This window comes from Gymnoscopelus braueri, assembly GCF_963280865.1.
Source record: "Gymnoscopelus braueri genome assembly, chromosome: 1".
Taxonomy (NCBI): domain Eukaryota; kingdom Metazoa; phylum Chordata; class Actinopteri; order Myctophiformes; family Myctophidae; genus Gymnoscopelus; species Gymnoscopelus braueri.
This window is the reverse complement of record NC_137603.1, coordinates 54,199,694-54,343,872: the sequence shown is the minus strand read 5'-3', so window position 1 is coordinate 54,343,872 and position 144,179 is coordinate 54,199,694. Positions and strand designations below refer to the sequence as shown.

General features: G+C 40.5%; 1 protein-coding gene across 1 annotated transcript in view; it reads left to right on the top strand.

Moving 5' to 3' along the window:
* tox3 (TOX high mobility group box family member 3) overlaps positions 1-2,846 on the top strand; it is a 99,511-nt gene extending 96,665 nt beyond the window's left edge. Inside the window, exon 7 of the mRNA XM_080435716.1 lies at positions 223-2,846. Coding sequence (XP_080291842.1) covers positions 223-1,131 — 909 coding nt within the window. The 3' untranslated portion in view covers positions 1,132-2,846. The remainder of the gene's footprint in view (positions 1-222) is intronic.
* The last annotated feature ends 141,333 nt before the right edge of the window (positions 2,847-144,179 follow it).

The following is a 144,179-nucleotide window of genomic DNA, read 5'->3' as shown; positions in this document are numbered from 1 at the left end:
GATTTTGGCGAGCAACGCCAGCTGGATTCAGTCGCGGGGAGGGGATATCTTCAGGACACAGACATTAATGCATAACGATGAATTTAATTGCTAAACCGAAAATCCGTGGTTCATAAGGCCGTGTTGATCCCTGCATGGCGAACCGTACGGTTCCATTTTAAAGCGAGAACCGGTTAATGTGAACGCTGGCTTTTTGTGGCTAAACCCTTCATGTCCATCCAGGCTGCAGCAGAGTCGGCTGAAGCCCAGACCATCCGCTCGGTGCAGCAGACCCTGGCGTGCACCAGTCTCTCCCCCGGCCTGGTGATGCCGTCGCCTCTCAGTTTCAACCAACACCAATCCATGTCCATGTCCGCAGCCGCCGCCCAAGCTCAGGCCCTCCAGCAGGGACTGCCGCGAGCCATCGCCCCGAAACCCCTACAGATGCGGCTGGGGGGGGGCAATCAGATCGTGACCTCCGTTAGCGTCGCCCACCAGAACATGCCCTCCGGAGTGCCAACGCAGCTATTGGGCCAGGTGGGCAGCGGAGGAGGGGCCATGGTGGCGGGCGCCCAGTCCACGGCCGTGGCTCAAATGAGCCCGCCGCCCATGGGCCAACCGGGGCAGCACGGCATTCAGCAACTTCAACAGCAGCAGCAACAACAGAGCCAGCAGCAGCAGATGCAACATCATCTCCAGCACCATCAGCTGCAGCAGCAGCAGATGCACCACCAGCACATCCAGCAGCAGATGCAGCATCAGCATTTCCAACACCACCTCCAGCAGCAGCTGCAGCAACACCACATGCAGCAGCAACAGCAGCAACAGCAGCAGCAACAGCAACAGCAACAACAGCAACAACAACATCCGCAGCAGCATCAACAACAACAACATCAAATGCAGCTGCAACACATGCAGATGCATCAGATGCATCAGCAGCAAATTCAGCATCTACAACAGCAGCAGCAGCAACAACAACAACAGCAGCAGCAGCATCAGTCCCAGTGCTCCCCTCCCCAGCACTCCCCCGGCACGCCCCACTCAGTGGGGGGCTCCGCGTCCCTTGGCAGCCCCCAGCCCACTGCCCAGCAGCAACAACCCCACCCCTCCCAAATCCAGGCCCACGCCCTGTCACAGGTCAGCATCTACTGAGCCAAATGAAAAAGTCCTCCTATCTCAAAGAAGAGGCTTATTAATAATAATAAAAAGCATCATTCCACGTTGCTTTTTCTACGTTGCACTTAAGAAGTGTGTGAGAATTTTAGAATGTTATACAAAGAACTAGTCCATTGGTACAGACGGATATGCACACGTGTGTAAAAGTGGAGCAAACTTGTTAGCTGGGAGTTTTTTGTCTATGAAATAGGCGGAGCTATAAGGGAAGTCTGCGGGGCACGTGTCCCACTGATTGTTTTGTTATGTTTTGTTGGGTCCTCTCAATCCTCAATTTAAAACTGACTCTGGGCACATATTGTGTGTGAAAGGACAGGTGTGTCTTTCACTGTTTTATTTAACAATGAAGCTTTATTTATAAGGTCAAAATTGTCAGTTCAGCCCAGCGAAAGGACATTTTGAATGCATTTCAACAAAAAGCATTTTTGGCAGGTCCTCTCGCCTGTCACAGAAAGCAACCCCGAACGGAATGACTCACAGAGGCCCCTGTACTGGAAACCAATAAACTCAACACATCAACATGTCTGTTTTTCCTCACACTGGCCAGTTATTATTGTGAGAACCTCAATCTTTCTCTTTTTCCACCCCATCATTCCTCCTGCAGCATTAACTTTGGCCTAAAAGAAAATATAAAAAAAACTTTGATCCCATCATCACACTGTTAAAGGCGGGGCGGTGTTTGAAAACATTCACGTCTGTCTTTCTTTAGGAATAAGACACAATAAAGACAAAAACGGGGGTTCTTGGGGTGTGGTTCTCTGGATGAAGACCTGAACAGACTGAAAGAGACATAAACTGCCATATTATGTCATCTATGTCACTGCGTCATCAAGTTGTAGCTGTATTCTGCTGTATATGTTCCGTAGAGTGTGTGGGTTTGGGGTCAGGCTTCCTGTATCCAGTGATAATGCCCCTCCCACATTGTTTTGCTCAAGAGTAACTGGCACTCCAAAAAAAAGGGGAAAAAAAGAAGAGAAAATCCTCCTTTTATGTATTTGCTTTTAACTTCAGATGTTTAACAATTAAATTATGCTTTTATTTTGTGTAACAAATGGGGATATTTTATGGTAAATACAAATTTCTGGATCAAGGCAGATGGTTTCACGATTGATGTATTTTTACACTGCTCCTTGATACCGTTTTGTTTGAAAAAAAAAAAAAAGAAAGACAAGAAAAAGTGGACGCTGTAAATCTAAACAGAGCCAGTTTGTTGCACTGTCTAAAGCCAACTGAAAAAGGACGGGGGGATTTTTGCCAGCTGTAAAAACATGAAAAAAAAATGTTGTACATTTTTCATATCACCTGTTGTAAAGTTTTCATAATGTGAGGCTTTAATTAAAATATTGGTTAACGACCTGTGGATTGCTATATCACATAGTGCATTTCTTGCTCTTTTCTACTTTTTTATGAGTTACAATAGCAGCAATTAATTTTGTTTGAATTTGCTTACAAACCAACTGCTTTTTGAAACCTGTCCATAGAATAAATGCATAACATTATGAATTACAGTTTTTGTTTTTCACCTCTTGGTAGGATAATTTAATTTAAAGTTTTGAGGTTTTTTTTTTGCCCAGCCATGAACGCAAAGTATAGAGGCATTCCATCACTAATATGATAGTAGCCATAATTTTGTATGAAGTATTATATATTTCTTTGTGTCGCTTTGTTCAAAATTAAAATAACAATCACAAATATTTATTTGAAGGAATCAGTTCATTTCAAAGATTATATTTGCCATACTTTTTATGAAGTATTTCTTCATGTCTCCTTGTTAGCTATTGAAAATAAAAAAAATAAAAAAATCAATAAATACATTGGAAAATATTGAAAGTACTCGGTTCTTTTATGAGTTATTAAAAAATCAAATAAATCTGTTTCTATGGAGGAATTCTATGAAAGAAGAAATATTTGCAGGGAAATAGGCCTATCATGACCATTCACGTTGGCATTATTCAAGAGTATGAGCCGTTTCTCAGCGATCTGAATGGAAGTCCATTGTTACCATGTGTAAAATACAGTGTTCACAAATTGGACAAGGTCAGCATGTAACTGGTACTTGTCTCAATAACAGTCCCCTTCTCACACACCAGTGCTTTGGCTTCTGCCTCTCTTTCTTACTCCTTTCAAAATCCCTTCATTTCCAATACATCACCGGGGGGGGGGGGGGCTCGGGGGGGTGTCTCATCTCCCCTGAATAATATGGTGAGCGGGGGGAGGGAAGAAGGCATGGCAAACAATAATTATCATATCTCCACAATAGGCTGTGAAGTCACTGGCCAAGGCTATTTTCCCCCCTCCTTTTTTACCTTTTTTTTCCAAGGCCGTTGAGGTATTTAAACCTGGGCTCAAAATATCGCTTCCAAATCAAGTCGGCGCCCCATCTGTGATAGTGACTTGATAGAATTTTTCCAAATTCTTGTTTTTCTTTTTTTTTCAATTAGTTAGTTTTGATGGAATTGTTGGTAATTTGGGTTGAAGCGCTATAACTGCCGCTGGGGGTGCTGTGGCTGCCGTGATTGGCTCTTCAAGCTCAGGATGGAAAAGCTGCCTGTTTCTCCCGCCGTGATTAATTGCAGCATCTGTCCTGTCAGAAGCCGCACGAGTGAAGAGGTCTGCAAAGAAAGAGAGAGAGGGGGGGGGGACTGCAAATAAGTGCTGGCAACAGTCTTAAAGGGCTTATGATGAAATGAAAATTAAAAACAGCAAGTGGCGTGCATGACCTGAATCGCAATTGAGGGGTGGAGAAATAGAGAGAGAGAGAGAGAGAGCGAGAGAGAGAGGGAGAGGGAGAGAGAGAGAGAGGGAGAAGAGGAAGATAATGTAGGAGTGAGTGGGGTGTCCATGGCTACCAAACACATGCTTTAAAAACACACAGTAATGAGGCTCTGGGAAATGGCTGTTATTATTCTGAACAGATTCACAGCAGAGCCCATTAATAATGCATGCGGCTTCTTGTTATTCCGTAACCCCTCAGAGCTGCGGTCACTGTGTGTACAAATATCTCACAGCCGGGGTTGGAGATACGCGACTTTGCAATAAAAAGGTTACAGATATTTTCAAAACACAGCTACACACACACACACACACACACACACACAGTCAGTCACACACACACACACACACACACACACACACACACACACACACACACACACACACACACACAGCACAGCACATCATTTCCCAATGATAATGTACTGTTCCTCATTGTAATGGGGATTGGATCGGGTTTGTCTCGTTGAATAAATATCTTGCACGTGTGCTTTATTGCAGTATAGGCTTCTTTTTTCTTTTCTTTTTTCTCTCCCCTCCCTTCTTCCTTCCCACTGTGGTATCTGCTTGATAAACGATTTGCAAAGAGTAAGTGTGTGCGCTGCTGTATTATTATTATGATACAAGCATGAAACAATCAATAGCATGCATGCTATCCTTCAACGTTATCTTGTCCTCACCATTAAGTAATGCCGCAGAAGCGCATGAAGGGATGCATTGACAGTAATATGTAATTTGAGCAACACAATCACAAAGTGACCTAATTTGTCTCTCTCCCCCCCAACACCCCCTCCCCCCTCCCTCCCCTCCGGGGTCAGGGGCTCGGCAGCATGTCAACGATGACTAAGGGAGTCACATGTGGAAAGCTGAGGGGGATCCTATATTTTAATTATTTATTTTTTGGTCTCCCTTTTGTTGTTTTCCTGTTCGATGCACAGATACAATGTGGGCATAAACAAAAGAGTCCTGCTGGCAACTGACCGTCTGACCATTCAGAGCCACGCCGCGGTAGCCTTACCCTGGAGTCTGGAGGCCACTTCACAGAGACACAGACGCAGGGACCTGCCACTTCCACAGGAAAAAAAAGCTTTTTCTAAACACAAACCAGTGGTGGAAAAATAACTCACGTTTTTTTTTTTTAAAGTATCGATACTGCAATGTAGAAACACTCTGTTACAAGTAAAAGTCCGGTAATCAAAATGTACTTGAGTAAAAGTACAAAAGAATTGGCATCACAATATACTTAAAGTGCCAAAAGTAAAAGTGCTCATTTTGCAGAATGTCCTGTTTCACAAGGTATCATATTGTATAAAACAGGGGTATAGGCAACCTTAGGCATGGATGCCAACAGAGGGAGGCTGATAACTGGCACACTGGCATAAGTGTGAAAGAGAGGTTTTTTCTTTTCAAATTAAATATTCAAAAAATGTTTAGTCTGTTAAATGAAGTCCACTCACAGCTATAAACCAATTACATCCTGCACATAATTCTACATTCATTCAAACTGATAACTCTGACTGGGGAGGGAGTCTTGAGAGATAGGTGGGGTTATTGCTTTGAGTCTAATGATCGTTACAACCTGATGTGAAAGAAACTATTACAAAAATAAAGGTATAGCCTATGGACAATCAAAATCAGTTGGAAATATTATATGTTGATGTGGTGTCACTGACTATCAAGAAAATGAAAACATGGCACTTCATGTGAAAAAGGTTGCTAACCCCTGGTATAAAAAGCATTAAAATCTACAGAAAACAGACGATCTACAAGCTCACAACGTGTATAATAGATTGGCTATTTTCAAATAGCCAAAGTTTAATTAGGGCTGAAGTAGTTCATGTATGTTTTGTAAAAGATTATTAGACTCTAGGTAACTTGTAACTAAAGTTTTCAAATAATTGTAGTGGAGTAAAAGTACATTTGCCTCTGAGATGTAGTGGAATGGAAGTAAAAGTATTGAAAATGTGTAAATACTCCAGTAAAGTAAAAGTACCTAAAAATTATACTTAAGTACAGTACTTGTAGCAAATGTACTTAGTTACTTTCCACCACTGACACACACACACACACACACACACACACACACACACACACACACACACACACACACACACACACACACACACACACACACACACACAACAAAACGTGACCACTGCTTGACTGCCAACACCTGGTAGGAGAGAAGACAAAGAGTGTGGACCCCGACAAGTCCAGCGATAAGCTTTGTTTAGACTAGGGATGCGCGGGGAGGGGGCCCAGACCAAATTTAAGAAATTCTTGACCTTGCGGTCCAGCGGTGAAGCTTTGAGAGAACTATTGACCTCTTGACCTGAGCAGTGAACCGCGTCTAAAAGGCTGCTGGTGGTCGGCCCCCGCCAGACACCAACAAACAGTCACCTTTCCTTTTTAGACAACTTTTTGACCCATCAGATGCTCTGGAGGAACATTGGTTCTCAAAGTGGGGTCCTGGGGGGGGGGGGGACCAGGGGTTACCCAGCAAAATGTGTTAATATAGCGTCACCGAGTGCCGCGCTATGAGCTTGTAGATCTGCTATTTTTGAAAAATCTTGAAAATGCGTGCAGACCTTTGAATATATATATTTTTATGCGAACATTTTTTACTCAAATCTGTGCTTCTGGGGGGGTCCCTGGAAAAAAATATTTTTAGATGTGGGTCCGCGGCCAAATACATATAATTTTGGGGGTCCTTGGCATGAAAAAGTTTGAGAACCACTGCTCTGGAGAACAAGGTCCATGGTGATATAGTCGGGCTGGGGGAAAAGATTTTGACCTTGACAAACTTTGTAATAATCCCATCTGTAAATTCCTCGGTACGGTGGCTGATATTTGCGACGCCATCGCTGATTTAATCACTTGTCTTGGTGTGTGTTAATAAGATCTAAAGATTAACCTCTCTGATCATTAAGATAAATGTCATTTTAAGATACTATCGCCTGGTAGCATCAGCCCCAAAAGATAGCTGAAAGTGTCACAATATAGATAAATGTCTGCCTAATATGTCCTTGAAAATGATATGAGGACAAACACATACAAGCATGTGTACTGTACATTTGTGTGCATTCACCTGTGCTCCCTATCTATCTGTGTGTGTGTGTGTGTGTGTGCGTGCGTGCGTGCGTGCGTGCGTGCGTGCGTGTGTGTGTCTGTGGTTTACTCTGAGATGATGTTACCTTGGTGACACGGTTGGTCAGCCTTCAAATTCAAATGATTGAACTCCTACAGTAGCTTCTTCAGTGATGTGGATAAAACACAGACACACAGATTGTTGCAAAGGCCCTCAAGAGCACAGTGGAGTGCCAATTAATACCACCCTCAACTAGTTATGTACCAGCTGAGGTTCTTGATAATCAACTGATTAGAACAGGTGTACTGCCTCAGAGGCTAAGAATTTTCAGTCTGACTTTCCACACAGAGCCTGTGTGCCTAAACTGACTTTTCACTTACTCCAGACCCAAACCTGTTCCTTTTTGTGTGCGTCAATGACGATAAGTGAGTGTTCAGTGCTTGCTGGTCAGCAGAAATGTGCTTTATGTTAAAGTCAAGTCATAAGTCATGTTTGTGTTGAGTCTAATTGTTTGGTTAATGGGAAACAGCCCATGTGCTACTGCATTTATCTCTGCTATGTTTGGGATATTGATGTTTCCTTCCATGTTATTCCATACCTCTGAATGTTCTGTAATTAGATGAGAACAGTACATGTTACAGGAGATGTTATTTGATGACTATTATTACTTAACTTACCTTAGTTATAGGAACCATGCTAATGCAGATATTTCCTTGTGTGATGATGAATGTATTATTTCCCTCTATAATTATGGTATGTTATGTTATGATTGCTAAAATCTATACTGTATGCATTCATTTCCTTTCTTTAGACCACACATACCCCTACTATTGCCATGTGCCTGTGCTGTTACTGTGCTGCTGCATATACTAAGTAAAGTTTAAACTGAAGACTGCATCCGAGTGTTTTGTGTGGACACAAGGCGAACACTGCCAACCATGAACCATTACATACAGTCCTTTCCTTCCCTTCACTATCCCTATTTTACAAATAAAAAAATAGCAAAACACAAAATAATAGAAACAGCATCTGAACAGAGTGTAAATCTATATACTGTAGTATCTCTCTCTTTCTAAAACTTAGGGCTGAACACAAACAAGAACAATTACATGGCTGACTATGAATAAATATTTCATTACCATCACAAAGGTCACGGGACATAGACTTTAACCACATGAACCTAGCATCCCCAAAATACCCCAACATTCGACTAAAATAGCCCGTCCTGCAAGCACACAAGCCGAGCTTGTATAGATTGACTATTTGTGATTTTGGGTACAGGAGGAAAAAAAGGAGGGGACCCAGTATAGACCCCTGAGGGCCCCCGGTCAACAAAGTATAGGGTTTAAGTGGTTAAACTAAATAAAGGTTTAGGACAGTAAAACAAGTATGATCTTTTCTGAAGTATGAAAAGGCCTACACAAAAAAGATGCAAGACAAACTCAGCAATGGCGACATCAGGAGCACATGGCAGGCAGTACACACCTTGACAGACTGCAAAACAAGAACCAGAAGCGAGGTGAACCCGCCTGCCTCCCTCCCCAACGAACTGAACACTTTCTACGGCCGGTTTGAGATCAGCTCCAACCGCGGCAGCCAAGCGGGGCCATCAGCAGCACCAGCAGAGGAGAACCCTCCTCTAACCATCTCGGAGAGAGAAGTGCGTACAGCCTTCACACGGGTCAACATCCACAAGGCAGCCGGACCTGATGGGATTCCAGGCCGGGTCCTTAAGACATGTGCAGACCAGCTGGCGGGTGTCTTCGCTGACATCTTTAACCTCTCCCTCTCCCTGGCTGTGGTCCCTGCAGGGTTCAAAATGTCAACCATTGTGCCCATTCCCAAAAAGGCCAAAGTGACATGCCTGAACGACTGGAGACCTGTTGCTCTCACCCCGATCGTCAGCAAGTGTTTCGAGAAACTGGTGAGGGAATACATCAGCTCCACGCTACCTGCCTCGCTGGATCCGTGGCAGTATGCATACCGCAAAAACAGATCCACCGACGACGCTATTGCCATGGCTCTCCACACCGTCCTCTCGCACATGGACAACAAGCTGCTGAAGGACAAATATGTACGTATGCTGTTCGTGGACTACAGCTCAGCATTCAACACCATTGTCCCAGCAATACTTGACAAAAAGCTCAGACACCTAGGGCTACACCCAAGCATGTGCGACTGGATACAGGACTTCTTGTCCAACCGACATCAGGTGGTGAGAATGGGCAGCATCACATCCGACCCCCTGACCCTCAACACCGGAGCACCCCAGGGATGCGTGCTGAGCCCTCTCCTCTACTCCCTGTACACGTATGACTGCATAGCCACACATGTCTCCAACACCATCATAAAGTACGCGGACGACACGACAGTGATAGGCCGAATCGTCAACAACGACGAGTCTGACTACAGAGAGGAGATCAAATCACTGGCACACTGGTGCCGCGAGAACAACCTCTCTCTTAACGTCGACAAGACCAAAGAACTGATCGTGGACTTCAGGAGGCCGCGGAGAGACCATGCGCCCATCCTCATCGACGGTGCTGCAGTGGAAAGGGTCAGCGAGTTCAAGTTCCTCGGAGTACACATCGAGGAGGACCTCAAATGGGAGACGCACTCCACACACGTGAGGAAAAAGGCTCAGCAGCGACTGTACTGGCTCCGCCGCCTGAAGAAGCTCGGAGTAGGACGTCGCATCCTCAGGCTGTACTACAACAGTTCTGTTGAAGGCATCCTAACAGGCTGTGTCACGGCCTGGTACGGGAACTGCACTGCCCGAGAAAAGGTCAGCCTACAACGAGTAGTGCGATCGGCAGAGCGGATAATGGGAATCGAGCTCCCAGCGCTCCAGGAACTGTACAAAAAGCGGTGCGTGGTCAAAGCCAAGCGCATCATCAAGGACAAGCACCACCCAAGTCACAGACTGTTCAACCCCCTACAACGACCGCGACCGGGCAAGGGGCTCTACCGCAGTATCAAGAGTTCCACCACCAGGTTTTGGTGTAGTTTCAATCCAGCTGCTGTCAGAATGCTGAATGGGGCATAAGCCTGGATGAGTTCAGCAGCCTGACAGCAGGCGGCGCAGACTTTTCTGGCTCTTCCTGAACACACCTGTGGATTATACCAGGGACAATGACTTGGACTTTAGCCCCCCCTCGGACACACCTGTGGACTACACCAGGTACAAATGACTTTTTGTTGCACTCCCTCATGGAACTACTTGCGGATTATACTAGGGTCAGTCCACTCTAGGTGGACACGCACTGACCTTTTGCACCTTAATCCCTTGTATAACGCACTGACTTTTTTTGGGTCTTTTTTATTGTGCTCCTTTTCCTCTAAGCACCTTAACGTCCATTGTCTATCATGCACAGTATAAGTATAACATGCACAGTATACAATACATTGCTGCTATGCTCAGGCACCTTAGTTTAGTTTTTTTATTATCTCAGGTTTTTGTAAATATGTAGATAACTTGTCTGGCCTTCTGTTGCTCTCTTGTTTTGATCTCCTTCCCACCTGCCCCCCACCCTCTTCTTCTCCCCCCCCTCTTCTTTCTATGGAAACTAACGTTGCGATGGGAACGATGTACAAAAAAGAATTTCACCCACTTTTTTACCTTGTAAACCTGTGATGTGACAATAAAACTGATTCTGATTCTGATCTTGTAACAATAACATGGCTGCACTTATGAGGCACTAGTTTGCTTCAGATGATTATGTTGACATTTACAATTGTCTATACTTTTACTTTTACTCCACTACATCTCAGAGGCAAATATTGTACTTTTACTCCACTATTATTTGAAAACTTTAGTTACTTTTCAGATATAAATTATTACATTATAAAACACACATTAACTAGCCTGAGACTCAGCCTGAATTTTCATTTAGTTTCACTCCATTATTCAGTCTGAAAGCCCTCTCAGTGCAGCCGTTTTCTGAGATGGGGGCGTGGCCAAAGTTGGACTCTTTGGCGATTGGCTCATACTGGATTATCCCGATTCGTCGTACAGATTTTCAACCGAGAAAAGCCCGCCTTCGACAGCGTCACCAGACCCTGAATGCGAGGCTAGCGATTCAGGGGGTGGAGCCAGGCTACACATGAACCACTTTAGCCCTATTTTATACCTAGGCTATTTGAAAATAGACGATCTACAAGCTCACAACGCGTCGCAACGCATTGTGAGCTTGTAGATCTGCTATTTTCAAACATTTTAGTACTTTTACTTTTGGTACTTTAACCCATTTAGACCTGAGGCCGGTTCTAAAAACGGCTTCTAAATCCTAACCTAAGTTTTCTGAAAAACTTACCAAAAATTACAACAAATGTATGTAGCTATATCCTGTACATAGCAACAAGAACCCCAAAAGGGGTTCCCGTCCTGAAAGGTTCATTTGGATACTCGAGTACATGTTTAATTCCGGACTTTTAATTGTAACAGAGTACTTCTACATTGCAGTATTGATACTTTTACCTAAGTAAAACATTCGAGAACCTTTTCCACCACTGCCGAAGGCACCCTGGAGTATTTATGTTTCTGTGACGAACTCTTGTTTTATTTTATTGGATCTTGTTTATTCGATACACTTATTTGTTTTAGCTCTTGCTCATTTGATTTTCCTATTTTGTCTCATCTGTTTATGAAAGTAGGTAGCTGATATATTGCACTTTTACTTTAGCGCTAGGTATACTCTTAGTTGCTTGTTTTAGAAGAGAATGCACTTAATACTTCTGGTGATTAGTAGTTTCGTTCCCTACCTATGTTGAATGCACTTTATTGTAAGTCGCTTTGGATAAAAGTGTCTGCTAAATGACCGTAATGTAATGTGAGTTATATGCAGACAGTCCAAAAAAAATAAACTACGCAGTTCACAAGTTGCAAGGCAAGCTGTCAGCGATTTGAGAGAGCTTGCTTTTATTGTGAGAGATTATCATCATGGGACAGAGGTTGACAGATGTCTGGGCATCTCACCTGACCGATAGCAGCACTTACTTTCCTTTTATCATTTTGGATTGGTCTGATTCCAGCATATAAAAAGAATCCTGCTTCGGCCCCGCTCTCCCCCTATCACCACTGTCCTATTTATTTTATCACTACCATGCAGCCCTTTGTGTTCAGCCGAGGAACCCTGACTCCAAAATGGCCTTTTATTGCAACTTACTTAGCCCATTAATGTAGGCTATTACACAGCCAACATGGTTTCTATGGCAACAAAACTGATAAAGTGTACTGGGAGACGGGAGTGATAGATTGCATGTGCATGCTGTGTCACATCCAATTAACTCAGGCTGACTGTACAACACATTATGCCACGCCTCGGAGGAAAATCAATAAATATGGACGGTGCCCAACAAGGTGCCTCGCTCTTGTTCCTGTTCTCTCTGCCTTCTTACACCACTTGAACAGTGGTGGGAAAAGTATACTCACATTTTTTTTACTTGAGTTAAAGTATCAATACTGCAATGTAGAAATACTCTGTTACACGTAAAAGTCCGGGATTAAAAATTTACTCGAGTGAAAGCACAAAAGTATTGGTATCAAAATATACAATAGCAAAAGTACCCATGTCCTATTTCACAAGTTTTCAAATATATAAAATGTAAAAAAATCTTTTGAGAAATTGCAGATCTACAAGCTTGTCTGAAATATATTATAGGGCTGAAGTGGGTAATGCATGTTTTGTAATTATAATTAAAATCTACAAACTAGTAACTAAGGTTTTTAAATAATTGTTCTGGAGTAAAAGTATAATATTTGCTGTATTTGTATTTGATGTAGTGAAAGTAGTAGAAGTAAAAGTATTGAAAATTGGAAATACTCCACTAAAGTCAAAACACCTCAAAATTGGACTTAAGTACAGTACTTGAATACATGTACTTAGTTACTTTACACCACTGCACTTGAACTATAGCATCCCTGTTCTGGTGGGAAACATTCAGTCTAGCACTTTGAGCTTGTAGATCAGCTATTATTCAGATTCATAGATTTGGTTTGGGGGGGGGGGTGCCAAGTACAGTGCCAACTCAGGTCTGTTTTACAAAGTACAGAGGGTCTAAGTGGTTGAAGATGGCAGAGGAGAGCCTAAGACACATCTTTGCCACTATATAGGATGTATCTTGCCTCTGTAAGAGGGCAGGTGCTGCGTAGACACCATTCAAAACTTGGCCTATTCAGCCCAAACTCCTCTAACGCTCCATTCATGCATAGCAAAACACCATCTGCTCCTGTTTTGCCCAGAGCAATCACAGCTGACCAGAAAGAAAAAAAAAGACACGATAACAGCTGTTGGCAAACAAAAAGCCAAACAAAAGGGGGCTAGGAAAAGGTTATACAGACAAGTTCGATGATGAAAATTACTCTTTAGCAAGAGGAGGGGTGAGGCGAAACGCCTGGCTCTGTTATGGAAGAATCTGTGGAGGAAAAACAGGCAGATGTGCTCCAGTGGTGAAGAGGAGCTGGAGGAACGGGTTAAAATGTGAGAGATGTAATCTGTAGGTCTGACAGGGAGCTGCAAACAGCACTGACTGTATATCTGCTAAAAATAGATGCAAGCTGATCCATTCATGCAGTCAATTTTCTCCGGGAATTAGAGACGAGACAAAGACGCCACACAGTAACTTCACAATATATATGATTACTGGCCCACTGTGTGGTGTAGATATCGATGGTACACAAGGCAATGCTGGTACTTGTGGAGTATACGGCTAACACAATGGTGATGCTACAGGTGGCTTTTTCCTTTTTTCATTCTTACCATTGTACAGTCTGTCAACAGCAGCATACAGTGTGTCAGAGCCAGTGGAGGAAAAAGTACTCAAACGTTTTACTTCAGTAAAAGTATCACTACTGCAATGCAGAAAATAAATGCTCTGTTACAAGTCAAAGTCCGGTATTAAAAATGTAGGCCTACTTGAGTAAAAGTACAAAAGTATTGGTATCAAAATATACTTAAACTACAAAAGTAAAAGTACTCATAATGCAGAATGTCCCATTTCACAAGTTTTCAAATGTATAACAATCTTTTGAAAATAGCAGATCAAGCTCACAATGTGTTAGCATCGCGACGCATTTCGGCCATTTGAAAATGGCCGAAATTTATATGGCTGAAATGGTTAACGTATGTTTTGTAATAATCAAAATCTATAAAGTAACTAGTAACACATTTTTTCAAATAATTGTTGTGCAGTAAAAGTACAACATTTTCCTCTGAGATGCAGTGGAGTAGAAGTGAAAGTATTGGAAATACCTTAAAATTGTACTTAAGTACAGTACTTAAGTAAATGTACTAGTAACGTTCCACCACTGACCATTGTACAGTCTGTCAACAGCAGCATAGTGTGTCTGTCAGAGCCAACAACTGGCTTACGTCATGACAAGCTAAAAACAACATGAAGGAGTTAAGAATTGATTGACCATCTAAAAATAAGTGAGTAGGATTTGGAAACTGAGCAAGGGTGGGGAGTGAGTGTGCACTGTAGAATGCCTTCACCTTTTCTTTCTCGTTTTTTTCCCACTAAGCCTTATAGGCTGGGTCTTCAAAAAGTTGTGAATCGAACAGAATAGCCCAGAGGAGGGAAATACAGAATCATTTAGATTTGGGGTTGAAAGCACAGACGCTCATTAGCCAGTAATATCTTCTCTTAGCAGTCCATGAAAAACTAATAAAAAACCAAATCAAACCTGGATTAGGTAATCAGTCAGACAGACTGAATAGAGTGCTAAAATAAGTGTGCCTCATTGCTTTCAACCCCGGAGCCCAGTTCAGGCCCACCCCCGCTATACTGCGGCATTGTTGCCGTGATTGGCACTGCTTTTCTCGACCCCGAGAGGCCCAGCTTGATCTAATGTATGGCCGCTGACCCCAGGGGGCGGGGCAGCAGCAGTAGGTGAAAGACGGAACAGCTTGCATGCCTCCAGACCTCAGCTATACCCATGCACTGCACTGCAAACTGTAGAAACCACCATTTGAACCATGATATGTCTAAAAAGGTCCGTCCAAAAAAGTCCTTGCGGTCTTGTTTCCATTGGGGTCCTTGGTATTCAATTCATAGATATATAGTAGCAACCAATACAGTTCAAAATCAACACAATAATTCAGAAAAAAAATAACACTGTATGTACGAACAAAAACAAAAAATGCAGAGGAAAAATAAAAAACATATGTACAAAAAGGGGGGGGGGTCGTCTGTCTGACGGGAAAATGGTACTACCTATATAGAGGTGTTGTGGAGCGGTGGTGTAAAGTAACTAAGTACATTTACTCAAGTGCTGTACTTAGGTACAATTTTGAGGTACTTTTACTTTACTGGAGTATTTCCCAATTGTCTATACTTTTACTTCCACTCCACTACATCTCGGAGGCAAATGTTGTACTTTTACTCCACTACAATTATTTGAAAACTTTAGTTGCTAGTTACTTTGCAGATATAAATTATTACATTTATATAAAACGTACATTAACCACTTTAGCCTAGGTAGGCTATTTATACCTAGGCTATTTAAAAATAGCCGATCTACAAGCTCACAGCGTTTTGAGCTTGTAGATCTGCTATTATCAAACATTTTAGTACTTTTACTTTTGGTACTTTACGTACATTTTGATACCAATACTTTTGTACTTTTACTCAAGTACATTTTCTATTCTGGACTTTTGCTTGCTACGAGTACTTCTACATTGCAGTATTGATGCTTTTACTTTTGAGTACTTTTTCCACCACTGTTGTGGAGTGACAGGAAGACCGCATACTGTTACAAAGCTGATTCAGTGTCGCTCTACAAAGGTATATCTAATGCACCCGATACTCAAAGCAATGTTTATACCACATACCACAGCTCTGGCCCTCAGAGAGAGAAATAGGGGCTCAGTTGTGAAAAGTGGGTGAGAGAGCATAGAATATAATGATGTGATGTGAACCATGAATACACCTGGACCTAATAGTATTTGTGAATTATTCTTTAGTGCTTATTTATTTACATGTCAGATATGGGACATCTCAACATTGCATAATTAAATACGTCCTAGACAGTGGTGGATAGTAACTAAGTACATTTACTCAAGTACTGTACTTAAGTACAATTTTGAGGTATTTTTAATTTACTGGAGTATTTCCAATTTTCAATACTTTTACTTTCACTCCACTAGTAGATTTTGATTGATATTGCAAAACATACATTAACCACTTCAGCCCTATATACTTTGGCTATTTGAAAATAGCCAATCTACAAGTTAACAACGCGTCGCTTTGCGACACGTTGTGAGCTTGTAGATCTGCTATTTTCAAATTATATTTATGCATTTTAGACACTTGTGAAATGGGACATTCTGCATAATGAGTACTTTTACTTTGGGTACTTAAGTATATATTGATGCCAAAACATTTGCACTTTTACTCAAGTGACATTTTGAATAGAGGCCTTTTACTTGTAACAGAGTATCTCTACATTGTGGTATTGATACTTTTACTTAAATAAAAAACTTTTTTCCACCACTGGTACTACAACAGTTTTTTAAAGTATTTAAAATGTACTTTTCTGTGATTGACAACCTGCCTGCAGCTATGTGTCTGTCCCCAGGCAGTTAACCCCACCCATCAGCCACTCCAAGCACTTCAATACAAAACAAATACAATTTAAACCTCGGTCTGGGTATGACATGCAAATATGATCTCTGTTGCTACTTGGTGCTGTGAATGAGGTATCTATTGCTGGAACTTGATGATTCAGAAGTTTCCAGTGGCAGTTGATCAGTCAATTTGCCTAACAAATGTGTTTTCTCCATTACATTTTCAACGGCCGGTCTTATGCTGCAGCCTATTAGGCTGTTCTACAATATACAGGGTTAGTCATGTGTAGTCGTGAGCAACAACAGATATAAAAGTGAACAACGTGAAATAACTGAAGCATATTATTGTGAAGATCAGTTATTTAATCTCATCAAACATTCTATTATTCTTAAACAAAAAGAAAGAAAAATAATAGAAAGCTTTCTTTTCAGGGAATCGTCCATTAAATCTATAGTCAGAACAGAAGAAGGCCGCATGTTATGTTGAGTAACATATGAATGCCATGGACATTGTACAGCAGTGATGTTAAGTAACTAGCACATTAACTCAAGTACTGTACAATTTTGAGGTACTTTTTTACTTAACTGGAGTATTTCCAATTTTCTATATTTTAACTTCTATTCCACTACATCTCAAAGGCAAATATTGTACTTTTACTCCACTACAATTATTTGAAAACTTTAGTTACTTTGTAGATTTTGGTTATTGTTACAAAACCACTTCTGACCTACTGTATACATATATATATATATATATATATATATATATATATATATACAGTATATAGGCTACTTTGGCAATTTGAAAAAGCGACGCGTTGTGAGCTTGTAGATCAGCTATTGTAGATCGGCTATTTTCAAAGGATTGTTTTTTATATTTTGTACATTTGAAAACTTGTGAAATGGGACCTTCTGCATAATAATGAGTACATTTTGATGCCAATACTTTTGTACTTTTACTCAAGTAAGTTTTGAATACCGAACTTGTACTTGTAACAGACTATTTCTACAATAGAGTATTGATACTTACTTACTTAAGTAAAAATACTGTGAGTACTTCTTCCACCACTGCACATATGAATGCCTGGACAGTGTACAGTAGAGTTGAAGTGATAGGGGTTATAGACAGGCCAGAGGACAGGCTCCAGCCTGTTGCCATTAGAGGTGATTTGTCTGCCGTACTGATTCCAGTCCCATGTAGTTTTATCAGTTTAATGCCCAGGCAGCGTTCATTATGTCTTGGCCGGGAGGGTCGGCCTCTCTTCAGCAGAACAAGTGTGGGTTGTGTTTCTGTCAAAGGGGAGGGGGTTTAGTGCTTGACCCGCACAGCCATTCAGCCTCTCAGAGTGATCCATTGTTTGGATGCTTTCTTTGTGAGAGAGAGAGAGAGAGAGAGAGAGAGAGAGAGAGAGAGAGAGAGAGAGAGAGAGAGAGAGACCTGCGTAGGGGGAGGGTAGGAAGAGAGAGCTGGAGTCTCTGGTCTCGGTGCCAGAGGTTAGCGCTCATCCTAAACACATTCTGACTGAACCTGCCAGAACAACCTGCACATTCTCAATCAACAGTTTATGGTTACTGTGCAGTGGGTGGAAAAAAGTACTCAAATATTTTACAGCAGTAAAAGTATCAATTGTTACAACTAAAAGTCTGTTTATTCAAAAGTTTTGGCATCAAAATACACCAGAAAGAAGAACCAAAAGTAAAAGTACTCATTATGCAGAATGTCCCATTTCACAAGTTATTTTATCTTTTTCAAATCTTTTGAAAATAGCAGATCTACAAGCTCACAACGCAGCGCGATGTGACGCGCTGTGAGCTTGTCGATCGGTTATTTTCAAATAGCCAAAGAATATACATGTATATGGCTGAAGTGGTTAATGTATGTTTAATAATCCAAATCTACAACATAACTAGTAACTACATTATTCAAATAATTGTAGTGGAGTAAAAAGTACAACAAGTACAAGTACAGTACTTGAGTAAATGTACTTAGTTACTTTCAACTCTGAGAGTGTGCAAATGGAACCTTGGACAAATGGACCTTTACGAGTCCATTTTACACTCTCAGAGACAGATCCATAAGGGTCCATTTGGACCTACTTGTGGTCCCCAGACCCAACGTCAAGAACCGTGGTATGGTAGTCTAAAACTAGTCAACCATGTCATCAGTGTTGTACAGTCAATTATCCTTTTATTTATCCTTAGAGATATCTAGAAGATTACTCGGATAAAAAATGCCAGCCTTGTCTAATGTGACCCATTAAAATACCCCTTGGATAAAGTCTTAAAGTATGCAATAACCGTACTTAAGTATGAAATGTAATGATCTGATATTAAATGCACAAGTATTGAAGTGAAAGTGAATACTATTAATCCAAACAATTGATCTCTTTATGAGCTTTATTAAGTATTGTTTATTTTACCACCTTGAAGATGAAAGTGCTCAAATTAACAAAATGCAGTTAGGGCCTCACATTTTAGGGTGAATGTTGTTTATGCTCCCCTAATTTTAAGTGTATGCATTACTGCATGCACTTGTGTTGTATGTTTATCCCTCCCTCTGCCCTCAATCATCATCATTCCATCATCCCTCAACTCCGCCTCACCATCCCATTGGTCCTCACATCATCAGTCCACCAATCAGCTCCTCTCACCTGCAATAAATACACCTGTGCACCTGTTTTCAGACCATTTTGCCTTTTCACATGTCCTGAGAGACAGCCATTGTTTTGTGCTCTTTGTTGTCTTTAGTTCTGGCCTGTTGGTGTGTTTGTTCTACCTGTTGGAGCACACGCCTTTCGTGCAGAAGGTCATGGGTTTGAACCCTGCCTGGGGTCGACGTCAGCAAGGGCATGCGGTCGCAACGGGTTCCTAACGCCCAATGAAATGGGTTCAGATCTGAGCCAAGTTTCCGCTGCACCTGAAGCCTGTTCTGGACGGGAGTCTCCAGACGAAAAAACTGATGAACAGCCTTCTGTTCAGTCTGTTTCTATCAGGGAAACATGGGTAAGATTTGGGGAACCCTTTTCGTTTCATCACATAGTTATTTTATGTTAAACACACTAGGTTAGATGTGAGTGCTACCCCCTGTACTTTTGATTGTTAGTGTAGTAGGTTCACTTTTTTATTTTTGTTTTGAGAAGTTGTTTTGTTAAGTTAATGGGTTTTGGTTTTGTTGTGCATTTTAATTTGGCACTCATTTATTTTCTTTGTCGACTTTTGTTGAGCACCTAGACAACATGTGGTAAATAAAACACTGAATTCACTTTATACGTTTTCCTCCACTCATTTCCACTGGATATTATGTTATTGTCCCATAACCCCCTATAGACCACTAGTTGAGTACGTAGGCTAACGCCTAGCTTCAATGAATTTGAACATACTGTATGCCTACATAGTGCCACGGCTGGTGAGGAGATCTGCATCTGCCTGCATCTTTCTAGGTAGCAGTGATGCTGAACAGGGTGAATGTTGGCAGCATCAAGAGCTGGCACATCATTTTCTTTTTCATTGGCTAAGAATGGCAATGTATCAAGTATCCTACTTGGAGAGGGCATACAAGGAGTCAAATTTTAAAACATCCTTTAACATGGGAGCGTACATATGTTCACTCAGCCCTATGTTCCCTCAAAACCCCAAGCCTAATCCTAAACTGAGGGAACATAGGGCTGAGGTAACATGGGCATGACCCCCTGTAACATTGTACGGTAGTACGAATAAAAAAGCACAAGTAGTTTAAATCTTATGTTGCTACTGTACTTGCATGGCCATGGTCGACTACTGTATTTCAGCCCTTGGTTCTAGTCAGCCTGGATGATCTATTAAACTGGCAAGACCAAACTCTTCCATCGACTGCAAATTAATATCATGCGACTATTCAAATCAACTGTAACGAAGCAATTGCTAATTTGGCCAACAGAAACACATTTTCTGCCTGTTTGATTGTGCTCAGGAAAGGGGCATTAGTCTGCCAAGCCAGCCTATCTCTCCCACAATCTTCAAATGCTCCAGAGACGGTCTGTAATTAAGCCCATTAAAATCTGAGAAGAGGAAGATGTCATCTTCCACCAGAAATACTCTTCAGACCAGAAGGTATTCGACCAATCGCTAGCCTACATCACAGTTCAGACATTTTTCTTTTTGAATTTCCATTTCTGCTCACTATCTAGCTTCAACTGCTTTGTTTCCCAGTTGGTGTTATTTAAGTGGTTGCACAGGAGATGCAGACACACGGAAATTTACTATTTATTCAGAATTACAGATGGTAGCTGAAAACGTTGTCTTGAGAGACTGGAACAGTCAAAACAAATTATTTCAGCTTCACATCAAAAAACGACAACATATTTGCAAAACAATAAAAGTGAATTTAAATTAATATAATTGGACTGGATCTTTTTTTTGTTTTAATTTTTTTTTTGGGGTGGGGCTTTTGTGCCTTTTATTGATAGGAAAGGATAGTAGGCTGACATGAAATGGGGGGTGACGCTGCAAAGGCCGTCGGGATTGGGACTCGAACCCGCAATCTTTAAACAATATTTGGCACTTAGATAAAATATTACATTAATTTAGGAAATATAATTTTAAATCTTTGCTGGTAACATTGGCTTGACATTGACATTTTTTTTTTTTTATTATTAGTACAAAAGTATTGGCATCAAAATATACTTAAAGTACCAAAAGTAAAAGTACTTATTATGCAGTATGTCCTATTTCACAAGTGTGTCATGTATGAAAATGTTTTGAAAATGGCAGATATACAAACTCACAATGCGTCGCTTTGCGATGTGTTGTGAGCTTGTTAGCCTCAATACCCAGGCTTTTTTTATGAGCTTGTAGATCGGCTATTTTCAAATAGCCAAAGGCCTACATAGGATTGAAGTGGTTAATGCATGTTTTGTAATAATCAAAATCTACAACATAACTAGTTTTCAAATACTTGTAGTGTAGTAAAAAGTACAATATATGCCTTTGAGATGTAGTGGAGTAAAAGTATTGAAAATTGGAAACACCCCAGTAAAATAAAAATTCCTCAAGCGTACTTAAGTATGGTACTTGAGTACATATTCTTAGTTACTATTCTAAGTATGTCATAATTTGCATGACATACAGCACATCTACAAGCTCATAAACTTAACGATTCTTTGTGAGCTTGTAGATCTGCTATGTTCTGATTATAACATTAGTCACTGGTTTCTTTCAAAACTGTCCTGAAGAATCATCTATCAGGAGACCACAAGGGGAGATAAATGTAATTTCCCATAGAGAGGAGGTGTCATTCACTGTACTAGTCCATACCCGGTCGCCGCATCCGTGGGGGGATATGTGCACATGATCTGGCAACCCGGGAGGCAGTTCGGCCCCATAGCTGGGCAGCCCCGTAACCATGGCGACATTATTTTACACAAAAACGCTAATAAACAGCTGAGATTTAGTGAAATCGAAAAAGGGGCTTCGCTGTTCCGTGCACATGGTAATGGTCAATGTCTGTGTGCAAATTCAGATCAATTGCTCCAGCCACTGAGGAGAACCGGTCAGAACAGTTTTTGGCCTCACCACACACTACAGAGCTTTGTATATAGTAGGATATTGTCATTTTTAGTCCCCAGGACTTTTTTGTGTTAAGAATGTATGTCTTTACAGTTAATGTCTGACTGTACCAAGTGCTGTTTACATTTTTGACTAATAAAGTATTCAATCAATCAATCAATCAATCAATCAAGTTCTTAGCCTGTGTGAATGTATAGTTTGGTCTTGGTCTTCAGCAGTGTTTGGTGGGAAGACCAGATCAGTGAGATGGAGTGCAAAATTCGAAATGAGAAGGTCTACCATACCATACCAAACCATACCTTAGCATTTGTTGGATGGAGATCCAGCCATCGGCCAAATGGTGCATGAAAAGATTATAAAACCTATAATGGACTTGATCCTGGAAGGGGGTAGTTCTATATTTGGATGGTTCTTGTTCCGTAGTGTAAAGCGCCATGGAAACGTTTGGAACTAAGCTGAGGGCTAGATCGTATCCTGGGTCTCTTATGTTTCCAGTACTCATTGATGACTGCACAAATTAATTTATTCACTGCCAATAGATGTATATTCATTCATATATATGAATGAATATATATATAATATATATATATCTCTGCTGTTCGGCCGGAACCAGCTAAATCCAAAATGGTAATTGTTCAGGAAATGAAAAACAAAATATCAATTTTTCAGAAAATGAAGAAAACCTTATATTTTTAAAACAAAGCAATACTGCCTCATCAAACTTGGTATTGTGACTTTATATATTATCAGATACTTGCATGTGTCATTATATTATCACCACTTTACCCAAATATAGTGCAAGTGGAGTTAGGAGGTTTTGTCCATCATTGATAAGAACAGCTGGCAATGGATCTCAAAGCTCACAACACATCACAACGCATTGTGAGCTTGGAGATCAGCTATTTATGGTGAGCGCCATCCTATACTATAGATCAAGCTGAATTCTGTACTTAAACAACTTTTATTTTAACATGCATTGTAAACAACCATGGATCTAACTGTTACCACTGTTGTTCTTCTACAGTTGAGTGCAACAAACAATTCTGCCTCAATACTCAATCATGTATTTAACAAAAGCAATCATGGCACACCAACAATAAATAAATGGCATATAAATACAAAATACATTCATGAAAAATAGAATCTGTCAAATCTGTAGCCTACTGCACTAACAATAACAACCACAGTTGAATTTACCTATCATATACCTATCAACATTTTATTATCACACTGTTATGTGTTGTGTGTTGTGTGTTTCTTAGTGCTTTAGATTGTCATAAAAGCTGTGAAAGTCTTTTGGCATGATCTCCTTGAGCTCTTGGAGATGTTTGAAACAAACTCCTGCACACACTCATTCTCTGTCCATTAACATTTAAAAAGAAAACACGAGCAGATGACCTTTGTGAAGACACCCTTCTCCTCTTTACTGGGGTGACATCTATCAAACCTTGCACATACATTCTCTTCTCTTCCGAGTTTATGTTCTCCCAAAAGCATTGAAAAATCTTCTCCCTGTCTGCCTCATACAGAGCAGAGCTTCTCGAGAGCCTGAGAGGAGGGGGGAGTTGTTTGTTTTTGACGGACAGTTTGAGGGTCCAATGGAGTTAGGAGTTTTCGTCAGAGGCGCTTTTTAATACTTTTCATATGTTATTATTTAAAAAAAAATTACACAGATGTAGAGGGGGTTCAATAGCGTTGATTTATGAAAAAAAAAAAAAAAAATGAAAATGGAGTTAGCTGGTCCCGGCTGGACACTGACGATATATTCACTGTACTGATTTATTGATATACTGTACACTTAATCAGAGATCCAGTGCAGATATCTAGAGACATCATCTCAGTATTTTTCTCAGTTTCTTTCTCATTGCCGTAGCTTGACACCTGATTTTCTCTTGTAGAATAAATAATCATCATCATCTTATCTTATCTTTAGCCAATAGCCATAGAGACCAACGGACCAGCTAATTCTAATTTTAACAAGTTTACATACATTTTAGTGGCATTCAATACAAAGTCTACATTATATACTTATAAGTAAAAGATGATAAAGCCAAGTCTTAATTCCTTAATTCTTCCATACCAAGGTCTCAAATGACCTCAGAAATCAATATATTAAGACTCCACAGCCAATTATCTTCATGTGACATTGTGGTGAGATCGATCTTCATCCTACATATGCTCCAAAAACCCTTGAATGTCAACTAATTGGACACTGGACAGTGGCTCCGTGATGTCATGGGTTGCATGTTTGATGCAAATACACGGGCTATAGCTGACTGAAATCAACGTAATATGTGGGTATACAGTCAATTTGTCTGGCTGCTCTTTGAGGTGATTCGGGGACCGGGTGGCAATGTGAGTCTATTTATCATACAAGTCCTAATGTGCTAATTCTGTGTTCATAATCTGAAGCAGCGTCATCTATCAGCGTCGGCTTGACAGGCCCTGCCCCCACCCCACCCCTTAGAGGCTGTCCACATGCATAAGGGGGTCATTTCTTCACAATGTCCTAAATTCAGATTTTCACTCCATAACAATACAAATGAGCTTGCTCTGCCATCATTGATTAATGGAATATCACAGTCCCCCTTTCTTTTCTTTTTTCCCCCCCTCTCTTTTGGTTATTAAATGAATGTCTGTGTTTAGGATGAATGGGCCTTGTAGAAGAGATATATCGCTCCACAATGCTATTAGGTCTGTTTTTGTCCTGCCTTTTATTCACAGAAATGTAGAGTAGCACAGAATGATTATCTGCATGTTGGTGGTGCACTCACTTTGAACATTTCTCTCTTCTTCAGGGTGTTTGTTATATACGCATATTTGTGGGTGTATTTGTGTACGTGTGTGTGTGCGTGCTGCTTGTGTGTGTGTGTGCACTCGCGCTTGTGTGCGTGCATGTGTGTACACCTTTGCACAATGTTTGGGAGCTTGATTCACAGTATGATGAGACCTGCTGCCATAATTTATTTTAAAGGTAAATGTCATATAAATACTGAAGTTAAGCAGTTTTAATTTTCCAAGTTTGCATCATAGGATTCTTTTGTATTCATATACAATGCATGCAGCAGCATTGTTACTTGCATTTTGAAACAATTGCCTACTGTATGTAGTCAAATGGACAGGAATGGCTGAGGCCTGATTCCGGGAAAGATTGAAGGTGACACAGCTAATTCAGCGAGCGGACGTCAGACATGAGTGCTTGCTTTGACCTTTTCTGTGACTATGAGCGCCGGCTCCCTCACAAGAGCAACTGCATTAGAAAATAAATGGAAGGTCTTGGTTGGAAAGGTCAGGACACATGTTTCTGTGATGTGGTGTGGAGGCCTTGGTCTATGGCTGACTGCAGGTGTGACTGAACTGCATAACCATAATATGAAGAATGATAAACAAATGTGTAGGTGTAGTGTTGTTGACACACACTGCACAGAGTGCACGTATGGATATTATTTAGATGAACCATGATGCACACAGCACCTCAACGACCTAGTTGATAAAGTATTTAATCAATCAATCAATCAAAAGTATGCTATGACTAATGAACATACTTGGGCTATTTTTAGGGCCCGAGCACTGCACCAGTGCGAAGCCCAATTGAAATACAAAGGATTATTATTATTATTATTCTATGCTCAAATGAATCGCACGTACTAAAAAGGTTGCGCAACCTTGCATACACATCACAAGTGGCAAAAATCGTAATTTATTGCTCTCAAAAAGGGGCGTGGCCTAATGGCTCAATAACGCCCCCTACAAAATTTTTAAGTTGAAGCCCCACAATACGATTTCACCTACATGTATGAAAATTGGTACACACCTGTATCATGTCCCGACTTACAATAAAGTCTCTTGGACCATGACCTAAACCCAACAGGAAGTCAGGCTTTTTGAATTTATTGTGGCGTTTTAGTGCAGTTTTTGCCATTTTCAATGGGAGTCCTTGTCCTTCATTAGAGTTACTTAGCTCTGCTCTCTGTTCTGATTGGTTGATATTTGCCCCTAAGGTGGACAGAGGCGCGAGGGCCCGGTCATCGCTGCTTGCAGCTTTAATCTTACTATTGTTGCTATTACAGTACAGTATGTATTATTTCTCTGTTATTGTTGTTGCTGCTACAATTTTGAGTTGCCAAAACAAAATAATTGTACTCGTATGAGATGTAACAATTAAAAACCCTGAATCTTGAATTAGTTTCTGCACTATGAACACTGATTGCTTTAGAGTGTAACATTTCACTCGCTCTTACAGGCCTATACGAAGGTGATGGAAGGCGCGTTTTGGACTGGAAATCCCTACAAGATTACAGTGAGACTGGAGGAGGACTAGTGTAGTGGACCATCTCAGACCAGATGCAATGTGGCTAATGTGAATAGAACTGCTGCTTTGCTCCATTAGGTCTGTGGTACAGACACAACAGTTGGAGGAAATGCAGTGAAATACAGTATGCAAAAGGAATACTAAACACGGTCAATGGTGTAACCACATACGTACTGTATGTACAGTATGTATGTATGTATCAGTGGTGTAAAGTAACTAAGTACATTTAAGTACTGTACTTAAGTACACTTGTTCTGAGGAATTTTTACTTTACTGGAGTATTTCCCACTTTCTGTCCTTTTTACTCCTACTCCACTACATCTCAGAGGTAAATATAATACTTTTACTCCACTACAATTATATGAAAACTATAAGCTCACGCGCTGTGAGCTTGTAGATCTGCTATTTTCAAACATTTTAGTACTTTTACTTTTGGTATTTTAAGTTCATTTTGATGCCAATACTTTTGTACTTTTACTCAAGTACATTTTGAATTCTGGACTTTTACTTGCAGATAGAGTATTTCGATATTGCAGTATTGGTACTGTTACTTAAGTAAAGAATTGGAGTACTTTTTCCCACCACTGGTATGTATGCTGTAGTGGCTTTGGCCTTTGCACTCTGTATTATTTGACTGCAATGGGAATTCAACTATACTAGTATTTTGTTGTACCCAGTCTAAATTGAAGTGGATAGGACCGGCAGCTATAATACCTAAATAATAACAGTAAGATTTTACCGTTTACTGTATCTGTTATTTTGTCTCGTATGTAAATACAATTCCTAGATATAGATTTGAGGAAGATGCTCTCAGACACAATTTCCTCTTCCAGACAGTGAGCAGTGGGAGGAAAGCAGAGCCAGTGTGGAGCAACATTCAGTGGGATCATTGATGTAACTGTTGCACTCGTTTGCACCAGTATGACATGTTGTGGTTCTCTGAAGGAAACTGGAGCCCTTTGTTGTTATTTCATATACTGCGAATTAGGGAGGAGAGAGAAAAGACCATAGTCTGTGGTCTTTTTGTCTAGAATTCGTTCCTCGGATCATGTTTTTGTGTATATGGCTCAAATGAAAGCGCTTCCTCTTTGAGCAAGCATAAAATGAGGAATTTAACCACTTAAAATCCTATATGGTTGACGAGGAGTCCCTCGGGACACTTAAGCTACTAGGGTCTTTTCTGTTTTCTGTTACGTGGGGAATGCTTTTTCTGAAAATAAACGATCGACAAGCGTTGTGACGCATTGTGAGCTTGTCGATCTGCTATTTTCTGAGAATGCTTTCCCCACAATACCGATGCTGGAGGTGGTTAAACAATTGCAATCTATTCCAATACTTCAATCAAAATGTATACTGTATGTTTCTCTTCAATCTAGGGGTGAGTTTAAATAAACAGAAATCAATGTTAACCGAGTTATTAAGAGCTAGATTCACCGACAATTTAGTTTTACAGTATAATTGACCTATTCCCATATAAAAAAAGAGTAAAACAACAAAAAAAACAAGATGAAATCTACACAGTAGAGAATCTCAGAGGGAGAAAAGGTCATTTGGGCAGACGATTCATCGCCTCAGTAAAAAATTAGATGGATTCCTACAATTGTAGTTTTCTTTTGTATTATCTCTCTCTCTCTCTACTCCTGCTCTGTGTCATAAATAGTGATTCACAGCTCTGATTCGGACCAGGCTGATGATTTTAATTTTCCGTTTTCAGTGTAATAAACATTGACATGAGAATGGGCCTGAGGCACAGACTTTCTAATGAGAAAATGAAATTAGTTTTTCAGCTGACTGATCAGAAACATTTCATACATTATAATCAAGCATTTATTTGACGTGATTTGTTTTTGTGTGCATCATACACACAGTGCACACACACACACACACACACACACACACACACACACACACACACACACACACACACACACACACACACACACACACACACACCCGTGTGTGGACTGCAAGCATTCTCATGTACTGCACGTGCACACGATGCATGTAAGGACATTATTTATGTTTGTGTTTGCTGCTGCTGCTGCTTCATGCTGCTCGTTATCCCTACAACCCAGATGTAACTGGTGACATTTTCCAACCTTTTGTAGCAGAATTAGCTGTCTGGATACGCCAGCAGGGAGAAGTGTTTCTTTCTCATCTCTCTCATCCATCCATCACTGTCCATCACCAATAGGTAATGACAGTTATAAACAATTACTGTGGTTTTCCTCTCGGAAGGATTAGTGTTAGGGGTTAGAGGGGGGACTACAGATTTACTATGAAATTATATTTAGTACAGTGAAATGCCGAATCTTGGCATGATGTCAACAATACACTGTTGTGGGGAAATGTATCTGAATAACCAGGGTTCGATTTATATAAAAAACTGTGTGTGTGTGTGTGTTCGCTCTCTTAACCAAAGCCAAATATAATTATTTGTACAACTAAAATAGACTATCTACAAGCTCTAGAACCCTATAGCATCAAGCTGACAATGTGTTTAGCTTGATGCTAGGGTTCATGTGCAAAGGATATAAGTAGCTGGAATTGTATATTCAGATATCCATACATTTAATTAGGATTATAGTTAACAGACCACATAGTGTCAATTTGTTCTTTGAAAAATAGAAATAGGTCATGAAAAGACAGCTTGGAGATGTGAAAGGCCTTGAACCTCATTTAGTAATTGACCCCATTGATTGTGCAACTAAGCATAACCAATCATAATATTACTGCTCTGAGGGCTGCTATTTCAGCTTTTAAAAATAGGTTTAAGTGAAAGAATTAAGCCTCTATGAGCCAATGAACATTAACTACGTAAATGCAGAGTCAGATTGTTATGAAACTTTGCAGCATGGTACAGGGTCATTCCAAATAGTGCTGAAACAAATCTTACTCCAATTGGCCAAAGGGAAGCGCTATAATAATAATAATAATAATAATAATTATCCAGGTTCTTATCCAGGCCACGGCTAAACCGACTGGCAAGGAAATGTGATGAACAACTATAGCCCGATATATGTGGATGGAGTCCAGCCATGACACCACCCAAATGTTTTCATTCAAATTAAATTCAAAAGAAAAATAATTAATGTTTGCATCCAAATGACTGATTTTCAAGTTATATGAGCTTGAATATCAGTTCTTGTCGGCAAGCTAGACCACTGGTTCTCAACCTGTGGGCCGGGGCCAGGATATTGCAAGTGGGCCCCCAAATAATTAGCATTAGACTATGATTATAATAAAACATGAACATTTTGAAAAATGTATGTAAAAAAATTCAAATAAACATATGGTCTGAAAATGCACGCGGTCCACCCATCTGACCTCTTTACATGGCACCCTAATTGGCCTATTTTCAATAAACTCGATTTCTGTTAGTGGGAAATATTTGTTGAGTCATTATTAGCCTAAATATTGTAGCTGTCGCAGTATTTTATAATTTTCTTAATTTTTCTTGTTGGGTGTATTTTTTTTTATTGTTGGCGTAATATAGCGACATTACTGTTCAGCTCATTGAATTGTAGCCAATGGGTCGCCATGGCTGCTTATTATAAGCGACTTTGGCCTTATTCTAAATATTGGTAGTTGTGGGTTGCGCCTTTTGCTTATTTTTCAAAGAGATCTACAAGCTCACAACGCGTTGCTTCGCCACACGACGCGTTGTGAGCTCATGGAGTGGCTATTTTTTAATAGCCGATGTACATGTACTTGTATATTATATAGGTTTAAAAGTGTGACCCCGTCGCTCCTTTTGGGCTTGTTTGGTTGCTTGTTTTTATCGCAAAATCTGGCAACGCTGCCTCTGCGTTGTGCAGGCAGATAGATATCACGTCATGCTAATCAGAGGACCATTGAGTACACCTGTTGTTGTTATGAGCTTTGTTGCAGACAGTGGCAACAATGTAGCAACATGCCTTGTCATCAGAAGAATTAGTGACATTCAAGCGGGAAATGAGCTCTTTCATAACATCAAAACAAAGAGTCTCTGTAAAATGAAATGAAAAAATAAGAACAACTCCTGAATGTTCTGGGCAGAAGGTGCACATGGTAGGCCTACGCTATGCTACTTATTATTTTGTTTTCTTAGTTTGTGTTATGAAGACATTTATGCAACATGTCCTGAAATTGTGAATAGGGATTGGCAGCCTATAGACATGAATGAATATGATATTTCATGGACACTTAAAAAGATGACTGGAAAATGGCTGCCAACGAGGACGTTTATAATGAATGTGTTAAAAAATATGCAATATTACAATGTGTCTTCATGGGTAAATAGAATCAAAACACTTGTGAAACAGCAGTTAGACTCTTAACTGCTGGGATTTGATTATATTTACCCATGCTGTAACTGTTAGAGCAGGGGTCTTGAACGTTTTCAGGCCAAGGACCCCCTAGCTGAGAGAGAGAGAGAGAGATGAAGCAGGGACCCCCTCTATATTGCATAAAATTGTGTTTCAGATTCAACTTTTTTTTGGTTTACTTGGTCTGCTCTTTTTCCCCCCTCTACACCTATAGGCCTACCTCTTTGCCAAAAATAGCCGACCTGCAAGCTGTGACTGTAGATCTGCTATTTTTGGCAAAGAGGTATAGGTGTAGAGGGATACTAGGGTTCAAGTGGTTAAGGTAAAAAAATATATATCACACAAAGATTTGGTGGACCCCCTGTAGTAACTCTGAGGACCCCCTAGGGGTCCCGGACCCCCTGTTGAAGACCCCTGTGTTAGAGCATGCCATGGTCTATTCTGCCTTAAAATATTTAGATGCAGTTACACATACAGTTTAACTAGTTTAACTATGCTTTGTGCTGTTTAGAATGATCATCTACAGCAGGGGTCTTCAACCGGGGGTCCAGGACCCCTAGGGGGTCCTCAGAGCTACTATAGGGGGTCCGCCAAATCTTTGTGTGATAGGATTTTAGTTTTTTCATTGACCTCTTAACTCCAGCATCCCTATTCTGAAGAGAACTTTAAGATCTACAAGGCTATTTTCAGCAAAGAGGTTTGGTGTAGAGGGAAAAAAGAGCCGACCAAGTCAAGGTTACTGAGTATTGAAGGTTTAAGTTTTTAAATGTCTGAAAATACACATTAACATCAATCCAACACTGCTTCATAGACTTGTTTGACAGCACTATCACCAATCTATTGAAATCTATGAAAAAGTTGAATCTGCAACACAATTTTATACAATATGTATGTCATCTCTCTCTCAGCTAAGGGGTCCTTCCTTGGGCTGAAAAACGTTGAAGACCCCCGATCTACAGTATGAAGAACCACTGCTTCCATGTCACAAGGATAGACGGGATTTGATGAGAGCTGAGAGAGCGTCTTTGGATAGTGAGGTGGGTACCAGCCGTTACACTTACAGATGTTTCATGTTACCTGCATTGTTCTGGTGGTTGCAATGTAGCCTCATATATCTGACATCAGTGTGCATGTTGGCTGTCTGATGTAAATGGTGTTTAAAGTCCTAAGCTGTTAATTGAACATAATGATACATTAGTGTTATAATTAGATTGGTACAGTAGATTGAAAATGCTGTATGCCTTTTGAAACTCATCATGAATAGGTCAGTATATGGAAGACACAGCTTAGACAAGAGTTTATTTCAAAACCCCCCAGTATAAGGCTGGGCCGGCTTGTGCAGAATCCTTATCCTACAATTAGGAAAGGGTGGATTTTGTACGTGTCCAGAATGGTTCTCCTAGCATACCAGTAGTCCAGTTGCCCCCAAACCTGGCACAAATATCGTTCTGGCCTTTGAACCGCCTACTTTTGGTACGTTCAGTTCTGCCAGCAGTTGATCAGTTTTCATTATTCCATATTTGCCCCATATTTTGGCTACTAGGGCACCCAGAGCCATTGACATAGAAAGAGTTGTGCAATCTGCGTTCACTCCAACGGCCCTCATTGCCACAACTCTGCTATCTCAATGGCTTTGGAATTGCACCTGTAAACATAACTTGCCTGGATGCATGCTATTTTTGTCTCCGCCAGAGGTGGAGTATGTTTTCGTTCTTGTCCTTCCGTGTGTCCCCCCGTCTCAGCCAAGCTAACATTGGTCAAGCTTCACGTGACACGTGACAATATGTTGTCACCAATGCTTTTGATTGGCTAGCGAGACGCATGACGAAATAAAAACCTATAAATAGGTGTGTCACTTCAAAAATTCATCTATATTTTTTTAAGTGAGCTTCCATCAGCCAAGCTAACATTGGTCAAGTGACACGTGACAATATGTAATATAAATAGGTAAGACAGGATTAATCAGGAACAGTACTGGCGGAGACCTGTGCTCCGAGGAGCACATTTTCTAGTTCCTTATGATCTTTGGTGGTGGGGGCTACCCGTTTGTTAATGTTTTGTATCACTGTTTGTGCCTTTTAACGTCAATGGCTGTTTCATGTGACCCAATGAAACTGTCAATTTTGATGACTAACAGTTGAGCACAGATTATCAGGAAAGTTACAAACCTGATAAATGGGGACACATGCAAATGCAAAGAGCATTGTGTTTAAGTGAGGTAATAATCATATCCATCAGGAGGGAAAAACAAAAGAAAAATATTATTCAGTAACAGATGGTTGAATGGTGGATGGATGAAATAAGTGGGTTTTATTGAGCTGGGGGTTGCGGTGAACTCGATTAATGACGAACAGCCGATGTTTTTGCCGGGAAACAAACTGAACCATTGTTCCAGCGAGAGAGGCTCTTAGGTAAAATGCTGAAAGAGCAAGGCTGCACATCTGGAGTGAAGAGAACGGCAGCAGCACACACGCTCAACCTGAGAGCCCTCGCTGCCGCTCCGCTTCGCTCTATACAACGGTGGTTCTCAACGTGGGGTCCGAGGACCCCCAGGGGGTCCTTGAGGCGGTTCCAGGGGGTCCCCAGCTTAAATGACGATTGATATTTCAGAACCAATTGGACCCTTACAAGTCTGTAACTCTGAGCGTGTACAAATGGATCCGAATGGACCCGTTTCATTTGTACATACTGAGAGTTAAATTAACATTGGGGATTTTACTGTGTAGATTGGGGTCCCAGAGATAAAAATCATGTAAAACCGGGGGTCCTTGAAATGAAAATGTTTGAGAATCACTGCTCTAGCCCTCTCTTCCTTTCCCTCTCTTTCTCCTGCCCCACATACTTTAATAGGGATTCCTTCCTCTAGGTCTGAGCAATATGACTTCAAATCCATATCATGCTTGCTTCTTTTGCCTCGATTATGATTAACGGACGATTATCTTTTTTCATTTTTGTCTCCGCCGGAGGCGGAGAGTATGTTTTCGCTTCGTCCCGCTGTGTGTTCACCTCCCTCCTAGCCAAGCTAACATTGGTCAAACTTCACGTGACACGTGTCAATATGTTGACACCAATGCCTTTGATTGGCTAGAGGGACGCATGACAAAATAAAAAAGTCATTTATGTTTTTGAAGTGAGGTAAGACAGGATCAATCAGTCTTGATTGGAACAGTACCTTCCAGTACAAATCACCCGTCCGTGCGTGTGTGTGTCCCTCTGAGAACACCTAACATTGGTCAAGCAAAGGCGCAGAAGGCCAAAGCTAAGAAAGCATACTCATCTACAACAGTAACACAGAAGAGGACTATAGAGTTGAATTGATCCCACAACAAGGCCGAAGTCTTAATACTGTAACAATTGGCCACCTTGATCAAATACATTATGTAGCACTAGAGAAAACTGACATAGATCAAACACACCAATCAACTGCTGAAACTGTTCAAGACAATGAAGATGAAGAAGACAGACAAGCATTTGAACAAACCAGTCAATTACGAGGACTCCCATATGACACATTGCTTCAAGAAGAACATTTTTTAGATGCAGACACTACATATTCAGTCGCCCCTGCAGAACACCAAAAACCACGCGCATTCTACCAAGACGACCCGTGCTATTGAAATAGCATGGGTCTGCTGGCGGAGACTTGTGCTCCGAGGAGCACATTTTCTAGTTTTTTCTTCAAATACTGAAAATAGCAGAACTACAAGCTCACAACGCGTCGACTTGCGATGCGACCCTTGGTAAGCTTGTAGATCAGTTATTTTCGCTAGGTTTGTACCGACGTCACAATCGTACAATGAAGTATAACACAGGGTGAGGTGGTTAATCAGACCAAGCGATTAAAACAAAAATATTGATTGATTCGTTGATATATAAGAAATAAAATATAACACTCGATTATTCTGTCATTGTTTCTTAAATATATATTTCGATAATATTTGCGGTTAATTGCCCAGCCCTACATTCCTCTGTCTATTATTCTGTCTAGCTCGGTCACACTCTCTCTCTCTCTCTCTCTCTCTCTGCTCTACCCCACCCACTCCACCCCTCTCTGCCTCCATCTGACTATGCTCCACCAGCAGCACTTACTGTACAGTGTGGGCCTGCAGTGCCTGCACGCCTCACTGCCTCCGACTGGAGCTCACTGTCCATCTGCTATAGGGACCAGGCACGAACAGAGGAGTGAGGAGAGGCTACTACAGTAACACTGCAACATCCCACAGTGTTCATTTCACCCTCGCGGGTACATTTGGTACACTCTCAGAGTTTAAACTAAACGCCCAGGATATGGCAGTGTATCTTTAGCAGGGGACGAGGGCAGCCAGGAGGACACTGGGAAAGTGACAGACAGTATGAGGAGGGATCATACCCTTCCGTGTTACTACATGTTGATTACATCCCCCATACCCTACTTCCAATGCTCTGGTGAGCTGTGATTTTTGGCTCCATTGAAGCTCTGTGTGTGTGTGTGTGTGTGTGGGGGGGGGTGTGATAGCTGATGCATAGTCCTGTTTAGAATATTTTTTGTAGGTTTTATTTTTTTAGGTATTAAGTGTGGGCTATTGTGTGTGCAATACACAGGCAAATGGTGCCCACAACTCTTTCTCTAGACATTTAGAAATGCCCACTTCCCTTCTCTACATGCCTTTGGAATATACAGTACACTGTGGGATTCTGCGGTACCAGCATACAGTACACCTCTCCTCAGCAGTACCATTATATCTTCAGCTCCATTACAACACAACCAATAATGCCATACATTACAAGCCTTACATTAGGTTTGCGTATTGCACGTTATAAGAAGAGAAATAATGCTATTTTACACTAGCTTGTTGGCTTACAGTATACAGTATGTTAACGTCATTCAGTGCAGTGTGTGTGTGTGTGTGTGTGTGTGCACATGGAATGTACTGTAATCTGTAGTGACCTTTCCCCACTGGCCCGTGGCCGTGGGCCATTGTTGCTGCTGGCCCATGTATTGTCTAACTGAAGTTGCGGTATCATTGTTCTGCTGCTTTAACCCATTAAGGCCGATTCTACAAAGCCCTCTAAATCAGTAGTTCTCACACTTTATTATACTTTTTTTTTAATAGCAGATATCTGCAAGTTTGGTGCGCTGTGAGCTTGTATATCTGCTATTTTTTAATAGTCAACGCTAAAATCTAAAATCACACAGATGCTTTCCCAGTTTTAATGGGTTAAGTACAGTTTACCCAGGACAGCATACAGTAGCTGTAGTTACTGTATAGCAACAAAACTGGAATGAAATTTAACGTATCATGCTGCTTTTTAAAAAGTGACACAATGACCAGTGATGCTCAACAGTAATTCTGTAACAGCCAAGTTATATAAACACATTGGCCAACTCCAGCAGCTTACTGAAGTGTCAGAATAAGAATGGAGGCATCATCCAAATGAACGATGTTGATCTTTTTTATAGTACTTTACACCTGTAATTTGTCCTACGAGCGAATATCTTTCAAACACTGTGTTTACTTTTCCTTCATTTCATTAACATTACACATGATGATGTAGGCTTTTGAGTTTACATTCTTTGCTACGTGTATTTATTCATCCGTCAGACTGAATTTACCATCTGGCTCCTGCCATAGTGTCTGCTGCACTTGGTGGTAATGGTGTAGAGATCATTACTCATGATTCTTCCCCTCTTCTCCTTCTTTCTCTCTGGACGTCAATGGGATTTTTCTCTCTGAGAATGAATCCCATGGTATAAAATGTAGCCCCGCTTCGCTGGGTTGGACCTATTCAGGCCTGTAGTTGCTATGCAACTATAAAGAAATGTTGGCGTAATAATTTGGCTTTTACTTAATTTATACCTCTGTCATTCGACGACGACGTTGCATGGCAAAAAATAATAGCTGATCTACATGTTCGCAGAGCTTGGAGAGCTGCTATTTTTGTTGTGCATCACCTTCCTAAGACGGAGTATGAATGAAGCATTAGGTCAGCTTTAACAACAAAGAGTGTCTATAGAAGCACCATGTGGACTAACTGTTTGATGTTTTAGTTTCAAAGAGCCTACAGTAATCTAAGGCAGAGGACTGTAATGTTAGATTCCTGGGCCTATTTTTAGTCATGAGCTCTTAAACAAAATTGCACTCCTAAGAATTCCTCGGGCGCTGACCGTAATCAGTGTAATAATATTACAATGATTACATACAGTATTGTGAAGTGTATTACACCGGATACGATGGTGGTACTATCATCAATTGAAGTTCTGGCCAATAGAAAATGGTAGTATTCATAATTTCACTTTTAACGTTTTTGTGTTAGACCTTTCCATCCAATCACCAGTCTTAATTTATTCAAGTATTCAAGTGCTTCCAGTTCTAACAAGCAAGTGTGTGTGCTTTACTGAAACAAAGGAAACGTAAAGATAAACATAAGAACAAGATACGGTAGGATGAGTATCACACCTCAAGGACCGCGACCAGAGCTAAACCATGTGGTGTTGTTTTTTGTTTAGTTTTTTGGCCAAAATAAATGTAGTATAAAAGTACTGTATTTTAAGCAAGTGCAGGATTAAACCACGGCACTTGACCCACAGACAAAACCCACACTGACCTAAGTACATGACCTTGACTCGTTGATATCCTCTAATGTTTTCAGGTCAATTCTGGTTTACTTAATATGGCGCTGCCACATGCATATTTATGTAGGCAAAACCGGATCGAGTGAACCCTCCCTGAACTTCAGCTTCAGCTATCTGCAGTCTGACAGTAAAAACAAATATTTTGTTGCCTGAGGTGTCAACAGGGAGATGAGCACATTACTGTACATACCACCCTATTTACCAGCTAGACAGTACTTTATGCAGGCTGCAGTATATTGCACTTGACTTGTGGAGCAGCAGAATATTGAGGACATTAGGGGCCATCGTGATAGCTGATGTTAAACCCTACCCCCGTATTACGATGCTCTGTATGGGAGGACTCTGCTGTAAATCAATGGCTCACCACTGTATTAGCTCAGACTCCCTGAGGATATATATATTTTTTTACATGCATTGGTTATTGACGTAAGTTTCACATTCTCCAACCTTAGATGCAGCATACTAAGACATGGTGGACAGAGTGACACATACATGCACAGACTTGCACTCGCTTTGCATATTGACAAATGGACCTGCAAAAAAATACACGATAAAGTCCGTAATTTTCAAAGCACAAAGAGAGTATCAGTGCAGGAGCTATTTCAAGTCATTCCTCTCAATAGCCACTGAGACAATGGAAGTCTACATCTCTTTGTTTTTCTAGGCACACTTAACAATAGTACACGGACAGCAGGTGTTCACATACCCTCGGTAGGGAATAGTCAGGACAGAACAGGAATGTTACGAGCTAGCCTTCCTAACAACCTGTTTGTCTGGGCTTTTTGGCGGTTTGGGGGCCTAGTGGTTAGAGAGACAATGTCCCATAAAGGTGACCACACACTGCCTGATAGCGGTGTATGATATACGCATCTTGGGTCATTCAGTGTGACAGGGTCGAGGATGGCCGTCGAAGAGCTGATCCCAGCGATACACACACACACACACACACACACACACACACACACACACACACAAGCTTGATATATGGGAACTTAAGACCTGCACTGTACATTACATGACTTTCTGACCAGAGGTGAAAAAAGTACACACACAGTACAGATACCTGGTAAAAAGACGTACTGATTCAACACCTTTACTTAATCAGAAGTGGCAGTGGCAGTCCAAAAGCTAACTGAACCTCACCTCATAGTAATATATAAATCACAACTATTAACTAAACTTAAGCCATTCTAACTTCAAATAAAATAAGCAATATAGCTGTTGTACCCCTAATGTAATGAAACGCATTGGACGGCCAAAATTGTGCAGTGTGCAAGCACCTTAAACCATTAAGACCGGGAATACATCTGTGTCATTTTAAGATTTCTTTGGCTATTTTTTATAATGGCAGATCTACAAGCTCACAGCGCTGCACTGAGTGCTGCACTATGAGCTTGTATATCTGCTATTTTTGAATAGCCAAAGAAATCTAAAAATGACACAGATGCATTCCCGGTCTTAATCTGTAACAGGAAGGTCACAGGCACAACTCCTATAGCAGCAAGCATAATAGCAAGCGTTGAAGTCTTCATGTACACCTGCTCCCAGGGCCCTTCAGCTAACTGCCCCTGCTCTTTGACTTCTCTGGTGCAATGTAGCCTCGTTCCCAGCCTTTGCTCATCTGCGAGGAGAAAAGCCTGGTCACAACCTAATGCAGAGAGCGTCTATAGGGGCTTCCATCGTACGTATTTTCTTGCCCAGCGTGGGTGCAATGTGGTATATACTTGAGTAAATGTCTCAGAGGAACCGAAGAACACTGTGTGAGTATTATGACTATTGTAGTGTTCCAAACTAAATGTATAGATCTCTGACTCACCCTCCTAAACTATCAGGCTATTTTGACCAAGTTGCCAAACGTATGCTTAACCCATTAAGACCGATATTACAAATGTCTTCTAAATCCTAACCGTTTTCTGAAAAAAGTTATGTTGCTGTATCAGTGGTGCTCAAACTTTTTCATGTCAAGGACCCCCCAAAATTATATGTATTAGGTTGGGACCCCCATCTCAAAATATTTTGTTCCATGGCCCTCCAGTTGACTTTAAAAGAATATATATATTCAAAGATTTGCACACATTTTCAAAAATCTTAAAAAATTGCAGATCTACAAGCTCATAGCGCTGCACCGAGTGCCTATGAGCTTGTATTTCTGCTATTTTTCAATAGCCAAAGTATAAAATAATGCTTTTTAGCTCAAATCTAACTGACACAGATGCGTTAACCCATTAAAACTGGGAATGCATGTGTGTCATTTTAGATTTGAGCTATTATTATATAGCAGCATAGGTTTTTCAGAGAACTCTTAGGGTTTAGAACAGAGAGGCCCTCAAAAATAGCAGATATACAAGCTATACAAGCGAGCTTACATCTGCAATTTTTGTAGAAACGGCCTCAGGTCTTTATGGGTTAAAGGAGAATTCCGGACAAATTAAGTGTTATCTTTCATGTCTCGTTACTCACCTAGCGACGTAAAAAGTGGCGTTCTTTTTTTCCATATATTCCCCTGTCGTCTTTTTTTAAACACCCTCCGTTGTTATAATGGGAGCGCGTGGGTTAGTGAAGTTCGTCTATTATAACCGACGCAATGTTATTTTTTTCTCTACTACGATTCATTGTAGAGTCTCATGATAGTCAAACATGCGCTGAAAATTCCTGCGAGCCTGCCGTTAATGGCGAACGATTTAACACTGGATGCTTGTTTCTTTCCAGAACCTGGCAACTCGTGTTGCCAGATTCTGGAAACAAGCAACCAGTGTTAAATAGTTTTGACGAACTATTGTGTGGGGCAGACTTGATGTATAACTGCACTCTTAGACAGTTGTGAAGCATTGCCCAACGGGCAACTTACGTGTGTGTGTGTGTGTGTTCCACCATTCATTCTCTGAAGAAAGCATAAGCCGGCTTCAAACAGCACTCTGCCCAAAAGTATAAATTCCAGTTTATAGGAGGGAGACAATCACATTAATAACACTCAACACCTTTTGTTTGCCCACGGACACACTCAGGCAGGCTGAAGTTACAATCAAATGCATTGGGCAAATGCTGCTTGGGTGTCAAAAGGTGTCTCTCTGGTGCTCTTCAGTTTGGGTATCCTAGTCGTTCAAACGTACAAAAAAAAACATCTGAGGCACTCAAGACTGCAATAGATTTAAAACATCCTTTAATACTTCATGACTTGAACAAAGTTAAAAACACCCCCCATGCGTTTCAGCAATTAAATGTAACTTTCCTCTTCTATCCCGGATTTGAACCCGGTTTCCTGCGCAAGTGCTGCTGACATTTTTCCATTGAGCTAATCTAGCCTGCCTGCTTGCTCAGGGGATAAATGGAATCTTGAAAATTTGTTTCATATCCTGTGTCTATAGGTGAGACATGACCTTTGACATGATCTAGGAGGCTCTCTAGAGGAGCAGGGAGACAAAATACAACCATCCCAATTGTATAAGTTATATTGTATTAACATACTCTACCATAGCCTGGTAAACCCTCCCTCCGGAAATCTCAATTCCATTTCATTTCAGGAGTGAGTCTGGCATGATCCGCCTTTCTGCAATATTGTCTCTGTATGCCAAACGGCCGGGCCTATCAGCGTCGTCGCTCATTGTTCTGTGATTGACAGCTTACGTTGGCCAATCAGGTGGCGAGTTCGAGTGAGCCCAAAACACGAACGGCAGCCATCTTTTTCTTGTGCGGCCAATTCTCCGCTATTTTTTTACTTCAAAAAGCTCTCTAACTTCTATTTTGAGGCACGGAATTTACTTGATTACTTGAAGATATCGTTTGGATAGAATTTAGTTGTTTAACTTCATATATGTGGTCAATTAATCATGACAAAGCCTATTTAAAAAAAAATAATTAGAGAACCGGTAGGGGCGGGCAGTGACACCATTGTACCCGAAAAAGGCAACCCATTTTGGGTATGGCTGTCTCAAAAGTCCCGTCGCGTCACATTAACTCATTGACTGCCAGAGTTAAAACCTCGTTCATAGCAGCCCTTGCCAGCGATTTTCGTGTTTTTTTGTTTCGTTATTTTGTTATTTAATTCACATCTAGAAAGTCTACCTTGACACTTGAATCGATTTGGTCGTTCCACCACTAGAGTGCAGCACATACCAAGCTTGATCGCCTCTCGATCACACTCGCCCCCCTCCCAGACCCACTCACACAGTGAAACACATGAACCGGAAGTGAAATGTCTCAGATTCTGTTATCGGCGAAAATTACTTTGTGATACACAACGGGGATGATTGTTCGTCACCCAGACCATAGATTATAGGAGGGGAGGTCTCCGATCGCTTTTCATAGCGTGTGAAAAACCGTTTGTTTCCCTATTATGGTCGAAAATGACTGGGGGGAAAAATGTAAAACCGAAAACGGAACCCAAGTCATGGAACCGGATGCAGTGGTGGTTGAAGTAAGTGGAACCCGAAACTTAGCCTGATTCATAACAGAATAGCGTGATCAGAGCATAAAGATCAATAAAGACGTTAGATCGCATTAATGCGATCCTGGCGGCCAAGCGCGCTATTTATTAGATCGCGTTAATGCGATAATGGCGGCCAATGAGTTAAGACTGGTGAACTGCTGATTGGCTGAAGGGGAAAAATTATCATTGGCTGAAGGGGTTGTCAGTCAACGGTATTACTCCCGCCCAACTCCAGCACAGCCAATATTGCAGACAGGCGGATCAGGCCAGACTCACTCCTGAAATGGAATTGAGATTTCCGGAGGGAGGGTTTACCAGGCTAACTCTACCATACAGATTGGACAAAATTACATTTTATTAGTAAAAAAGTTATATAGCCTAGTGCCGCTTTAAAAATGTTCACAAAATGTATCTCTTTTTCACAAAATGCATCTCTCTATATGCAGTTTATATTATACTGTCAATATACTGTTTATATTTTAAATATAAACTGTATATAAATATAGAATGTTTTTTTCAGTATAAACATTTATATTTGAGCTGAAACTGCCACCGTTTTGAAAACTGCACAGTGCTTTGACGTCATTTCTGGCGGCAATGTAGAAAATAGATAGATGGTTTAAGGCAATGTAGTAGAAAGTAAGCGTGCTCAATACAAAAGTATTTGTGCTTCATAAGAGTTCTTTAAAAAGAGAAACTGCATCTATGGATATGTTAATCGACACATTTACATAATCGGTGTAATCGATTACTCGCAGCCGTCCTTAATAGTCAATAGGGTTTTGGGAGTGGGACGATGGTGAATCTTTGACCTTGGACTCCAGCAGGCCAATGTCATTGGCAGGCACACAGAATGTTGTGCCTCTCTGCCTACCCCTTGGAAATATTAATTAACAATTATTCCTTTTGTGCACAGAATAGACGGCTCAGCAAAAAGTAATTGTATCCATATATTTTCACAGCCTTTTTATGCAGGAGATTTAACACGCTCCCTGAGCCTTTTATTGGTTTTTGGGGTTGATGGACAGTGATGTAGGACAAATGACACCGGAGAGAAATGAAGGGGTCGGCTTTGAGCCCATGACATATACACCCCGAAGAACCTGCAGTTTCGGTTCCAGCTGGCACCTTAATTTTTCTAAGTCATGCCATAGATTGAAGAACCATTTTTGGTTCCCGAAAGGGTCTTCCTAGAACCAAAAAGGGTTATTATTTTAATGGTTCTAAAGAACCCTTAACCACTTACACCCTATATACTGTGCTTCATTGACCGGCGTCTCCCGGGGGCCTGTACTTGGTATTCTCCAAATCTCTTCGCCACAACACATTGCGTTCCGACCCACAGGTTGAGAACCACTGGTGTATAGATGACGGTTCTTCATGGAACCATATAGCCTTTCAAAGAACCATTATTTTTCTGTGTGGGCACGTTGATCCACTCCAGCAAACAGGAACCCATACACTGAATTATACGGGTGTGTTAGCCATGACTGAATGCACAGAGGATCGTATGTAGATTACATTAATTAAAAACTAATATGAGCAAACACAAAATCTTTAAAAAAAAAACATTTAAAAACAAGATTGTCATTGCAAACCATCAAAAAGTCTATTGATTGTTTCGTGACTCAAACATAGGCTAGTTAAAACGCATCGCCCAGTAAATACTGGCCTGTAGCCGGGTGACACTGTTCTTCCTTTCAAATTATATCCATGGCGTTTGAAGCTCCTCTCCTCCCAGCGGCGTAAACCAGGGTGGACAGATTGATTTTCGTCCTGTCTTTTTTGGGGAGGCAGCGGGGGTTTTAGAATAAGAGATCTGCAGCACTAGTGGAGGGTATAAAAGCTGTGAATGACAATGCATAATGGCACTTAAAAGAGAAACCCGAATCATTAATCATCCATTTCTTTCACAGTCCTGACACCTGAGACAAGGAAATCTATGTTTATCTTGAAGCTCGGAGAATAAATATGAATGACTCCTGGATTAGTCCCAAAAGAACGTTAGCCCCCCCCCCCCCCCCCTTTCAGGATGCATTTTCCAGTCATCATTCTGCAGACCGAAATGAGCCAATTATTTCTTATACAACAGAATGGCCAATTAGAGAAATCTCTGCTCAGCTCGGCACCAATCGCCTTCATGGTATTGCTGTGTGTGTGTGTGTGTGTGTGTGTGTGTGTGGCTCGTTTTAGGCCCCTGCCAGACGATATCTTTTCCAGTCCAAAGCAATTTATATCGAGAATTGGAGAAGAGAGAGCAACTGGGAGAATTGTCTGTCATTGTTTGACACCGATGGCCTGGAGAAGAAGGACTTGCAATCGTTTGAACCTGTCCGTTTTATGTGAACTCTCTGCTGCAATGTGTTGAGTGGAGGTGCGCTGTAGGAATGTGTTGAGCTCCGACCAAGTGGAGCTTACTATGTAACTCTGCCTGGGTTGTGTCTCTGTATCTCTGTATCTCTGTGTGCAGTCTCTGTCTGTGTCTCTGTGTGCAGTGTGGCTCAAATCCTCAGCCCTGTGTGCAGCCAAGTAAATGTCCAATATAGACGTACCATACATCAAATGAAAGGTCTTTGAAAACTGAACACACCTGTCAAGGTTGCGTTTAAGCCCGCCCCTTCCCCCGGAAGCCACGCCCCGGAGAAGGCTCCTAAAAACTCCCCATTGAAACCCCATGTTAAATGAAAAGTGCCCGATTCGCTCCGAAACTTTTTCTACCCCCCCTAAGTGGGGGTCTACGAACAAATACTTCGGCCTCGGATTTTGGCTCCGCCCCCCGGAAGTGGGTGAAACAGGCACTTCAAACACTTTGTTGAATTGTTCAAAAACATTCAAAGTTTTTTTTTGGTGAATTTCTATTTTTCTAAGATGCTCCTTTTAACGCAGAATTTTTTTCTATTTTTTATATATTTTTTTATTGGTTACTTTTTTTTAGATGATTTCTTTTCATTATTATTATTTTTTTTTTGCGTTCGCTTCCCGCGTTCGCGCGTCTTACTTGTGTGTAAGGACAAATGGCCGATTCCCTGCTTATACTGTTGTTAATAACGCCTTTAAATTTGATGAAGAAGAGGCAGGCTTCATTTGTCATGTCAAGTTTTTCATAGATACAATTCTGTGTATGTATTTATGTGTGTATATGCTTTTTATGCATGTGTGTATGATATTTAAGGCAATATATACTGTGTGTGTGTGTGTGTGTGTGTGTGTATTTGGTATCGGGGGAATGGGTTTTTCAACAGTTTTCTTTCTCCTTTCATAATAATGGTGAAGTGATACAACAGCGGTTTTCTCTATATAGTTTGCTAAATGTTTTTCAGCCAGCAGTGCAACTCTAGCTTATTCATGAGGGCAGCAGCTGCTGAATTTTCTCTTTTCATCCTGACTCAGCATGGGCATAATTACCCAGGCCCATTTCCTTATCTGAGGCTCTCCTGTAACTAAGACACTATTTGCCATCTTTTAAAAAACCCCACTTGTTCCTACTTCTATTCTGAGCAAAGTGGGAATAGCAAAAAAGATTCTTAGCTGGCTTGGTTACGTTTTCTTATAAAGACTCCTTTGTTTTGTTTCTATGGTGCAGTGCTGAATGGCTTTCTCACACTAACGTTTGGTTCACAAAGAATTATGTGAGCAGGTTCCATGCTCCTTTGATAAAAAATGTGTACGCGGGCATGTTATTAAATTACAATGTGTACTGTAGGTTTACACGCCGAGGACCTGTCTTAAAGGTTTTCATTTACACACACGATGTGAGCATATAACATTTATATTTTATTTATTCCCCAAACTTTGTTCATAATGTCTCTGTAAACTACTATAGAATCTATCTTCACTAATTAGTTTGTTTGTTTTAGTCACTGAGTGGGCCAACTGAATTAAATGGAAATGCTTGCATTTGTGTAAACATTTGGTCAACACTTGACCAACTTGTGCCTGAAAGCAGAGGTGGCTTGAGAGAAAGCATATTTGAATCCAGCCCCAATTTAATGTGTCTTGGTTGCGTTTACACTTGGATTTTTAGCTAACCAATAGCTCAGTAGATAAGATCAGCTCAAGATGGATTGTGGCTAATTTCTAAGGATGGGTTTGGTGAAAAAGAAGTCATTTTGCACACCTACTTGATAGGACAGGTGCGTAGTAGACGGCAAAAGTGTGAGAAGACAAAAAAGAATCCTGCACACCGTCTTGGCTTTTCAAACATCAATTAAATGCAGAAAATCCAACGTTTCAGGTTGCACTGACCTTCATCAGGTATGAGAGAACCTGATGAATGTCAGTGCGACCGAAGCGTTGTAATAATCAGGGACTCCTCTCACCTTGCCAATGCACTACAGTGCATTAAGACCAGAACTACTGGTTTCTGTAACAGCACATATCCTGGGACAGTGACGGTTCCCTATCTCCTCATCTGTTAAAAACATAATTTGAATCCCCTAGATGGGTTTTATTTTTAATTCGCTAGTTATTTGTCTAATTTATTAAGTTGGAGTTTTTTTGTGGTTTGTTTTAATTGGATTTATTTTAAAGTTTTTGTCTGAGCTTACACCTACCCAAATTACAATCAATGTCTCATCAAAATGGTAATAAAGTATTGAAGTTTAAGTTGAATTGTAAATGGGCTGTAAGTATAGGCACCCTGGCAAGTCCACACAGACTGCAAAAAGTATGAAACATGCATAAGTGCCCGAACAGGTAGGCGTGGGTGCATATTTACATAATCTAGACGTTATCTGTAGGGTATTGCAGTGCCAAGATAAGAATCTGCGTGAAGGATATAAGCATATAATGCAGTGAAATCCACAGAATTTGCAGATATTGCACTTTGTGGGTGTAAACAGTCACAAAGGGGATAGATGGAGAGATTGGGGACAATCTGAAACAGATGTGGCATAGTTGTATAGAGGGGGCGGTCATAGCCCAATGTGTAGAGAGGCCGTCTGGGAATCAGAACCTAAGTTTCCTCGTTTGCCTCCCCCCCCCCCCCCCCCCCCCTTTGTCTGCCCAGTCTGTATCGCAGTGTCCCTGAGAAAGCCACTTAACCCCTAACTGCTCCCTGGGCACCGTATTAACAGTCCCTACTGCTCCTAATAGTTGGAATGGGTAAATACAGAGGTCACATTTCCTGTGGTATAAAGCAACTAAGTGCATTTACTCAAATACTGTACTGATGTACAATTTTATATTTAAAATTTGTATTTAACATTTTCAGTACTTTGACTTATACTCCGCTACATCTCCGAGGCATATTGTACTTTTACTCCACTGCAATTATTTGAAAACTTTAGTTACTAGTTACTTTGCAGATATAAATGATTATATTATAAAACATACATTAACCACTTTAAGCCCTATTTTTTTGACCAGGCTATTTGAAAATGGCAGATCTACAAGCTCACAACGTGTCGCAACGCGTTGTGAACTCGTAGATCTGCTATTTTGAAACATTTTAGTACTTTTACTTTTGGTACTTGAAGTACATTTTGATACCAACTTTTGTTCTTTTACATAATAAATTTTGAATTCCAGACTTTTACTTGTAACAGAGTACTTCTACATTGCAGTATTGATACTGTTACTTAAGTAAAAGATTTGAGTACTTTTTCCACCACTGCGCATTTCACATGTGTGCAGATGTACACTATAGCAAAAATACCCCAATGGGAACTAAATTATTATTAGAAGAGGAATACCACCACGCCTCAACGGGACAAAACGGCAGCAGAGGAGGAGAGGAGTTAAGCCTTTTTTATTTAAGGTGCTAGTATATAGTAGTACAGTCACCTGTTTACTATACTAGAACCTTAAATAAAAAAGGCTTAAATGTCCGAGCTGCTCCAGTGTCCTCTCCTCCTTGCAAAAGTATTATTATTAGTAAGCATTCAACTGTACATGGTAAAAGACTGTTCTTGTAACTGGTTGTTTTAGCACCAATGGTCCGTTCTTGCATTCAGGATGGCAGGCAGTGGTGTAAAGTACATTTACTAAAATACTGTACTTAAGTAACATTTTGTGGTACTTTGCTGGAGTATTTCCAATTTTCAGTACTTGTACTTCTACTCCACTACATCTCAGAGGCAAATATTGTACTTTTACACCAATACAATTATTTGAAAACTTAAGTTACTTTGTTGAGGATTATTATTACAAAATATACATAACCACTTCAGCCCTATATAGATTACAGCCATTTAAAAATAGCCGATCTACAACGCATTGTGAGCTTGTAGATCTGCTATTTTCAAAAGATTTTTTTATACATTTTGAACTTGTGAAATGTAACATTCTGCATAATGGGTACTTTTACTTTTGGTACTTTTAAGTACATTTTGATGCCAATACTTTTGTACTTTTACTCAAGTAACATTTTGAACACAGGCCTTTTACTTGTAACAGATGAGATCAGGGATGGTATGGGTATGGTTAGCCAGGGTGTGAGGAGGGGTCAGTGATGATCTCGCCTGCTTATCGAACTGGCACCATAGATGAAAAGGCCATGAAGAGTGGACGGACTAAGGTTGCAGTCTTGATGATCTTCTCCACTAAACCAGATGAGATACTGCAGGGTGGCTGACCCAAACCAGATCCGTTATGGAGGAGGTGAGGATAGCTGTGTAGAAAACTACACGGAGCATTCGGTTGACATTGTTCTCTGCATCTTTAAGAATGAACACAATGGAGAGGTTCATTCTGGAACATGCGGTACTCTGCTGAGTGCTGCAGCTAGACTCTTGGGTTATTTTCAGCACTGTTTGGGAAACGGTAGCTTGGTCAAGTGTCACAAACAGGCTTATCTCTCTGTTTTCTTCTGTCTCTGCCTTTCAAACTAAACACCACCATTTTAGACTTTTGTAGACCACATTTGAATGGGCATTATGATCCCCTTCTATAATAATAGAGAAGCAAAATATAGATTTCAACTAAAATGTATGGAGAATTAGGTAGCTATAGAAATTGCTAGTTTCTCATAACCCACATTTTATCATTTTCTATCTATTATAGCTTAAGTAAGAGTGTTAACTAGGATTCTTCTCAAACTGAGACACTATGGAAAAATAAATGAAGAATGCACTTCCTTCCTATGGAGTGGAATCCTTAATTATTGAAAGCAGTCCTGAAACAATCCTTTATATTCTACAATCATTTGATGAAACGTTCAGGTTAATGATGTTAATTTGTAATATTCATGTTAACAAGTTATTTGGGTTTATGCAGTAGAAATCCAATTGGGGAGTTAATGTATCCACTTGACAGTGAACTACTCCTCCTAAGAGAGGATCAGCTCCATTCAAACAATGAACACCAACAACAAAAACACACCCGACATCTGCCTGGCTGTTCACTAAAGCTTTGCAACCTTTGTAGTGAGCATGTTGTGAACTTGTGGATCTGCTATTTTCGGTGTGTGTGACACCAGCGCACACAACTTAAGCATAAATCACCGTTAATGGTGACGGTGAAAAATGGGATTCTAATGATATGACCTCTGTGTGGCAACAAGCTCGGGGCAAACAAAGGATGAAAGGGTCTCTCCCCTTGTAAGACCTGTAACTGATGCCATGTTAAGAGCCATCTGCCTCAAACTTGTCCAAGCTGTCATCTCTGATTCTAATGCAGCATAACATAACACAAGCGGAGCCAGCTCTTGGACAGTGCTCTCAGCCATCCAGTGGTGAATTACAAACTACTTAGGAAAGATGGGTTGGGGGGGGGGGAGGGGGGCTAAAGACGAGGGACATGGACTGCATTTTTATGGACTGCATCGATTTTTATGGACTGCATCGATTTATCGTAAATCGATTCAAACCGATTCAAATTGGTGACAATTTAAATCGATTTTTTTTATCGCGATTAAAAACAGCAGAAAAAAAGAAAATGCAGGATCTTTGTAAGAGAATTGATAAAAAAAAAAGAGTTCTCAGTCAGTTGCTACTGTATTGAAAAGAGGATAAGAGAAAACACAGTATTGTAAAAAAAAAAAAAAGAGAGAGAAGAAAATACTTGATTTGTTTAAGAGAAATGATGCAAAACAAAGATTTTTCTGTAATTTCTCTGGAAACTAATTTTGTTAAAAAAATCGTGAAGTATCGTGATTCGAATCGTACAGTGAATCGTTACATGCGTACTGTTGATTGATTCATTCAGGTGTATTATCAGGTGTATTATCACTGGAGTAGATTTAAATTCAGCCGTGTGTGGATAAGAGAAATAAACACATGTGCAGCTTGTTTACGGCACAATGGTGAGACCCTTTTCCTTTTTATCACTTTTGTAAAAAAAAAGATATTGCTCTCAGCTCATTTGTGTTGCCTTGACTAAAACCCAGCTAAGCATGAATGCTTCACTCACTGCCAGCCCACTGTTCTAATGCAGGCAAGGTAAGCTGGCTAATTAGGTTATAATTAGCATCCTTGCTCTTCCATTCTCAGGCAAATGCCCGGTCTTTTTGCAAGCATCTGCGTGGATGCAATTACCACCACGGAAATGTGAGAATTGAACTTATAGATGGGTTTCCGCGCGACGTCATCACAGAGCAGAGTGCGCAATCTGCGCATGCGCGGGGGAGAACGAACCGGAAGCGCCATTCACTCTCTCGTTATTTTCGGGATTTAGATAGGCATAATGCTGCTATTATAGGCATAATAGGCATAATGCTGCTATTATATACAAACAGATCCAACTTTCGACAAATCATTTTTATTGAGTAAAGAAGATATTACAAACTGCATCATTTAATCTACTTTCATTAAACCCGGTGAAGACCATTTATTTTCTGAATGTACAATGGCCAGAGCTGCTGCGGGTAATAGCGCCCTCTACAGGCTCATCCCGCCACTGCGCGCGCATCATCCTCTCATGTTTACAAACAGGAAACCCATCTATATACTTGAAAAGACAAAAACGACCTATTTCCAAGGAAGGTTTTGTTTGGTTGGGATCCTCTATCTGTCCCCTAGAGAGGCATGGCAGATGTCATGCCTTGTATACTGTAAGTGGTAGTGTGTCCTGTAATAAGACATCAGGACATATTGTGGGTTTATACACCTGACTGTGTATGTTTTGCTAGTTGTATTGTGGAAGTGAAGCTTAACAAGACAAGGTCACTCCCATAAAGGCAGGCTGTACTCTGGAGACAAAGAGGCAGTGATGACTCAGGACTTATATTGTGTGTGTGTGTGTGTGTGTGTGTGTGTGTTCGTTCACACTACAACTTCCAATTAGACTTTATAGTACTGTGTGTCATAAATGATACTGGATGTGACCTCAGACTATAGATGGGTGAGCCTGCACACTGTATACTGCAGGTCATGGTGATGTGGCGTTATCAGACGTTGGGCCATAGATGTTGGGGAACTGTACAGTTTATAATGACAAATAATTTCATAACACTAATAACATTCAGTCCATAATTGGAACATGAGCACCCGAGGAAATCTTCACTGAAGTCTTCGATTAAAACTGTGGGTGCAAAACTACTAAACATTGATTCCTTTTTCACAGGGTTGCAAGTAATTAATTTGTGAAGTCGTCACTGCACTCTAGACCGGGAACGCATCTGTGTCATTTTAGATTTCTTTGACTACTCAAAAATAGCAGATATACAAGCTCATAGCGCCGCGCTATGAGCTTATATAGATCTGTCATTTTTGGGAAAAATCGTACATTTGTGAAAATCTTTGAATATATATTTTTTTAAAGTGAAAATCTTTATCTCAAATCTTTGCGTCTGGGGGTCCCTGGAACTAAATATTTTGAGATGGGGTGGTCCGCGGCCAATTACATATACATTTGGGGTCCTTGACATAAAAAGGTTTTGAACACACCACTGTACCAACATAAGTTTTTTCAGAAAACTGTTAGGATTTAGATTTTTTTATCAGCCTCAGGTCTTAATGGGACACCTCTGTGAGTCACACATCACAGAGGGCTGTTGGTACCAATGCTCCTTTCATGCTAAGTTGCTCATTAGCCAAAATACCCACATAAGCGCACACACCGTTTCCCCCTACCAGGTACATTCACCCTGAAACATCCTAGTTTCCCCGCTTGTACGTACGATCACCTGTTTTTCAAGGGAGGGGACCAAAGATAGACTCGTGGGCGACCCCGGGTCAACAAAGTATAGGGTTTAAGTGGTTTAATTATTACCCAGCGCAGTGTTTTCTCCAAATTCCACACAATCACTAACATAATATCCTGTCAGCACTGATAGCACTCAAAAAGTATTGTGCAGCTTGAAACTGTCACCATAGCTGATGCGGGATGTCAGCAATAATCTGTTGACAATGTGGAAGTTTGACTAATGCATTAGTGCCCATTACAGCCCCAAATAAGCGGTAAACAAATATTATGTCGTTGCTGTCGGGCCGAAACCTCTTATTTCCATATTCTAACTTTTTGTGTTTATTCGTAAATTAACGCCCTACTTGATCATACCACAGCGTCGCACAAAAGTAGCAGATCCACAAGCTCGAAACGCGGCGCGAAGCGACGCGTTTTGAGCTTGTAGATCTGCTGCTTTAGCTGTTTTTGAATTTGAATACTGAAAAGTAAGTTTTGGACATATGAGGTTTCTACCAGAAAGAGACACATTTTAGGCCTATTTTTTACAACCATGTAGACTTGATAGGGGCACACAGAATGAGTTGGCGAAATAAAATGCAATAAAAAGCCAATGTTCTTGTGGTGGGTTGTCCCTTGTAAAAGCTAATAATGTAATGGCTCAGATAATTATAATAAAATCAAATGTATTAAAGCCGACAATGTAATAAAAAAAGCTGATAATGTAATGTGCGGGTGTGGGGCTGTTCGGCTCAATGCCAGCCAGCCGGCATGGTGGTCACATAATAAATAGCTGCTAGCATATGAAAGTTTCCATGTAGCCTAGGCCTATATGTTAGCTAACCATGCTAACCAACAAGCCGCGGTTTCTCCTTTTCAGCTGGAATTGGCAGAAAGGACAGCCGCAGCTCATTCTAGCTCGTTCCTCCTCATTGTTTATTGATGGAGCTGCTTTCCATTTTTTTGTAAATATTGAAGATTATTACTGATTCCTTTTCGTCTGTATATTTGTATCAGGGAATTACGAGACGTTGTGTATTATTCATGGCCTTCGCCCCAATTAACTCCCAGGCTGTGAGAGATGAGTTACAACTGCCACAGTTAGCCTGTCATGCTTCTCCACTTTAATGTTCATCTTTAGTTTTGTTCTTTCTGTCTTTACCAGTTTTTATAATAACATTTTTGTTGTCCATTACACTTAACACACTTAACACTAGAAAAGTACACTCCTTGGAGCACATACAGTATCTCCGCCAGGCTGGGTTGCCTACCCAGGGCTGTCAGTCGTGGGGTGCACTGTGCAGCCGCCAGGACACGTTCATGATACCTGGCTTTTTTTTTCTTCTAAGAAATAGTTCCCGTCCATAATTTTGTGAATCTAATTAGAGGCAAACGATCACTGTCACATGAGGCACGAGAACATTTGTGTCTATTTGGTAAAAAGAAAGTCGTACTTCTGTAAATATTTTTGTACAATTTGTTGCATCCCCTATGGGTGGAAGTGAAATTGCTTTTGGATGCGTGTTTATAAATATCACATACACCACTTTTAATTGAAAAAAAATTATAACAAAATGTCATTGTGTTAATTCGGAAGATCATCTGTTGTGATAACTTTTAATAAAACAGATTCCAGTATTTTCAGGTTGCATTAAGCCTCCCAAACGCTACAGCACTTTGAAAGGATTTGAAGATTGAAGGCTTTTAAAAGTCTGACACCCTCTCACACTAGAAGACTTTGAAAAGACCCCAAGTCTCCCATCCGACAATTTATCTCAGACTATAAGATTTTGAGAAAAACTGGGACAAGATTCCCTGTCGGATTATTTCCCATTAACTGGAGCAGACACAGAAGCAGTGTTTACAGAGAATGTTGTTTTACATTGAATAAAAGCAATACAGCAGTGTAATTCTTGCAAAATGTATTCATCTGGTCTTCAGTAGTGGTAATGCATAGTAGTACAAATACAATGCGACAACAACTTGCCTTCGACATACTGTACCTATTACAGTGAGAACAGTGCCATACAACAGGCACATTGATTGTATATCATTCTTTTTCCAGTCTTTTGAAAACACGTAATTAACCAAAAATAGCAGCCTTTTCAGCCACTGTGTGCACATGTCATTATTTTTTTCTAATCGTTTGAAAGTACTATAGAGAATAGAAACATCAGCCACACAGGCTGTACTAGAGGCTGTATCATATACTCGATCTGCTGTCGATTTTGAACCGATCATGTGGGGAGATCATATAGGGAAACGTGGGGAGATCATATAGGGAAACATGTGGCGAGATCATATAGGGAAACATGTGGGGAGATCATAATAGGGAAACATGTGGGGAGATCATATAGGGAATGTCTTCTATGTATTTCTCAGAACATGTTGACGTGTGTGTTATGGCTGTATATGGAATGGACTATCAGTTATTCTAGGGATAAGAGCTAACTGTGATTGTACATGGACTGAATCTGTGAACGTCGCTACAAAGTAAACCCTCTTTGCGCGTGCACACACACACACACACACACACACGTGCACGCTGTATGAGACGAGAAGGAGGAAGCTGCAGCTATACGCATATATGCTACTATGGTGATATACAGGTATTGTTTGCCAGTTTGCTGCTTCCTGTTTGGAGAGGACACCTATTCATTGTTCACAACATTTGCGCCACTGAACTTTAGTCAAGACTAACTATAACAACTTTCATTAATATCAAACATGTTTGATCAAGACTAGACAAACACTGACAGACTGCTTTAGACTACTGCCTTACACCAAACGATCGAGCTAACGGGAGCACACCAAGACGCGTCATGAAAAAAAGTTATTGAAAAGTCAGTTGGTGTAAGGCCAGCATTAGTGTATTTTATTAAATTGCCATCTTTCTAAAAAATAATTACCGCTGGATTATGTTATCAGTTTAACAATAAATGCTCTCACAGTTTAGATACGTTTATTATCCTCATGATTTAGATTAGAATCATGCTGGATTGTTAAGGCGTGTACAGTAGCTATAGGTAGTGACCAGCACTTCTTTTCGGCATCCAACATGCATTATTTCCAAGTGCAAGCACTAGCGCACCTACCGATTCCACTGCTGTGTCAAACTTGCAAACTCATCAATTGCGCTGACGATGAACCCGAGTTTCCCTTCCCCAAAGTCAAAGCAATGGATTCAGTCCATAAATGTTTCATCAATTTGTCAGCCAGGGATTTTAATCATAATTTCTTATAACTATCCTTTTTTTCTTTTTAATGAATCTACTCTTTTACTTTTTGCTCAAAGTATTATGCTTAGATTTGGAACCTTGCAAGGTCAGCATCATTATAATGATGAATCTCATCAGATCTGATGCATTTAGCAGTGAGGTAATTTAGTATTAGTGTTTGATGTGCGTTAGAAAGTTTGGGTTATTTGAAAAAATAAATGTTCCCAAGTCATTAGTTAGTTTTAGTTAGTTTGGTTTGCCGCTGGCCTGACAACACTTGAAAACAGGGTTGTATGTATTGGAGCTGCAACTAACAATTCATTTCATAGTTGATTAATTTGTCGATTAATCAGTGATTAAATTAGACCATAAAATGATGTATTAAAAGGACAAAATGAAAGTAAAATGCTCATCACAAGTTGTCTAAATCCAAACAGACATCCTGAAATTGCTTAATATGATTACCCAGCAGTCAATTACTGTCTGCGACCTTTCATTTTTAATATGGAACAAAGTAATACATAGCTAATTTTAGAAATGCTACATGATGCATCGCTAAGGAAATTATTTGATAAATAAATGTAATTGGGTCCTAGCATGAAATGCAGGAGCCTTAATTGTAATCACTCTGTCTGTCTGTCCAGACAGACGAAGAAAAACAGACAGACTGTTAGACATACGAGACAGAATGGGATAGATGGGGGGGAAAGAGGGACAGACAGAGTCGGGGGTGGATGTGAAGGGAGGGACAGACGGAGACGGATAGAAATCTCTCCATATATAAGAGCTGAGAAAATGGAACATGATTTGTCCGTAACTCCACTTGCATCTTATCTCCCAATCTTGGTGTCGACTGGCTCAGCATCTGCATACCCTGAATGTGGTTCTTGTCCTTGTCTTTTATCACAGAGCCTAAAACAGTTTTCAATTCCCCAGATACCACACAGATAGCCACTCACCAGAACCCACCTGGTGCTCTCACTGGAACACATTTCTCATTCTGTCTGCACAGGAGGCCGACGCTACAGTAACCAGAGAATGAGATTCACTGTGAATGAAGATACTGTATGACTACTAGGTTCTCAACCTGTGGGCCGCGAGGGCGCCCAAATACTTGGCAAAACACTTGAGATTTTAATGATGATATGACATAAGTCGTTTTCACTTTGAAGAGACCCCCCCCCACCCCTTGTAGAACAGTCCTGTTACAGCTAATGTTTATCCTTGGATTTCAAGTTCCCAACTTTCCCCAAGAGGGCATGACTGACTATACAGTCAGGACATGGAAGTGTATGTGTGTGTTGATTTCGTCGACTAAAACTATGACGAAAAATGTCGACCATCTTTTTTCACTGACGAAAACTAAATAAAAACTAAGCTATGATGACTAAAACTATGACTAAATATATTGACAATTTCGTCAACAAATAAAAACTAGACAAATGGAGGGACTAGTGGAGAAGAGATCCAGTAAAACTAAAAGACAAGTCATTTTATGCTTGGTTGCGCTCGGGTAGTACGCTCTGAAAATAGCAGATCTACAAGCACACAACGTGTCGCGCTGCGACGCGTTGTGAGCTTGTAGATTGGCTATTTTCAGCATGCAACAAAAGTGTAAAATCATTACATTACGACGCCATCAAGGCACCGTCAAAATACATTTTAGTCGACTAAATCAACTGTAGATTTAGTCGACTATAATCGTATGATATTTAGTCGACTAAAACTAGACTAAAACTAAAACATTTCAGATTACTAAAATATGACTAAAACTAAATGGAATTTGATTCAAAAGACTATGACTAAAACTAAATCAAAATGTGCTGTCAAAATCAACACTAGTGTGGGTGTGGGTGGGGTTTTAGTATATCTCTGACATGTTTGCCCACTTTAGCCATCTAATTGTGTGTCCAATTTACTTTAACTGATATGTTCTCAATCAGAGAGGGCCCTGTTGGCAGAGTGCCTACCTCTTCTGTGTGTGAGTGAGAGAACCTACAGCAGTATTTGTGTGAAACAGACAAGAAGAAGTTCTAACCGTTGAATTCTGTTGAAATATTAATCTGCAGCCTTGTTATCTTTCCCAGCTTACCAGTATAAGAAGCTTGTGACATTTACTGTACAACACTTCCTAGTTCTATACAACTGTAAATGGGAGGAGCACGTAAATGTAATTAATTTTCAGTGGCTGTGTGGTAAAAACTGTACGGTTGGACTGCTTTGGGACCAACACAAAGATTCCCCTCAGGGCGGAGAACAAAGAAGCAGGTGCAACTTCATGTTCTCATTCCCTCCTATGTTAAATTGACACTCTGCCAGCCACTAATATATGGGCACTAATAGACGCGACGGGGTTGCTGCTGTGTGTGCCCATCAATCTGCCACACTGTGGAGCGTTGCAGAGCCCAGTTTGGCAAACGCATTGCAAGGTATCAAACGGTATCACTTACAAGATGCCTTTTAAATTAAGTTATTTAAAAGGGGAAAAAAGTTCCAGACATTCAACATTTCAAGATTTGGTTTTATTGTTAGGCCTTCATCTCATATACTGCTACACCAAAGTAAAGTTATATTGATATAATAACAGATGGGAGGTTTCAAAATCATACATTTATTTACAGGGACATTCTGCATTGAGAATTAGTACACACTGCACAGGCTCAGGTGGCATAATACTGAACTGTGTTTTGATCACGGCCTTCACTGTAATTGATTCTGTAAGGGATATGTTTACTACAGCTTGGAGTGCTTTAGGTATTCTGTTGTAATGCTCTGTTTCAAATTAATTATTAAAAAGCCACAGTCACTGTACTGAATTTAGTAATTCGAAACCTACAGTATATGTTCTGAACAGTGTAGCTTGACTGCCGAAGGCTTTTGTTTTCTAACAACATAACTGGGACATAAATACATACAAAAATGTATACAAAATAAGAACTCTTGAACTCTTAAGATAAACGGATTAGTCCAATAAAAACTATAGTTTTGTAAATATCACTGGATTGTGTGCTTATTAAGTAGGGTTTTATCGTTTTGAAGAAATGCCCTTTAAAAAAAAAACGTCAATATACATTTTTGCCAGTGAAGTGACCACTGGAAGTACTCAGTCTGAGTTGCCCTTTTCGAATGGTCCTGAATTGCATAATGCTAGTCAGAGAGACAGCAATGCACCTGGTTTTCTAGCACCTGGTGAACTTTATAGATGAAATGGGACACACACAAAAAAAAAACTAACAAAAAAGGAAACACATCTGGACCAGCTGCAGACATTTTTTCTGCTAGGAATTTATATTGGTGTGTTCAGTTGCCGGTGCCAAGTGAGGTGATATCTCAGTCTCACTTAAGTGAAAATCTCACCCACCCAAAACCCACCTCACTGCACTCCCTGTTGAACTTGTTTTTCATTACTTTTTTACTTATAACACACACAAAAAAACAGCTGCAATGGACAGCATGCTCTTGTATGTTTCACACAGTGATATTTTACAACATAACAGCAACATTACCACAAAAGTAAACTTGAAGTTGTTTTTGGCTTTCATTTCTTTCCCCCTCCCCTCCATTTTCTTAGTAAAGTCTGCTCTAGGCATTGCAGTGAAACCGTTGACCTTATTATTTATTTATTTATTTGGTTCCTAGTGGTATGTGATAGTTGACAGCAGATTATTTTTGCTGGCCGCTCGGCGATGCACATTCTCAGTTTGTGCACCTTCATTAGTCTGGGCTGGGAGCAGCTGAGGAATGTACACTGAATGGGGCATTGATATTTAGGATCGTGTTCCCTGTCACCGCAGCCTAAAATAGCAGGTAATATGTAAAGCTTGGGTATGACAGCAGCACAGATCTAAATTCTAAGTGGTGAAGGCGAGACCATCCCCCCCAATCCTGCTGCTGCAGTAGTCTAGTGCATTAACAACAGTAGCTAGCCTGTATGGATTTGTCTGTATAGCATTGAGACGCATAATAAAAGTAGTAATTTCAGCTCTTTGTGTCTAGTCTGTGACCACACATTAGTTTTACGTTTCCACGTTAAGTTAATAATACAGGATGTTGTGTCAGTTTGTGGTTTTTATCAGTGATGGAAAAAGTACTCAAATATTTTACTTAAGTAAAAAGTATCAATACATTTAAAATTTACTTGAGTAAAAGTACAAAAGTATTGGCATCAAAATATACTTAAAGTACCAAAAGTAAAAGTACTGATTACGCAGAATGTACCATTTCAAATGTATGCAAATCCTCTGAAAATAGCAGATCTACAAGCGTCGCATTCACAACACGTTGTAAGCTTGTAGATCGGCTATTTTCAAATAGCCAGAGTGTATATATAGGGCTGAAGTGGTTAGTGTATGTTTTGCAATAATAATCCAAATCTACAAAGTAACTATAGTAGCTAGAGTTTGCAAATAATTGTAGCGGAGTAAAAAGTACAACATTTGCCTCTGAGATGTAGTGGAGTAGAAGTAAAAGTATTGAACATTGGAAATACTCCAGTGAAGTAAAAGTACCTCACAATTATACTTAAGTACAGTGCTTGAGTAAATGTACTTTCCAGTTCCACCACTGGTTTTTATATTAAATCTGTATGTTCGAAAGGTGTTTGCAGTGCTGTAGGACAGGATGTTTATAATGTTTTTAACCTTTTTAACAGGTCAAAAACAAAGCTATCTGTCTTGACTAGAATGAACCTGCACAGCAAGGTTGGTCACTCAAGACGAAAAGCCTCATGACATGGTGTTCCAGATCATTTGATTTGAGAAGAAAAAAAGGGGAAAGCCATGCAATTATAAGTGATTGTTAATTATTGATGGTGCGCAGGGCTCTGTTTTTGTTCAGATCAATGGAAATGTGGCCATGTCGAGTAGTAAACCGTCCCTCTGTGTGCTAGCATTGTGTGACCTGTAGTGGCCGCTTGTTGTATTGTTGGCACAGCAGCAGGTGGCTTGCGTCCTTGGCTCTTTGTTTGCTTGTGAACTTGAGCCGTTCTGGCACAGCGAGGGATTCCCAAGGGATGTGACTGATCAGGTTCAGCTCTCACTGTTTAGATCTGGTTGCATCATCGTGAGGCTTGGTTTGTGTGTGTGTGACTTGCAACACCAGCTACTGTCTCTATATTTAACCCATTCAATCCGGGAACGCATCTCTGTCATTTTAAGATTTCTTTGGCTATTCAAAAATAGCAGATCTACTTGCTCATGAGCTTGTAGATCTGCTATTTTTGAAAAATTGTGACAATTTGTGCAAATATTTTACTACATATATTTTTAAAGCGAACATTTGTAACTCAAATCTTTGCTTCTGGGGTCTGAAAGAAAGGAATCTGAAATGCGTTCCTGGTCTTAATGGGTTAAAAATATATATAACAATCATTATCCGATATTTAAGGCACAAGGTGACTTCCTCTAAATTTTTTTATTTTTTATAAAGACAAATTATGACAGATGTGTTCAATTATGTTCAGCAGTTACTCTTTTATTCTCTTATTCAGTAGTCATTATGTAAGAGAATTAACAATTAATTGATTGATTGAATACTTAACAGTTTGCAAAAAATACAGAGGTACTTTACAGTTATACAATAATGCTAAAAGGATTACACAAAAAGCACCGAGGGCTTGTTTCCATTGTGGTCCTTTGTATTCAATTCATCAAGACATATAAAGACATACTGTACTATACAAGATGTCATCAGTACTAGGAGCAGTAACAGTATATTTACAGAAAAGCTGTGGGGGGGGTCATTTCTTCTGGCAAGCTAGAAGACTTTTCTAGGTCCAGTTGCAAATTACAGATGCTCTTTTATGTTTTATGCTCTTTTAAGTACTTACAGTAGGCTACTTTTACTGTATTGCTTCAAAGTTTACTTTATTCAAAAAAGTGTAATTGCCTGTAAAGCAACAAAACAGATCTCAGACAAACAAACAAATGAACCAACTTAATATACTTTGTTGACCGGGTTCCCCAGGGGTCTGTACTTCAGTTCAGAGCCTAGAATCTACAAACTCGCTTGTACTGTAGATGTTTGCAGATTGTTTATCTATTTTTGCCGAATGTTTGCCTATCATGTCACGCCCGAGAATATAGGGACACTAGGGTTCATGAGGTTAATTATGTGGCTCATATTTTTCATGCGTTTACTCCTCTCGTTCTGCCTTTACGTCCAAATGTGGCTGGACCCAGTGGTGGAAAAAGTACTCACATTTTTAACTCAAGTAAAAGTATCAATACTGCAATGTAGAAATACTGTTCCAAGTGAAAGTCTGGAATTCATAATTTACGTGAGTAAAAGTACAAAAGTATTGGTATCAAAATGTACGTACTGTAAAGTACCGAAAGTAGAAAGTACTCATTATGCAGAATGTCCCATTTCACAAGTTTCAAAATCTTTTGAAAATAGCAGATCTACAAGCTCACGATGCGACGCATTGTGAGCTTGTATGTAGATCGGCTATTTTCAAATGGCTAAAATGTATATACAGGGTTGTAGTGGTTAATGTATGTTTTGTAATAATAATCAAAATGTTGTAACTAAAGTTTTCAAATAATTGTAGTGGAGTAAAAGTACACTATTTGATATATACAGTGGAGTAGAAGTAAAAGTACTGAAAACTGGAAATACTCCAGTAAAGTAAAAATACCTCAAAATTGTACTTAAGTACAGTACTTAGTTACTTTACACCATTGGCTGGACCTTGGAGTGTGGGCATGACAGAACAGTTAAGACATGGTGTGATGAAGGATGGCCAGTTTCTGTGACAGCACGGCAAAAGCTCAGAGCTCCATGACAAAGTTCAAATTATTCGCAAGGATGCTGAGAAATCCTGCACTACCCTTATCAATAAATACTATATAGTTGTAGCAGCAGCAGCAGCTCTGCTATGACCGATGTATTGCTACAGTTGACAAGCAGAACTACCTCTCAATTACAACAAGTATGCATGTTATGAGCCTCCCAGCCGCCCTGGCCCGTGACAGCTGCAGTTAAAATGCAAACATCTGCTCATTCAGAAGTTATTTTTGAACCCTTGAAACTAGGGCAGGTAGTGTAATTATTGGTTTGGAGAGGGGGATTTAAAACTGCAGACACATAAAGCGAGGGGGGGCCTGCAACCTCCTGTTTCGTGTGCCCCGTTGTTTCTGCATACAAATAAAAAAAAAATCTTGCAGAGCACAGGCATTATTGTTTCTCCGAGAGCCATTGTTTGCTTGTCACGGGGACATTGGCTTTACGTTTGCTTATTGGCACTACATTCCTTATTGGAACGTCACCTACTGCAGACGGCAGAGGATCAGTAAGAAATAACACAACCCCCAGTAAAATTAATATAATGTAATGTTGCAAATATTTGTATTCTTATTTCAAGGTTATTATTAATTAGAGATGCCATATGATAGCCGTATATTATCATTCAGGCTGGAGTAGGGCAGGTGGTGGACCAGGTTCGAGACCTTCAAGTACCTGGACACTGAGATTGTGTGTGTGTGTGTGTCCGTGTCCGTCCGGAGCTAATCTTGTGAACCACTGCAACGATCAGTACCAAACTTACTGTAGTGTACACTGTATGCATGCTGCCAGTTGGCCACAGAAGTACCTTCACTTTTTCCACACATTTCTTTATATTTAACTTTTAATTTAATAAAATTGGAAGTCAATGGGGCTGTGATCATGAGTCTTGCGTCATAGATGTCTGATTTCACAGGCTGGTCACATAAAGGCCACATTGGTGCCACACCGTTTCTATGTGGATCCCAATATCCACATAATTTCCTAGTTTTTCATCGTACAAAAGAATGTACTTATTTTAATTGCCTTAACATCTTCAGTTTTTTACTGCAGCCACTGGGAAGGAAATCTTCATTAAAAACAAAATTATATTATTGCTTTGGGCCTACAAATTATCCTACTGGAATAGTGAGAGTTCTCAGGCATTTCCCATCCCAGGTGCATAATCAAATATTAGTTTATTCTGAGTATATTTACATTATATTGGTCTATGAGTAACTGCATGAGCACAAACTCCCCAAAGATATGGATTACTCTTACAAGACCGATCCTTCCTATTCATACTGCCTTCGCTACAGAGCACAGCCTGTCTAGTTATAGTAGCATTACTGTACTGTAACAGTGGGATCCTTAGAGATAGCGAAGGGAGGGAGTTAACAACTTTAGATATGCCATTCGTTTCACTGGCGTAGATGGAGCTTTTGAACTGTCCTCTTATCACACCATAATGTGTCTCTTCTTCGGTGCAAGCAGTTCTGCGGTTGCTCACCATACTCAAAGGGATTTCTCCTCTGCAGTTGGGGATGGTGGGGGGGGGGGGGGGGGAATAAAGTAGGTCAGCAGAAAAAGCTGGCCCTTGTTAACAGAGAATGTAAATAAATAGACACATAACCACGTTGAGCTAATCAGGGAAAAAACAATTACACCCGCCGTTTAAGACGTTTCAGTGCACCGCTGTGAGGAGAACAAGTCATTTTCCAACTCCTTTATTTGATGTCCCAGAGCATCCAGATGAGAAGATTAATTACGCCTTTCAGCAGGGATTTGCAAATACACAACATATCAGACAAACCCATTGCTGCAACCTGTAGTGCTTGACAGCACAGCAGCAGGCCTGCTGGTATTGCAACATTTATTGTCTCCGTCAGGCCGAAAGGCATGCCGAGAGTATGTTTTACCACCTGTCCGTCCATCCGTCCGTTTGTCCATCTGTCTGCAGCTAATCTCCGGCACCGTTGGCCCGATCGCTCCGAAACTGTGCACACACACTCCCTGGATGCCAATTCAGAACCTCTGCCCCAAATCTTTCACATGGGCCTGTTATAGCGCCACCAGGAGGACGATTTGTGCAAAACCCATTTACTCCTACAGATTTGATCCAAATGTCATGCAAATCGGTACATAGTATCTCTATAGTCATGTCATCAACACCAATTTTCCATATTCCATCCTCATTGGCTAAGGTTGGCTTCCAAAGTTTGCAGGATTTGTCCGTTTTCAACAAAATGCCTCAAATCATGAACGCTCATTCCCACTAGGCCGAGGAAGAAATGGCACCCTTTTCACATTGGCCTGTTATAGCGCCACCAGGAGGCCACAATAACGTACCTGACCTGGCGGAGACCTGTGCTCCGAGGAGCACTTTTTCTAGTTTATCATTGTTTTTATTCATTCCAAATGATCACGATATGCACTTTTTCATACAGCTTCTCCCTTGATGTGTGTGCTGCAAATTCCTCGTGCTCAAGAGCATGTTTTATTTAGAGGCTTAACACGTGGACCTTATTGTGAGATTATAACTTAGAAAAAGATATGAATCTCCCTTCATGTTGGCTTTTTAATTGTAACTCAAGGGCCTGCAGTAATTTTTTTACGCTGTGTAATATGTCTGTGTTTCCGTTTTGTGTACTCATCTAGTGATTTATCGGGCCGACTGCCCGTGTTATATATGCACCATCAAGTCTTCACAACTTCAAATCTAATTGAATGGTGAACAAAGAAAAATCCAGCACATCATATTTTCATCACAGATGAAAAAAAAATAAGGATCAGAATGGCCCTTTGTGGCGAAAAGAATACCACAGCGTGCTAACCCAGTTAGACCGGGAAAGAATCTGACTGTAATTTTTTTTATTTCTTTGGCTATTCAAAAATAGCAGATATTCAAGCTCATAGCTCGGCACCAAGTGCTGCGCTATGAACTTGTAGATCGGCTATTTTTTTTTTAATCGTGAAAATTTGTGCAAATCTTTGAATGTGTTTCAAGCGAACATTTGTAACTCAAATCTTTGCTTCTGTGGATCCTTGGAACAAAATATTTTATAAATGTTTAAAAAATATATATTAGATTTGCACACATTTTCACAATTTCTTTAAAAAAATAGCAGATCTACAAGCACAGAGTACCTCGCTATGAGCTTGTATATCTGCTATTTTTGAATAGCCATAGCAATCTTAAAATGACAGAGATGCGTTCCCGGATTGAATGGGTTAAATCAATTTCAGTGTTGTGATGAGGTCATGAATTTGGAAGTAGATGAAAGTGTGGCTCTTGCGAGGGGTGCAGTACATTGTGGGGTGATAAAAAATGGAGCAGGAATGATGATCGTGCGTTTTGAAGCTGGAAATGCACAAACAAGAGGTGACCGGGGCGAGAATGGAGGTAGTGTTGCCCCCCCTTGTAGCCTTCTCCTCCAAGTAGTATATACCACATGAGATATACTGCACCATATCAAAAATTATGTCCTCATCGGAGCCTTGTAAGTGTGATTAGTCTGGTAAGGTTTCATGTCATCGATAGCAAATTATTGGTTTCAATAAAATAATTGAAATGAAACCAACTGAAACGAACCGTTAAAAGTGCTGTAAGTGATATTTATTTATTTTTGTTAAAATACAGTGAGTGTTAAATAGCTCTATATTCTGATGGTAATCATTGCTATAGACTGTTTGTTCAATAATGTATGTGTCCCCGTTCCGATCTTTAGTAAACAGAAAATACATTTTCAGGTCGGGATAGCAATTCTATCCAATCAAGAGAGAGAACAGGATACAGGATAAACAAGTGAAATTGGAAGTGAAACTGGAACACTATGAAATATTATCTTATAAATAGGTTCTCTCTCCTGATTTTTGGTGACCCACCTGCAAATGTATTTTGTGTTTATTAACACTTTACCTGCCAATCACGAGTATAACCGTTGATGAAAAATACACCCGTTTACTGCCAAAAAAAATCCATCCACGAGTATAACCGTTTTGGTCTTTTTTTTTCAATTTATCCACACAGAACCAGAGATATCACGATCCAAAGATTTCTAGCTCCATTCACTCCTTGGTTAACTTATTACTTTAAAATCCTGTATCTCGGCTCCTGTGTAAAAACATTTTAAACACTGGCACTGGGGGAAGTAAAATAAAAAAAAACCTCTGGCAGGGAATGTGTTAAAGAGCTGGAGCTGGACAAGGCAATAGCAATGATTACTATCAGAAATATAGAGCAGAACGTTTTAACAAAAAGCTTTTTTTTTAACAAGAAAAGATCACTTACAATAACTTAACAGTAATAATAGTAACATTTAAAACAACAATTTGATTTGTAGTACCTTTCATTACATGCACAGAATGTAGCTCAAAGTACTTCACAGCCTATAATACAAATGTAAAGGCAAGGCAGACATGTTTTCTATCATTTCCTGTGTTGTTCAATTGGAAACAAAACCTTGAAATTGTTCTGTAACAAACGACACATCTAACAATATTATTAATAATAATAAGGTGTGGCTTCCCTGTGCAATTGAAAAGGCTTTCAGGCAGTAAATTAATTGGTAGTTATCTGGCTTATCCCCCAATAGCTTTCATCTTAAAATGTCGATTGAAAACATTTATTTAAATTCCCCTTCATCCTTTTTACATTGGGCTACAGTGAGGCTTACATTGGGCTACAGTGATATGCGTATATATTACACATGATGTACTAACATCCTAATGGAACCTTTGTATGCTAACATTCACAACATAACATTGCCTACAGCAGTGGTTCTCAAAGTGGGGTCTGGGGACCCCCAGAGGTCCGCAAAGTGGTTCCAGGGGGTCCCCAGCTAAATGAGTTAGGATTAAGTGGTTAAACTGATTTTGATGCTCTACTATTTTATATTTTGGCTATTCAAAACCCTAACCCTTTGAAAATTTAGGAAAAACTAAAACAAACCACACATCTCTTCTTCTGGGGGTACCTGGCGTAAATGAAAATTCAGATGGGGGTCCGTGGCCAAATACATATTAATTTAGGGAACATTGACATAAAAAAAGTTTTAGAACCACTGAAGCGCTTGGCCTTGTTCACTATGCATGTAGCTGTGTGAGCTGGGCTGTGATTGGTGTAGCAGTGTGAGCTGAGCTCTGTGGTTGGCTGTATGCACTTGACAGTGAGAGCAATCAGAGCTCACTCTGATTGGTCTACTTTAGTGTGGACGGAGCTACAGAGATGGACAAATAACCCAGTGGTTATAGACCAGTGGTTCTCAACCTGTGGGTCGGGACCCCCAGGCGGGTCCCCACATGATTTTGGGGTGGGGGGTCCCCAGATAATAGTTAAGTGACACTTTAAGGACTTTTAATACTAGAAAGAAAAAAGACCATTACTGCATCAAAAGTAATCAACAAACTATCCTACACAAACTGGTCAAACATTAGCCAAATTGTCAAATAATATAATATAAGAAAGAGTCAAAACATTTGAAAATAGCCGATCTACAAGCTGACAACGCCTCACAACACGAGGCGTTGTGAGCATGTAGATATGCTATTTTCACTATTTATCTGTGGAACTGAGTCAAACTAAATGTAATGCCTCAACTCCTACAATTCCAAGTGCTTGTCAGGGTGGGGAGGGGTCCCCAGTTCAAATATGATTAATTTGGGGGGTCCCCAGTTCAAATATTATTATTTTGGGCGGTCCCCAGTTCAAATATGATCATTTTGGGGGGTCATGGCCTGAAAAGGTTGAGAACCATTGTTATAGACGGCCAGGCCCCTTCTGCGCCGCACCATAAAAACTTAAGTGTTCTTCATGAACATTGGCTCTTCAGTGGCATTATTCCAAAGTGCTAATATTGATTCCAAGGAGCAACTTTTAATAGAGTATTATATATTTTCTCACAGCATCACTGAGCATTATTGATATACGAGTACAACTTCATTATATAGATTTTTTTTTCATTTTATTTATGGAATGTATGCCTTTAAATGCCTTTTATATCTTTGAATGCCTTTTTATGCCTTATGCAAGGATCCTTGCTTTCATGCTTTGTCATCATTTGTGTTTGAAATGTGCAATACAAACTTGCCTTGACCACCAGTGAACCCAAATCGTGCCGTGGTATACAACTCAGTCCAACAAGCCACCATTGCACATATACAAAAAAAAACAATGTGGATCTCAGACTTGGCTGTATAGATCTTGGACGACTTATGAGAAGCCTGTGTGACATCAGTCATCTATGACACATGAGATTTCAGCATGATCACAGTCCCATTGTCTTCATTATAAATTTAAATATTTGTAACATTGTAAACATAATGTCAATTTGTGGAGGCACTACTTGAATTTAAAGGAGCTACACCATGAATTTTAACTTTTCCTTTTTTTTGTGTTTTTGGTCTCCCCTACCTCTCTTCTATCCCCCAAAAATACCCAAGTTTGAGCACTCAGGATTTCACAGCATATCTAGGGTTTTATGTAAATTGCTCTCAAAACAGGCCAACTGATACTGGCAACCTGCATTCAACCTTTAGTGCTGATCGATTTAGCGATTTGTGAGATTAGCTCTAGACAGACAGACAGACAGACAAACCTTGTCATGGACGACTAGCCTCTCGCAGAGCCACACTGTAAAAATAAGAGGGTATGACTCACCTAGTCATGTACACCTTACAGCTGATGAGCATGGATGGACTAGGAATGAAAAGGTGTCTATTGTTTGGGGGGTGAGGCTGTTAACACATACAGTGCCAAGATCCCGTCTACACGTTCTTTCAAATCCATCGCTTGAGTGCCAGGATTCATAAGAGCCTGTTTACACGTTCTTTTGAATTTTCATTGTTTAATCTGTGATCGCACGGCTGTGTTTATTTCTCATCAACACTTTCGTTTTCCACTTACGTCACACTCACCCGGAGCCGGATGTAAAAAAAAAAAATCATTTCCGGGTCACGTTGTTTTTCTCCGGTGATTTTCGGCCAGAATAAGGAAAAACACGTTTTTTCACACGGTAGAAAAGACAAACGGACAGCTCAACTTCTATTTTCTTTGGTCCGGGTGACTAACAGCCATCGTCGTAGTGTATCACGTCGTTTTCAGGCCGATCAGCGGGCCGGGAATTGTCGAAAACGTCACATCCTTTGAATGACCGGATATGACGTGGGCCTGTTTGGGAGGGGGTGAGCGAGGTGATCAATGTTTGGATGTGCTGCTCTCTACTGGTGGAACAATCGTAGGTGCTTGACAACACAATCAGAGAATGTATTTGAATGAAAAATTACAAAACAAAAAAATTAAAAAACACGCAAATTGCTGGCACAGGGGTGAGTACATTATGAATAAACTCTGGCAGTCAATGTGTTAAGCAGTGCATAAATTCATACAGTATAGGTATAAGAGATTACTTTTTCTCAAGTGGGAATTTCACGTGGAACTTAGCCCATGAGATGTCACAAGATGCATCCTGTATTTGAAGACACTTTGAATAGAGTGGCCCATTTATTATATTTAAAGAACACTTCTCCATACCGTTCAGTATGTAACATCCATGACGGAAATGGTTCAAGAAAAGCATTATTAACTGCATATAAATGACTTGCACCTTAATTAGTATTCCGATGAACACAACCAATGCAGGAGAAAAGTAGGACACTGCTTTTAATTAACCTATGCAAATTATGTTTTATGTTCACAATTTGTATTATTTCCAGTAACAAAAGCATGCATATATTTATGATTAAGATGCTTAGAACATTAACACAGACCCAGGATGCTGCTTGCTTTGTGCGTAGTTTTTAATGGGCTTTGTTGACAATAAAAACGGATTCTAAGTGGTAAATTTACCTGACGGGTATCAATAAAAGCAAGGCAAAAGGGCATAGCAGCTACGCTCATGTTAGCATATCGTACTGGCACACAGTAACACCTAAAACAAACACACCCACAATCAATGTTTATTACCTTCAGCACATCATTGGCGCTTCATTGAGAAACTGCACACCTATGTCCATGTCATGTTTGGGCTGCCTGGGTAGTAGCGATATGACCAGCAAAATCTATAGCTACAGATTGCAAAGGGAAGCCACACCATTATTGGAACCTGGCTTGTTTTATTCAGTTAATATTCAAACCATTCAAGCCATTCAAAGATAACGAGAGGTTTGGGCCGCTACGCCGGGGCGGCAAACCGGGACAACGGCTTCATCCTGGACTCAACCCTAACTTTTAAAAGTCACATCAAGAAGCTCTCCAACACTGCCAACTTTAACTTGCAAAATTTCAAACAAAATGTGTTTTTGAAATGTAATTTAATTAGGCCTTTTCTAACAGTTGGAGCTGCCAGGACGTACTTGCACTGTATGATCTTCTCTCACATCAAGTACTGTTTCACAAATTGGTCTTTGGTCAACACGCAAGCCTCTAGAACAGTTATATAAGAGAGCCATAAAGTGATTTGATAGAAAAACACATAGGTACCATAGTTTTTTTTTTTACCCTTGATAACTGGAAGCTATCGGCTTGTGCCGTGTATAAAACTTGACATCGTTTATCCCGGCCTCCTATGGGAGAATTTATAAAACGGAAGCCCGGCATGCACGGGCATCAGTACAAGGGCCGTCACCAGAGGGGATTGTGAGGTACAGTCTAGATGCACAGCCTTTGTGCAAAATTCCTTAAAGTTGTACAATGCAAAATCACAAATAACGATTTTTAGCAACCTCTGCTGGTCACTACCGTCACTGCATACAATTTCCCTAGTCCTCGATTACCCAGAATTCCATTCGTTTTCACCGGAAGCGTTTCAAAAAGCGATCTTTTAATTGTTTTATACTATCTACGGATCGTTTCTCTTAGCCAGTGGAGCATTAGTTACCATGAGCTGTGCTTTCTTTTTCTGTTCTTTTTCGATCTCCCAATCCTACATTATCTTAAAATCAGCGTGAGGTTCCTTTTTGTTAATAGCGCGGTAGTTCCTGGCCAAACAGGAAACCGTTGCGGTAGTTCCTGAGGACGTCGGCCACGACGTCATGACGTTGGCCAGGAACGTCATTTTCCCGGGAAAGTCCCCCCCGTACACGTTCAATAGAAAATATATAAATAAAAGGCTTCCGGGGGTGAAATTCACGGAGTGGGTGTTGTGAAACTTTTGCCACTCGCAAAAGATATACAATTTAACTTTAGTTTTGTTGAAAACGTTACCTAGTATTACTTTAAGACCTGAGACGATTCTTTAAAAAAAATCTAAATCTTAACAGTTTTTTGAAAAAACCCCAAAACAAAACAAAAAAAAACACGATTTTTCAAAAAATAGCAGATCTACAAGCTCGTAGCGCGGCACTCGGTGCCGCGCTATGAGCTTGTAGCTCTGCTATTTTTGAATTGCCAAAGAAATCTCAAGTGACACAGATGCGTTCCAGGTCTTAATGGGTTAAAGGAAGCGCAATTTGTAACTATCTACCCACTAGCATAAGAGTGTGTCCATCCTTTACATCTTATAAGGTCCAACTAAAAGGATGGATCATGGACAATCGAACATGTGACATTTTTTAAATAGGCTAAAATGTAGGTTTTTCTAGTTTTCTTGAGTGTCTTGTATTTTAGGTCAAAACTAGGCCTTTTTTTTACTGTTTTTTCTCTTCTGTTTGTAACCTTGTGATGTTTATACGTGCTCTTCTTTCTAATGTTTCTTGTTTTCTGTATGGGGACTACGGATGGAAATTAGCATTCTTGCTAAATCTGGTGTATTTACACAGCATTTTGTGTGTGGTGTTCATTAATATGCGCTGTCCCTTCCAAATAAACATGTAAATAAATAAACAACAATAAAAACTACTTAAAGGGATATTTCACTTTCAAACATGTTTGGGGTGATTTTAACGTCTACTCAGGCTTTTGTGAGCCCCCCAGACAGTTTTTAAGTTGCTTGATTCAATATTTGATCATCATTTTATCAGACATGCCCCCTTCCTATACAAACCCATTATAACTCCAAACTCCATTTTAACCACGATAGATTCATCGAAAACAGACGTTAAAATGACCCCAAACATGTTTGAAAGTGAAATATCCCTTTAAATGTACATTCATGTACTATTAATCATGGGTATTCACAAGGGGTCTGTAACCAATGAATCATGACACTAAGCTACTGTGCCTCACTATACCCCACCACGTCCATGTACCCCACACGCTCCACATGACCAGATTTATGGTGATTTGCACTTGTGTTGACACTTTTAATTTCATTGTTGTAAAATGCCATCAGCGTAGTATTGTCTTTTTGCGAATATCGTAGTTGTCTTGGGTAAACTATAGTAATTATACGTTTTTAATTTGAACACGCTGGTGTGTATACATAACACTACAGACTTATGTTAAAGGTTAATCCGTAAAATTTACGATATCCCCACAGAGTGTGACTGAAACGATAACAAAAAACAACAGGAATATGAGTGTCTTAAGTAATTTTCAGGGAACAGCCAGGTAAAGGGGTGGATTCATCTTCTAATGCTTAATTTATTCTCTTTTGTATGGCAGTGATGCATGCCAAAAACGGTTCGCAACAACACCTTTGTACGACAAAGTACAGGATGGCTTAAGTTCTATTATTGATGTCTGTCAGAATGTTAACCCTTTGCTGGAAGCACCCTTCCATTCAGCGAAGTTGAGCATGTTTTTTTTACCATTTGGATTTCATGTGAGAAAGACATTGATTTCCTAATTGTTGGATTAGCCATTAACTGTAGATCACGTTGTTTTAGGCGGTTCATGCGTGTACACAAATAAAGTTGCAATACTTCTTAATGACTTAAAACTGTCAACTCAAAGCAAAAATAATAGCATTTAGATGGAGCTAATCAGTGGTTTTAACTCATTGACTGCCAGAGTTAAAACATCGTCTATATCTGCCATTGCCAGCGATTCCGAGCATTTTCACTAACCTTTGAAAAATCATAGAATATTTTTCTTCACAAAGATCCACCCACTGACCACTTTAAAAGACGTAGCCGAGTATCGTAGAATCTGAGAAAAAAAAAAAGTGTGCCGCTGTGATAATCCATTCCATAGTTGTGGGCAGTTGGATGTGGCAAAGCAAAGAAAACTGTACATTAGATTGGACAGGGCTGGGTTTGTTGTGATCACATTATTTCCGGGTCTACTGTTCTCCAGAAGTCAAGTCAGAGGATCACTCGTAGGTAGGAACAGCGCCCTCTAGAGCAAACCATTGAAAACACCACACACTCGTCAACTCGTCATTGGCAGTTTGAGCCTCTGGGCCAACTGACAAGTGTACTCATTTTAATTAATGACTTGACATTGATTTAATATGCTAGATAATCAGAATTATTGTCAGTCACAGTTTGGCTGCTTGTTCATCAGCTGATGTAACATGACTGTCAGCTGCGCACAAGACGCAGTCTCCTATTGATTGTGCATCCCCGAATCTAATCACATCATTGTTGTGCTGTGGCAAAATGCGTGATATCAGCAAATATTGTTATCCGAAGAATCAATATGGCAGTATTATCGTAATGAAGCTGGTGATTTACACCCTTTAGTACATTGAGATGGATCACATTACTCAACAACACATGGGTAAAACTGTTGTGTTGAGCCTAGGAATTTGCAATTCAGAAGGATTTATGGTTGACATCTCAGTGATGCCACAACTGGAGGACTGTGATGTAACCTTGAAATATTCAGAGGCTATGCTCTAGTCTACAGAAATGTCCCTGATTTATAGGATCAAACCAGAAAAGGGCACTCCTCGGAGTGCGGAATGATCTCCGCCAGGCCGGGTTGCCTACCCAGGGCTGTGTCAGTCGTGGGGTGCAGCCGCCAGGACACGGCGAAGCTGGAGGGAAAATAGTTTGTACGACAGACGGTGCGACTATGCATGATTGTGTTGCCCTATGGGCAAAAGTGAAGGGTCTCATAGAGGTGCGCTTAATAGAGGCCCCATCAACATGTGATTCCGATTTGTATTGGGGATGATAGGATGTTGCGTTCATGATATAAGGCATTTTTTTGTAAGAAATAGGCCCACAATTTAGTGAATGTAATTACAAGCAAATTATATGGATTTGACGGTCATTGCCACATGATGCATGAACATTTTTGCCAAATTTGGTGGTAGTGTTGGGGGGGGGGGGGGGGAGAGGGCATGTTTCTGTAGGTGGAAGTGAAATTTATTTTTTCTTATTTAGAGGCCCCTCAATGTGTGATACAAATTTAGGATCAGTTCATGATTTGCAGATTTCTTCCCCCAAAACTGGCCTTTTTTTTGGAAGTCAATCATAGCCAATCTGAATGAAATATGAAAAACCTGACTGATACAGCTTAAAGGACAACTTCACCGATTTTCAACCTATCTTCATATAATTGGTCCTCACTAATACTCATGATAAATGGTACAATGTTTTTCTACTCGGTCTGTGTCTCAGAGGAGGGCTGTGGACAGTTCAGAGTCCCGTCTACCAGTGACATCATCAATGGGGAATCCAAGCTAATAGAAACTGCAGGCTTTCTATTCCTGGAAAGTGCAATAAAAGAAGCCATTGCTCTCGAGTTAATAAAAATCTAAATAAAAAATGTGAAATCTTGTTGGAAAAAAACACCATGCCTAACGATGATGTCACTGGTAGACGGGTTTCTGGACTGTCCACAGCCCTCCTATGAGACACAGACCAAGTAGAAAAAAATGGGACCATTTTATCATGAGTATTAGTGAGGACCAATTATATGAAGATAGATTGAAAATCGGTGAAGTCGTCCTTTAATCACATGACCCCAGAGATGATGTGTACCAATTTGTATGATTACGTTCTTCCAGTTATGGGAGCGTTTTTTTGATGCCACTGTTCCATAAATGCTTGCTCAACGTCAGTTCTCTGCTCTATATGTAAAGGGTCTTGAGACAACTTGTTGTGATTTGGTAATCAAGTTAAGGTCAAGTTTTTATTAATATGTCCCAAACTGGGCAATCTATGTTACAGCAGATCCTAAAAACTGTAAAACACAGTAAACATACATAAACAAGACATGGACATGGCATAATTGGTACTATAATAACATTGAATTGAATTGGAGCGAAAGGATTGTACAGAGTAAACATCTGGATGGAAGCTTATTATGCGTTAATAATGTATATCTCTTGTTGTGCAGTAGCAGCTTTACATACGTTCAGTATATTTGTATTGACCTTTTGCCTTTCTAGAGCACTATCCTAGTGTCATAAAATCCTTGGTTGAACAATACAGTGTGTCTGTGTTGTGTGGCAGGTTAGGTGCCATGTGTTAAAAGCTGTGCCACAGCAGTAAAGTAATAGTCACTTCATTGGGTGGTATCATGGCACACCTCCCCTGGACTAGATTGCCGTTGCAGGAATGGCAGCATAATTATGGGGCCTTTTCCCCTGCTTTGCTAATCTTCCAGAGGGGAGCCCGGATCATAATGCGGCAACAGTGTGCGTTATTGTTCTTCCTCAGTGCTAATCGTGGTGACAATCTGTTCATTTCGGGGGAAAGAAAATAAATACACTTACACTGCGGTTTTGAGCCTTTTATTATTAAGAGGAGCACAATAATTTCCTTGTGAGGTACCAGTCAAGTGGAATATTACAGTGTATCTATATTGGCATTTTTGTTCTCTGTGTGTGTGTGTGTGTGTGTGTGTGTGTGTGCGCTTACGTGTGTGTGTGCGGGACTTCTTTCAGCTCCATTTTCTTTGGCTCTGCTCTCTATCAAAAGGACTTAAGAATCTAGAATCTAGAAACTGCACAAAGCAGACATGGATCAAGAAAATTGTTGCCATTTCAAGCTGAACATCCATGTGCTGCTCTTAAAATTTGTTTCGCTGTAAATCCCTCTCTTTCCTTGTCCCTGTCGGTCACGTTTTTATTACTGCTTAAACGTCTTTTAAAAGATATATATATATATTTTTTAGAGTAGCCAATTATTTGGACCTCTTTTTCTCCCAATAGGCCCTATTTACAGTAGCCATTTTGAAGCCTTAACACAGCTGAAGGTAATAACAATTGTAGGTGTATTTCATTTAGGTCTTTCTGTGTGTCTGTATTACGTTAACTGTATTGGAGCTGTTCATACTTGCACACAGTAACACCTAAAACAAACACACCCACAATCAATGTTATTACCCTAAAAATAGCTGCTGTAGACATTATACCGTTTAATTCCTCCCACTGTTTGCCACTGCTGCTGTACCCTACTATACTCGCTCACCTGCCAGTGAGGAGCCCCGACCGGGAGGACATGGCACCTCCGTCCTACTCCTCCCGTTCAACATTCCCTGCTGACAGGTGCCAGCCCATACGAGTACATGCAGTGACAAATATCACCATCCCTACCTGGCTTCTCTCCCCTGAACACAGCAAATTGTGTTGATATAGACGCTCGGCAAGCCGGATGCACCACTGTGGATTCGAGCCCATAGATTCTATGGTGGTGGGAAGGTGCTCTTTCCCTGCGTCACCCGAGTGCCCATAGGTGAAGATTCTAAAACGGATAGTCCCAATCCTTGATTCTGATTGGCTGGTTTCCGTTTAATAGACTTCACAAATGACACTATAATCTACACCAGTGGTTCTCAAACATTTTCATGTCAAGGACCCCCAAAATGTATTTGGCCGCAGACCCCCATCTCAAAATATTTTGTTCCAGGGACCACTAGAAGCAAAGATTTGAGTTACAAATGTTTACTTAAATATATATATATTCAAAGGTTTGCACAAATGTTCAAAGTCTTAAAAAAATATAAAAATAGCTGATATACAAGCTCATAGCGCGACACCGAGTGCCACGCTATGAGCTTGTATATCTGCTATTTTTGAATAGCCAAAGTATAAAAGGTTCAAATTATTGTGACGTTATATTAACACACCCCTGGGGGTCCCCGGACCCCACTTTGAGAGCCAACGATCTACACCTTAGATGACAGGTGCATTATTTGTTTCTTCAGTGATCCAGCGTATCTGTAGCGGAACAAGGGAAGGGGAGCACTCGTTTTTGTTTTCCTTACAAGCCCCAGCCGTGCAGGGCTTCCAGCGGGGCTTGTAAGGAAAACAAGCGCTCCCCCATCCCTCGTAAACCATCTGTGCTGAAGTCTCGGCTGCAAGGCTAAGTAGCTAGGCTAGCCGTTTACATGGGAAGTTCACAGCTGCTAGTATCTAAATCTGGCTTTAAAAAAATATGAATTTCTATAGAATATCTTAGTTACAATGAGATTGAGCTAACATTTAAGTTTTGTTTCTCTTTTTGCTTGGGAAAGGTGATGTGTAAAGAGGTAATAGTCTATGTCAGGATTGGAAGTTGCTCTTCCTGGTAGCCAAGAACTACTTTCTTGTAGAAGTTGTTCTTGTAGTGAATTATTAAGAACTGTTTTTATTGGGACGTGTCTATGATTTTCATGTTGCTATATTTGTAACTCGCAATGTGTCGGAATGCTAGCGAGTGAGCTTGTAGATCAGCTATTTTTGATGACGAGATTTGGTGTAGAGGTAAGGAGAGAGCGGACCAAGTACAGAGCTGAATAGCAGTTGAATAGAGGGTTTAAGTGGTTAATAAATAATGCTTATGGAATTGTAATACTTACAAATGCAGACATGATTGGATTCTCTCTCTAGTCCTCTGCTTTTGCTCCTTTGGGATGTGATGCTGGTGTGTAAAGGAGTCTTTGCATTCTGATGAGCTTTATTTCCCTCAAGGAAAATCAGCTCTTGCATACTTCATAGAACAGTTCATAGAAATAGAGTTAGAAACTGGTTGGCTATTTTCAGTGGTGGATATAGTATGTGTTTAACATAACTTTACACAAAGCAGGATTAAAACATCCTTGTCTTAAGGCAAACATGTTTACACTAGATTTATAAAGCCCTGTGTTGGCTGAACAATAGTGGAAACAAAAGTAATATTACAATTATTTTTATACAATTAATACAATACAAGTATAATTGTGTTTTTCTTCACAATTAGTTATGAAAATGCAAACATTGCTAGTTCAAATTTTCTATCTAAGCAGCAAAAGTGTTTTAGCCGAGTTTATCCAATTTTTCTTACAATAGCACAATTGTGATTGATGCTGAAACAATAAGTTGTTCAGTCCTCCCAATGTGTAATTTTCTATGGAAAGGAAGCCCTGTTAATTAAGCTAACAGCTCAATTGTAAGATTAAAACATCTCACAATTGGCGAGCTGAACTGATGCACACCATGAGCAAAATTAAGTACTTGGCCTTGAAAGAATCACCATGTTAAACAGAATGGACACTCGACACGTTGCTACGGTGCCACGCTGTCGCTGGAGTCATTAGTGTTGTCCTCGTGTATAATAATAATACTCTAGGTATATTTTTCAAAAACTGCTGACATTCTGGACACACTGTTTTACATACTGCAAATGGTACATCTCCATAAAATACAACATGCCATTTTGCAAGATGATTTCTTCATGCAAAATGGATGGCGGCACAAAGATTATGTCTCCTGTGCTACCTAGCAGCTTGCTCATCCACTTTGCTTAACAAATTAGGGGGCAAACTTATGCCTATATGGCAAGTTTATCACCATTTTTTTTTTACAATGGCCCAATTCTACTTTCCACAGAGCTCAGCAGATGGGAGTGAGCTTCGGCTACAATTAATTAACAGGAATTAGAGGCATTAATTGGAACAAAAACGTCTTGGAACTCATTAGTGTGATATGGATAACATTTCCACTGAGAGCCAACCAATTGAACCTTTAATGATAAACAGTGGTTTTCCGCGAGCGAGGGAGAGAAAACATTCTCGATTGAGCTTAATTGAGCGAGATGAGGACCTTCTTCAGTCACCGAAACTATCTGTAATTGCTAAAGTGCCTTTTATTAGTAGTCTCCTCAGTATGCCTTTTTATATATAGGCCTAATGCATATATACATTCAACAATACACCACGGCATGGGTAGGTTGATGTTATGGGATTAAAGGTCCCATTATGTTGCATTTTTCCTGTGTTTTTGCACACAGAAGGGTTGATTAACCCCTTGAACTACACTTTTTTTTACGCCAAACTGCGAAAATCTACAAGCTCACAACGATTCGCAACGCTAGGGGTTGTGACCTTGCAGAATTGCCATTTTTGCCTATTGTCGCCGAATGTTCACCTATTATGACTTGTCTAGAATAGGAATACTGTAGGAACCTTAGGTTTTATGTTTAAACACAGGGAAATGTCTGACCCCCCCCCCCCCCAGTTTTACAAGGCATTCCGAATTTCATCCCGTTTCGACGTCGATACGGGCTGAGCAGGACTGTTTCGCTGTCAAAAACACAAAACGAGATTAATAGTTTTGTGTTTGTGACTTCTGCCAGAACAAGTTAGAACTAAGTTGAAGGTAACATTGGGGCCACCTAGTGAGTTCACGCTGTTGAGGAAAGTTTGTAGTTCATTCATTTGACTGTCTACTCTGCAGCCTTGCTGCATAAACTTGAACTTGGCACTCTACAATGCTGAAGTTGTGTCAAAAATACATTTAAAAAAAGGGGATCAATACCATTGATCCGGGACCTTGCTGCAAGCATGGAATCAGTAAGTAACTGTTAAAGGGATAGTTCACCCCCAATTTTTTTTTCTATCGATGAGTCACCCAATGGAGACTTGAAATCATGGCCATTTTTTTGTTTTATATAAGAGTCTCCTTTGTGTCTCCTACCGGAACCGGTGCCTACCGGTCCGTTGGTCATCAAATTATTGGCTTAGTAATGCGACAAAAACGAAAGAATATCCATGAATTGAAGTCTCCATGAGGTGACTAATGGATAGAATTTAAAAGAAATTTGGCGTGAACTATCCCTATAAGGTCAAATTATACATTCCGAGACAGCGTAGCTGTGGGGATCTGCGAGGGTCTGCGTGACGCAATTATAGTCGCCATGTCTGCACCGACATCCGTGTGCCTCCCAAATGTTTTATGACCTCACAGGCCTACTGTATATGCAGACAAGTAGCCTATATTGAATGCACACGTGCTAGAACATAAACATAGCCACTCTATTCGAGTAGAGGTAGAGTAAGGTGATGTCGCTACCCGCTGTATCATATTATGTGACAATAAAGAACTTGAACTTAAGTGATGTGCATTGGCAGGTCTTGAACGTGTGTGCGCTTGCAGTCACCAAATTGTAGTATGCACAGAACCGCATACATGTCCACGGATTTTGCGGGCTACATGGATGCCCAAAATATAATCAGGCCTTTAAATGCATTGTAATTATTTGACTAGTTAGGGTTAATGTGTTTGTAGCTAATTGTTGCTTGTCTGCTTTTAGCTAAAGAGAGAGTGGTTTTTTGGCGCAGCCCTGTAATTTTGGCGAAAAGGCTTGGGGCGTGTGTGTGTGTGCGTGTACAATACATACGTACTCGGAGAGCAGTGCCTTCTGTTTGTAAGAGGAATGGGTAACCAAGGTTACATCTATCATCTGCACAGTCAGCAATCAAGCTAACATTAGCTTCAGTGTTGCTCGCACTCAGCCAGTCATGTCAGTCAGCTAATGAATATTAATGACTAATAAGCAGTTGGAACTGAAATTGACCTGTGAGTTAGAGATGCAGAACGAGACAAATTTGACTACAAATTTATGGAAAATGTTTCCGTGAAAATATCAGTACGGGTGTGTTTAATAATATACTGTATACAGTACTCTGTAATGATCCAAACATGACTAAAAGCGCTATGATCTGGGACCTTTTAATACTTTAGTGAAGACACTGTATGTTATTTTCTCTTGTAAATGCCATGTTCCAAGCTTGGTTGAGCCACCAAGGAGCCTGGCATTTTACATTTATAACAATTTATATATTAGGCCTATTTTTCATCTATCTTGTCTCGGCACAATGACAAATTGTGGTGAAGATGCATGTGATCAATACCAAGACTACAGTTTATGACAACAGGAGAAAGTGGTATATGATGGTTGAAGCATGTAGGATAAATCAACTATCGAAACCGCCAGAAAATCTTGCACTTCCTGATACTTGGCTTTTTGACTGCTGATTGGGGATATAAACACAGCATTTATTTTACTGTGCATGTGAACACATTAACCCATTAAAACCGGGAAAGCAGCATTTTATATTTCTTTGCGTTGGCTATTCAAAAGTAGCAGATCTACAAGCTCACAGCACGTCACATCGTGTCGCGCTGCAAGCTTGTACATCTGCTATTTTAGAACATTTTTGAAAATAATCTTGAAAGTGTGAACTTCTGATTTAAAAGACATTTTGTAGAAATGTGTGGCCTCGGGTCTTAATATTAACACATTGCGTGCTAATCGCGTAGTTCTACGCGAACCAAAATAATTGCGCAGCGTGCCAGTCGCGCAGTTCTACACGAAGTGGTCTTTTTTTTCTTTTTTCTTGCAGTGACACATTTCATTGTAGCACACCCGGATATGGAAATATCCGTATCCGGAGATTTTCGTTCCCATCCGCCGCCACTCTAAAGCTTCCCCTAATCCGCCATTATCTCGGAGTTTTTTTCTCCTCGCTGAACGCTGTTTAACAGAAACACTGCAAAATGGAATGTCGCCGATTGAAACGGTCTTCTCTGGGCCACTCACACAGCTACCCTGTGTGTCTACAAACAGTTTAACGCGCGATCTTAAGGTATTTAGCGAGGTCTGTGGCGACGTGAAAAAAACAAAAAAACTACAATAAATCGCTGGCACTGGTGAGTACAATATATTAAACTCTGGCGTGGAATGTGTTAAGAAGAATACTCAAATAATTGTTGAATGTATACAACTATCGGTATCAAGATCACTATAAGTTTTATAGGTCAATACAATTGCACATATATACAGTATGGGGACTGTGTATCTGTGCAGCCGTGCACAGTCTGAAGGTCTCAATAATCGTAACACAATAACACAATTGTAAATGTGTCACAAAAAATTAACAGCTTAAACTGCAACTAGAAAACAACAACAAAAGAATAAAAATTCATGGGATGTAATAAACCTAGTACAGTAAAAGGTTATGGCAGTGGTTTAGGCTGTTCTACATGCATTGGTCTGGGCAGAATGACTGCGATGAGATGGAGCCCAGTTAGCCTACTGTCCTATTAGTGTAGAGGCAGCTGAAGAATGCCCTGTATGGCCCCAGGCGTAGCCAGAAAGCCGGACTTTTCTCTCCGCTTTACTTTAAAACGTTTGACAAGACCTGTCTTCCCCCGTTATCGTCTCCCGGTGAGGATGGTCGACCCTCGCATATCAGGACCAACTGTGATGGCTGCGAGGAGTGTGCAGCGTCTCGCATATCTACTTGTACCATCATGTTTAATCTATATTTTATCCACACGGATCAGACTAGCAATGAGACTGCAGATGTAGGGGTCACAGGAACATGGCTTGTGAACATACAGTACATTGTATAAGGCTATGTTAGACTTTTTTTTACAGCTTGAATGAATCCTCTTTGCTCTGAATTACACATACATTGACACTATTGGAGTGTTTATGTGATACAATAAGTATTAGAAAAAGCATATATGGTGAAGTACTTTACGAGATTTGAATCGTTCATTGGTTTTGTCTGGATTAAAGACTTCCCCAGATGGCTCTGCGTGATACTGGTATTCTTGGACGTAATCGGTGTTCAGTGCATCAATCTCTTTGAACTTATAGTGCTTTCAGGTCATCTGATTGATGGTTAGGTGGAAATATTATGTTGTTTATATACCTAATAGACCAGTGAACTTCAGCAGTGTTCCATATTAATAGAGACGTCCTGTTAAACAGGTCCGGGAGCAACTGGACATGGCTGGCTGTCTAGTGATGTGGTTTCAGGCTCAGTCGCTGAGCCCTAGTGGGATTTAGAGGGAGGTACTGCACTAGATAAATAGCCCTGTCTGACCGACTGCAATGTTGGTTCAGTCAGCGCGATGTTTTTGTTAAATATTATCCCTGATTTCCATCGTGCCTGCTTTGAATTAAGAGCGTGCTGCTGTGAGAGGAACCCTGAGGACAAATCTACCCCGTGACAACAACGATGGATGGGGTCCTGTTTAACCCATTAAGACCGGGAATGCATCAGTGTCATTTTTAGATTTATTTGGCAAATTTTCCACAATTTTACAAGCTCATAGCACGGCACTCTGTGCCGCGCTATGAGCTTGTAGATCTGCTATTTTTTTTCGTGGAAAATGTGTGCAAATCTTTGAATACATATTTTTAAAGCAAACATTTTTAACTCTGTTACTACTTCTGGGGGTCCCTGGAACAAAATTATTTGAGATGGGGGTCCACGGCCAAACACATATCATTTTTGAGAACCAGTGATATTATAGCAACATGCGTTTTTTCAACAAAAAAAAAGGATTTAGAAGACGTGGATATTCAAAGATTTGCACAACTTTTTTAAAAAAATTGCAGATTTACAAGCTCATAGTACCGCACCAAGTGCCGCGCTATGAGCTTGTAAATCTGCTATTTTTGAAATTTAAAAAAGACGAGATGCGTTCCCGGTTTGAATGGGTTAAGACTTGAGGTATTACTGTGTAGAGAAGTAACAGTAAAAATAATCTGCAAAGGGAGCAATGCTAATAATTAGATGAAAACGTATAAATTCGGCGACATTCGATTGAATGCCATTAAAATGTATGGTGACAAATAACCCAAGAGACAATTTTCCTCTGAAGAAATAGGTCACAGATTCAATTACAGTCACTGAAGCATGGACTCAATCTATCATGCCAAATTAAGTGCATTTTAGCAACCTACTTTTCTCTCAGAATTTTAGAGACACATTCAGTCTAGTGGAGAGAGATTCTGCTGCAACTAAATTATATCAGGTTCCCCCCCCCCCCTCACCCTCTATCTTTCTAATTTATTGTGGTTTTAAATGGTATAAACATTGGAAAATGATTTTCTCCCCCGAGAGTGTGGGGAGCTGAGTTTATCAGTCTGAGAGAGAGCCACACACCTCTTTCTCCATTCTCATTAGAAGTTAAAGAGTTGCACAGATTGCTATTCACATTATGTAAGCTTAAAATGCTTAAAAACCTTCATCTCTGACTCAGTCTTTCAGTATGTCATAGTATTATATGGCTACGTGCCGTGGTATGCTTTGCTGATGACCAATTTTCCCGTCAGGCACCATAAGGTCTTGGAACCTGAAAACGGACAACAAATTAATAAAATAAAAAACTGTAATCAAAAATTACAAACATTAAGTCTGATATTACAGTACGAGTGTAAGTCCACCTATTAATGCAGAAGAAAGGGCTGTTTGACGCCATTACACAAACAGCCATTTGCTTCCATGAAAATGTCAGTCCTCTTTGGCAGGGGCTAGTATTGGCAGAACAGTTATTTTTTATAAGCTTAAACGGGATGTTTATTACATTATTTCAAACATCACTGTCATTAGAAGTAATTCAGCATTATTTTGTGTATAACTTTGTCGTGTCAAATTAGTTTTTTAAAAGCTTGCGGGTCAGTCTTGATCAGTGCGAGGAAATATAATGCCTCACAAAAATTACACTAGACTAGTCGGGGGGCGGTACATTGTGTACCATACTGTAATAGTAGTAGCCTAGAATGTAGGCCAAGCCGTAGCGCCTGATATGACAACATGTTCAGACAAAGTATGAAAATTGATGAGACTGACAAGGAAGCTGCATGACACAGAACTGGTGCTGGAGCCTGGAGGTGCCGTCTATCACGGTACAGTAGGAGGCTGAACTGACACTTCTTACCTCAGCCTAGAACTCCATGCATGTCCGTGTTGACTGAGACATCCCACCAACCGCACTGAGGAAAGACAATCACTATCATCAGGGTTTGCTTTGTAGAAAGAAAATAGAAGAAGGGGGAAAAAAAAATCTTAAACACTTAAGCCCTACAGTGTATATATACTTCTTCGTACTAGAGTGAAAATACCAGCTCACAATGAGCTTTTCTGCTATTTTCGATTTTTTTTTTTAATACATTTAGACAAATTCTTAAAATAGGGACACCTGGTTAACATATATTTTTAATTAAATAGTTACATTGTGATATTTTTTTATTCAAATTCTGCCAAGGCGCAGCTGCCAACGACGAGTTTGGACGAGTTTTTATTTTCAGTGGTTTTCCACCAGATGGCGCTGTTATCTACCCTATGAATGATGCTTTCACTGCCTGATGACGAACAAAAAAACTACTTCCTGTTTATTTCCTGTGGGGAAATGGCTATATCTCCGTTCCTCTTGCTTTACGGCAAAAACAAGCCTCATTCAAATGGCCAGAGCTGTGCAATTGATTACCCCGAGCAGACAATTCGTTTTCCCCTATACTACGACACCCCCGTGCGTGTAATGAGCCGATCTCCGTGAGGACGGAGGTCACAGAGAATATTCCATGATTTTTCAAAGTTAGGCTACAGTAAAAATCGTTTTCGCCGGCAGTAGTGGCACACTATTACATTTTTAACTCTGGCAGTAAAAGAGTTAATGGCTTAAGCACCTACAGTATGAATAAACAACACCATGGTTTTGTGCTGACCAACTTGGCCATGCCCATTAGTAGGAGTGTACTATTGGAGCGGCTGCCAGCCAGCAGTGCGTAGAGATGGGCTGGAGAAACAGACAGGCTCCATCTCTGTCTATACAGCTTGATCGTGTACAACCAATCTATAATACATTATAGTCACAAAACAGACCACTTTGCTAAAAATGTTATTGTCACACCTAAAACCACGACGTTAAAACTTTGTAATCAAAATGCGCTATTTTCCATTCAGCAGTCAATTCTGACAGATTGCTGTCAATCACGAGTGTGGCACAAATCTGCGACCCGCCCTCAGGCGCGAAGCAAGCGGTGAGCGGAGCAGACGTTTTCAGCCCGCTCAGGGGCAGCGTATCCGTTGCACTCCTGTTGTTGTACCCTACTGGCTCACCTACCAGTGAGGAGCCTCCACCGGGAGGATGCAGCGCCTCCTTTCCACTCCTCCCACCCATCGCTCCTCACTGACCGGTGCTGCCCCCAGACTGTAGGAATACGTTCGGTGACAAATTTCACCCTCCCCGTGCGGCTTCCCTCCCCCGAACACAGGACAATTGTGTTTGTGTAGAAACTCGACAAAGCCGGATGCACCGCCGTGGATTCGAACCCCTAGACTTAAATATGTTTTAATCCCAAACTGTTTGAAAACAGAACAAAACGTCATTCCATTTAGGATAGGAACACTGAGGAAGATGGGAAAGATCACGGAGTCAGAGTTAGCAGTAGTTCCACAGCAATTACATCAGCAAACATGTGAGAACTGTATATTACCATCTACATCAAGGCAACACTAGCAAACTTTATTTTGGTGGAGTTACTTTAAGCATTAAATTTGTCTTATTCTCTGGTCTGTGTGATTTGATGCTTGTGCTGTACAAGCGCTGGATACTCTCAGCAGAAGAAAGCTCCATAAAGTGGCCTTTTAATAATTCATGACACCAGATTTAGATTTGAGCTCCACTGCTCAGAAACTTGAAATTCCTCCACTTACAGTATATATTACTTTTTTGGTGGAATAGCCGTAGATCTGCTTCTTAACTTTTGGTATACAGTTCAACAACTTTTTAACAGGCGTGGCATATTGTTGGTCACAAACCATTTTATGGGAAATGGAATGGGGTAAGGAATTGAACGACTGCCAAAAATGAGTGGCTGCCAGCGTACACTCTTGAGCCTCATTTTCATTATTAGGCTTATGCCTCAGACTGCTTCATGAAAAGCCTGTGCGTCCTGGAAGTAGCTCTTCTGTGGTTGAAAACGTCTACGAGGAGACTGATGCTGTCCACGTGCGTGTGCCTATAATTACAGACTCACAAAGTGCACGTTGCCTTGCCTTCAGTTTTTTTTTCGATATGCAATCATAAGCAGCCTTGTGGGCGAACAATAATGTAGGCCTACATTAGTAACGGTACTGTTACATGCTGTTAGTCATTCCTAACAGCGTACTGTGTTGTAGAGCCATACAAATGTCATTGTTTTTACGGCGTGGCTCTGCAAGAGAGGCTAGATGTCTGTCTATTACGAGCACTGATTCTCAACCTGTGGGTCGGGGCCCCCAGGGGTGTCCCCACATGCTGTCCACGTGCGTCAGTCAGCCTTTGCTTACAATGGAGAGTTATACATATTTGGTGGCAGACATTCAAAGACATGCAATGATCTGTGGAAATTCAACTCAAAGACCTTCTCCTGGAATACGGTTGAGCCCAAGGGAAAAGGCCCGGATTGGGGGATGTTCTGTTGCATCGTGGGAGATCGTATCATCGTCTTTGGAGAATACCACAAACGCGCTGCCCTGTACATCTTAGACTTAAGTCCTAGTCTGAAGTCGTTATGCAAGCTTGCAGTTATTCAGTATAGTGTGAAGCAGTCTGAACTACCACATGACATCAGGTGGGAACTGGCAGCCATGACTAAGAACGGCCACAGACAAAAACCTTTTTTCAAATCTTTGCTTAATGTCTTCTAAATCCTAACAGTTGTTTTGAAAAACAAGGGAACCAGGAGACCTGGTACTGCCAGACCCCTAGTGGTTGAAATCTGAATGGCCGGACTTCGCATGACGTGTGTGCAGAGGAAAAGAGGGACAGACCGAGGAAAAGAGGGACAGACCGACAAAGCCTCATGTAGGCCGACCCTCTGGGTCTGGCAAAAACATAATAATATCAGTGGTTCTCAAACCTTTCATATCAAGGACGCCCATCTCAAAATATGTTGTTCCAGGGACCCCCAGAAGCAGAGATTTGAGTTAAAAATGTAAATATATAGATATATATTCAAATATTTGCACACATGTTCTACAAAAACGGAAGTGTTCATTAAGATACAAAGCCTCATGTAAGCCCGACGGCTTACATGAGGCTTTGTATCTTTTCTCCATACATGGGCATGGTCACTTTGTCCCCCGGCCCCAGCCAAAAATAGTCTGTCCCCCTTTCGTCCCCTTTCGTCACGAACTATTCATTCATGACAATTATTATGTCACAAGTATGTAATTAAGTAACATACTAGGACTTCATTCTGGGTCTGGCAGAACCAGGTCTCCTGGTCTTGTTTAAATGAAATTTGAGGTCTGTGGGACCACCCACCAAGTTTGAGACCTGTAGCATGCTGGAACTTGAGTTATGGCTGTTTAAAGGCCAGCCAATAGGAAGACAGAGGGGCGGGGCTTAATCAATTACAGCTCGTCCTTATTGATGGTCTAAGTCCACAAACCAAGTTTTGAGATGTTAGCATGCTGCGAACTGGAGTTATGGCTGTTTAAAGCCCAGTCCCTAGCTCAGTGAAATGTTATGGACCCAAAATAGTGTCACTACAAAGTACCACCAATCGACTCCAAATGACCTGAAATGCGCTCCTAACAGTTTTTTGGGTTGGTCGATTTTGGCCTCAACATTTTTTCAGATTTCTGGGGGATATTTCAATGCTTGATTTAACCACTTTCCCAAAGGTTAGACAAATCGAGACCTATACCATTCGATTCAGCATCATTCAATTATTGGGGAGGAGGGGTAAAAAACAAAACAAAAACAACAAAAAAGACTAAGAGGAGCATCTAAGAACAAAACAAAAACATTTCAAGTTTCAGAGCGTTTTGGGCACTTTTTTTTAACGTGGGTTTTCAATGCGGGACAAAAGGGGGCGTGGTTACGTTGTTTTTGCGTATTACATCGCCATAGTAACACTTGTCCCGGCCGAACCGCACGGTTTGATATATATATATATATATATATATTGCGGGGGTTGTGTGAATCGTGCGGGAGGAGTAGCCGGGCGAATTTTGCGGGAATAAATATTAAGTATGAAGGATAAGTGTTTTGCCATCGCATGGCAGGCACACTTTATTAAAAAGAAGACCATTACTGCATCAAAAGTAATCAACTTTGGCACAGAACATGTTCAGATGGGGGATCCGCGGCCAAATACATATTTAATTTTGGGGGTCCTTGTGCACGAAAAAAGTTTGAGAACTGCTGATTTAGAAGGCATTTGTAGGTCTTAATGGGTTAAAGAAAAGTGTGGTGAGTGTGCAAAATAAATTGGACCTTGAAGTGGGGATAACTAGTATCATGTCAGTTGAAACAAATATAATTCAACAAAGGGAGTAACAGCACCTGTCACTCAGGAGTCAGCAAAATATTTCCTCTCGTGCTTCCTGTGTATTTAATACTCAAGTTTTAATGCTAACCCGTTCAATCCGGGAATGCGTCTGTGTCATTTTAGATTTCTTTGGCTATTCAAAAATAGCAGATCTATGAGCTCATAGCGCGGCACCGAATGCCGTGCTATGAGCTCATAGAACATGTGTGCAAATCTTTGAATATATAAGTTTTTTTTTCAAAACAACTGTTAGAAGACATTTGTAGAATCCCCCAGAAGCAAAGATTTGAGTAAAAAAAAATTACGCTTTAAAGAAATAATAATATAAGATTTGCACACATTTTCAAGATTTTTCAAAAAATAGCTAGTCTACAAGCTCGTAGCTATTTTTGAATAGCCCAAGTATAAAATAAGGGTTATAGCTAAAAATCTAAAATGACACGGTACTGTATGCGTTCCCGGATTGAATGGGTTAAACAGAAGTGGAAAATGCAAAGTGTCTTTGAATATGGATGGAACATTGAATAATGGCACCTGCCAGTCAAGAGTCTATGGTGAATACTTTTGTGGCCAACCCTTCCGTGCTGTTGTAATCTTTGCTATATGCAAACTACCGTATAATGCCATCTCAGAATTAATATCACTAGAAAGCACAAAAGACGCGTGGTTGAAAGACAGTGCATTGACATTCACTCCATCACGCCATTTTATATATCTCTGCTGTCGGGCAGAAACCAAACTCCAAGATGTAAATTTATCAGGAAATGAAAAAACAAAACAAACAGTTGTGTTAGGAGGTTTTGTCCATCATTGATGATAAGAACAGCTAAATGAACCTCCAAGCTCACAATGAGGTTGGAGGTCAAAAGGGTATGTAGCCTGGAGTCAGCCAGGGTAATTAGAAAAGAAGATAGGGTCAGCCTATAGGGGGCGGGCAGACGCCATTGACGCGCATGGGACATGGCCAAAAACTGGAACCGGAAGTTTGGTGAAATACATTGAAGTCTATGCAGCCGGCTGGACCAGCTTGTGAACAAACACTATTTCTGAACGATTGTGTCCTTTGTCAGATAATTCAGGAATATAAAAGAAGACATATCACAGGTTTTTTCCCAACCCATTTTTTTTTGCTTGGATTCTTTTTTTAGCACACTGTATAATTGTATTGAGGCATCCAAACGGCAGCATGTATCGTCTCTGGCAGTGTTGCCAGATTTTATGAGAGAAATAAGCAACCAGCAACCAGGGGCCAGGGGGTCTTCAATCCCCCACCTCGTAGGGTGGGGGGGCTGCAACATATATTGTATAATTATGTATAAAATTGTGTTTCATAATGTATAAACTTACCATGCTATTGTGCATCAATACTAAGCTATTAAAATTAATATATTCATGCTTTTATTTTAGACATACATGTACAAGGTACAGTGAGTAGGGTGGCCGTACTGCTATTTATAAACATACCTTATTAACTGAGAACAAACACAATCTGATCTTTCCAGAGTAGGCCAGGGTGCAGCATAGTGTGTGTTTTATATATAATCTCATTATTACATAATAATCTCATTATACAATGTTGATTATTATGTTATACTGCAGCATATATTATGTTGTGTAAGGCATATCATGACATTCTAATGTTGATTATCATTCCAAACCAGCAGCCATGGCCCTTTGCAGCCTCCGTCTACTTTATGTACTGCAGTGCTTTAGTTGGCCTAGTTACATTTTAATGTAAATGGATGTGATTGAGGAACGGGCATTAGTGCGTTTGCTGTTTCTCGCGCTAATGCAATGTAAATGGAGCAAAATAATCTGCAGTGAGTAATGTCTGTTTACGTATGCATCATGTATTCAGTGTTTGGTTTGCCTTTGCATGCAAAGTATTACCTAGGTAATTGATTTTGCAAGGTTCATTAGGCACAATTTGTATATCAGATGGGCTGGAAATGAGAGTTGTTGATTAGTTAGATCTTGTTTTAGGAAATTGCTTTTTTTCTCCCCCAACATTCTAATCTTTGTGGCAACCAGATTGACTGCCTGTTTTATTTGAGTTTTGCTGTGCTATAAAAGGAACACTGGTGAATATCAATGACATGATTTGTATTTAATGACTGCTTTTTTTTTTTTTTCTTATGTCTCTCTTGCCAAAAAGTGAAGAAGAAGCTCTATTAAATGTGTCAGATACATGTCCAGGTTTGTGTGTGCGCGCACACACACACACACACACACACACACACACACACACACACACACACACACACACACACACACACACATTAAATGTGTCAGATACATGTCCAGGTTTGTGTGTGCGCGCACACACACACACACACACACACACACACACACACACACACACACACACACACACACACACACACACACACACACACACACACTCCCCCCAACATTGGTATTTGAATAATTTGTATTCTAAAACAAATGAACTATATCCAACAAACCTCCTTCCTTCTCTTCATCCGCTGTGATTCTGCTCACATTTTCTTCAGGGCAGATAAAAGGATGTCATGGGTTCAGAGGGTGTGAATAATTGTGATGCTCACAATCATTAGGTTGAAAGATACAGGGGTCAGCATTAGTGTCAGTGACCTCCTGATCATTGTGATGGTGCTCTATCTTAGCCTCTCCAGGGACGTAGGGGGGAAAGGAAAGAGCGTAGCTCGCCATATGCTTTTTATCAGATTTTTTTTGCTGTGACCACACAGGTAGTGTAAGCTGCCCAGCTAAATGTTCAAGCACAAACCAAGAGCTGGTCGCAGGTTATCATGAATGATGTTTTTGTTCAGAGGTACTCATGATGAGGGGTGCAACCGCGTATTGGAGTCAATGGGTACTCGTCAAACAAACCATGAACGTTTACAACAATTCCAATGACATCAGAGATGCACAGGAAATCCACGCTATTATAGGGCATAGCAGTGGCGGCCATTTTCTGGTTCCACTCCAAAATAGTCAATGCATTTTTCCATTGACATTTCCAAAAATATTTATATCAATTCATTTAAGCCTAGAATCAAGCCATCCAGGGTCCTGGTGAATCATGATCATAAAACATTTTTTTCTGTGATTTATTTATTTATTTAATATTTAATTATATGATATACTATATTTAATAAATACTCTTTGTTTTGCCGTTTTCAAAAAAGTTTTTTCACAGAATCAAAGGTTTTATGGTCATGATTCACCAGGACCCTGGATGGCTTGATTCTAGGCTTAAAATAATTGATATCAATATTTTTGGAAATGTCAATGGGAAAAATGAGTTGACTATTTTTGGGTGGAACCAGAAAATGGCCGCCACTGCTATGCCCTATGAGACCGTGTCTTGTTTGTTTGACAGTTCATGATATTTTCGTTTCAATCATGCTCAGTTGCGTTGTCTCTCTGGATGCAGCAATCAATGGAAAATGTTTTGGCTCAGTTCACTTTAGCGCAGTAGCACTGGCTGATGTGATGGCATTATTTACTTCCTATTGGGTCAGATGTGTTCGAGTAGTGTAATGTCCAACCCTGTGTGTAGTAGGACAGTGAAACCCAAGCATCCCTATTCTAGGCATGTCATAATAGGCAAACATTCGTTGTGTTGCGACGCGTTTTGAGGTTGTAGGCTGGCCACTTTCGGTGAAGAGATTCGGGGGAACAAATTAGGGGACCAAGTATAGATCCGTGGGGAACGCCAGTCACTGAAGTGTATATAGGTTTTAAGTGGTTGACTTTGGACACCATCTTGCCCTGTTCCGATACCTACAAGCGATCATCTCTGCTGTGTGCAGATGTGTGATCAGTAACTACGAGTAGGGTTGGGATATTTTTAGGATTTTAACGATTCCCTCTTAGCGGTCCGATCCCTTCCCTCTTAGCGGTCCGATCCCTTAACGGTTCCTATAGGGGGTTCCATATGGACCCTAGGTCTGTAACTCAGAGTGTGATACAACCGGTTCCTGACGATTCGTCTGGTTCCGGATCCCAACCCTAGCTACGAGCAGACACTGTATGAATGATCCTATCTGCTCTGGAGCAAATCCATTCTGTGTGCTGCAGCCCAAATTCAGACGTATATCAGTCATGTTTGTGGAAAAGGTCTATTCCTCTGCTTTCTCAACTTTCCGGCTTTACGCATCTCCTCCATTCTGACATTGCAGCCCAATTGTGATGGGTTTATCGTGGAAATTCATTTCACACAGACAATAAAGCATGTGATACATCATGCAGCCCTATACACAGGCAAACTGGAATCCAGGGGCCTTACGTGGTACTTCTACAGTACAAGTACTCACAACTCATTGATACGTGAGCTTGTAGATGGGCTATTTTGGGACGAAGAGTTTTGATGCAAAGGGGGAAAAGAAGGGGGGAAAGTACAGACCCCTGGGTGACACAGTCAACAAAGTATATGGGTTTTAACCAATTAAACCCCATCACCGTTAGTGTGGGGAAAGCTTTAGCTGAAAATAGCAGATCGACAAGCTCACAACGCGACACATTGCATCACATTGTGAGCTTGTCGATAGGTAAAGCTTTCCCCACAACAACAGAAAACTTAAAATATACTAGTATTGAGCCCTGAGGGACTCCGGTTACCCATATGGGGTTTAAGTGAAATGGTTCTCTGCGCAGCACAACAAATGATGCTGACCAGTGATTCTAGAAATCACTGGTACATGACACATCGTTGTAAAAAAAAAAGAATAAAGGGTTCCTCACAGAACCGAAAAGATTAGATTAATATACAAACACAACAATGCCTTAATGATTGCCTCTGGAACCTTTTTTGTTAACAGTGTGTGTGCTCCATGCTGGATATCTTAATGACATATCTCTGTGGTGCCTTTTGTACATGCAAGCTCAATTTGTTGGCTCATGAGCCAGATTGCGGGTGTAATGTTCTTTTTCCCTCACTTATTAATAATAACCCTCACTTTCTCGATAGTGCTTCACTGCATGCAACATGGACCCTTTGTTATACAAGCCTGGAATATACTGTACTTAAAATGTAGGCCAGGGTGATGTAACCTGATACATTAACATAAGGCATTTTCATTGTTTGGCATTCAGAATCTATTATGGAATCCTTATATAAATACACATTATACTTCTTCCTTGTATGTTCTTTTGGAAAAATAAATAGTTTTAATTGTTATTGGGGTTCCAGGGGATGGCAATTGCAACTCCCTAGCTTTCGCATTTAACCTCAAAATTCACATTTCCTCCTTCTCTGAATGTTTTTTTTTGCAGATTAATCAGATTTTAGATCGACACTTAGACACTTGTTTTCTTTCTGTAACCATACATTTATTATTAGAACTGGCCTCCCTATTTGTGGCAGGTCATTATACAGGCGGAAATTCAAAAATATATGTTTTTTCCATCCATCTTCAATCGATTATCCGGAGTCAGGTCGCGGGGGCAACAGTTTCTGCAGATGTTCTTTAGGAAAAATAGCAGATCAACAAGCTTGCAACGCATCGCATCATGATGCGTTGTGAGCTTGTAGATCGGGCTGAAATCGGGCTTAAGCGGTCCCGCTGTCAGCAAACTTGAGCCATCGTCATGCCGAACGTTGAGAAGTTTGCTTGAGCCGACTCAGTGCCGTACGAGTTATGTACCGATAGGCACAGAATCGTAAATAATTTTTTTGTCCCAACTGCCTCTCAAAGTGACTACTGGCCAATCACAGCGCGTCTTTTCACGGACTTGTCAGAATCTAGTTGTATAAAAATGTCATACGAGCAGGAGAGGATTTTCCACATACATACAGTATTACACCAAGCACGCGCATAGGCCTTCTTCCTATGGTCAGCTAAAAATCTTTCACAGATAGCAAAAGAAACAAGGACATCTAACTTCAACTTTTCTTGGCATTCGTTCCATATGGAGCATACACACTGAAGGCTGTATCTCCCACCTTAGCACTGGTTGTAGTAGGCACCTTCAGCATAACCTTATCTTGAGATCTGGTACCATGACTTGATGTATTGGGTTCTAACAGTTCTGTCAAATACAGGGGTAGTTTGTCAAGTAGTGCCTTGTACAGTATGTAAACAGGGTGACATGTTGCTTCCTTCTAAGAGCCCTGCAGAGAAGACCATCCTACTGAGGTGTACAATGTACAATGATGAGTTCTGAAACTTTCTCCTGTCTGAGGCATGCATATACAAAATTTCTCCATAAACAAATATTGGCATGATTGTAGCTTGAATGACCCTCTTTCTGTTTTAGCTAGATTTGCCATATGGGTTTTAAAAGAAAATCCCTCATCTAGCCAAACCCCTAAGTACTTATATGATATATGATATTTTTTTAAAGAACATCATATACTTTCTCTTGCTTACATTAAGAGACAGTGGGACGATTATACAATGATGCTAAAAGGATAACACAAAAAGCCCTAAGGGCTTGTTTCCATTGTGGTCCTGTGTATTCAATTCATCGAGGCAAGTTGGACTAATGGTTAGAGAAATTGTCTTATAACTACAAGGTCACAGGTTAAATCCCCCAAAACGTGCCATGCGCATTATTGTCCTTGAACAATGAGCTCTGGATAAGAGTGTGACCTGAACACCTATAGTGTTGAATGCCCGTTTGATTTGTATGTTAAATTCTCTGCACACACACACACGGGCTCAAAACAATTACAACAGCGCATCAAATATGCAACGTGCCTCCGTCTTCCTCTGAGCTATTTTTGTCTGATCCTCTCGTCCACTTAGCTGTTGCAGGTTAATTGTCTCCTCGTTTTCAGTCCCTGCATGTGATGGGACTTAAAAGGGACATGATTACAAAATGTGAATGCTAATTTCCTCCGAGGCGCACACACACGCACGAGGTGGTGCAAAATGCATAACGCACAAGCCAGCGGTGACTATTTATAATGCAAGGGGTCATTAGAATGGGGAAACAAATTAACCAGACATCATTCTGGATTATGTGAACATGACAAGGCGCTGTGGCAGGGCCTCACTGTGTCAACACGCCTGCTCCATGAACATACAGCTACACCACTGTGAGACGAGTGGAAGCACACGGCAAGGTCACAGCCTCTGAAGTCCAGTAGCTTCATAGTAACTGACCTTAGAAATCCGTGGATGCCGTCGCGCTAATCCAGGCCATTAGCAGGCATTATGGATGCACAGCATGCTGCTGACGATTCAGAAGAATTAGACATGTGTTGTTTACTAACGCACATGAGCAGAATCTTGACACTGCTGCACCAATTGTGTTACACAGTTCGAGGGATATTTGCTGTCGTTGCTATCGGCTAACTATGGCAATAATGTTGAATGTATTGAATTGACTGGTTTGAAAAGGGGAGTTGGGACAAAATGTATGAAAATTTGTTTATGTGGTGTTAATGTTTATGGTGTCGTGCACAATTTGGAAGAATCACTTTCAGAAGAAATGTAAGTCTTTATCTCCAGCCACAAAGATCAAAACATAGCTAGGGACATGGTAGATAGATAGTGGCAAACAAAAACAATCAGAAGGTAAAAGAAATGGGATCCATCTTCTCTTGATTATATGGTACTGTCTCCTCGCCTGTGATTTCCTCTGGTGATCGCACGCTTTGCTCGTGTTCTAAACTCACTCTGCCTCCTGTCTGTGTGTTAGTCACAGGATGTGAGATGTGTGTGAGGAACATGTTGTGTTGATCTCAGGGAAGAACTGGAACATTGAGGCCAGAATATATCATCAAAATATAAATCACTGGTTGTAGCTTAGCAAGATATTTCATATGGACTGGGATGACTTTATTGAACCGTTGTTGCTTGTTCTATGCTTTCGTTGGTAGTTTGCATAGTTCAGGCTCGGTACTTACCAGACCCAGTGTGTGTGTGTGTGTGTGTGTGTGTGCGCACACACACACACACACACACACACACACACACGCACACGCACTGTAGCAGCACCACCTGCTGCTCTCTGCTTTGTCTCATCTTCCATGTGGCTCTAGTAATACAAACTCCACAAGTGTCTGTTTTTTGTAGGTTGACATTCATTTGAACCTCAGGAATAATGCTTGTACTAGCCGATCTACGCAAGCTCACATCGCATCGCCGTGAGATGCGTTGTGAGCTTGTACATCGGCTATTCTTGGCACGCAACACCGTGGTTACGACAAAGCATAAATCAGGCTTAAGTCTAGCACTGCCATGCACACAGACCTTTTGTTTTCAGTTATTAAATACGATAGACGAAAGACGTCAATCCCACGTGTCCTTGGTAGGAAGAGCTTATTTATAAATAGCCAAGTATATAGCCAAGTATAAAATATGGTTTGAGTGGTTAAAATGATTGTGATGCTATATTAACCCCCCTGGTACCCCACCCAAGGACCCCTGGGGGTCCCCGGACCCCACTTTGAGAACCGATTATGTTACTGGTCATTATTAACGTACTCTACCAATCACACTGGTTAGAATAACCGTTTATTCATTAACATTAGTTCCGGATTGCAACTTTAATTCAACCAGTTAAATGGACTCTCGTGCACACACACACACACACACACACACACACACACACACACACACACACACACACACACACACACACTCACACACTGTAGTCCATCTTTCATAGGACCATTCATCTGTCTCTATCTCTTTCTTTCCTTCTTTCTTGCTCTCCATTCTTCTCTTTCTTTGTCTTTCTCTCTCACACACACACACACACACACACACACACACACACACACACACACACACACACACACACAGCCCCCACTACACCTCCCCCTTGCAGGAAATTTAATGGTCTCATGAACATCGGCCAGGGTCATGCTGGGGTCACAGCCAATTTATCTTAGCGAGTAGCAGTGAGGGAGGGGGGGGGGGGGCGGGAGGAGGGGCTGCCTATGAAAAGCATCTTTACATTAGCCAGGGGTTATAATTGATCAGCTAGATTACGCTCGGAGCATAGATTGCTGTAGTACTTTGAAAAAAGGAAGGATATTAGCAAATTGAGAGACGTTTTCTTTCCCGTTCAAATCATCCCATCCTCCTCCGTGTTGCTGTGTGTGCGTGGTCCATTGTACCGTATAGCCGCCATCATACGCACACTGCAAGTCTTCATTATTTTACCTTCCTGAACACTAAATAAAGCCTGATGTTTTACATTGTCGTAAGAATGATGTCGCTCGCCGAAGATATATGGCTGATCCACAAGCTCCCAATGCATACTCTACAGTACATCCAGAACCACATAGATCACACCTTTCTACATGTGTATGTGTGTGTACATGTATATAATGTAGTGTGTGTGTGTGTGTGTGTTATTGATTGAATACTATATATTAACACGATTATTGACAGTACAGGCAGTACAGTCAAAGGTTATGCTAAAAGAACAGCACAAAAATATCTCGTTTCCATTACACACACACACACACACACACACACACACACACACACACACACACACACACACACACACACACACACACACACTTGAAATATGTATTTATGTCCACATAAACAGAAGTACAAGAATGCCTTGTACAAAGGACATAAACACTGCCTGTGCAGTCAGATAATGGGAAACATACAAAGTGCATATAAGGCAGAACATTGTTACGTACAATAATGTTGGCATACTTGTCAAACACAGCACACACACACACACACACACACACACACACACACACACACACACACACACACACACACACACACACACACACACACACACACACACACAGTATCATGTATTATATGGCGAGACGATACTATTTGAAACGCATTAGAATTAATTCATTTCAAAACACTCCCCCACCGTGCAATAATTGCTTTGTACACAATTGGTTGGCATTTCCCTGTTCCTGCAGCTCCCAGACAGTGATTTCAGTGTCCCTTCCCTCCATCGTGGTCCTCCAGCATTCCGGTGCTGCCTGCCTGCCTGCCTGTGTGCTGGTGTGTTGCTGTTACTGTACACACAGCCGTGGGGCTGCAGCTTCACCGCTCCGTCGACTTGTGGAGGGGAAATATTTTTTACTTGAGCTGTAAACTGCGATACGAATAGCCCTCCAATGAGGCAATCCTTACTAGCCATGTGTGGCACGTAGTCACTGTTTATTGAATTAAACAGAACCACGTGTCTGTTTACAATCCGGGCGAGAGGGGTGAGGTGTGACGCCTAATTTATGCTCCGTCGTGCGACGGTGCCGCGCACTGAAAATAGCAGACCTACAAGTTCACAACGCATCGCGTCTGCGACACCCTGTGAGCTTGTACTGTAGGTCTGCAAATTGTTTTAGCATGCGACAGTATAAATCGGTTCCTGAGGCTCGTCGCTGCTGTCTGAAAGAGCTATTTCGCTGCTTCTAAATTACGGTTGTACTTGTTACTCTGCTGCTGCAGTGAGAGCTATCACTCTCCATTCCCTCCTTGCCAGAGCTTATCAGCTGTTGAGGCTCATGTTGTATCTTTATTTGATTTGCTCGACTACTCTAAATTGCAATGCCGTTCCACTCGTATGTATTACAAATTCTGTTACAAAACAACGTGTCATTCGTGTTTTCTATCTGCATTCGCCTTTTTTTTCCCTCTCTCTCTCTCTCTCTGTGTCCAGCTGACAAGCAGCTCCATTGTTTACCGCTCTTGCTATCTCTTTTTCACTGGGATTGCTTAGTCTGCCGGGCCAATCTTATCTGGTCTTTTGGACAAAGGCCAGCTGCAGATAGTTATAGGGAATGGAATTGCGTTAATTAAGTTCCGGGAACCTAATATGTTGAAACGCAATATGGTGAAATCAGCCATTGGCATTTCTAGTATGTTAGACGAGGTGCTGAGAAGAGAATTCTGGCGCATGCAGGCACAGGCAGACTAACCGGGCCTCTGGATATTCCATAAAAAAGCATTCTGGGAAATCATCACTGGAAAGTGTGGATTCTGTGGCGACAACAGAATTTAGCGGAGGTGAACTCTTCTTCCCTTCTTCCGCCGTGTCCAGGTTTTTGGTAATGACTACTGGGGTCTGTACTCGGCTAGTTGTGTGAATGCATTCCCCATCTGTGAAATGCCAAACAAATTAAATCTAACGTGCGCCGATTGGACGCAGTCATACTCCTCATTATGGCCATTAGAAGCCAATGAGGTATTACAAATATTTTATTGCCAAATTTAATGAAGCTGTAGTTCTCCATTTGTGGCGCTTGTGGGGTATTTGCACATGACAGCTCCATGCGGCGGGGCTGACTGTAATGGAAGCCCATTCTGCATGCCTCGATCCACTTTTTCATGACATTAGCCAGGTGTAAACCAAGCAGCCTTATTTCTGTAGTTATGCCCCAAATCCAATCGTATCCAGGCTTCAATTCTCTATTACGTTTTATGCCCATTGCATCCATCGGGGTCAAGTTGAGAGGATTATTATTAGCTTCATAAATAAGCTGCCTTATTTCAGCCTTGTTTCTGTAGTTCTGCCCAAATCCAATCGTATAAGGCAGTGGTTCTCAAACAGTGGTCCGGGGACCACCAGTGGTCCTTGGGGGGGTTACCAAGGGGTCCCCAGTGAAATTAGTTATCGTCGCGTCGCAATCATTTTAACCACCTAGCCTTGGCTATTCAAAAATAGCAGATCTACAAGCTCATAACGCGGCACAGAGCGCCGCGCTATGAGCTTGTAGATCTGCTATTTTTTGGAAAATCTTGAAAATATGTGAATTTTTTAATATAATATATATTTTTTAAAGCAAATATTTTTAAACTCAAATCTTTGCTTCTGGTGGGTCCCTGGTCAAATGTTTATCAATTTGCGGGGTCCTTGGCCTGAGAAAGGTTGAAAACCACTGGAAAACCAAAGGCTTCGATTCTCTATTAGGTTTTATGCCCACTGCATCCATCGGGGTCAAGTCGTAGATGATTATTATTAGCTTCATAAATAAGCTGTTGAGCTATATGAGAGTGGCGAAGATAGGTGGTGCTGTATGTGAAGTGCATTGCAGTACGTTGATTAACTACCAACGTGCATGTATCTAGTGCATCGGGTCAAGTCGAGCCGATTATCAGAGCCGTGGAGCTTCTATAATATGGAGGGCTTTTTAGGATAATCAACGTTAAGGTCACATGATTCAACCCCCAAACCCACCCAGTGCTCCAGGTGCCTAATGGAGTTGCAGATGGAGTTGCAATACATAATAATAATAATAATGTACTGACATGCGCGCCGGGCGTGGTGCGATGCCATTCAGCCACACCGCACCAAGCGTCTTAGAGGGGCTTTCATGTACCGTACAGTACCACATCCACCACATCGGTTGCATCATGGCGTCATTCAGGTGTGATTCTTTATGCAATCATTTGTGCAATCAGTTAGTTCTAATCAATGATGTATATTAAGCTTTAAGCCAGAGCTTTGGGTGGATGGAGTGATCTTGACTTAATGGTTACACACTGCTTTGGCCCGGCCCCATGCAGCACTGCTCTGGCTGTGATGGTCCGCTACTGCCCTCTAGTGCATCGTGTGGGTGTTGGAATATGCTATTACAGTACTAAGGCACAGTGGTGGAAAAAGTACTAAAATGTTTTACTTAAGTAAAAGTATCAATACTGCAATGTAGAAATACTCTATTCTATAGTAAAATTACGGAATTCAAAATTTACTTGAGTAAAAGTAGAAAGTACTCATTATGCAGAATGTCCCATTTCACACGTTTTCAAATATATAAAAATCTTTTGAAAATGGCAGATCTACAAGTGCGACGCGTTGTAAGCTTGTAGATCTGAGATGTAGTGGAATCGCACTACCTCTGAGATATAGTGGAGTAGAAGTAAAAGTACTGAAAATTGGAAATACTCCAGTAAAGTAAAAAATACCTAAACATTTTACTTAAGTACAGTACTTGAGTAAATGTACTTAGTTACTTTACATCACTGGGTAGGAGAGGAGAGGTATAGGCTACAGCATGTATACTGATCATGAAGATAATTTGAATATCCAGACCATGTTGGAATGTCTAGTCCAGTAGTACATTACTGTATTGTGGTTGCCGGCTATTTCCCAGGTAGGCTATACCTACAGAAAGAACTACATAATGATGCTCTACATCAGTAAACCTTAGATAACAGTAAAGGCTATATGACACATCAATTTGATAACTATTAAGACATGTACAAGCTGTCCGTGGACCACCACTAGCAATTTAATCTTTCAAGACCGGTCTCTCCTTTTTGACTGGAAGTTCTGGAACATTAATTCATGATCTTGTACAAGACAAGTCTGCCATCCAGTGGCAAGTAGAAGGTAAAGCAAAAAGGCCTGCACAAACCATTTAAATCAGTGGTTTTCAACCAGTGGTCCTTGGGGGCGTACCAGGGGGTCCCCAGCAAAATGAGTTGACATAGCGTCACAATCATTTTAACCACTGAGCTTTGGCTATTCAAAAATAGCAGATCTACAAGCTCATAGCGCGGCACCGAGTGCCGCGCTATGAGCTTGTAGCTCTGCTATTTTTGAAAAATCTTGAAAATGTGTGCATATCTTTGAATATATACATTTTGTAAAGCGAAACTTTTTACTCAAATCTTTGCTTCTGGGGGTCCCTGGCACAAAACATTTTCTGATGGGGGTTCGTGGCCAAATGTCTATCAATTTAGGGGTCCTTGGCATGAAAAAGGTTGAAAACCACTGATTTAAATGATTCACTTGGATGAATGAATATTATTAATGGTCATTTGTATATTATATCTGTAATTGATAAAGACTTGACTATTGATGATAATTGTGGGATCGCTAAAGCGATCACACTAATGTTATTGCCACTATTTGTGGGATCGCTAAAGCGATCACACTACTGTTATCTTCAACACTTTTGGTCACGTTTTTTGACGGCTAACTAGTCCTTCATACTTTTAGCTACAAACTCCGTTCCAACTCTTCAACGTTCGGCCTACTCAGGACATGTCGGCTACCATTTGAATTTTTTGAAATAATTTGTACTTTTAGAGATATTTCACTTTTTACTTCTAAAAAACTCCCATTCATTTCAATGGAGAAATTCATACTTTTAGATAGAAACTCCGTTCCAACTCTATAACGTTCAGCCTACTCAGGACATATTGGCTACCATTAGAATTTTTTGAAATAATTTGTACTTTTAGAGATATTTCACTTTTTAAATAGTAAAAATACTTAAAAGTTGATAAAAAGAGTAAAAATACTTAAAAGTTGTAAAAATTAGTAAAAGCTACTTTAAAGTAAATAAAGTGACTAAAAATACTTTAAAGTAAATACCTTGATTAAAAATACTTAAGAGTACTTATATTGAGTAAAAATACTTAAAAGTACTCAAAATGAGTAAAAATACTTAAAAGTTGAAAAAAATAGTAAAAATACTTAAAAGTTGATAAAAATTAGTAAAAAATACTTTAAAGTAAATAAAGTGACTAAAAATTATTTAAAGTAAATACCCTTTAGAACCTTTCAAACCTTTAGAACCTCTTAAACCTTTAGAACCTCTTAAACCTTTCAAACCTTTAGAACCTTTCAAACCTTTAGAACCTCTTAAACCTTTCAAACCTTTAGAACCTCTTAAACCTTTCAAACCTTTAGAACCATTCAAAGCTTTAGAACCTTTAGAACCTTTCAAACCTTTAGAACCTCTTAAACCTTTCAAACCTTTCAAACCTCTTAAACCTTTCAAACCTTTAAAACCTTTAGAACCTTTAAAACCTTTAAAACCTTTAAACCTTTCAAACCTTTAACTCTACTAACACTATCAATACTCAATACCATCAACATTCTTAGCGATCCCACACTGTTTCTTCAGGAACAGTACCTTCTAGTTAGTGTGGTTGCCCTAACAGGGCAACCAGACTATTGTTCTTGGTAAACTGAAGCACGCAATACTTTGGCACGCTACTCCTCCCACAGTTTATTTTTCCCAATTTAGTGCCATATGTGAAAGTGACCGGTCTCACCGGGAATCGTGTGCTATCATTTTGCTAAGAGATTGGTTACATAGTTTAATTGATATTGATTTATTAGTGCATTAAATTTCCCCATCCACTTTAATGGGAAAATGAAAACTCCCATTCAAGTATTTATTTCTCAGAAACCGTAAGGGCTAGAGTTTCAAGATTTGGAGGGGTGGTTCATGATTTAGTCCGAAATTATTAAAAAAAGAATTACACCAGTCGGCCTCATGGTGGCGCTATAACAGCCCACTTTACGTTTTGGCCTATAACTCTTGAACCGGAGGTTCAATATTTTTTTCCCTAGATTCCTTGGGTCATGACGCATTTGTGCAGGATAGATTTTCCGCCATTTTGAATTTTCTTCAAAACACACTTTTAGCTCCTCCTCCCACATATTTTGTCCAAATTTCACAAAAATCGGTACACACAATCTCTAGACCCATGCGATAAACATATCCAAACGGCATTTTGATAGTCCTTACCGTTCGTCCGTAATTGGCTTCCAAAGTTAGTGGGAGGAGCCCGTTTTACAAAAAAGGCCACAAATCACGAACGAAACGTCCAGTCAATCCCAAATTTGAATCACATGTCGAGGGTGCTTTACTCAACAAATCCCCAAAAGCATTTCCACTTTGACCAATTGCCCTGAATTGCGACGCGTCTAGTTATTATTATATCTTCCCACCGTTTTTTGACGGCTAACTAGTCCTTCATACTTTTAGCTACAAACTCCATTCCAACTCTACAACGTTCGGCCTACTTAGGACATATCGGCTACCATTTGAATTTTTGAAATCATTTGTACTTTTAGAGATATTTCACTTTTTACTTCTAAAAAACTCCCATTCATTTCAATGGAGAAATTCATACTTTTAGCTAGAAACTCCGTTCCAACTCTATAACGTTCAGCCTACTTAGGACATATTGGCTACCATTAGAATTTTTGAAATCATTTGTACTTTTAGAGATATTTCACTTTTTACTTCTAAAAAACTCCCATTCATTTCAATGGAGAAATTCATACTTTTAGCTAGAAACTCCGTTCCAACTCTATAACGTTCAGCCTACTTAGGACATATTGGCTACCATTAGAATTTTTGAAATCATTTGTACTTTTAGAGATATTTCACTTTTTACTTCTAAAAAACTCCCATTCATTTCAATGGAGAAATTCATACTTTTAGCTCGAAATTCCGTTCCAACTCTATAACGTTCAGCCTACTTAGGACATATTGGCTACCATTAGATTTTTTTTAATAAGTTGTACTTTTAGAGATATTTCACTTTCAATTGCCCAAAAATCCATTATTTTCGTTTTTTGACGGCAAACTAGTCCTTCATTATTTTAGCTACAAACTCTGTTCCAACTCTACAACGTTTGGCCTACATGTCGGCTACCATTAGAATTTTTGAAATAATTTGTACTTTTAAACCTTTTGAACCTTTAGAACCTTTCAAACCTTTCAAACCTTTCACATCTTTCAAACCTTTAGAACATTTAGAACCTTTAGAACCTTTAGAACCTTTAGAACCTTTAGAACCTTTAGAACCTTTAGAACCTTTCAAACCTTTAGAACCTTTAAAACCTTTTACATCTTTCAAACCTTTAGAACCTTTAGAACCTTTAGAACCTTTAGAACCTTTAGAACCTTTAGAACCTTTCGAACCTTTAGAACCTCTTAAACCTTTCAAACCTTTCAAACCTTTCAAACCTTTCAAACCTTTAGAACCTTTCAAACCTTTAGAACCTTTCAAACCTTTAGAACCTCTTAAACCTTTCAAACCTCTTAAACCTTTCAAACCTTTAGAACCTTTCAAAGCTTTAGAACCTTTCAAACCTTTCAAAACTTTCAAACCTTTAAACCTTTCAAACCTTCAACTCTACTAACACTATCAATACTCAATACCATCAACATTCTTAGCGATCCCACACTGTTTCTTCAGGAACAGTACCTTCTAGTATTTATACTGTTATTACTATTGTTTCCTTTACAGTTGTACAGTTGTGGCACTCCCCCAGGCGAGCAACACCCCCTGTCAGGCTACGTCTACTACTGAATATATACAGTGGAAGAAGTGCTCTATTTTATTTACTTAAGTAAAAGTATCAATTCTGCAATGTAGATACATTGCAAGTAGAAGTCTCGTATTCAAAATGTGCTTGAGTAAAAGTACAAAAGTTTCGGCATCAAAATATACTTAAAAGTACCAAAAGGCTATTTTCAAATATCCAAAATGTATATATGGTTGAAGTGGTTAGTGTGTTATGTAATAATAATCTAGATTTACAAAGTAACTAGTAACTAAAGTTTTCATATAATTGTAGTGGAGTAAAAGTACAATATTTTCCTCTGAGATGTAGTGGGATAGAAGTAAAAGTATTGAACATTGGAAGTACTACAGTAAAGTAAAAATACCTCAAAATGTTACTTAATTACAGTACTTGAGTAAATGTACTTGGTTACTTTCCACCACTGCCCAAGGCACACCAAAATCTCAAGCCACGGATATGTATTCATATGAATGAATAAATAAAGAAACATTATACTTAGATGTTCACCAGAGGGGTCAGACTGCAGGCATAACCAGGAGCAGCACCTCGACCTCTAGACCTGGGAGAGGGGGGTTCAGTATGTGCCTCAAGGAAGGACAGTGGTGGAAAGTAACTAAGTACATTTACTCAAGTACTGTAGTTAATGGAGTATGTCCATTTTTTCTATTCTTTATCTCGAAGACAAATATTGCAAAAAAAATTACTCCACTGCAATTCGTTAACAGCTTTAGATGTTACTTTGACGATTTAGATAATTACAAAACATACATCAACCAATTAAGCCTTATTTTATACTTCGGCTATTCAAAAATAGCCAGTCTACAAGCTCACCCTGTCAGCTTGTAGATCTGCAATATTTCTTAAAGACAATTTGTCAAATTTTGCATTTTGTTTTTACTTTTACTTTAGCACTGTAAGTATATTTTGATGCCCTTTTATTATATATATTTTTAAACTTTTACTCAAGTCAAAGCTTTTTACTTGTAACAGAGTATTTATTTCTACATTGTGGTATTGCTACTTTTATCAAAACAAAAACAAATCTGAGTACTTCTTCCAGCATTGCTTAAAGTTATACAGTGCAGGTCCACAAATAACGGTTTTTAGCAGCCTCTGCTGGTCATTACCGCCACTGCAGGCTGTTCGTTTATATCCTCTGTTACCCAGAATTCCATTCGTTTTCACCGGAAGACGGAAGCGTTTCAAAAAGCGTTTTTTTATTGTTTTATACGATCTGTGGATCGTTTCTCTTAGCCAGTGGAGCTTTAGTTACCGTGAGCTGTGTTTTATTTTTCTGTTGTTTTTCGATCTTCAAATCATACAATCTTTTAAAATCTGCGTGAGTTTCCTTTTTGTTATTAGCGCAGTAGTTCCTGGCCAAACAGGAAACCGGTGCCGTAGTTCCTGGCCAAACAGGAAACCGGTGCATTTCCGCTTCCGTTTTCCGGCCAGATGACGTCATTTTCGTGGGAAAGACACCCCTATCACCGTTCAATAGAAAATATATGTATAAAAGGCTTTCGGGGGTGAAATTCATGGAGTGGGTGTTGTGAAACTTTTGCCACTCACAAAGGATATACAATTTAACTTTAGTTTGGTTGAAAAAGTTACCTAGTATTACTTTAAGAACACATTGACAGGGACACACTGTGTTACTCCAGGGCTATACGCACACCGTTTGAGCTCCCAGTGGAAGAGTCTTTTTATTTGTTTTAGGATGTGCGTGCTTACCCCTCGTTCCTACTCCAGGGATATAAACCTGTAATTATTTGTGTATAAGGTGGTCCCTACAGCAGTGCTTCTCAATTAAAAATGTTAGCTTAAAAAAATAATATTCAAAGATGCCAACGTATGAAATATGGATAAAGGGATTCAAATGATTGTGACGCTATATGAACGTATATTTTATTAGATATTATATTGATATTATATAGCTATTTTCTCCAGCTCCCTGCGGTGCATGAACCCCCCACCACTATTGTGTGGGGTGGGTCTATGATGGACCCACCACGCACAATAGTGGTTGTCCCCAGGTTGCTCTTAGTCAGGATGGTGGTCCCTGGGTCAAAATCAGTTGAAAACCCCTGATATAGTATGTTCCATTCTTCACTCAGTATATATAGTTGGTCAACAATACCTTGCATCTTCAGTTGGTTAATTAATTCAAGAAGCTGGCACAAGTAATGACTCACATTATTTACCATTCAGATTAGACAGTAGTCCATTAGTGTGCAGTCAGTGTCTTTGATTGGCTGTGTGATGAATGGAGGCTTTACGTCTATCAAGGGCACCAAGCATGCAATTTACTACTCTGAAAACTAAAAACTAATCCTATTACATTTGCACATTTTCATTATCTGTGCAGCTTGACCAATAGGCCTCTCTTTACCTAGGGCCTAGCACTACAGTCATTATATAAATAATAACATTATAGCTTGCATTTAATTACTGGAGTATTTCCAATTTTTTGTACTTTGACTTCTACTCCACTACATCTCAGAGGAAAATATTGTACTTTTACTCCTACTATGCGACGCATTTTAGAGCTTGTAGATCGGCTATTTTCAAAAGAGTTTTATACATTTGAAAACTTGTGAAATGGGACATTCTGCATAATGAGTACTTTCTACTTTTGGTACTTTAAGTACATTTTGATACCAATACCTTTGTACGTTTACTCAAGTAAATAACAAATTCCGGACTTTTACTTGTAACAGAGTATTTCTACTTTGCAGTATTGATACTTTTACTTAAGTAAAACATTTGAGTACTTTTTCCACCACTGTTGAGAACCACTGCACTAGTGTGTTCACAAAGACAGCAAAAATAGCCTTTTTTTAATATCAACCTTTTTAATGAACTCTTTGGCGTCTGGCATTTTGTTTTAAAACGCAACAATGACTGTCCTTTTTTGTCTGGGCCTGGTATGGTCGACTTTAATGTATTAATAGATTAACATTACTGTCCGCAAGTTAGTCCCCCCCAGCGAATGGAATGGTAGGCTACACTCCTTCTACCCACCCTCACTCTCGGTTTCAGCCAATAATACCAGTCATTTCCGGTTTCTTTTTGGGACCGGAAGTTCCAAGATGGCGGATTTGAAATCGCAGAAAAAGACGCTTCAAAACGGGTCTGTAGAAACCAATGGGTCATGTGACCGTTCCCTGCGTCCATATTTTTTTGCAGTCTATGGTTGAGAGGCAGTCTCTGGGGGCCATCGGGCTACCCTGCCACTGCCCTAAACGTGTAGTGTTGTTGTTAGTAGGAATAAACACAGAAGCACCCGGGAGGAAGTGGACTGAGAAAGGGGAGGAGCCAAACCGAGTCCCTGTTTCTACACAAAAAAAAGGAGGTGGTGCCCCAAGAGGCAAAAACGAAATCCCTTTAACCCATTCAATCCTGGAACGCATCTCTGTCATTTTAGATTTCTTTGGCTATTCAAAAATTGCAGATCTACAAGCTCATAGTGTGGCACCGAGTGCTGCGCTATGAGCTTTTAGATCTGCTATTTTAGAAAAATCGTGAAAATGTGTGCAAATCTTTGATTTGAGTTACAAATGTTCGCTTAATTTTTTTAAAATATATATTCAAAGATTTGCAAAAATGTTAACTATTTTTCAAAACGAATTGCAGATCTACAAGCTTGAGCTATGAGCTTGTAGATCTGCTATTTTTGAATAGCCCAAAGTATGAAATAATGGTTATAGCTAAAATGACTGTATGCATTCCCGGATTAAATGGGTTAAAAACTTTCTTTTTTTACCGAATGTGTTCCCAAATTGGTGGCAAAGTGATACCGAAGCCACCTGATAGATAACCCGAACCTGGAGCTCCAAAGGGCACCGTTTCTATGACTCTGCTTGGATTTCATATAGAGGGCAGCAAAGAATAACACTTTCGGCGATCAATACAGTTTCCAAAATAAATAAATAAAAATGCTATGGATGATGTGCTTTGCTATAAGCCTGAGTCTGTCCTCGGGTCAGCAGTATATCTTCTGTTGTCACAGAGGAAGGCTGCCATTACTCTGAATTTGGTCCAGCTCAGTGTTAGCAGTTATTACTGCTAGGTCAGGGGTCTTCAACAGGTGGTCCGGGACCCCTAGGGGGGTCCATCAGAGTTACTACAGGGGGGCCGCCAAGTCTTGTGTGATAAGAACTTTTTTTAAAAATTAGTATTATTTATATTAACCACTTGAACCCTAGCATCCGTATTCTGAGGGGAATGTTAGCCTGAAAATATCAGATCTACAAGCTCACTACGCCTCGCTGGAGTGAAAGTATTGAGGGTTTAAGTGGTTACATTTCTGAAAAAAAACATTAACATGAATCCAACAACTTACACTGATGATAACGTAGTCTATGAAGCTATCTATGAAATCTATGACAAAGTTTAATCTGCAACACAATTTTGTACAATATAGTGGCATTCCCTGCTTCATCTCTCTCTCTCAGCTAAGGGGTCCTTGGGCTGAAGAACGTTGAAGCCCCCTGTGCTAGGTAATAACTAACACTATTATAGTTCAGTAATACCAGTGGGGTAAAAGTAAAAGTATCAATACCACATTGTAGAAATACTCTACTACAAGTAAAAGTCCGGTATTAAAACTTTCTTTGAGTAAAAGTACAAAAGTATTGGCATCAAAATATACTTCCAGTACCAAAGGTAAAAGTACTCATTACGCAGAATGTCCCATTTCACAAGCTCACAACACGTCACATTGCGACGCGTTGTGAGCTTGTAGATCGGATGTTATCAAAATAGCAGAAGTATATTTACGGCTGACGTGGTTAATTTATGTTAAAAATAATAACAGAAATCTACAAAGTAACTAGTAAGTAAACTTTTCAAATAATTGTTGTGAAGTTAAAGTACAATATTTGCCTCTGAGGTGTAATTTTACATTTAAAATAGTCCAGTTTATCTCAAAATAAATTGTACTTAAGTGCAGTACTCGAGTACATAACCACCACTGGGTAATATTGGTATATTTGAAGTCAGAGTTGACTGCTGTAAAATCCTCCTCCTGCCCGCAGTTATTAAGTCACCAGAACGTAGCGTTTCTTATCTGGCCCTTTACTGCATTGGTTCTCAAAGTGGGGTCCGGGGACCCCCAGGGGTCCTTGAGGGAGTTCCAGGGGGTCCCCAGCTAAATGATAGATAGTGATAGGAACCAAATGGACCCTTATGGGTCTGTAACTCAGAGTTACATTAACATTGATTTTTACAATATAAATAGGGGTCCCAGAGATAGAAATGCCATTAAATGGGGGTCTCTAGCCCTAATGCATGTCAAACTGGGGGTCCTTGAAATTAAAATGGTTGAGAATCACTGCTAGAGAGCCGTAAAAACCTTCTCTTATTGGGGTCCCTGGCATATCTTTTCAAATGGGGGGTCCCTAGGCTAATAAGTGTAAATTTGGGGGTCCTTGACATGAAAAAGTTTGAAAACCACTGCTTTACTGGACATTGCAGATGGTGCTTCTCAACTGTTTTCACACTGAAATTGGCTTGAGCCTTGATCATTATGTCGGATCCTAAAAATTAGGCTGAGGAAGAGCCTGGTGGCTCGAAATGTTATCAACGTAACCTTGCATTTGGGAGCAGTAATACTGATGTGGCGATTTTTTATTCTTATAGCCTATACTGCTTAACCCATTCAATCCGGGCACGCATCCGTGTCATTTTAGATTTGAGCTATAACCATTATTTTTATACTTTGGCTATTTATTAAAAATCTTGAACATTTGTGTTCCGAACTATCTAATTTATAGTTCTATACTATAGGATGTATTTTTTGAATGACCAACAACCAATCTTGGCTGCTCTGGGGACCCATAGCCAGCATCGCTAGTTTTCATTGGCAAAATCCTGCCTTATTTTTTTAAAAGCAGCATAAATAGTACACATTTGGCTTCAGGCATTTACAAACTAGGTAAATAGGACACAAGTAACATTAATCCATTTTGTGTCCTGAAGGTAACTTTTCTAGAAATAAAGTAATAGGCCCTATGTAGGGCCTATTAATTTAAATCTTGGAATACATATATTTTTTGGAAACAGCATTTTCAACTCAAATCTTTGCTTCTGGGGGGTCCCTACTCCCTGGAACAACATATTTTAATGGGGTTTGGTGGCCCCCATATACATTTGGGGGGTCCTTGACAAGAAAAAGTTTGAGCACCACTGATATAGCAACAATAGTTTTTCAGAAAAATGAAGACATTTGACAGTTACTGTACAAATGTTGTTTACAACAAAAATATGTTTGCGTAGATTTTCACGATTTTTCAAACATACCGTGGCACTCTCTGCCGCGCTATGAGCTTGTAGATCTGCTTTTTTTGAATAGCCAAAGAAATCTAAACTGACAGAGATGCGTTCCCGTATTGAATGGGTAAACCTGTGTGTGTGTGTATCGTGTTGTGACGCTTTTCGAGCTTGTAGATCTGCTACTTTTGATACTTTTGTCTGACGCTGTACTGTAGTATGATCAAGTAGGGCGTTAATGTACGAAAAAGTAAAGAAGTTAAGAGGTTTCTGCTCGACAGCAACGATATATATTAGGCCTTGAAAAGACCCTGTCACTTTTTGGAATCAGCATGTTTGTCCCTCTCAGGTGATTCTACCCTTGAATGTAGTGGTCACTGTTAAGTTTAGCTTATTGCATAGTACAGGGGCAGTGGTGTAAAGTAACTGTAAAGTACATTTACTCAAGTACTGTTTGAGTACACTTTTGAGGTATTTCTTTTGCATCGGCACACCGTTTGGGAACCACTGCTTATAGGACGTTTGGACAGAGCAGCAGGATATGATCACCATCTCGGCGGAAAGTTCGACTTCTGGATCATCGTCTTGTTTAAAAAAAATAAAAATAAAAAAAATGCTGTAGTTGCACAGCTCCCAGTCATATATTTCACCAAATGAAACATTGATGCTCCCTCCCAACGCCTCCATCCTTCTTACTACAGGTCTCTCAGACAATAGCACTTTGCCAGTAATTTGTTTCAGCCAAGATGTATGGCGTGATAAATATTTAAAATCAAATTTGGCAAAAAGACAGAGATGGATGTGACACCCCAGGCTGCCATGAGAGAGCCACGGACTGCTGCTACTGCAGCCATGTGCCCCCCCCCCGCCCGTCTAGATGTACTGTATGTGGTACAACATACCTACACATACCAGTGGTGTAAAGTAACTAAGTACATTTACTCAAGTACTGTACTTAAGTACACTTTTGAGGATTTTTTACTTTACTGGAGTGTTTCCAATTTTCTCAAATTTTACTTCTACTCCACTACATCTCAGGGGCATTTCTTTTTTAAACTTTTACTCCAGTACAATTATTTGAAGACTTTAGTTACTTTTTTATATACATTTTGGCCATTTGAAAATACCCGATCTAGCTCACAATTGTGCTTGTAGATCTGCTATTTTCAAAAGATTTTTATACATTTCATACATTTGAAAACTTGTGAAATGGGACATTCTGGATAATGAGTAGCTACTTTCTACTTTTGGTACTTTAAGTACATTTGGATACCAATACTTTTGTACTTTAACTTGTAACAGAGTGCTTCTACATTGCAGTATTGATACTTTTACTTAAGTAAAAAAAGTGTAGGTATGTACTGTACAGTCCATACCTACACATACATGCACGCACACACAAACATTTTTCCATCACACCCTCTGTTGTTCTGCTTTCTCCGCACCATATGGCAGATGGCACCAGTGGTTTGTGTGTGTGTGTGTGTGCTGCATCACGTGTGTGCACACATGTGCGTGTGTGTGCTGCATCTGTGTGTGTGGGCGTGCGCACATGTGCGTGTGTGTGCTGTATCTGCGTGTCTCTGTGTGTGTGTGTGCTGAATCTGCGTGTCTTGTGTGTGTGTGTGTGTGCTGAATCTGCGTGTCTTGTGTGTGTGTGCTGAATCTGCGTGTGTGTGTGTGTGTGTGTGTGTGGGAATACCAGCACAGGGCGACTGTCCAAAAACTCAATACATGCTGTGTGCAGTGGGGGCTGCCACGCTCCTGTACAAACACACACACACACACACACACACACACACACACACACACACACACACACACACACACACACACACACACACACACACACACACACACACACACACACACACACACACACACAGTGAATCTAGTAGGCACAAAGTAAAAAGATCAAACACAGTTACGGTCACTGCCGAGCCCATCCAATGATCCTGGCATATGATCTAGTTCCATGTTGGCCGCTAAGTTGAGAAACCAACGCTCGACTCATTTACACGCTGGCGCTGGGGTCCTGTGCCAATGATAGCAGATCTACAAGCTGTGAGCTTGTAGATCTGTTATTTTCAGCACGTGCAACGTATAATTCAGGGCGTGCAATAAACAAGTAATTCCCATCAAAACTATTCATGTACAGTTGATGTCTCATTGATACAATACAGCTTGATGGCTTTATTTGCAGTGGTAAAAAAAAGCTTTTTGGCTGTGTGATATCCATGTTCTGAGTTCATGACACAAACCACTTTAACACATTGAATGCCAAAAACGGTCCGGACCGTTTTTGAGGGTCCAAACGAGAAGTGCCGAAAACGGTCCGGACCGTTTTTGACCCAATTCTATTTTTATACATGTGGGCCACGTGGGGCGCTAAAACGAAACTTTGACATCACCCAATGAGTTTCTGAGAAGAAGAGGCTGGATCTGGCTCCATGTCAAAAATCCTTCCGGTCGGCGTTTTCAATGTTATCTCCTTGATTAAAAGCTTAATATCTCCATTTCTTTTTAATGTGGTGGAAACGAGCCGTTTTCGATCGGCGATCACGCTGCAATGGAGGGTCGCGTTGGAAATATTATTGTTCCAGGCGTTAGTCGGGACCCTCCGCCGTCTCGCACGCACGCTTTGTTTACATGCACTTCCTCGTCGGGGCTTCTCACAGCACGAAACTTATAACGCAAGTGGATGGAAGAAATGCAGGCACTCAACGTATAATATTTTAATAAACCTCTGGCACCCAATGTGTTAAACAATAATAATTCTCGGGCAAATTAATCGCACAAAAAATGCCCCCGGTGTGAAAGGCCATTAAATAAGCAAAAAGCAAATACATTAAAGCAGTGGTTCTTAAAGTGGGGTCCAGGGACCCCCAGAGGTCCTTGGGGGGGTCCAGGGATCATTTTAACCACTTTATCCATTTTATCCGGTTATCCAGTTGTCGTTGGCTATTCAAAAATAGCAGATCTACAATCTCGCAAACTTGTAGATCTGCTATTTTAGATTTTTTTTGTGAAATATCGAAAATGTTTGGAAAACCTTTGAATAATATATATATTTTTTTACATACATGTTCTCATCTGGGGGTCCCTGGCACAAGGCATTTTCAGATGGGGGCGTGGCCAAATATATATCAATTTGGGGGTCCCTTGGCACAAAAACGTTTGAGAACTACTGCTGTAACACATCAGCTGCCTACTTGGAGCTGCTGTTAACACTGACATTCAGGTTTTCTCAAACACTGAGGAAAGCCTGGGGCTGAAACGCATCCATTTTCTTCTGCCGCCGCTGTGCCTTTCTTATTAAAAGTGTTACTTCATTATTTGCGAGTGCTGCCGACAACTTCAATTGCCATTTCTATGTCTCTGTGTGTTCATCCAGCTGCCAGTAGTGATAAGTTTAAACAAACATAGGGCCTATTCATTTATTTCTTGAAAAGTTACCTTCAGGACACGAAATGGATTAATGTTACTTGTGTCCTATTTACCTAGTTTGTAAATGCCTGAAGCCAAATGTCTACTATTTATGCAGATTTTTTTCAAAATAACTTAGAATTCTTAGGCAGGATTTTCCCAATGAAAACTAGCGACGTTGGCTATGGGTCCCCAGAGCAGCCAAGACTGGTTGTTGGTCATTCAAAAAATAAATCCTATAGAACTATAAATTAGGCTATCCTTTAAAACCACGTAAGCCTACTTTGTCGAAGACAAATTTGCCCTGAAAATAGCCAATCTACAAGCTCACAATGTGTTGCAAATCGCAATGCACTCGTAGATCTGCAATTTCTTCCGCTATTCACTATTTTCCCTATACGTAACATCACATGGTGTTGTGAGATGGTATATATGCTATTTTTGAAAGCTTTGCAAAAAATATTTAAAATAAAATTTGCCTATAATGACATGCTCAAAATGGGGATGCCGTTAGTTCATGTGGTTAACCCTTCAAGACCGGGAACGCATCTGTGTTATTTTGAGATTTCTTTGGCGATTAAAATTGGCGAAAAAATAGCAGATCTACAAGCTCATAGCGCGCCACCTGGTGCCGCGCTATGAGCTTGTAGATCTGCTATTTTTGAAAAATCGTTAACATTTGTGCAAATCTTTGAATATATATATTTTTTGTAACTCAAATATTTGCTTCTGTTTGAGCACCACTGATATTATACTTTAGCAACATACGTTTGTCAGAAACCAGTTAGGATTTAGAAGACATTTGTAGATGCGTTTCCCGAAGAGAATAATGAGTTAAAGAGAACAATGACCATGTTGAATAATTGAGCGTCGATATCATAAAAGCATAATATATATAACCATAAGACAGTATATGGTTCACATACAGTGGAATATGAAATCCATCTTCCCTATGGCGATGGGTGGAGGGAGATCTTGTTTAGGGGGGTTTTGCCTGCGTTGATGTATGGCCACTGGAACGACTCTCCATTCATCACCATGTAATAGTAAATGCTGGTTTTCTGGACTTGTCATCCGCTCATCCAATGACTAATAGCCCAACTTGGGATGGCCGATAAGGGTGTTGTGTAAATAATCTGGTTGGGAACAGAGGATGCGGTGGTGTACTGTACCTGTCTGGCGGCTTCTACAAACCATTAACCCATTCAAACCGGGAATTTTAGGTTTTAGCTAAAAAAGCATTATTCTATACTTTGGCTATTCAGAAATAGCAGATATACAAGCACTTTGTGCCACGCTACAAGCTTGTATATCTGCTATATATATTTTTTAATAATGAAAATTTGAGCAAATCTTTGAATATATATATATATATATATTTTTACTCAAATCTTTGCTTTTGGGGGTCCCTGGAACAAAAATATTTTGAGATGGGGGTCGGTGGCCAAATGCATATAATATTGGGGGTCCTTGACATGAAAAGGTTTGAGCACCACTGATATAGAAACATACGTTTTTTCCACAAAACTGTTAGGATTTAGAGGAGATTTTTTTGATCCGGCCCCATAATGGGTTAAGAAAAGGTAGTATGGAAGTGTCCACTTTGGGAACGGCTTGAAGAATATAGCCTTTCTCCTCCCATTAATCAGTTGTGTTCCTGTCGTTCCCATAGGTCGGCTTGTTGGGGTTTGCCTTTAATAAGAAGAAGGCTGGTTGGTGTTGGGGCGGTGTGACAAATGTACTGTTTTCCCAAGTTCAGTGAACATTTCAAAGGTTTGTTGTCTTTGGAGAAGCTGCTCTGAGTGTAACATTGTGTTTTGGTTATTGACTACAGTGACTATCAGTATTGGTCTCTAGATGGGTTTCTGAACATCTCGGGGGCAGAACACGGCACTCTTTACAGCTGTGTTCTCAAACATTTTCATGTCTAGGACCAGTGGTGGAAAAAAGGAAAAACTAAAATGTTTTACTTAAGTAAAAGTATCAATACTGCAATGTAGAAATACTCTGTTACAAGTAAAAGTCCAGAATTAAACATTATTGTCTCCGCCAGGCCGAAAGGCATGGCGAGAGAGTATGTTTTGCCCCCTGTCCGTCCGTCCGTGTGTGTGTGTGTGTGTCCGTCCGTCCGTCATTCTGTCATTTTGTGTACAGCTAATCTCCGGCACCGTTGGTTTGATCGCAGCGAAACTGTGCACACACACTCCCTGGATGCCAGAGCAGAACCTCTGCCCCAAATTTTTCAAATTAGCCTTTTATAGCGCCACCAGGAGGCCGCTTTTTGCAAAACACATTTCTTGACAGTACTCCTACAGATTTTATCCAAACATCACGCAAATCAGTACACAGTATCTCTATAGTCATGTGATCAACACGGATCTGTCCAATTTTCCATATTTCATGCTGATTGGCTAAGGTTGGCTTCCAAAGTTTGCAGGATTGCTCCGTTTTCAACAAAATGCCTCGAATCATGAACGCAGCTTGCGATTTCCGTGAGATTTCACACGCACATTCCCACTAGGCCGAGGAAGAAATGCCACTTGAAAATAATCAAATCAGCCTCATGGTGGCGCTATAACAGACCGATTTGTGTTTTGACCTATAACTGCACCGATCTGTGTAAAACTTTGTAAGCGCACTCCCTAGAGGTCAAGGAAAAAACCTTTGCCCTGCATTTTTCACATCTGCCTTTTATAGCGCCACCAGGAGGCCGACTTATGTAAAACACATTTTATTATATTACTCCTTCTGATTTTATCGAAATGTCACGCAAATCGGTACACATGATCTCTACAGTCATGTGATCAAGACGGATGTGTTTCATTTTTCATATTCCATCCTGATTGGCTAAGATTGACATCTAAAGTTTGCAGTAGTGCCTTGTTTTGAACAAAATGCCGCAAATCATGAACGCAGCATCCGATTGCGGTCAAACTTTGGACGCACATTCACACTATGTTGAGGAGCAAATGCCACCCTTTTAACATTGGCCTGTTATAGCGCCACCAGCAGGTCTAATTTAGCAAAACACATTTTTGAACAAAATGCTTCAAATCATGAATGGAGTGTCCGATTGCCGTGCAAGGCCTAAGAAGAAATGGCACCCTTTTCACTTTGGCCTATTATAGCGCCACCAGGAGGCCACAATAACCTACCTGACCTGGCGGAGACCTGTGCTTCGAGGAGCACTTTTTCTAGTTTTACTTGTAAAAGTAAAAAAGTATTGGTATCAAAATGCACTTAAAGTACCGAAAGTAAAAGTTCTAAAATGTTTGAAAATAGCAGATCTACAAGCTCACAACGCGTCGCATCGCAACACGTTTTGAGCTTGTAGATCGGCTATTTTCAAATAGGGCTAAAGTTTTTAATGAATGTTTTTTTATACCATAATTTATATCTGCAAAGTAACTATTAATTAAAGTGTTCAAATAATTGTAGTGGAGTAAAAATACAATATTTGCCTCTGAGATGTAGTAGAGTAGAAATTGGAAATACTCCAGTGAAGTAAAAATATCTCAAAATTGTACTTAAGTACAGTACTTGAGTACATTTACTTAGTTAATTTACACCACTGTCTAGGACCCCTGAACCGATTTTCCCACAGACTGCAAGGAGTCTCTTACCGGAGTGATGGCCGGCGTCTACTGAGTCTCCTAATGACTGATGACCCCGTCATCAAATTATTGGCTTAGGAATGCGACAACAACTAGAAATATTGTTCCTGAACAAACAATGTGGGCTCGCTTTAAAGCCAAAAAAAAATTGTTATAAAAAGTACAAATTTAGTTTGACTTGGTATCTCTGTCTTTCTGTTATGTGTGGGCGTAGACTTGCCTCCGGTTGATCAGATTGGGAGCACCTGTTATCATTCTCCTAATTGTCATCAGTTACACACCTGCTTGCATAGCTGATGGTAGTAAGGGATATGTGTGTGTATGTGTGTTTGTGAGAGAGAGAGGGGGGTGGGGGAGTTATGTTGACCAATACACACCATTAGAGTTGAATTGGAGCTTGAAGATTATTGCCATCAAAATGTCACCCTTTTACACACACATTCATACACTGATGGTGGAGGAAACCATGCAAGGCACTAACCTGCTCATCGGGAGCAATTAGGGGTTCAGCGTCTTGCTCAATGACACTTCGACACTAATTCTGGGGGAGCCCGGGATTGAACTGGGAACCTTGCAGTTGCCATCCGGCCGCTCTACCGGCCACTCTACCCCTGAGCCACTGCCGCCCCCTGTACTCACACTTTCAAAAGACTGTCAAGCTTTTTCCAAAATAGCAGATCTACAAGCTCACAACGCATCACATTGTAGATCGCAAGATCGGCTTTTTCCGAATAGTCAAAGTATGACAGAGGGAGGGGTATGTCATGTGGTGTGGGTGGGGGGGGGGGCGGTGGAGTATGTGGTGTGTGTGTGTGGGGGTGGTAGTTTTGGAGCTTGAAATACGCACACGTTTTAGCATCAAAATATACTTTGAGTGCCAAAGTAAAAGTACTTAAATTCTCAGAAAATAGCAGATCTACAAGCTCATTGTAGATCGGCTGTATGTGGTTAATGTAGGTTAATGTAGGTTTTGTATTAATAATCAAATCTGCAAAGTAACAAGTTACTAAAGCTGTCATATGCTGTAATTGTAGTGGAGTAGAAGTAACAAAAATGGAAAGGAAAGTAAAAGTACCTCAAAATTAAACTGTGCATTGTAAGCACTTGCATAGTAAATATACTTAGTTACTTTGCAGCACCACTGAGCAGCCAATGACTGACAAGCTAGCTAACACCAGGTGTACTGATTGCTAGAGTGAAGAGAGACATGGGTTTATTTGAATGGTCTTAACTTAAAATGTATACATCACACAGCTTAGATCTTAAATCAAAGAGCAGACCCGTGCCATCTTGGTGATGTAAAAAACATGTCTGTAGTGTAAAAAATGCGGCCACAGTGACTTTACGAAAACACAGGGCATTTTTCCTCTGTCCTCTCTCTAGGGGTTTTCAGTTAAAAAAACATTGACTTTCCCATTGACCTTTTGGGGTGTTCAAAGTTAAATATTTCAAAAACTACAAATTATTTCAAAAAGAAAAGTACAAGCACCCATGTCCACAGTAAGCTGGATTTTTTACAGTTTGAATGGAGTTTCTAAGTGAAAGTATGTGGGAGTAATTAGGTGCCATACTTTTGGGAGAGAATAAAGAAATAGTGACAATATGCTGCTGCAGCGAGCCCACAACTAAACAATCTCCATGAATTCAAGGCTTCATGGGGTGTACAATTGATAGAAAATAAGTGTTTTTTAAACTGTTCCTCATTTTGCTTGGGACCCCCTGGAACCCCCCTCAAAGACCCCTAGCAGTCCCCAGAGCCCACATATAGCATATCTGGAAGTGAAAACATCTCTATAGTTTTAGTGGTGTAAAGTAACTAAGTACATTTACTCAAGTACTGTACCTCACACGTTAGAATGTCCTTCTAATGCGTGAGGGGGCCTTAATTTTTTCATTGCTTTTTTCATTTCTTTTTTATATATTCTTTTATTCTTTTTATTGTATTTGAAAGTGAAATATAAGTACAATTTTGATGTATTTTTACTTTGCTTGGAGTATTTCCAATTTTCAGTAGGCCTACTTTTACTTCTACTCCACTACATCTCAGAGGCAAATATTGTACTTTTACTCCACTACAATTATTTGAAAACTTTGGTTACCTAGTTACTTTGTGGATTTAGATTATTATTACAAAACCTACATTACCCACTTAACCCCTATACATTTCGTCCATTTGAAAATAGCTGATCTACAATCTCACAATGCGTTGTGATGCTACGCATTGTGAGCTTGTAGATCTGCTATTTTCCAAAGATTTTCATACATTTGAAAACTTGTGAAATGGGACATTCTGCATAATGAGTACTTATACTTTTGTACTTTAAGTATTATTTTCATACCAATACTATTGTACTTTTACTCAAGTAAATGTTTAATTGAGTATTTCTACGTTGCAGTATTGATACTTTTACTTAAGTTAAACATTTGAGTACTTTTTCCTCCACTGTCTAGTTTCAGACAGACTTGTACTTGAGCTCACATGATCACGCACTGCAGCTTTGGCTTACTGTAATCACGCACAGCTGATTGGAGTCTAATCAGCTGTGCGTGTTGCAGTCGAAGCATTTTTGCCTCCTGAATTTTATTTAATTTATTTATTTATCAGGGACAGTGCACATTAATCAACATGTCAGTTTTCACATCCACGTAAATGAGCCATAGTTAGCCAAAAGCTAATTTTCATCTGTGGTCCCTGAGCAGGCTGTTAAAAAGTGGTGATATATCATACAAAAACAGACATCAATACAATACAAGACAAGTAGACATAGTACAGGAGACAGAACAATTACAGTAAAATATGACAAAAGACACCAGTGACAAATGGAGCTGATAATTACCCATGATTACACATTTGGTTAGTTTTTTTTTTTTAAAAGATGTTTTTGTGGGCTTTTATGCCTTTATTTTGACAGGACAGCTGACAGGAAATGGGGGGAGAGATGGGGGGGACACACAGCAAAGGTCGTCGGGATCGGGAGTCGAACCCGGCCGCAACACGTTGTCAAGCTGGATTACCAGCGCATGTGATATACGCCTGGACCACTAGGCCAGCGAGTTTATCTTTGGATTATTGTAGATAGGGAGAGTATGGAGAGTGACACGCAGCAAAGGCCATCGGGATCGGGATTCGAACCCGCAACGTGCTGTCAGGCTACATTGTAGCCTACAATGTAGCCTGACAGGCAATGTTTGAGAAATCGTGAAAATGTGTGCAAATCCTTGAATATGTATATACATTTTTTACTCAAATCTTTGCTTCTAGGGGTCCCTGGAAAAAAATATTTTGAGATGGGGGGGGGTCCACGGTCATATTTATTTTACAGAAAATCTTCTCTTCTGGGGGTATACTGTATCTCTCTCTCTCTCTCTCACACACAATCACACTCACTCACTCACTCTCAAAATGTATGGTCCTTGGCACGAAAAAGTTTGAGAACTACTGATTTAGTAGGCATTTTGCGTCTTAATGGGTTAAAACCCTACAATATATACTTTGTTGACCAGGGTTCCCACAGCCAGGGGTCTATTACTTGGTGCCCTACCCTTCTACACCAAATCTGTTCAGGGAAAATAGGCGATCTACAAGCTGACAAACGCGATGCCTTTTGACCTTGACCTAAACTCTCTTTTGAACTTGACCTAAACTCTCTTTTGAGCTTGACCTAAACACTCCCCGAACACCTGAGAGCACCAGTCACCACAGATGCTTTTAAAAAATTTACTAAAAACCTACCTTTTTAACAAAGCGTTTTCTTAATTATTCTTGGGCTTTTTTCCCCCTATGCCCTGATTTTACCTAGTCTTTAATATGACCCTTTAGCCTAGTTGGGTCCCATGTAATTGTTTGGTTGCCGTTGCTTGCTTTATGCCATGTTTTTAAACCCTGTAGCACTTTGAGATTTACAAGAATGTAAAGTGTGTTATAAATAAAATGTATTATTATTATTATTATGGCATGCCTATAGGCTTCATGTGGTTAATGTTCCTGTGACCCTAAAAGGAGCAGAATGGGGGCGCTACACAGAAACTGATACAGTATGGATGCCACTCTGATTCATAAAAAAAGCCCACAGCCAGCCTAAATGACTCCATGATGTGTTAGACTTAGTAAACAACAGGCTTGTTGAGAGCCGAGGGCATGGCACGTGCTCCTATTTCCAAAAGGCAATGCTGTGAAGTGGGGACAAGGTTTTGGTTTGCTCTTAACCCATTAATACCGGCAAAGCAACCGCTTTAGCCATTATTTTATGCTTTGGCTATTCAAAAATAGCAGATATACAAGCTCATAGCGCGAGTGAGCCGAGTGCTGCGCTATGAGCTTGTAGATCTGCTATTTTAGGAAAAATCATGAACATTTGTGCACATCTTTGAATATATATTTTTTTAAGAGAACATTTGTAACTCAAATATTTGCTTCTAGGGGGTCCCTGGAACAATACATTTTGAGATGGGGGGTCCGCGGCCAAATGCATATAATTTTGGGGGTCCTTGCTTGACATGGTAAAGTTAGAGCACCACTGATATAGCAACATACTGTTAGGATTTAGAAAGCATTTTTAGATCTGTATTTGGCCGCGGCCCCCCATCTCAAAATGTTTCGTTCCAGGGACCCCCCAGAAGCAAAGTTTTGAGTTACAAATATTCGCTTTAAAAATATTTATATTCAAAGATTTGCAACATTTTTCAAGATGTATCAAAAATAGCAGATCTACAAGCTCATAGCACTCGGTGCCGTGCTATGAGCTTGTAGCAATTTTTTGAAAAGCCAAAGAAATATTAAAATGATACAGTATGCGTCCCCGGATTGAATAGGTTAATGGAGCCCAGGCCCCAGAGACATGCCAGAGCCATGCGGGAGACATTAAGACTATATGACGTGGTAATCAAATTGCATAAGGGGGCCTGTGATTAAAAGTGTCCCGAGTTGGAATTCAGCTTGAGTCTAGCCTCTGCGAAAAATAACAGATTGAAATGGCTGTGAAGCGCCCCAAGATTTTAAATGTCCCGATCCCACCACTCTATTGTTTGTTTCTGGGCAGATGACTCTCTAAAGCAAATATGTAAGCACTTCAGCTTATACTGATTAAAGAAATAAGCTTTTAAAGATTAGAGGACAAGTACTTAATATCTCGTTAAAATTATTTGGGCTACACAGTCCAACTCTTGGCATGAATTAGAGATGCTTTGTTTTAAGTAGCACGTTGGCTCTTGGCTTGGTTTAGCACACAAGTCAACAGAAGGCTGCTCTACTGAAATATTTTTACCCATTTTCTGTTTTCCTGTCCTTTTTTAGGAGCATTTTTACGTTTTGAGATGTCTTGAATGCTCAGCTTCTGTGTTGCCCTACATAGACTATCCATCTAAAAAGCGCCGTTATACTTGGTTTGCACTGACTGGTGTCGCTCACCTGAAAAGGTCCAGTCAGTCCTTGTTGACGATATAGGTTGCTTCCATCTGGTCACAGATCCAGTTGTATACAGTAATTTGTGAAGATTTGTGTAAAAAAAAAGAGAAGATTTTTTTTTAATGTTAAAAAAATAAAAAGGTTTTGAAATCTTGGGATAAAAAATTAAAAAAAGATAAAATAAATAAAAAATAGCAGATGCACAAACTCGCAGCCCGGCACGAAAATGATTGTCATGCTTTATTAACAATTTTTGCTGGGGACCCCCTGGAACCACCCCAAGGACCCCTGGGGGTCCCCGGACCCCACTTTGAGGGCCACTGATTTATTGCGACTACTAGCTTACATGCTAGCTTGTATGACCTTACACCTCACATAACCCTTTAATATTATTAAATATTAAAAAATTATAAAATAAATTGTCCAATAAAATGAAACGCTGAAGTAAGTTTGGTCTTTTCTCATAGGGCGGGAGCAGTCCTTTCAGGAAGCAACTCTGCATGGGACACAGTGCCACAAGTTGGTAAGTTCAAGTTTTAACATGTTTGGGGTTATGCATAATACTGCATATACTATTATGCATGTTCATGAGTATGTAAAGAAGTATGTGTGGTTGCCTCAGTGGCCTTGTGGTTAGATTGTCTGCCCTGAGACTGGGTCATACCAAAGACAAAAAAAATGCTACCCAATGCATCCCTGTTTGGCACTCGGCATCAAGAGTTGTATTGGGATCCCTGCGATATACTACTCATGTATGTCCATAGTGTACTTGCTTCACATACAGCCTGTGCCCCATACTCTAGGACAGGTCACCGTTGGTTGGTTCCCAAAGCTACTTAGCTCTTACTTTTCTTACTCATTTTGTTTTTGTTTTGTTCGTTCTTGTTTTGTGCTGACTCCCGACGCGGTTGACTTCTAGGCATCCTACAGTGGCTGTCATGCCCAACATGAGAGCTCACGGGCAGATAGGAGAAGTGCAGACAGTCAGTGTCTGTTTGTGGTAGTTCTAAAACCTCCATGTTGTTTTAGGCAGACTGATGGCTCTCTCAGTCAGGCTCACAATCCAGTGAGCCTGTTGAATTAATAAGTCAAGTGGATAAATGGGATATATATTTTTTATACTTTTAATTTTTCAATTTTTTTATTATTGATATATTATCAGGGACCATCATATTTACCAAAAGTAAGTACAGAGTGACAATTACAGTGTACTGGTTATATTATTCCCTGCATTTACCCACTCCCTTAACTGTGATTGTAAGGTCCAGTTGTCCTTGTTGACGATGATGGCCTGAGTAGCCCAAACACGTCCGTTTGTCAGAGACTGCTGCTACGGTAAATAATAGAATTAACCCATTCAATCCGGGAACGCATCTCACGTCATTTTAGATTTATTTGGCTATTCAAAAATAGCAGATCTACATGCCGATCTCGCTGCACTCGGTGCCGCGCTATGTATCTTGTATATCTGCTATTTTTGAAAAATCGTGAACCTTTCTGCAAATCTTGATTCTATATATTCTACAAATCCTAACCGTTTAAAAAAATTATAATACGTTGCTATATCAGTGGTTCTCAAACTTTCATGTCAAGGACCCCCAGAAATGATGTGTATCGCGGACCCCCATCTCAAAATATTTTGTTCCAGGGACCCCCCAGAAGCAAAGATTTGAGTAAAAAAAATTCCCTTTAAAAAAATATATATATTCAAATACTTGCACAAATGTTCAAGATTTTTCAAAAATAGCAGATCTACAAGTTCATAGCGCGTCACTCGGTGCCGTGCTATGAGCTTGTTTATCTGCTATATCTGAATAGCCAAAGTATAAAATATGGATAAAATGGTTACACAGATGCGTTCCCGGTTTGAATGGGTCAAAAGAAAAGTAAAAGAGTTGGGACTGTTCACTGAGACTCTGCACCCCTCTTACCTTCCTCTGAAACTATTGACAGTATAGAGCACGCTCAGCTGAGCTCTGCATACTTCTGTCCCCCTAGTATTTGGAACCAGTTGTCCTCGAACCATGGATGTCGTGTGAATATAACCTGCAAGTAGTTTTATAATGTAACGCATGACAAAACAAGGCCCTAGGGGTTTCAGAAATACTTAAGCAGGGGGGGGGGTTATCTTAGCCACATGTCCATTCCTCTTAGCCCGATACCATCTAACTGCCCACTAAGGGCTGCACACATTTCTTCAGCCCTTGCCTTGTCATGGGGACACGAGCAGAGTTTGTGACATTGGGGAGGAAATGGATGCCAGACACGTTTTCTCTCTGACCCCGTGGCGACCTCCTCGGTTCGGTTAGCGCTTTGGAAGTAGCCTATCGTATCGTTTCAGATGGTTTCCACTGCTCTGCATGTTTTCCATGGTGCAGGTCATTAGATATGGATGGTAGAGAGACAGACACATTTGTTTTTCAGCTACCTGCAATTTACAATGTATTTAGCAAGTATTTATCTGTGTAACCACTTAAACCATTGTGTTATACTTTGGCTAGCAGATCTACAAGCTCGGAGCTTGTAGATCTGCAATTTTTTTTAAATCTTGAACATTTTGTGCAAATCTTTAAATATATATATATTTTTCCAAGCGAACATTTGTAACTCAAATCTTTGCTTCTGGGGATTCTACAAATGTCTTCTAAATCCTAATTGAAAAAATATGTATATATGTTGCTATAATCAGTGGTTCTCAAACTGTTTCATGTCAAAATTATATGTATTTGGCCGCAGACCCCCATCTGAAAATATGTTGTCCCAGGGACCCCCAGAAGTAAAGATTTGAGTAAAAAAAGTTCGCTTTAAAAATAGAAATATATATTTAAAGATTTGCACAAATCTTCACGATTTTCAAAAATAGCAGATCTACAAGCTCATAGTGCAGCACTCGGTGCCGCGCTATGAGCTTGTTAGATCTGCTATTTTTGAATAGCCAAAGTATAAAATAATGGTTAAAGTGGTTACACAGATGCGTTCCCGGTTTTATTGGGTTAAAGAGCGACAATTGTGAGACCAGAATAAGCAGAGTAAGCATGAACTCTGGTCAATAAACAAACAAGGTAAATAGTTACATAAGTATAGAATGCAGAGAGAGAGCGAGCAAATGTAGTGTCTCAAAGAAACTGGGATAACGAGTGAACAATGGACTTAGCATCTTAGCGTCTAAACAGCATGCTGATCTAAATCACATTCTTAACATTTGTGGTCAAGTTAAAAACAAAAACAAATCTAAGTAACAAAACATGAGAACAAGATCTATCTGCGTAGTAAACTATAAGCATCTGGGACAGAGGTGATGGGAGACGAGGGGAGAGAAGAGCTGGAAGGAGGTGAGAGCAGTGTTGATTTTGACAGCACATTTTGATTTAGTTTTAGTCATAATCTTTTGAATCAAATTCCATTTATGTTTTAGTCATATTTTAGTCATCTGAAATGTTTTAGTTTTTGTCTTGTTTTAGTTGACTATATTATCATAACATTATAGTCGAGCTAAGTCGACTAAATCTACAGTTGATTTAGTAGACTAAAATGTATTGTGGCGGTGCCTTGATGCCGTCGTAATGGCTGATTTTGCACTTGGTTGCATGCTGACAATAACAGATCTACAAGCTCACAAGCGTTGTGAGCTTGTAGGTCGGCTATTTTCAGAGTGCAACACCTGAGCGCAACCAAAAAATCCAGTTCTACTGGATTTCTTCTCCACTCGTCCCTCCCTAACATTTTAGTGTAGTTTTTATTTGTTGACGAAATTGTCAATAGATTTAGTCTAAGTTTTAGTCATAGTAGCTTAGTTTTTATTTAGTTTTCGTCAGTGAAAAAAGGTAGTCAATGAACATTTTTCGTCATAGTGTATCTTGTCTGCTATTTTTGAATAGCCAAAGAAATCTTAAAATGACACGGATGCGTTCCTGGATTGAATGGATTAACCGCACGCACGCGCACGCACAAACACACACACACACACACACACACACACACACACACACACACACACACACACACACACACACACACACACACACACACACACACAGGCCTTATATGTCAGGGTTATGCATTCATGGACATGACAAACACCATGTATCTCTATGAAGCTCTACTAGGGTACATTTCACGAATCCTTAACTAAAGGAAGACTTTTTTTCCTGTAACCTGTGCAATGAGCCATGGGGGAAATGACTGTGATGATGGGACGGTTCAACCGTTGAAAGTTTTTCATATCTGAACCGTGGGTCTATATACTGTATAGCTCTATCTCCCAGTCTGTATAATATTATAATAATACTGACAGATGTGATGCATTGCAAACACAAACATACAGTAAAACACAAACATGTAAGCCTATACATGTCTTCTCATGTCATCCCATCCCACACACTGTATAGGTGAATATATATATATATATACAGTACAGTGGTGGAGTCCCTTTTAATGCAGTGCTTGGCTAAGCATTTACTTGAACACACAGTACATACACAGCATGGCAGTTTCTCCCTTAACTAAAGTAACATCCCACTTATTATATACTTAGCACATAAAGGAGCATGAAAGAGGAGGAAGATGAGAGGAGGAGGAAACAGGGAACAGGAGGAGAGGCTTTTAAAGCAAGCTGAGCCACCAACGTGCTCCGGCTGCATCTTTCCTCTTATCTTAATAAGTAATGAGGCTGCCACGGGCTGACAATGAAGTATTTTGAAAATAGTTCTAATGTATGGCTTTGAAAGGAGTGGCCGGGCATTGATGTATAGCGCAAACAGGCCTGGAAACAAGTGAAATATTAATGGGCTGTTCTCTCCCCCCCCCCCCCCCCCCTGTAGTTAATGTGGGATTTACCTGATTGCTTTCGGGTGGTGGTGATGATGGGGGGGGTTGGGGGTTAGCAGCATGGGTGGAGGTGGGCACCGCCGTTAACCCATTCGATCCGGGAAAGCATCTGTGTCATTTTAAGATTTATTTCGCTATTCAACAATAGCAGATATACAAGCTCATAAAAATCGTGAATATCTGTGCAAATCTTTGAATATACATTTTTAACTCAATTCTTTGCTTCTGCATGTGGGTCCCTGGAAGAAAATATTTTGAGATGGGGGTCCGCGACCAAATACATATCAACTTTGGGGGGTCCTTGACATGAAAAGGTTTGAGAACCGCTGATATTATTGCAACCTAAGTTTTTTTTTCAAAACAACTGTTATGATTTAGAAGACATTTTGTAGAATCCACCAGAAGCAAAGATTTGAGTTACAAATGTTCGCTTTAAAAAACATATATATATATATATTCAAAGATTTGCACAAAATGTCACAATATTTTTTTTTTTATAAATAGCAGATATACAAGCTCGTAGCGCGGCACTCTAAAAAAATGACACATAGTATGCGTTCCCGGATTAAATGGGTTAAGGAGTAGAACATTTGTACTGGGTGGTGTATCAGCCCTGTGTGATGCCCGGGTTAATCAGTAAACCTAAACCACATGAACCCTAGCATCCTCTATATAGTGGGGTGAGCGCTCAGTGAAAATACTAGACCGCTCCACGGTCAGCTATTTTTATAGTAGATTTGTTGTAGTAAAGGGGGGGGGTAGTGGACCAAGTGTAGAGCCCTGGGGGACCCCGGTCAACTAAGTATATACTGTAGGTAGGGTTTAAGTGGGTTTTAAGCCAAATAAAATGTGTGGTCTCACACTGGCAAGGGAGTTGTAAGGTTTGACTGAAATATTACATTAAACTGCTGAACCGAACGACTTTGTTTCATTTTAACTTATGCTTTTTAGAGTCTAGTGTCGCTGTAAGACCTGAGGCCGATTCTACAAATCGTCTCTGTCGGGTGGAAACCACCCGAACCATCCAAAACTGTTACTTTTCAGGATTCAAATTCAAAAATAGCAAAAGCAGCAGATCTACAAGCGACGCGTTTCGAGCTTGTAGATCTGCTGCTTTAGGTACTTTTGTGTGACGCTGTAGTATGATCAAGTAGGGTGTTGATTTACGAGATAAGAGTTTCTGCCCGACAGCAACAAAATGCCTTCTAAAAAAAATTAAATAAACAGTTTTCTGAAAAACCTATGTTGCTATGTATATATATATATAGCTAAGATCTAAAATGACACGGATGCTTTCCAGGTCTAAATGGGTTAAATACAAAAATAAAACGAATAAATAAAAAAAAGCGTCCCACTGGTTTCCCTGTCTCTATAATCACTCTGGACTAACAGTACAGGTACATATACATGCATGTACTCACTGTTCAGTCGACCTATCATAATGTGGATGCACCACAAGGGAGCAGCAGTGCAACAGGAAGAGAACTACCAGCCCAGTCAGCTCAATGCATCATATAGACCACTGGAGGAGGAAAACTCTATTTCACTAAGTAATACCAAAAAAAGAAGTATTACTCTGAAGGTAGAGGTACAGTGCAATGTGAAAGAGGGGGGGGGGGGGGTACAATGAATTGCAAAGAAGAAAAAAAAATAGTATCTGTGAAACTTGACTCAGCAATTCAAGAAGACCTTCTATCAAACTTTAGACTTTGAGATAAAATGTTCATCTATCTCAAAGTGCTTTTGGCCGTGGATTGTGTGGTTCACGAGCAACCGTCCTCCTGAGCAGTGTGGGAGCAAGAAAGGCCCCCTGTTCAAACGGTGTGAGCTATACAGTAATGGTTTAAGTGCTTTACCCAGGAGATGGGGGCCTAAAACAACACTGACGCACAGGATTAAAAAGTTCCGTTTGAGAGCGGCAGTGGCATCTCCCAGCATGCTTGGAAATGCCATTCAAGTACTGGAAAAGGTCAATAGTTAGAATAACTTTTCTTCTGGAGGAAAAAGAAAACTTGGCCGTGCTATCACAAATTGCTTCCAGATCCCTTCTCTCTCTCTCTGTGTGTGTGTGTCTCTCTCGCTCTGAACAAGTTATTACCAAAATTGAGTGCAGACACTGATACATTTTAACACAATCATACGTTTCACTTTGAAGTGTGGTAGAATGAGCAGGCCCCTTGTCGAAATGCAAGGCATGGCCTTCCTTCTTTTGTTGTCCAGTCGCCCATTTCACATTTCGTTCACGTGTAAAATTGTTTATTTTCCACCAGGATTTAATTACTGCGATAGGGAACGGGGGGATCAGTAGTGATTTCATTATTTTTTTTAGTTTTGATCACTGAAACATTTCTCAATATGTTACCCAATTGGCTCTGTTTGCTTGGTCCAAATGTGGCTGTAGTTTTATATACAGTAAGAGGTTAGCATAGTCTTTGCCACAACTCCTCAATTTAGTGGGTTTGTATATCAGAAACAATTGGAGTGCAAAGTGTAAGATTATGTGTGAGATTTATCTGATTTGGGTTCAGAGACATGTTATTTGCTTGTCTGAGTTTTATTCCTACTGTAATAAAGGTGTTCTATTTTTGTTACTCTCCCCCTGGCCCCCACACACACATTATGTAAAGTGACTTTGAGTACTTAGAAAAGTGCTGTATAAATTCCAGGTGTTATTATTATTATTAATATTACTATTATGTACAACCTAGAGAGAGATGAAGACGCCAACAGCAAGAGAAACAATAACCAAAAGTTTGAACTTACTGTATAATATCAGTCACATTATGGTGGTTCCCAAAGTTTGAGTTGGGGGGGGGGGGGGGGGTGGGGGGCATTCATTTTTATAGCTGGTAGTGATATGTTTAGTCCCTGCTTCTGTTTCAGACTGACTTAATTAGATACATACATATTTACTTTTGGGAAATACACTACACACTACACTGACAATTCAATGATTTAATAAAAAGATATGTTCATCACATTAATCCTGCCATCTCTATTTTGGTTGTGTTAAATGGCAGATCTTAATGCTCACAGAGTTGAGCACCGTGACACGTTGTGAGCTTGTAGAGCTGCTATTTTTGCTATTTGTCATACAAAGAAGTATATAGGCTTTAAGTGGTTAAGTAAATGCACCCCCCCTGTTTTGGTTTTTTTGAACCATGATATTATGGTGGTCCTGTATGGGGGGAATTGTGTAGGTGAAGGAGGGAGGTGGGAGGGTGTGACTTCTCTGGCTCTGTGAATCCTTAACTGATTAGTCTTTGTGATGTTTCACACACTGTTTGCTACTTTCAATGTCAGCTCTGCTCAAACAGGCTCCTGTTACTCAAGCTTAACTTCTCAGTTTAGGAGGCCTCCTCAAACTGGTTCAAATGTGTGATAGCTCTTTTTACGTGCGGCGGTTGTTCTCTTTTGTGACTCTTAAGTGTAATGCAGGGTGTTAAATAAGCCCTGCCGCCCCCACCCCCACCCCACCCCTCCATGGTTCGGTGAGTGCCAGCTCAGCCTCCTCTGTGTCTGAGAAGAATGCACATCGGCGGTTTGACATGACAAGGACGTTTTTCTTGTCTCCTGTCAGTCACGCAGTCTTGTGTGACAACAAAATGAAGGAAACCCTGGCCTTTTTGCCCTACTAAATGTTTCCTCAATATAGTTATTTGCATCAATTTCTTTTAACTCGTTGGGTGCCAAAACCGGAAAGACACCCGCCGAGTGCCATAACCAGAATCTCTGTGAGGCAATTTTTTTCCTTATTTTTTTTTTCCCCACAAGGGGCGGGCTAGCGCAACTTTGGAATCACCCACGGTGCCTCTTATATGGAAGGGACAGATGGATCACCGTGCCAAAAAAACTCCCTTCCGTCCGCTCCCATTCTATCTCCTTGATAAAAACCTCCGGATCTCCTTAACTTTTTACAGTGGAGAGAAAGGAGCCATTTTCGGTGCGCGATCACTCCGCAATGGCGACTCGCTTGAGAGATGTTATTGTTCCAGGCGTTAGCCTGGACCATCCACCGTCGTTCACGCATCCATTGTTTACGTCCGGGTGCTCTTCGTCGATTCTACAGCTCTAAACAGCACAGCGTAAACGCTAGGAATGCCAGCACTAGGTGCACCGAATGAGTTAATTTCTTATTTAATTAATTTTATTTCTTATTTTTTTGCTGTGTCAAATCGCTATTACAATTATCCTTCATAGTGTTGTGAGGTCAAGCACTCTTGCAGTTATTTTCTCTTAATAGGTGGGTTTGTGTAATAGTAGGTCACACCTGCCTGTCCTCCCCTTTTCACTCCTCTTGAACGGTGTGTACCACATGCTCCATGAAATGAAAAGCAAATATTAATATCCACGGCCGTTCCTCTGGAATGCCGAATATGGGGAGGCCAAGGGAGGTGTCTGTTATACATTCCACATTTAATGACATTCACTTTCCACTCTTCACCAAGCTGTGTTTTGTTTTTTTATTCAATTAAAGATATCGTCTGTGCATAGGAGCAGTGTTTAACAAGTGGAATCCTAAGAAAGGAAATACGCTTCTTTTTTTTCCCCCTCTTTTTTTTTGCTGATCTGTTATCAATGGGTTTATAATTATCTTGAAGTGCATTTCATTTTAAATACCCGTGACTCCTCAGTAACGTCAGCATGTGACCGATTTGTGCCGATATTATTATTAACCCCGCCCACTTGGCACTCCAAGCTAATGAAATCAAATTCTGCATATTATTTGTGGCAACTCTTTCACCCACGTCTGTCAACAGCATGATGATTAATTCACAATTAATTCACAATCAAATGCTTTATTTCACTCTCTCACGCTGTAAGTATGCGTCATGAATTTGTCTACTCTCAAAAACCACTTATGAATGAACTGAAATAACCCAAATGTTGCAGTTGTCCACTGAAGTCCACAGACAGAGAAACTACAGTAGTAGTATGCGTTCGTAATGAATCAATTAACATATCCCAAGTATCTTATTTAGGTTTCTCATAACCAGCAAAAGCTCGATCTGCAGATATCTGCATGTGGAACCTCAAAAACTAAATGTGTATTCCAAACAATGATGACATATTATGGCGAAAAGGCTCAGCACACTCGGTGCTAACCAATTTACCGCACATTCTCAGTTATTCGCACAAAGGCAACACAATAGTTTGTCCCAGGTGCTAGCTATGTCCTCAGTGTGATGTTCTTGCCGTGTATTGATGCAATTTTTGGTCCAAAGACGGACGACATCGGGACAAATGATATAGTGCACGTTGCTCAAAGCTACAATCCCAGGCCTGAAAAGCGGGTTAGTATTGAAGTGTCTTTATGAGAAGAAGCGAGCAGAACGCTGTGTAATTTCAGACCCGATGAATGGCCTTCACTTCAGCGCTTCCACATTAGGAGACCAATTACTGCACACACAGAGATGAAAGTGTCTTAGTAAATATGAAAGAGACAGCGTTGAGCTGCATTAATAGAGTTAACCCATGAGGGATGGGACAGGATCTCAGGGGCCCATGTGACCATATTAACCCATTAGGACCCGAGGCCGATTCTACAAATGCCTTCTAGACCAGTATAGTTATCAAATCTTTCGTGCCAAGGACTCCCAAAATTATATATGGCTGTGGACCCCCCCCCCCCCCCATCTGAAAATGTTATGTGCCAGGGACCCCAGAAAAGAAGAATTTGTTAGAAAAAATAAAAATCATTCAAGATTCTTCAAAAATGTTCAAAAACAGCAGATTTACAAGCTTGTGCATCTGCTATTTTTGAGAACCACTGTTCTAAAGCACTTGTTCTAAATCCTATAGTTTTCTGAAAAACATATGTTGCTGCTGTACTGTATATAATGGCTAAAATCTAAAATGACACGGATGCTTTCCCAGTTTTGATGGGTTAACCCAGTGGTTCTCAGACTTTTTCATGTCAAATTCCCCCAAATTGACATGTATGTGGCCGCAGACCCCCACCTGAACATATGTTGTGCCAGGGACCCCCAGAAGCAAAGATATGTGTTAAAAATGCTTTGTTAACTAATTTTGCTGGGCACCCCCTGGTGCCCCCCAAGGACCCCTGGGGGTCCCCGGACCCTACTTTGAGAACCAATGGGTTAACCAATCTGTCTGCGCTAGGGGCGCAAAGGGTTCGAAACTTAACAGTCAATATCCATTGGCAGTTGAGCTTTGACATTTCTTCTTTGAAAATGTTATTATTTCAACAGAAAACAGTGCTTATAAGGAAATACTTTTTTGGCTAAATTACCGTAGAGTTCCTATTTTGGGCACAATTTCTTTCCAAAATCGGCAAATAGCTGGTTTACAGGCTCACAACGTGTCACATTGCATGTTATTTGGGATTGAAACCTGGTTGAACATAAAGTTGTATTATAAAAAATGAAATATAGCCTGTCAGCTTTGTCTTAAGATAAAAAATTTGGGCGTGCGACTGTGTGCGTAACGATTCATGATTGCATCGTCCACTTTATCAGAACGCATTTTCTCCAGAATAACAAGCAATCACAGGGTAGCTTCACAATAATCCTTCATAACATTGATTGGCTCAGCTGGCTGGCTATAAATCAAAATATAGGCTACTTACTCACTGATGGTCATTGTGACATAATAAGTGGTGAGTGAGTGAGTGACAACATCCATGATGTGTCTGTGGTTACATTCAGTTTTGGGACAGTAAATTAACCCATTTGATCCAGGAACGCATCTGTATCATTTTAAGATATCTTTGGCTATTCAAAAATAGCAGATACAGTATACAAGCTCATAGCGCAGCACCGAGTGCTGTGCTATGAGCTTGTAGATATGCTATTTTTGGAAAATTGTGAAAATGTGTGCAAATATATATATATTTTAAAGCGAACATTTCCAACTCAAATCTTTGCTTCTGGGGATCCCTGGAACAAAATATTCTACAAATGTTTAAAAAATACATATTCAAAGATTTGCAGACATTTTCAACATTTCTTTCAAAAATTGCAAATCTATATACCGGTGTGTGTGTATATATATAGAGAGAGAGAAGCTGTGTGGGTTAGGCCCGTCACAAAAAACAAGACACCAGGAAGTGAAAGAGCAGAGACAGTCAGGCCATGCAGGCTGAGCAGGTAACAGGGACATCTGCTCTCAGATAAACATGCTCCACATTTGGTGAGAACCGGCGAGGAGGGGAGGGGTTGGGTGTTGTGTGTTGGAGGGCGGCAGTGTGTTGTGTGTGGGGTCGGGTGGAGGGGGAGTGGGGGGGGTGTAGTGTTTCCAGGAGATTGCAGGGTGTTGCTGGAGTTGTGACGGTGCCAGGTATTGGCTGGGTGGTGGCAGGGGGGAGGTCTGGGGGTCTCAGTAGTGGTGGCACGGCTGAACTGTAATTGATAATGTAAAGGCAGATGGGGGTCTCCAGGGAGACGGAAAGAATCCCAGCAGATGGCCAAATTGCAGCTTATTTATCCCATTAAAACCGGGAAAGCACCTGTGTCATTTTAGATTTGATCTATTCAAACATAGCATATAATACAAGCTTTGCGCCGCGCTATGAGCTTGGAGATCTGCAATTTTTTTACTCATATTTTTTACTTCTGAGGGTCCCTGGAATGGCGATCAAATACATATCATTTTGGGGGGTCCTCGACACGAAAAGGTTTGAGCACCACTGATATAGCAACATACCTACTGTAGTTTTTCAGAAAACTGTTGGGCCTCAGCCAGCAGGTTTTAATGGGTTAAGTGTTGCAGAGGACCCGCCCCCCCCCCCCCCCTCGTCCACATGGTATGATGGATCATTATAGCTCTCAGTGCATAAACACCAATATGCTTTTAAATCTGGAAGACACGGCTCAAGAAAGCAAACAAGCTAAAAAGTGCCATATTTCAAGGGTGCTGTCAGTATGGGAAAGGGGGGGGAGTGGTGGGGGCGGACTAGGTGTGTGAGTAGGGATACATACAATGAACAACCCGTTGCTAGTACAATGAATCTAATTAAAGGACCATCCGCTCTCTCGTAACCTCGTCTTCCAACCTCTCCCCACCGCCAACCTTACCCCCCCCCCTCCTCCCCGATAGCCCCCTATACCTCACTGCCGGCAGAGGACGGAAAGAGGAAGTTTGCCAAGTGGAACATACAGGGTTTTGTTCCATCTATAATGAATGCCCATGTGTTAGCAGATTCAGCAGACAGACAAGGCTCCCTGACATGGAGTAACAGACACTGCCGCGGCCCCAAGGGGCCGCCGTGCTGCGTCGCTCTGCTTATTTAGTCACACACCTCCCACTGAGCATCCAACAAGTACAACACAGTTCTGTCGTCCTTTCTCCAGCAGCATATAAGTCCCTACAAGTCTGATTAGGAGGAGGGGGGAAGACATGACGGTACAGACATGCACACAGGATACGCACTCCAATACCCATGTGCAAGTCACACGCACACGCGCACACAGTGGTGGTTAAAGTACTCGCATGTTTTACTTAAGTAAAAGTAGCAATATACTGCAATGTAGAAATACTCTGTTAAAAGTAGAAGTCCGGAATTCAAAATGCACTTGATTAACAGTACAAAATGTATTTAAAGTACCTAAGGTAGAAAGTACTCATTATGCAGAATGTCCCATTTCAAGTTTTCCTAATGTATAAAATGTAAAAGAATCTTTTGAAAATAGCAGATCTACAAGCTTGAGCTTGTAGATCTGCTATTTTCAAATAGACAAAGTTTAAATAGGGCTGAAGTGGTTAATGTTTTGTAATAATAATCTAAATCTACAAAGTAACTAGTAACTAAAGTTTTCAAATAATTGTAGTGGAGTAAAAGTACAATATTTGCCTGAGATGTAGTGGAGTAGAAGTAAAAGTATCGAAAATTGGAAATACTCCAGTAAAGTAAAAGTACCTCAAAATTGTACTTAAGTACAGTGCTTGAGTAAATGTACTTGTTACTTTACACCTCTGTGCACAGCTGCACACACACACACACACACACACACACACACACACACACACACATCCAGTATTCATACATAGGATCTTTTTACTGGTCATGTGCAGTATAACATGTACTGTATGTACTGTACAAGAAGTGTTCTGTAGCTCTACAGTGAGCTGGTCAGATTACCCATGTGACAAATGTTTGACAGTAGGCTGTGTAATAATCCGCCTGACGACCAGTAAACAGATCCTGATATCTAAAATAGGCCAGGTGCCCCTTATATCTTATTATATCTTATTATTATATTATATCTAGAGAACGGACGGCCCCGCCCCCACCTATTCATTTTAATGAAAGTTGCTCACCAGCATATATGAAGAACCCTGAAGTACCCTTTTCTTCCGCATTTGGGCACCAAAATTTGGTGACCAAATGCGGAAGACTTGAGCACCAAGCAGGCGCACTGGGGTTTCTGACCGTAGAAGCACGCGCAGTAGCGTTTACGGTTCTGGGGGCTTCATTTGAACACATTAAACAACATGTAGTATGGATAAGCATAACATGTATTGTCAGGTTTCAGAAGGTGGCATTCCGGTTTTTTATTCCAGTTCGTTTTCCCATAGCTTTGTTTGATTGGCTCAAAGCAGCAGATTCACATGTATGCGTTTCTAGTTCAGATCTGCCGCTGAGCCAATCACACGAAGCTATGGGAAAATGAACTGGAACAGGAAACAGGTAGGCCACCTTCTGAAAACTGGGACAACAGTTATAAATGCAGAGAGCCTATTGGGCGCCTGTCCCCTCCAGCTTACGGGATGTACCGGAACTAGCAGATGTGCAACTTTGCTGGTGCATGCAAACGTTAAATGAACACGTAAGAGCTATCTATCTATCTATCTATCGAACACCAACATAGGCCTATCCAAGTCTTTATCCCCTTATGCAGAGTATAGTTGGCATTCTGCAACGCTTGCACCAAAACTGTAACCTAATACAGCAGCACTGTCTTGAAATTACAGACGTGTAAGGGTGATTTGATAGGAATATAACAACTGAATTTAATGTTGAATAATGTCATACGTGTGGAGTGTATGGGTTGAGAGACTAACAAAGTCTCTTTCCTGAGACTACGCCTTTCAGATATACTGTAGCTGTGTACATCTCATCTCGCTATGGGTTAAGACTTTGGTCAATAGCCCGCAGAACGCTTTGTGTGTGCATGCGTGTGTGTGTGTGCATGTGCGCGACATAAAGTATAGATCTATATAGTCCAGTGTCTATCATTATGTCTTGCTCACTCAGTGGCTTTGTGTACTGCAGGCTGATTTGACTATAGACTCTATCCCCCTTGGTGTTCCATTAGGCAAAGTTACCTGGTACTTTCTTTTTGGTATATCACCTCCATTGAGGCTCCAAGCAAGCTGAGACGATACCAAAAGTTGATCTGAAAACAAAGCAGACTCCCGATTGGCCAGAGACTATCGTCACTAGTTTGATTCCGTCATTGCATCAGGACGGACTCATACAGTATGCATATAAGTTCCCGAATACCGTTAACAACCTCTTAAACCAGACATTGTACATGTGAAAAGATAAGACTTAATAGTTGATCAACTGCATAGCCTATTTCTCAAAAAAAATAAATGTTACTGTACAGTTTAAAGAGATATAGTTTCCACTTTCCAGACACCATTAGTAATAGCATTTGCTTTAACTTAAAGGGATAGTTCACCCCCAAAATGACTTTTTCTATCGATTACTCACCCCATAGAGACTTGAATTCATGGATATGTATTTTTTTTGTCGCATTCCTAAGCCAATAATTTGATGACCGGCAGCGGTTCCGGTAGGAGACACAAAGAGTCTCCTTTGTGTCTCCTACCGGAACCGCTGCCTACCGGTCCGCTGGTCATCACATTTTTGGCTTAGAAATGCGACAAAAACATATCCATGAATTCAAGTCTCCATGGGGCGAGTAAAAGATAGGAAAAAAAGTGTTGGGTGAACTACCTTTTAAGTATTAGCTTTAACTTCAGCATTGTTTGGCACTCTTCTATTTGCAGAGGAAAACAAAGAAAAGCGAGTGGAGTTGAGATGGTCCAATGCAATGGAAACTGGAAAGCACCATTTGTCAGGTACTGTCATTGGCCATGTTGGCGTACTGTCATTGGCCATCCTACAGTATACATCATTGGTTCTCAAAGTGAGGTCCGGGGACCCCCAGGGGTGTGGGGGTACCAGGGGGTCCCCAGAAAAATGTGTTAATAAAGCATCACAATCATTTTAACCCCTTTATCCATATGTTATACTTTGGCTATTCAAAAAATAGCAGATCTACAAGCTCATAGCGCAGCACCAAGTGCCACGCTATGAGCTTGTAGATCTGCTATTTTTTAAGGCGAACATTTTTAACACAAATCTTTTGCTTCTGGGGGGTCCCTCGAAGAACATATTTTGAGATGGGTGGTCCGCGGCCAAATACATATCATTTTGGGGGTCCTTGATATGAAAAAGTTTGAGAACCAGTGGTACAGTGCTGCAAATAACAGATCCTGTGCACCACCACCCTGTGTTCCCGTACTGTCATCCTACTCTAACGATCAAAGGAATTCTGATTCTACCTCAATCCCCGCAACGTTTCCGAGGTAACGTCTACACCTCAGGTTACCTCGGTGAGTACACAGCGAAAGCCGGAGTGTTACTTTAACTGTGAAAGTGTGAAAATGGACCCATTTAGAGCCGTGCAGCCTCTTCCTACGTGAGGCGGAGGCGGGGCTCGGTCGGTACTGAGAGGAGGGAGGAACTTTTGCTCTGTTTGGTTTCTAGGAAAGCCGCCGGGCTTCTCCTGGGGACAGGTATGTGTGGGAAGAGGGGCCGTTCGTCAGGAGAACGGGGCCTCGTTAATATGGAGACAGGTGCTCTTCTGATGAGTTCATAAGCAGTTCAGCAAGCAGCCTGGAAGTAGTGCTCTCTCTACGACGCTGTTCAAAGATCTCTGACATCTGAGAGAGAGTCAGCCAAGCCAATAATCCCACTTTCAGAATGCGAGCCTTTCCTCCGAGATCAATCCCGGATCGAAACATCAAATAGAAAACCGCTGCTTTTCTCTTTTTTAAACCCCCTCCCCCCCTGTCCTCTTCCTCCCAACAAAAATCACTTACTAGATGGTATTAGACAAGCTGGCAAAAAGCGGCCATTACCGGCGGGAAGGGGGTGGATGGATAGATTTCCGTCAAATCGCAGAATATTTTAACCCACCGATATAAGCTTACAGTTAAGAGCGCAGCATTATTGATAAGACTATTGCTCTGGGTCCAGTGCTGTGCCCAAGGGCCCATAGGGAAACAATTCACAGAAGTGGGGCTTTCATGTTCATCTATGTACCAGAACAAAGTGAGGATTAAGTCCGGGGCCTTTCATCCACATAGCGGGAACGTTTTCTTCCCCTCTCTCTCTCTTTTAAAGCACCTCTGGGGAGAGGCCCCTGTGCTTCATTGGAACCATCTCAGGAGTGCCACAGCACTGTCACTCCATGGAGCCCTGGCCCCTGCGACTCACATTCATGTGTGGAACTGTGTGGGAACATTCCCACCAGTAATACAGGGCTAATGGCAGTTATAGCCATATATACCCCCAAAAGCAAATCTAGCTTTTCCTTCAAATGTTACTTGAGATCATACACACAGTTTATAGTTAACGGAGGGACTGCACAACAACACCAGATCAGACGTGATGTCTTGCCTTCCAGGAATGAGCTGTTGTTGTCTTTTCCCCAATTGACTGGAAATCAAGTTAATCATTTTCCCTCTCTCTTAATCAGAACAGACGTTTATTTGTTGACTACAGACCAGTCAATCTGTTTGTATTGACGCTGTCATTTCCAGAGGCAAGTACGGGGTCCGAGCTAAATCGCAGATATGTCGGGTATCATGTTTCATCCGTCTCTAAGGTTTATAAGTAGATTACCTTTTGTAATTCGTTTTGTTACGCCAGTCAATAAGCGTCCAATGCAAATGTGGTTCATTTGTATTTGAATTGATGTCCTGTCCCCATTAACTTATGCCTCTAATGCATTCTGGTACATTAGTAAATAGACCTGCCGGATTAATCATTAGTTCATTGGGATCATTTGCTTTCCTGGTGCTTAATCGAATCCCTGACATTGGTAATAAGGGCAAACTTCACCTGCCTCAGTCCCTGGACACTCAAAAACAAGCGAGAGCAATTCAAGCAAATTTTGTTTCTTCCCACATGATTATTTTGCCATTTCTGTTTAAGGAATACGTTGATTCTTTCTGACAACAATGATTAAACATGGTGACGGCTGTTGTTTCTCCACCACAGCCGTCAAAAGTTTGTTACCTTATTTGACATTCACAGTCTTACCTTCTTCCCACTTGTGCACTTGTTTCCCCGCCTTATCTTATTCTCTCACGTTGACCTTGATAATTAATGGCTTTTATGTCTTGAGAATAAAGGCCCTAAATAGGCTCCTTGCACATTATTTATTTAGCTCTAATTAATTGAAGTGGACTTGGATTGAATTCAGCCAGGCTAAGGTTGCTATGTCTCTTAAAAAAAAAGAAGAAGCTTCTTGCTCCCTGTAAAGGCTGCGTGACCAAGGCCCTATTCATCTTTCTACAGCAAGCTTGTGCTGAATATAGGAGCGTTAACTACAATCAACCTGGCATCCCTATTTTGGACATGTCATCAGGGGCGGACTGGCCATTTGGCATACCGCCCAGCGGCCCACTGGGCAAAAAAAATATTTTTTTTCAATCTTTTTTTAATATTTTTGCTTTGTTTTAGGATTATTACGGTCATTTCCGGGTTGCGCGGTAATGTTTGGGCTGGGATGCTTTTCAGTAAAAGTGGTGGTATTAAGGACATGCGTTTGTATGTGCCTCGACGGAGTGGGGCGGTAGAGTATCTGCTATCCGCGCGCTGGTTTGGTGGGCCGGTCTGGGCCAAAATGCCAGGGCTGAATTTTGGTCCCAGTCTGGCCCTGCATGTCATTAAAGGTGAAAATATCCAGAAAATAGCAGATCTACAAGCTTGTAGATGGGCTATTTTCACTGTTGATCGTATAGGGTTTACATCGTTAAAGGTAGCGTAAGTGATTTACTTTGGTTAAAATAAGTGTTAAATAGCTCTATATTCTGATAGTAGTCATTGCTATAGAGTGTTTGTTCAGTAAAAGGAGTCTCCCATGTCTCTCCAGCTCTTTATTAAACAGACATTTATTTTTCAGTGCTCTCTCCTGATTGGCTTACATTTTGTCACCTACCGTATTCTGTTTGCTAAAGAGCTGGAGAGACCCCTGTGACCGAACAAACGCTCTGTAGCAATGATCACTATCAGAATATAGCAAAAATAAATAAATACCAGAAAATATCACATAATATCACAGTACCTTTAAGTACCAATGGAAATGTCTTTATATTATATGAATGGTTCTGGTAATATTCTCTATTGGTCATTATAGGATATGGCGGTTTGTCTCGGGTTTGCATAATATGGCTATCCGCGGCCTTTACATAATGTATACATGTCGAAGCTGCAGAAATGGATTGCTGTAATTGTAGACAGACAGCATGTCGTTGGCCCTGTGTTTTTTTTTAACACGGGTGTCCCTCGCAGTATAGGGACATGTCATCACCCTTGATTCAGTGCCCACCCAAGATGATGCATGGGTCATTGGGTTCCCAGAAGTCAATGCTGTGAATTAAGTGGGGTGAGAGGAAATAATAATATATGTAGTGGCTCGCATCAGGATAC